The sequence below is a fragment of the Pinus tabuliformis genome, chromosome 5_2, assembly GCF_031772625.1.
Source record: "Pinus tabuliformis cultivar Carrire ecotype Pingquan chromosome 5_2, CPIR1, whole genome shotgun sequence".
Classification (NCBI taxonomy): domain Eukaryota; kingdom Viridiplantae; phylum Streptophyta; class Pinopsida; order Pinales; family Pinaceae; genus Pinus; species Pinus tabuliformis.
In genome coordinates this window covers 594473700-594617878 of record NC_142306.1, presented here as the reverse complement: position 1 = coordinate 594617878, position 144179 = coordinate 594473700, and the positions used below count along the sequence as shown (strand labels likewise).

General features: G+C 37.8%; 1 pseudogene; it reads right to left on the bottom strand.

Annotated features, from left to right (window-relative positions):
- Positions 1–107030: 107030 nt before the first annotated feature.
- Positions 107031–109285, bottom strand: LOC149160396 (L-type lectin-domain containing receptor kinase IV.2 pseudogene; annotated as a pseudogene).
- Positions 109286–144179: the final 34894 nt, after the last annotated feature.

Sequence of the window (144179 nt, the reverse complement as noted above, 5' to 3'; positions counted from 1 at the left end):
TAGTGTCGCATAAACTGATATCTTTACTTGCGTTCAATTAACATATATAATCACATACATTCGCACATTAATAAACATTGTAAATTAAACCCAAAATGCAATATGATTAGATGTATTAACAGAGACTAAATACATAGAAATTGCATAATACTTCTCTTTATTGATATCTTCTAGTTTAATACAGACTCTATCCACCCTGTGCACATAGCTACAGGGGTCACGCACTCAGCTGCAGTCTTCCACCCTAGGCCTCTGCACACTCAACTACAGAGCCTCTACCTACGTTAAGACCCGAAACACTTAGACTCCTATACCAAAACTTCCAAGGCTTAATTGATTCTAACTGCTTAGAGCTTGCTTACTTAGCTCCTTTTAATATAATCCCATGGTCCATGGACCATGGGTAGATATTTACAACCGACTTGACACTTTACAAAATAAGGTCAGACAACCCTTTATGACTCTTGACACCTTTGTGCTCCATGACCACAAAATGCAGAGACATTACAATTTTATTACAAAATTATCCCAAAACATGGGCTTTTAGCCACAAAACTACTCTTGGGGGAACCTGTTCCCAACACGCCCCCAACACAAAGGCATGAAGATCTTGGCAGGAAGACCTCCTAACTTGACTTGTATGATGACAACCTTGGCAGTGCACTGTGTAGCCACCTACTTCACTTCCTCAACCAACTGCTCTATCGTTGGTTCTGAACTGTCACCCTGAAGCTTCTGTTGAGTTTCTTGCAGACTATCAAGCTCACCTTCAATGGAGGCCGTGACTAAATAAGCTTTGTCCAACCAAGGCTTCAAGTGTGCCTTCAGCACTGCCTTTTTGTGTTGCGCCGCATCCACCTGTTCCTTCAATGTTTTGCCATCCTGTAGCTTTTCTAGTCTTTGTGTGGGAGCAACAATGCCCGTTGTTCCTTTTACCTCATCATACTGCTACTGTAATTCTCGCGCCTCTGTCTCCAACCGCTGTACATTTGGATCCTCCTGCAGGCCGGTCAGGACCTCAAACAATTGTTCGAACAGCCGTGTGGAGTCTGCTACTACACTGACTACTGCCTTTATCACCTCTCTGACAGTGGTTGCGCATTGCTCCTTTACTTCTAGTGGAGTTGAAGGCTGGGCCTTCAACTGCAAATCTGCAATCTGTAGGTTTAGCTCTAGCTGAACCTTAGCCAACTCTGTGTGAGCATTGCACACCCCTATGGCAAGCTTGCAAACGCGCACCTCTATCGGTTCTCCCTTAGGAATGGCCAACTCTAGGACCATTCGGCATGCTTCCTCCATGACCTGAACTATGCGCTTGTTTCGGTCGGTTACCTCAGTCATGGTGGTGATGGAAGATTCTCGCAATAGGGCTAGCTACACATTATTGATATATTATTCACTGATCACCAGCACGGCGCACTGTTCGCAGGCCCTCAGCTTCGCGATCACTCCATCCTGGAGTAGGTAGAGTGCCTCACCAAGAAGTGCTACGAAGTTCAACCCTACTCCCTTGATGGTGTTGACAGCGGGCCTATCAACTTCGTTTTCTATGGTTAGTGTTCCATCTGGCAACACTATCGCTCGGGAGTCCTTTGCATGCAACATCGCGGCGGCTTCTAAAGTACCGAGGGCGAGGCTAGTTGACATCACGTTAGTGTGTGATGCATAGATCTACAACTCATGTAGACCCATCTGAATGGCCCCGAATACTTGTTGTTGCTGCTGCTCAAATTGCTGCAATACCTATGGGGTGACATCTTGCACCATATCTCCAATGTCATTCAAATCTCCCTCTGTTAGGGTGATTGGGTCCAGTGACGTCTTACTGGCCTTCGATTTCTTTCGCGGCCCAACCTTTTCCTGTCCCCTTGGACACTTGATATAGTACAACACCATCTGTAGGTCTGTTCAGTGATTCTCTATCTACTCGTCTGTTTCTTCCTCTGTTTCGAGTGAGGGCAATCTCGTACCTTTGTCAGAGTTGCACTCTTCTCCACCGGCCTGTTCTTTCACCTGCTATGCAGCATCACGCTCTGCTTAGGCCTTAGCCTTGGCCTCCTTCTTTCTCTTCTCAGCCAGCTGCACCATCTTGAGCTTGGCCTCCTCCTTTCTTCACTGCATGGAGGACGTGATCGATCCCATCGCCAAGTCTGAGGTAGTGCGCCACTCTCCCGACCAACGATCAAGAACTGCACCGATCACAGCATCAGTTTCCAAGTAAGGAAAGTCATGCGACGCGCTAAAAGTCTACCTTGAACTCCATGTACTCTTGCATTTTGGAAAACACAGTAGGCGACAATCATGGCTTGCGATTGATAGCCATGTGTATATTCATTTCCATTAAGATCCCAGAAGATCTTGCTATCCTTGATGCACTGAGAATCCTTGGTCACCCACAGTGAAGCGTACTTCGCTGCTTCTGGTAGGTCCGGTGTGACCGAGGGGAATTTATTGTCTTCACACAGCTCCCAGGCTACCAGCACAATGGACAGCAAGTGCCATGCATAATGGAAGGTCTTGCTGAGCTCCTGTGCCTTGCGATAGTTTGCAAGGAACTCACCGTAGAGATAGCGTGCCCAATTAAACTGGACTCCTTCAACGCATTGGGCTGCTAGAGCGATGACAGGTGTCAACACTTCATCTGCACAACACTTCTTCATAACTTTTCCTGCCAAAATCTGCATGGCCACCTTGACCGCAGGATCGCAGATACTCAAGATGGCATAGCCTCGCGGCTTCTTCACGAGCTTGAATTTATCCTTCATGGCCTCTACGAGGGCTTGCTCGCCACCTTTTCTGCCAAACATCATGGCCGGATTTTCCCCTGTATAGGGCAGCCGTGTGATCCTATGGATCAACCTATCAGTGATGGGTATTGGCTCCTCCAGCCATAGACACCCATCGTGCACCAAGCATAGCAGCTACTTGATGACCAATACTATAATGGGTGTGTGATTATAGTGTGGCACCCATAGCAGGTTGAGTAGACCTACCTTGTCTACACCCCTGAGCAACTTTCACGGTTCCAACGTAGTCATCCCGGTGGTTGTGTGAACAACGCAGTGCATTAGCTATTCTTTTGCCAAATGAGGGAACTTTTTAGTGCCAACTAAGTCTCAATCTTCTAGTTTCAACAGCGGGACCCACCCCAAGTGCAGTCCTTCAAAGACAATCTCGTTTTATAGTAGAGATATGTGCAAGGTGACCTTGCTTTCATCGATGTCCTTCGGCACCTTGGTCTTGGCATTATGTGGAGGGACGTATCTGGGCAACTTAGTAATAGGGTCAAAACCCTCGACTTCAACATCTTCAACTTCTACCCCTAGATCCTCATCATCCATTAGGATGTCCTCAATCTCTTCCTCCTGCAGCTCCAAGTTAATAGTTTTACCCTTTTCCTGTGCGATGGGCTTTTCCTTTTGTGGGTGTCTTCTAGGTGATGTGCGCACTAGTATCGCATCTTGCTTGCCCTTCTTATCCTTCTCACTCTCCTTGGTTAAGATAAGCTTCGGTCTAGGAGTCCATGGTGACTTGGGGACTTCAACTAGTACCTCAGCAACTTCCAGAGCAACTCCCTCTGCCTCCATAACAACCTCTGGCACAGCCCCCTTGGCTGTCACTGCTTCGACGTCCATAGCTTCGAATATTGGGATAAAATCACGGATGAAATTTTGGTTGAACTGTGGAAATCGATCAAAAACTGGGTAGTCAAGGAATTCTTTGAAAAATGTGCAGTTCATGCATGTCTAAGAGCTCACCAACTCAATGCTCAAAATGCCAAGTGTTTTTTCATGGGTAGCCATATGTAATTTATAAGCCATTTTGAATTCAAATCCAACCATTCACCCCACATTCGGTTCATTAATGCCAGATTGGCAGTGGATTTCCGAGGATCTTACCCATAAATTTCATCTTAAATGTCATCTTCCCGCTCCATTTGGTCGCATTCTCATCGTCAAATCATGAACATTGACTTTAACGGTCACTTTCCGGCTAACCTGTGCGATTTCTCCCTAGGTAGCACAGCTCTTTCCACACTGTCATGAGCCTTGTGGCATCTCCTCATTCCACACAATCCTCCAATCATGCAATTCCCCAACCCGAGCAGTGTAGTTTATAGTCCCACACCTCCTTTCAGCTACCTAGAGTGCTAAGACTAGGCTACCTTCATATAGTCACCTGGCCGAATCACCGGTGTATGGCTTCAATCAGCTGCCTTTTACCTTTCCTAGGAAGGGATCTCCATTAAATTTAACCAACTGAACTGCTCCACCGTCGACAATTTCCTTAATGACATAGGGCCCTAGCCAGTGCATCCTGAATTTCCTTGGAAATTTATCAAACTTGATGTCATATAACAAAACTAGGTCATTTACCTTAAAGGTGCGCAATTTAATGTGCTGATCATGCCATTCGTTTTCGCGTTGCTTTTGGACCTATTGGTGAAATCCAACCAGAAATATTTCTTCCTCAAGCTCAACAAGCTACGTGAACCTCTCTTCCAGGGCTTCATGATCCGTCATACCCGTGAGTGCCGCTATGCATATAGAAGCCTAAAGGGTGTTTGCCTAGTCAACTTTTTGCATGTCATTCAATAGGCCCATAGTACTGCGGGTATGCGCAGGTCCCAATCACTTCGCTGAGCATTGAAAACCTTGGTCAGTGCATTCTCTAGTACCTTATTGAATGCTTCCACCATCCCATTAGCTTGAGGGTGAAAAGGCGTGCTTTTATGGTGATATACCTAAAATTCCTCTATCAGTGTGCTGATCGTTTCGTTCAGAAAGTGCATACCATGACAACCTATCAAAATATTTGGACACCCAAATCGCGTCAGTACATACTCAAAGAAAAACTTTGCAGAGGTCATGCCTGTGCAGTCCTTCATAGGTTGTGCCTCCGCCCATCAAGTCAAATAATCAGTCACGGTGATAATGTATTGCGCTCCCATCTTCTTTCCTTGAGGCTGAATGGGTCCCACAATATCTATTGCCCATTTCTCGAAAGGTTGTAACATCATATATGGGTTCAGAGGCAGCTCATCCCTTCACGATGGCCTGCCAGTCCTTTGACAAACATCGCACGCCCTACAGGAGGCTTTTGAATCTTGATGGAGGGCTGGCCACCACAACCTTTCATGCAGAATCTTCTGTGCGGTCGCCCTTCCTGCATAATTCCCTCCTGCGGTGCCCCCATGAGCGTCCACAAGGATACTGTTTCTTTCAAACTCCAGTACATATCATTGCAATACTTCATCAGACCCCATTTTGTAGAGATGTCCAGCAATGACAGAAAAGTTTGTCACACGCACCACTAACTCCTTTTTCTGCTGGATGGTGTAGCCTTCCGGGGTAGTTCCTATCGTTAGGAAGTGTATGATGTCTTCAAAGTGACCATCTTCAATGTGCACTGCAAAGAACTGTGCGTCAAGAAATCCCTCCTCCAAACTAGTGGGCTCTTCCCCCATTTCAATGCACGACAATGGTCTAGTCCCACGTTCAATCATCCAGGATTCACGATAACTTCAAAATTACAATCCTGGAACAATAATAACCACCTACAAATTCTCCCCCCCCCAACATAGGTTTATTGACCAGGTATTTCAACGCAGAATGATCTATATACATCTTAAAATGTCCACCCAGCAAATAGTGTCTAAACTTTTGGAGCGCGTATACCATGTCTAGTCCTTCATGCTCGATGCTGAAATAGTTTTTCTTAGCCTTGGATAACCTCCTGCTTGCAAATGTTATAGGATGGTCCAATTCTCCTCCGCGAGCATGTGTCAACACTACTCCCAGCGCTATACATGACACGTCTACACGTACATGAAACTCCTTCTTCCAATCTGGGAAGACTAAAATCAGCGAGGTGGCCATTTTTCCCTTCAACTTGTCCAAGCTTTTCTGAAAGTCCTCGTTCCAACAGAACGTGACATCCCTTTTCAACAACTTCTCCATAGGAGCGATCTGGGCATAGCCCTTGATAAAATTCCTGTAGTACCCAGTATGTCCCAAGGTTGCACACAGCTGTTTCACACTCCTTAGCACCTGCAGGTTAAGTATCACTGTGATCTTCATGGGATCTACCATCAATTCCTATCTACATACCACATGACCCAGCAAAGTCCCAAAAGGGACACAAAACAAACATTTCTTCAGATTGAGCATAATCTAGTACCTTCAACAGGTGTCTAGCATTAAGCACAAACTGGTCACATGGCATTTTATGAACCCAAACACAGTCCAGTCATCAATATACACCTCCAAAAACTTATGAATGAAGTCTTTGAGCAGCAATGACTGTGCGTGATAAAATCGCAGGTGCATTATTTAATCCAAAATCCATGACAGTGTGCTAAAAACATCCCCATTCAGTCATGAAGGTCATCTTGTTTCTATCTTCAGGCACGATTTTGATTTGATGGTACCCAAAAAACCCATCAGTGGAGTACGCTTCTTGGCTACCTACATTATTGAATACCTCATCAGTGAACAAAGTCGGGAAAGGATCATGCACGAAAGCGTCATTCAACTTCCTAAGATCTACGCATATCCTTATTTCATCCTTCTGCTTCTTTTCCTGTACCACCATTGGGCTCACCCAATCAAATTCTTCTACGGGCTCAATGATGCCTACCACAAGCATCTTATCTAACTCTAAGCAGACCTTCTCCTTATACTTCGGATTGAGATGGTAAGGTATTTTCTTAACTGGCTTCGTGTCGAGTTTTAACATGATCTTCATAATGCCCAGGTCTCCTATTATCCCCTTTAACTCCATAAACTTGGTAGGAAACAAATCCTGGTATTCGCGGATCAATTTGGCGACCTTATCTACTATCGTGTCATCCTAGTAATCTCCAACATTCAAAAATTCCAGCTCCGCCTCTGTACCAATATTTATCTATTTAGTCTTCAACGACGCGATTGTATCAGGATTCTCGATCGGCGATCCATCGACCTCGCGGTGGCCCTAGATTTTAGGAATATTAATCTTTCGTGGGTCCTCATCTTCTTCTTCAGTAGTCACGTTATAGCATTCCAGCGCATGGCTCAGTTGAGGAGTCCAATCGGGTTGAATCAGATCCAATGGATCCTGCGGTATCCTAAAGATCGCTACTTTAACTTCTTATAGCACTTCGTCAATACAGTCAAATCTGTCTTCGAAGCTAAATGTCATTATGAACCCTTCGTGCAAAATATCCCATTCTCTTGTGCCATGGTGGAGCTCCGTATCCAGGTACCAGTTCATCGGGATGACATCCAAGGTGTGATAGAATAAGTGCACCCATTCAGGTTGGGGCTTTGCTCCATAGGCCTTAGCCCATTTGGCCAAGTGTGTGCATGGATCATCCTTCCCGTCATAATTTTCTATCATTCATACCTTCTAGTTCCCAAAGCGCATTCTCATCATCCTCCTAAACTCAAGCCAATCATCAAAACTACCCTTATGTGTACCCCACCATCTCGCGAGAGTAGCGTGCAGGGCCTAGTCCAAAGCCTAGAAGCACTGCTTCTTTGGTATTTCCCTCTCAAATGCATCCAAAAACACATCCACATCATTCAAGCCATCATAAGTGGGTAGATTTCTTACTTCTAACAACACAGAGTGCAGTGACCGGGTCATCATGTTACAGCTCAGCGTGGTTACTTCATGTAGATGATTCTGCCAATGCTATTCTTTGTCCGAGTCTAAGTTGCAGGAACTCTCACAATCCCATGTAATTCATCCATCCGTTGTTGGATTCACCCAATCTTGGTCTTGTGTTGTTATCTTATATATGTAGTCCAAATCATCATCGCTTTCATAATCGCGGACTGGTTCAATATAGCACGATCCTTCAGTAGGATCTAGGGGTACTATTACACAAAGTGATTTCTTTTCAAATATCATCTTACGCTTGTTTAGTTTGATTACCCCATTCATGTCAATAGCCCAATCAATGCTCGGGAGTGCAGGGTAGGGGTTGTTGTCATCCATAATTTCTATTACCTCAAAATCAGCCAATGTGCTCGTGCCTTCAATATCTATAGTTACTCCTCGCAGTCATCCCATGGGGATGATCTTTTTCTAATTTTCCATCCTTAACTGAATCAGAGACCACCATAGCACAGGTCTCCCCAACTTCTCCAAAGTCTACTTTGGCAGAATGTTCACATCTGACCCCAGATCCAGAATAACTTGATCCATTTCGTATTCTCCTATCTGCGTGGCCAGTCTCATCTCACGTCATATCCTTGTTTTATGCTTACCAATTTTTCGTACCACACAAGGTTCACCCGGAGTGGGTCCGCACACCTATTTATAAGTTCTTGCAACCCCTTCACAGCCTTTCTATCTCGTAGTAGCTTCATGCAGGTCTCTGGGAAGGTTGTAATCATAGAAGCGTCCATTTCCTAAACAATTTTATCCTGGCTCCCTGAGGTAGAGACCTCAGTGAAGCTCTTCTTTGCTTCCATGAACGTTTCGTGTGTGCGCTCTAAATCAAATTCAACCTCCTTCTCTGGAGATTTGCAAACCCATGTGCTGTCTTTAGGTTGTTTCCCCTTATCGTTGCCCGTTGCAATTCCACTTCGAAGCACTATATTCACATTTGGATCCTCTTCGCGAGTCTCAACCCTCATCATTTGCAGGTTTTGAGTCGACTGTGGTGGTAGCACCCCTTTGCCACGTATCCTTGCTATCAGTGTAGGAAAGTCCTCAGTCTCATGATCAAGCTGAGTATAATATTTTCACGACAGACACATTGGGTTAGTGCATTCGCAGGCATAGTGTACTGGTCCTCCACAATTGTAACAGATCAACTGTCACCAACCTCTACTAGGTCCTCCTCCACCTCAGCCTCGTCCACACCCTTGAAAGCCTGTCTGCACCAGCCCAGCACCCTAGTCCGGAGGCCATGTTTCGGCCTGAACTCTATAGGCAGGTGTTCTACCCATCATCAATTCATAATGTTAGCAGTTGCACTCATCATGCCCTACCGACCTACATAAGTTGATGAACAGTTGTTGCGGTGTTTGTACGAACTTCTACAGCAAATGACAATTATCAGTCGTATGTTTCCCTGCTACCTGAAATATAGCACACCACAATGCAGGCCTTGTGCTCGGTCCTACTTGGGCTTCCAGCCTCAAAGGCATTGGTCCTTCTCCTAAAATATAGTTCGCAAAGACTGTGAAGTGGTCTTTGTCATGCCCCCGACCTTTACATTTCAGGAACCATATCTCTTCGTGCGCCTCTGGTTGAACTGTTATGTCCTGCTTCAGACTTTTCATTTCAAGGCAAAGATTTTGCAACTACGCATGGATCTGCTGAACCCAAAGATTTAGATCTCACATCAGAGTCTCATGCAATCTTATTGTAATCTCCAAGGCCTCTACCTGAGTCATAATCTTCTGTTGTGATAGTGCAACCCTAAGGTGAGGCAGGAGCGAAGCCGCAAACCACTCGCGGTGTTGTCCATCTGTTAAGTTCATATTAGCTTCGTGGATTTTACACTTCAATCTCCGATCCAACTCCCAAGGTGTCTCACCTAGTTTAATCACAATTTCCTTGAACCCCACAATCGGCTATGCCTCCAATCTAGGCCTACTGAGCTCTTTCTTCAGTGAAGTCTAGATCTTTGCCAACCCAACGTTTGGGTTACCGTTAGAGTACTTGATGTACCAAGTTAGCGCATGATCTTGCAAAGCACTAACCAACATTTCCTTCTTCATGTGATCATCTATGACACCCTGAGCTTCCCATACAGCTTTTACAACGAACTAGAACTGGTTTGGGTCCTCATTTCCCAAGCCCTTAAACAAAGGCAGCTTCACTAAATTCACCATGTTGAATTGCAGTGGAGGTGGTGATGGTGTGGGAAAAGTTGCAGGCGATGATGGTGAAGGTGGAGGTGGTGTGGGTGGAGGTGGTAGTCGCGAAAACCCTTTCTTTATCAACTGAATTATACTTCGCAGAGAAGCCTAGTTGCATAACCCATTTTTCACACAATAACATCTTAATCCAAGTATTTAAAGACTTCAAGTACTTACCTCGTGGGCCTTTGAAAAAGCGTCGCTTCGCATCATTTGTAACTAACTGAGGTATCGACCGTGAATTATGTCACAAACCCTCCTATGATACAATCAAGCCAATGATTGACAACACGAGAGATCTTATCCTCAGAGGCTTCTAGTCTCTGTACTAACTCCGGGGTCCAGACAATAGTACCGTCGAGCCTCCACCTTCCCTGGCTATCCGCTAGCTTCACGATCCACTCGTATAACTCAACCAGAAAGGAACAGAAAAAGATTTCATGGATTTTTGTATACAGGTATCTGTTTAGCCACTGTTCCTTTGTCAGTCGCAGATTTTTGTTCTCCTACACCGCGAATTCGTGGATATTGCTATTCAACCAATCTTTGATCTCTTTCTTAGTTGGATTCCAGTGATATGGCATGACACATCTCTCATGCAGATTCTGGTCCCAACAATGGAACCATTTCTTGGCTTGGTGGGCCCTGACCCAGGTTCAACATTAGTCAGCAAAACAAATCCCTACACTACTAGCCATTTCAGCATCAGCCTGCGAAGCACGGACTAAAGTCTCACCTGAAGCAATATACGGTGATGCTAGAACCAAGTTTCCTCACCCTAAGATGGTTGTGATGTCAGATTATACCCACTGCCCCTCTTTCACGTAGGTTGCTAAGTCTTGGGGCTCCGTCAATCTATCCCTTATTCCACCCTTTAGTACCTCCACAAAGGTGTACGATTGACCTTCACGTAGCCCTAACTCTCGGTTCAGGGACTTTTGCGCAGCTATGAAAATGTATTGTATAGGTTCCCAAGTTACCTCAAGTGTTTTACCTATCTTATCAATCAATTATATTTAGTGTCGCGTAAACTAATATCTTTACTTGTGTCAATTAATAGATATAATCACATACATGTGCGTATCAATAAACATTGTAAATTAAACCTAGAACGCAATATAATCATATGTATTAACAGAGACTAAATACATAGTAATTGTAGAATACCTTAGTTTATTGATATCTTCCAGTTTAATACAGACTCTATCCACGCTGCGCACACAGCTACAGGGGTCTACGAACTCAACTGCAGACTTCCACCCTAGGCCTCTGCGCACTCAGCTGCAGAGCCTCTACGTACACTAAGACCCGAAACACTTAGACTCCTCTACCAAAACTTCCAATTCTTAATTGATTCTAACTGTTTAGAGCTTACTTACTTAGCTCCTTTTCATACAATCCCATGGTTTGCAGACCATGGGTAGATCTTTATAGCCAACTTGACACTTTGCAAAATAAGGGTGGACAACCCTTTATGACTCTTGACACCTTCACGCTCCGCGACCACAAAATGAGAAGAATTTATAATTTTATTACAAAAATGTCCCAAAAAATGGGCTTTTAACCCCAAAAATACTCTTGGGGGAACCCACTCCCAACACTTGGTCTATAGTTTTTTGGTGAAATCCAATCCTTGGCGTCAATCGCCTCTTTGCACCATATATGATATAGGATGGGTTTGTTAGGGCCTTGTATCTTTCATGTTCATGGAATTATTCCTTGAACAACGATGATAATATTTTAGCCACATCCTTGTAAGCCTTGGAGTTCTAGGGTAAAATTCCTACTTCATGGAATTTTGATTGAAATTTCCCTCTCTAAGTTTGGGTGGAAATCCAAATTCATTCTGGGGTGGATGGCCTTGGGAAAAACTTGGTATATAGGACCAGACATCCTTTTATTTTTCATCTGGATTTCTAGTATATGAAAATATTCCACTTTTTTGGTGGATGTATCCAAAGATATAACATCTAGGAATTTGTCGTAAGTGCACATTTGAGAAAGTTATGAATCCAGATTTTGGAAAATAATAGAGTTATCTAGGGTGGGGCCGATTGAAGGATTAATGCGCAAGGACCATATGTAAAGTAATCCAGATAGATTTGATCTATAGTGGGTCCTACAATGAATACTGTAGGTGTGAAGTCCAATGTGAAATTTGAATTTCAATGAAAAATGTGGAGTATCTAGAATGGGCCCCATGGGCCCCACTGGGGAAATACTTGCTTGAGACTAAATTCAATGGAGTTGGATTCATGTACTGTATTTCAAGTGGACCTCGTGTGGTGGACTATTTTTAAGGGGATATATGTGGGACCAGACCCAAATTCATTTGGAACCAGAGTGAATTTGAAATCCAACGAACCTGTAATCTTTCCAAAGTGGAAATTTATATATACTTACTTACCCCATAAAATCAGATATAATGAAGAAATGGTGGAGATAATTGGTGTGTAAGACCTTGTGGGTCTCCCTGGTGAGAGATGAGTTGTAATATGCTTTAATGGCCTGATATGGCCATGCAGGAACAATGCTTGACCACAGAAAATGTGGAAGAGCCATGTAGGTCACTTAGGGGTGCCACATCATAATACCTTGTTGATATGGCAAGGGTTAATGGGATGAACTTTAAAATGGTATTAATTTTCAATTAGGGAGTCTGGTTGAGATGGAATTTATATTGTCGGAAATATCTCGATGTGTTGAATGCGATGGTGGTAATGATTTTAAGTTTTAGCGAATTTGGTTGAAAATAAGGATTTTGGAACCCCATCTTCATAATAAACCTCATAGATTGCATAAATTTTATAAGTAACATCTTTCATATCCAAGAATAACAAAGGGGTGGGAGGGAGTATTACACACCATAAACAATAATAAATACTTGTATTCATAATTCATTGAGTCATTGATTCTACTATAAATATGAATCTCCTTGGATTTCTAATTGTCCTTCCACCACCTTCAAAAAATAAAGTCGGTTGGTTGAAGGCCCCAATATGTATACCCTAGTTTATTTTTAAAACCTCGTAAACCCATTAATACCATCTAATATATCAATCGAATTACATTTTAACAATCTTTAAACCCCAAATATGAACCCATGAGTTATGATATTTGTTTTCCATTTAATCACCTATTAGAGCAACTTACATTTACTTATGAGAGAAAAAACATGCAGTGATGCAATATAATCTTAATAATTTCACAAATAATAAAATTAATCACATAAGGAGAGAAATCCATGAAAACACATGCCTTATTTTTCAATCTAGGGAAAAACAAGCCTTATTGTACAATTAAAAAACAAAATAATAGTTGGATTTTATTTATATACCATAAGTTAGTTGACTATCCTAAGATTTTATTCTATGTCAAAGAAATACAAATAAATAAATAATTTCAATGCTAACTTTGTCCAAGTAGTGCTAACAAATAATGACATAGGAAATCAATACTCAACAATAAGATTTTATGCAAGGAAATGGAAAAATATGCAAGCCATAGTTGCTAATATAACTATGATAGCAATCTTCACAAACACGAAGAAATAAAATATAAGCATTGCTTTCAATGATTTCTCTAAGTTATCTTCTAGAAAATAGGGAAATAATAGTTTCTACAAGTATGACATAAACAAAGAAAGAACCAAATTGAATCATTATGCATGTGAGAATTTATGATGACAAATTTTCACAAATAAAAGACATACAAAGATATGAAAAGGTCAAGTGTTCAAAATAGGAAAATGTTAATGAGAAAAAATGTTATTTAAGGTATAAATTACAAAATATAATCCTTTTTAAAAGGTTTTAGTTTTTAATAACACAGGTCAAGTAAATTCGTCCACTCATGAAATTCGATCTAAATTATCAAATATTTCTTTGTTTTGAGTTAGGAGTGGAAAAAATAAAGATAAAATAAAAAAATGTTGCTCTTTGTAATGGCATAGAAACACATTCATTATGAAAGAGAAATAACTCTAGAAAAGCGTTTTGGATGATTTTAGGGACAAACGAATTTTATAACATGTAAGATTCAAAATTATTAGAGGTAGTGTTGGATCTTTTGGAAATATTCCACTCTTACACCAACTCTTCAAATAGTCCCTCGTTGATTTCCTATGTAAATAAAAAATAATAACAAGGTCATGGGGAAAGTATTCCAAGATGAATGATGGGTATCACTAGTGCTTAATAAATGGATATGGAAATTTTCAAAGGAAAATACGCATTACTTTGCATTTTATTTATGAAATAAAGCAAAATAGGAGAAAAGGAAGGTGAAGGGTCACATATTTTCATGCGAGGAAAATTGAAGGAAAAATAGAGGAAAATGAAGAAAATAGAGCCCTCAATGATAAAAAGGCTTCTAAGGATTAGTTCATAGCTTTTTCTTGTTAGCCTTTTGAGAGTTTCTGGTTGGAGCCATCTTCTATTCTCTCATTCTCTCATACTCTTGCACACTTAGAGCATTATTGTAGGATGCTTGGATCACCATAGTTTTCACTTGGATTGGAGAAAGAAGGCAAGAGGAAAGTAGGAAAGCACAAGGAAAAAGGTAGATCAATAGCTGCATTCGGGTTTCTTTGCAAGTGATAGGTTGCATGTATGATTTCCTTGCTAGTTTATGGATGAATGGTATATGCATGTGATTTTCTGGTTATGTGTTGTCATTGGCGTGGATATTTTCTGAGATTGGCAATGGTTTATCCTTTCCTTTCCATTTCTTGGAGAGCCATGTTGTTGTGGGTTTTCCCATCTAATTTTTTTCTAGTTGGTGCTCATAATTATTTATGGTTGGGGGTTGGAACAAACACTCTAGAAGCCCTGGAACAAATTGGGTTGAGTTACTAGTCCTAAGCCTAGCATGGGACAAACGCTTTGGATCCCTTGGTGGGTTGAGTTACTAGTCCCTAGAGCTGGGTTAGACAAATGCTTTCGAGCCTTGGAAGGTTTTGGGTTGAGTTACTAGTTCCTCAAGCCATGTATAACATGGGTAGGGAACGCTCTAGTAGTTGTTAGTGATGCTTGGATATGGAGGTGGAATCAATGTGGTTGAGGGTTGAGGTATTTTCGCCTCCCAAAGCCCTGGTTTGGTTTTTCTTGGTTTATTCCATGAGATCCCACATTTATGCTTGGAATATGGCACGAGGGTGATTAAATGAAAGAGAGATTTGGTTCATCATAATCTATTTTTGGGTGGTACGTGGAAGTCCCTGACTTGGTTTATATTTTCATATGTTAATAGGTATTATTATTCTATTATGATTCATGTATATTTGTGCACTATAGTTTCCATGATTTCTATGTTGGTTATTTGTTGGTTACATGATGGTTATGTGTTGTATATTACTTATGGCTCTTGACATGTTTTTATGAATGTATGAATGGTTAATGAATGCATGGACTAAATTTTTTTATTGTAGATATTATGAGAGGGAATTAGACCTTCTTGGTGATTCTTAGATAAGTTTCAAACTCCCGTGATTAGATATGCATTCATGACTTCTAGCTTACATGTTCGCCATATGTTTGATGAAATGACTATAATGGTTAGGCATAGTTAGGTCAAGTTCTTGTTAAATGTTTGTATGTTTAGCATTTTCCTTATGTTATTTATCATTCTAATAAATCTTAGGCAGTTCTTGGCAGGGGTTTGGAGACTGACCTGGAATTGTGGCTCATGTCCTGGAACTGTAGGCACTGAACTGAGAAATTTAGGTCACAACTGTAAGGAGCAAGGCTTTAAAACACATGGTGCGATTGGAGGCCTTCAGCCTCATGTAGGCAGTGTCAAGGGTGTGATTAGGAGTCTAGCATGTTATAAATTAATTAACAGAGAAATGAAACACATTCAATATTGTGGAAACACAAATACAGAAATGCATAAAACAAAGAGACACAGATATACGTGGTTCACCCAATTTAGGCTACATCCATGGAGAAAAAACCATTACTTCCTTTTATATTATCCAACAAAATGAAGAAATACAACCTACAGTAGATCTAATGTAATTTCCTCTTCACTCTCACACAACCTCCTCTCTCTCTCTCGCTTAGAATAATAATACACAGTCGTAATACAATTCCCTCATATAAATCGAGGGTTTACTTCTAGGGAAAAAACTATAAATTACCATAACTCCTACCATCAAATCAGCTGCTTAATGAACAACCCATATTGATTACGAAATTACAATATTTTACAAAGAAATTTTTCATGTATTTTTAGTTTCGAGGGCACTACCCCTGAACTCTAGCTAGGGTGGGTTCATAAAAGTCATTGTCGCCCTCCCCTGAAGCCCCCTTATGAAATTTAAATGGGATTCATTTCTACCTCATTAGAAATAGGAATCCAACATGGCTAAAACAAAAAACCTCTAAATAGTCAAGAAGATAATAAGGCTCCACACCTAACAATCTCCCACTTGGAGACTTATTATATAAACTCCATCATTTCTTCACTTTCTAGAAAATGAATCCACTTGGACCTGGTTTTTTATCATCATAGCCATCATACTTGAACACTAATTGAAACTGAGCATAATCTCAGTTTTTCCCTGGTTACAAATTTTTTTAACATATCCGTAGGATTCTAGGTAGTGTGTATCTTTTCCAGCTTCATATATCCATCTTCCAACATTGACCGTATGAAATGGTACTTGATATGTATATGTTTAGAGTCTTGGAATGAAATTTTGTGTTATTTTCAATATGAATGGAAGTCTAGTTGTCATCGTAACCTTCCCATCTCCCGCTTCTTGCCCAATTCATCCATAGAACGATGTAACCAAATCATTTCTTTACTAGCGTTTGTAGCAGCAACATACTCTACTTGATTTATTGAAATTGCAACAATGTTTTGTAATTTTGAAACCAAATTGACAATTGTTCCACCGACAGTAAAGACATACCCTATGGTGCTCCTCCTTTTATCTCTATCACTTGCCATATGTACATAAACATATCCCTGTAATGTAATATTTGAATGACCAAAGCATAATTCTTGATTTGTGGTACCTCTCAAATACCTGAGAATCCACTTCACTTCCATCCAATGCTCTTTTCCTAGATTGTTCATATACCTTCTTACAACTCCCACTGCATGTGAAATATTATGCCTTGTGCAAACCATTGCATACATTAAGCTTCCAACTACTGATGCATATGGAACTTTAAACATATAATCCATCTCTTCCTAAGTCTTGGGACACATCTCCATACTTAGTTTGAAATGACTAGCCAAAGGTGTACTAACTAGTTTATATTAAATCTTTCCAACACCTTTTCTATGTACTCACTTTGAGACAACTTTAATTTGCAATTTTTTCCATCTCTAGTTATTCTCATACTAAGGATTTATTTTGAAACACCCAAATCCTTCATTGCAAATGAATTTACCAATTTTCCTTTGAGCACATTTATTTCCTGCATTTTAGACCCTTCAACAAGCATGTCATTTACATAGAATAACAATATAATATAGTTGCCATAATTTTTATTTTTAAGATAAACAAAATGGTCAAAGTGACATTTAGTATAACCTTGTTCGGACATAAACCTATCAAATTTTAGATATCACTACCTTGGAACCTATTTTAAGTCATACAAGCTCTTCTTCAATTTGAACACTAACTTCTCATTCCCTTTGACCTCATACCCTTATGGTTGTTGCATATATATTTCTTCCTCCAAATCCCCATGGAGAAAGGATGTCTTTACGTCTAACTGCTCAAGATGAAAATATTCTACTTCCACTATACTTAAAATAGTTATGATTGAAGTCATTTTAAAAATAGGAGAAAAAATGTCATCAATGTTTATACCTTTCTTTTGTGCAAACCCATTCACCAAAAGTCTAGCCTTATACCTTTGTTTTCCTCCATCTTATTCCTTCAACCTATAAATCCATTTACGATGCAATTTTGTTTTACCTAGAGACAACTTGACTAAGTCACAAGAATGGTTATGCATCATGGAGTCCATCGCTTCTTCCATGGCTTGCTCCCACTTCTTCCTATTTTCTACCTACATTTCTTCTTCATACCTTTCCGGTTCAACAAAACTAGTCAACAATACATAATATAATGAAGGAGAGTATGGTTCAGGGGGTCTACTTATCCTGGTAGATATTCTAGCACCACTCTCAAGTGTTTGAGCTGCCTGTTGCTAGTGTGGTTGGCATTGTTTTTGTGGCTGCTGATCATTATAATTTTCAGGCACCTTTTCTTTTTCTATGATCTCATCAAGCACCATGTATTCTTCTTTTTCATTTTCCTATTTCCTTTCCTGCATCTAATCCTTATACAAGACATTTTCATTGAATTTGACATCCCATATCCCAATGATGTTGTGGTTTTCATAATCATATAAGTGATAACCAAAATCATTTACATCATATCTAATAAAGGTAAATTTATTCGATTTTTCTTCAAGCTTTGTTCTATTTTCTTTATTAATGTGGAAAAAGGATTCACAACCAAAAGTCTTTACAAATAAGCAGTTTACCTTTTTACCTATCCATGCCTCCTCTAGAATACCACCATCCAAGGAATTTGAAGGCCTTCTAACATTATCTACAACATCATCCAAAAATTGTAAGGGCAATCCTTCATGCACCTTGCATGCTCCATGACCATCATGTTCATCCTTTCTGACACACCATTTTCTTCTGGTGTTCTTGGAACTGTCTTCTCTCTGTGCATTCCATGCTCTGAATAGTAGTTATCAAACTCTTTTCTACAATAATCACCTCCATTGCCTGATCTGAGATACTTCAACTTCTTTCTTGTCTTACTCTCAACCAAATATTTCCATTTATTTAGAGCATGAAATACATCATATTTATTCCGAATACAATAAATCTAGGTTTTCCTAGTTGCATCATCAATAAAAGTAACGTAATAGTGAAAGAAACCAAGAGATGATAGTTGAGAATGCCCCCATACATCTTTATGCACAAGTTCTAATTTTTCCCTCTTCTTTTCTTTCCCAACTCTGATAAATTTGACTCTCTTCTTCTTTCTATAAACAAAATTCTCACAGAAATCCAAATCAACATACTTCAAACCTGGCAAAAAATTTCCTGAGTGAAGAATCTGCATCCCCTTCTCACTCATATACCCGAGCTTATAATGCCACATTGTTGTATCTTCTCTTGTGGATGTTAAATCGTTAAAAAAATTAGAAATACTATTACATAAATACAATGTTCCAACATTTTCTCCTTCCTATGACCAGAGATCCTTTAGTGACCTTCCAAGTTTTGTATATAAAAGTAGTTACACAACCTTCACTTCGAAATTTCCCTGTTGAAATTAGATTTTTCTTTAGATATGGAACATGCCCTACCTACTTTAATATTCATTGGTTTCCATTCTATTACTTTATAAAAGCTTTACCAATTCTAAGAATTTTAAAAGGTTTATCATCATCTAGACAAAACTGTCCAAAATCTCCTTGAACATAGTCATTAAAATGTTTCCTATCAGGTGTGGCATGGACCGAGGCCCCCGAATCTACCACCCAGGCATCAATAATATTCTCTAATGAAAGAATCAAATAATATCGCAACACATCACCTGTCACATTCGCTTCATGACTCTTCTCTTATTGTCCATCTCCTTATTTTCCCTTCGTAGATTTACAGTCTTTCTTTAGGTGTCCTTTCTTCCCACATTTCCAGCACACTATCCTTGATCTGGATTTGGATATGCCTTTTCTTAACTTACTACGATTTCTTGGGCTCCTTCCCCTTTCCATTTTTCTTCCCCTAGTCTCTATAATCAAATAATTACCTGATGTCTCACCAAAGATTTTTTGTCGCATTTTCTCGCTAAGGATGGCACCAACAACATCATCAAAATTTAAAGTACTATATCTAAAGACAAATTCACTAATAGTCGCAACTAATCCATTCCAACTTTCTAGAAATGAGCGTAGAAACAACAGAGCCCTAACTTCATCATAAAAATTTACCCCTACAGAACTTATCTAACTGGTAACTCTGTTAAATTCATTTAAATGATCAACAAAAGTCCCACCTTCTAACATCTTCATATTAAATAGAAGCTTCATAAGAAATACCTTATTTGAGGCTGAGGGTTTTTCATATATTTTTTCTAATGTCGTCATTAAAACTTCTCTTGCCATTTCCTTTGAAATGTTGAATGCCACCGATGCTTCCAGACACAACTGTATAGTTCCTAGTGCCTTTATGTTGAGAATCTCCCATTCTATGTCCGTCATACTCATTGACTTATTTTCTTTCCCACTCTATGGTATGTACATATCTTTCTGATGTAGATAATCTTCAAGCTACATCTTCCTCGGTTGGAAGTTTTGGCTGTTAAATTTCTCAGCCCTAAACCTACCATCTTCCACCATTTCTCCACTCGAACTAGGAACCCTTCTCCCTTGTGAGTTTATCAACCAAATAGACCTTTGGCTCTAATACCAGTTGTTAAAAAATAATTAATGAAGCAATGAAACACATGTAGTATTGCAGAAACACAAATACATAAACACATAAAACAAGAGAGACACAGATATGTGTGATTCACCCAATTTGGGCTATGTCCATGTAGAAACAACCAGTATAGAAAAATGAAAAGGTACAACCTACAATAGATCCATTGTAATTTCCTCTTCTCTCTCACACAGCCTCCTCTCTATCTCTCACTTAGAATAATAATACACAACCACAATACAATTCCCTCATATAAACTGAGGGTTGCCTTCTCGGGAAAAAAACCTTAAATTAACATAACTTTTACCATACGATCATTTGCCTAATGAACAACCCATATTGACTACGAAATTACGATATTTTACATGGAAAATTTTGATCATTTTTTAGCTTCAAGGGCGCTGCCCCCAAACCCCTGCCAAGGGGGAGCTCATAAAATTCATTGCCCTTCCTTGGACTGCCCTAACAACATTTAAACAGGAGATGTTGCCACCCCATTAGGAACATGAATTTAACGTAGTTGAAGAAAAAAACCTTTTAATAATGAGGAAGATAATCAGGCTCCAAACCCAACATAAGCCACTATAAACAAGCCACAACTAAGCGTTTTGTCACTTGGGGTGGTTCTTTGGCCTCTGAGTGTCCTGTAAGCTTTAAGAAATGTTTGTGAGTTTTCACATGTCTGCCCCACTTCCATAACTAAAGCTTGGAGTTAGGGTCTTGTCGTAGTAAATATCTGTCTCATGTTTACCCTGGTAGGTCGATGAAATTGGGTAAATGTGGGAGGGGTGGTTACAGATTGGTATCAAAGTTGGTTTCATTCTCTTTGGGTGATATTTGATACCACATATTGGTATCAGATCTCCCAGTTTAAAAACTTGGACTAGATGGGAAAAATGTGTTTATCGTGCAGGCATTGTGATAGTTATTGTTGTGGTTTTGTGTCATCTTGTATAGGTTGATGATGTTGATGTTGTGATGATTGATATGTTGATTTCATTATGTATATACATATGTTTTTCTAATCCTGATTGATTGTGAAGATGAGATAGCTTCCCCTGAACTTCATTGAGGTATGTTTGATCATGTTTATATTTGGTTTATCTGACATGGTATGTTTGCAAGAAGAAAAAGATCAAGATCACTGGAAAAACGGTGGACTACAGTTCATGTGATTCTCCCTACAAGTAAGATGAACAACGTACTCCCCTGACATAGAAGATACATTGATAAGTTTGAAGGAAGATATCAGAAGTTGTAAGATGAATAATGATAGAAGCATTAAGTCATAGGAAAGACGTGCTAGAGCACAAGAGAAGTAAGCAGAAGTTAATGTAGTCATCCTTCAAAGTCTATCAAATTTATAGAGAGATGGACTACTTAGGATCAGTCATGGATAGGAAAAATGGGGCATATGGAAATTGGTCTCAATTAAGATAATGGTTTGATAGGGATGACACAGTCAAATATGGTAGATTATTGGATACACCTAACAAGAGGTGTAATGACCATGGGTTCTATCCTAGTTCTATTTCAGAGAGACATCATCATCATCACCGCCACCATCCATATAGGAGGAGTGAGAAGCAATACTTTCTAGAGAAGTTCAAGAAAGAAAAGCCTCCTACATTTGATGGAGAAATGAAGAAGTGACAAAATCAATAAACTTGGTTTATTGGGATGAATAAGTTTCTTAGATTGCATGATTATTCAAAAAATATAAAAGCTAGAATAGCTACTTTCAATCTTAAAGTGAAAGTAGACATTTGGTGGGAATATGTGAAGAATGTCAGAGGCATTCGAGAAGAGGAGTTGACTTGGAGTGAGTTTGAGAGAATTTTCAATAAGAAGTATCTATATGAAAGATATGATAATGATAGGGAAAAGGAGTTCTATGAGTTAAAGTTGGGATCTATGACCAATGAAGAGTATACTAGTAAATTCTTGGATTTGTTCAGATATGTGTGTTATCTTAAGGAGGCTAAAGAAAATATCCAGAGTTTCATTAGTGGGTTGTCGGTATCATTTAAAGATAGAGTTGAGTTTGATGAGCCTATATCGTTGGAGGAAGCCATCATAAATTTGAAGCACTATTATGAGAAATCGAAGTGCAAAACTAAGTCTAAGTAGGATTGGAAATGTAATGAGAAGAATAAAGGTAAGTGGGATAAGAAGAGAGGAAAACCTCGGGATACATATGACAAGGAGAATCTGAGTGTCACACAAGAATTTCAATGAAAGTGACAAAGGACAAGGATTTTAGTTTGAGGAGTAGAACAAGGGTGATGGTAGGAAGCCTTTGCAGGGTTGAACTTGTGGCGAGGATCCTTTTAGAAGAGATTTCCCATAGCATCACAGTGAAAGACCACATATTTACAGTGCACAAAAGGAACAGACAGTTGGGGATGTTGGATAGAGTATTCCTTGGATTTATGTAGCATTGGATAATACACAGGTTGATCATTAGGAATCTATTATCTAGATGCAAGGTGAACTTTATGATCAAGTCTTTTATAGTTTGATTGAACCTAGATCTAACTATAGTTATGTTAGTCCTGACCTAGTGGATAAGTGTTGCTTGAAGAAATAAGTGCATGCAAAGTCTTGGTTTGTGCAATTTGCTACAGGTACCAAGAAAAGAGTTCATCATTGGTTGAGATCTTGTGCATTTGAGTTGAATGATATGGCTACATAATAGCATATAAATGTACTTGTTTTTATATCATACAGATGCTGTTAGGTATGGATTGGTTATACATTCACAAGAATAAAGTAAATTTCTACGAGAAGGCTATTGAGTGTTTGGATGATGATGGGGAGAAGAGAATCTTGTAGGGTAAGAATAAGCCTATGCCAATGAGAATGGTTAAAACTATGTAGGAAAAACATAGTGGAAGGAAAGAGTGTGTATTATTTACAGTTCATATTTCTAGCGACAAAAGGGAAGCATGTTGAGGATGTCGAAGTCTTGAAGAGGTATTTGGTTTTGCAGTAGTTTGAATATGTATTTCTAGCAGAGTTATCAGAGTTACTACCTCGTAGGGAAGTGGAATTGCTTATTGATTTGATGCCAGGAGTATCACCAGGATCGAAGGCACCGTATAGGATGAGCACTCCAGAGTTGGTGGAATTGAGGTTGAAACTTAAGGAAATGTCTGATAAGGGATACATTAGGCCAAATGAGTCACCTTGGGGTGCCCTAGTATTGTTTTTGAATAAGAAGGAATGTACTCTTAGGTTGTGTATTTATTGAAAGCAGTTGAACAAGGTGATGATTAAGAATAGATACCCTTTTATGCATATTTATGACTTGTTTGATTAGTTGGAAGGAGCATCAGCATTCTGAGAGGTTTATTTGAGATAAGGGTATCATCAGGTACACATCAAAGAAGAGGACATCTACAAGACTTCTTTCCGAGCTAGGTATGGGCATTATGAGTTTGTAGTAGTTCCTTTTGGTTTGACCAATTCTCCAACTACTTTCATGTGTTTGATGAAAAATGTGTTGTGTCCTTATCTAGTCAAGTTTGTGATAGTATCGATTGATGATTTATTGATATACTCTAAGAATGAGGGAGACCATGCAGAACACCTGGAAATAGTGTTAAGACTATTGAGAGAGAATAATTTGAATGCAAAACACAGTAAGTGTTGTTTCTTTTAGAAAAAGTTCATTACTTGGGGCATGTGGTTTCTAAGGACGGTGTAGCAGTGGATGCAGAAAATATCAAAGCTATCATGGAGTGAGAAAATCCTAGGAATGTGGATGAGGTCACATCATTCATGGGATTGTGGTTCATAATGAAATTCTCAAGGATTATTATCCTATTAAATCTTGGTAGAGGAAAGGAAATAAATTTGAATAGAGGAATGTCCAACTAGTTTTGAGCAATTGAAGTAGTTACTTAGAAATGCTCCAGTTATAAAGATCGCAGATCTAGATAAATTGTTTGTGGTATGTAATAATGCTTGAAAAAGAGGAATTAGTGGAGTTTTCATGTAGGAAGGATAGGTAGTATGGTGAGTCAAGGAAGCTAAATGAGCATGAGAAGAATTATGTGACTCATGATCTTGATTTGGCATTCATGCACTGAAGATGTGGAGGCACTATCTTTTTTCCAAGAGGTTCATTTCGGTGAGTGACCAGAGTGGGTTGAAGTACTTGTTTGACCAACCTAATCTGAATGTGATACAAACTAGGTGGTTGGCTACACTCAGCATTAAGGGAAAGGAGAATGGGATTGTAGATGCTCTTAGTATAAGGGTACAGGTAAATAACATTACAATTATGAATTCATACGTGACAAAATTGCAGGAGCGAATCTTAGAGGCAGGATAATAAGATGAAAAATATCAGTAGTTGAGACACAAGTTATAACAACAGAGTACAAGTAATCAAGATGTCGATTATCATCTCACAATAGATGGCGTGGTCATATTTGGGGACATGATCTATGTGTCAGACAACAATGAGCTCAATAATCTTATCTTGGGGAAATTTCATGTCAAGCCATATTCAAGTCACCAGGGATATCAGAAGACATTGATATTAGTTAAGAATTTCTATCACTAGCCAAACTTGAAGAAAGTGATGGCTAAGTATGTTGTGAAATGTTTGGATTGTCAGTAGGTAAAAGTAGAGTGTAAGAATCCAGGTGGTTTATTACATTCGATTTAGATTCCAAAGTGGAAATGGGATTTAATTTCCATGGAAATCATTATAATTTTGTCGAGGACATGAAAGCAACATGATTCCATTATGGTTGTGGTTGATAGGTTGACCAAGGTAGCTAATTTCATTGTAGTTAAGTCTACGAACTTAGCTAGTGGCATAGCTTAGATTTTCATCAAAGAGATAGTGAGGTTGCATGTTGTTCCTAAGAAGATTGTATCAGACAAAGATGCCAAGTTCACTTCCAAATTTTGGAAAGATTTTTTTACATGTTTGGGGATGGAGTTAGCTTTTAGTACATCTTATCATCTGCGAATAGATGGATAGATAGTGAGGGTTAACATGATTCTTGAGGACATGTTGAGAATGTATGTCATGCATTAGCAATAGAAGTGGGAAGAGTATCTTCCACTGGTAGAGTTTGCATATAACAATGGATATCAGGAGTCCTCGATGATGAATCTGTTTGAGGAAATTTATTGGCGGAGTTGTAATACTTCCATCAGTTGGAGTGATACTAGAGCAGGGTATTGATTGGACCAAATATGTTGGTAGAGATGGAATAGGAAATGCAGGTTATCAAGAAGAATCTAAAGGTAGTACAGGACATGCATAAGTGTTATGTAGATCAACACAAGGTATTTAAGAAGGTTAAGGTTGTGGAGCATATGTACTTGCGCATCAAACCCAAGAGGAGCTCCCTAATGAATAGATCATGTGCCAAGCTGACACCTCAATATTGTGGGCCTTTCGACATCCTCGAGAGGATTGCACCAGTGTCCTATAGACTGACACTACCTCCGACAATGAAATTCCATGATGTTTTCCATGTTTCATTTCTTAAATGATACGTGAAGGATGTTCATCATGTGATTGACTAGTCTGTATTATAGGTGGAACTAGAAGGAGAATTATAGTTGGAACCTTAGTGTATTTTGCAGTGAAAGATGCTCATGCTCTGAAATCAAGAAATCGAGCAAATTAAAGTGTAGTGGAAGCACTTTGGGTCTGGTAAAGCTATGTGGGAGATTGTTGATCAGATGCAAGCTATGCGTCCTTCTTTATTCGCTAGTTGAGCGGATGCATTTTGATATATGTGTTTTATGTTATGTTTTGGTTATGTCTATATATATGCATATGTATGTAGATATTGCATAGAGTAGTGTTATAAAGCTCCAATAATTGGTATGGTGTTCATGGTTTGATGGTCACGGTCTTGGTAGTATGATATGATGTAAATGTTGTATTGAGCTATGATATAAAGCTCCATGGGAACCATGTGTTTTTCTAGTTTACAAGTATCATTGAACACTATTGACGGTGTTCCCCCAAGGGGGTGGGATTTGTAACAACCCATATTTGGTTTCCTATGTGAATAATGTATATTTTCACTTGTAGATTCAACAACTTATGTGATATGCTAAAACACAAGACAAGAATCTACTCTACCCTTCAAAGGAAACCAAAATTGATCGTTGAAATAAATAAGCCAAAAAGGAAGTATCAATCACACATAACACAATATTTTTTGGGGGAAAGGAACTGTTCAAAACCCCAACTATGTATATTGCATTAACCAAAAGATCTGAGAAGAAAATACAATGCTTGTTCAACCCTGAGCAATTCCTGCACAAGTACAATCTATCTCTATACCTCACAAGCCAGCTCAAGCTAACACTTAACAAATTTTGTTTCTTGCCAAGCCCCTACATCCTTGCACTCACAAGCTCCACGCACAAAATTTTGCTTCCTATTGCTTGGTCTCACCAACTCATGCTCACCAAAAAATTATTAAACTTGTGCCTTCATTCCTTCTTTTAAAGTAAATTTCTCTAATTAAGGAATGATTTATTTTAGGCCTTCTTTTGACTACATGCATCACCTATACAATTTGATGTTTATACAAATGATTGTACATTTTCCCTGAACACTAATATCAACTGGGTATTCCTCTGAACTAACATGAATGAGTTATTTATGAGTGAATTATTAGTTAATTGATTGATTATTTCATGTCAATTAAATCCAATTCAATTCACTTGACCACTCACTAGTTCCTCAAACAGTTAGAACTAGTTTAACTTAATTTAACTCAGTTAAACTGAATTAAATAAGTACAACTCAATAAGAATTCAACCTGGGCCCCTAAAATTTAAGGATCACTCTACATGAATCTAGATAGACTTTCAAATCAATTTTCATAACCCAACTAAGTCAACTTATCTTAGTTAAATGTTCCAAGTTACTATGAGAATAGAATTACAATTTAATTCTAATTTAATTCAAGGAAAAATTAAATTAGGATTTTTCTTGATTCTTTTTTTAACATTTCTTGTTGATATTTTCAACACTCCCTCTAAAAAAGAAAGAAACTCAACTCTATCCTGATCCGGTAACTTTGGAATGTCTTCATGCAACACTTCTCTCTAGTGTTGTTGTTGCTACAACTTCTTAAACTAAAAAAACATCCAAATTGAATCAGTATGATGCATTTGTTACCATAGTCTTTGACTACTACTAGATATTGCATTGTCTACTAAAAATTATGCGTTGTTGCTAACTCTGCACTATTGCCAACTCTACCTTACACTCCCTAATATCTGTTTACTGCTAGTCTTTGCCTTTGTCAATCGGATACCTGACTGCATCAACTGCCACTAATCCATCCTTCTACTATGTACTATGGGCTCCCATAGCAAGGTAATGATCCCTGAGACAAAACATCTCAATGGACCCTGCCCATATTTTTGCAAGCTTCGGACTATTACTTCACATCACCCCACCACTCACTTGGAGGTATGGTTGTATGTGCTCCCTCTACCCACTTGGATTGAAATTTCCCCTAACTAGAGGTCTCTACTTGAGTGGATTCTCCACTTGGTCTCCTCTCTTCTTCTCTAATTGTGGCTACTCCACAACTTTTTGAGGCTGCATGTTGAGAGGTAATTCATGTTCCCTCTCAACCACCAAGTCTCTAAGCTTTTCCTTTCTCCTTAAAGACTTGCATGCATCTTCAACCTCGAGAGCATACAGTTTCTTGACTCGCACACTGATCTGTTTCATCTGTCCCATGGTGATGTGTCTTAGTACAAACTTTCCTTTTCTAAATATCACATCGTCTGGCACTCTGGAAACTCAAATCCGTGCTATAATTGTCCCACTGTCACAAAATTTTCTAAAAAAGGAGTTGATTTTAAATCGGTGATATCTCCCTCATCCGAACACTGATACGACCAAATTATTTTTTGAATTTAGGTTTTTTTGCAAGGAATCTAGATATTCTATTTGTTTTTGAAAATGTTGCACAAAAAAATTTAGATCTTCTATGTAAACTCGCTGCCCAAAAAATTCCTACTCTGATACCATGTAAATTTTTACTTGTATATTAAACAACTTATGTGATATGCTAAAACACAAGAAAAGAATCTACTCTACTCTTCAGTAGAAATCAAAATTGATCGATGAAAATAATAAGCAGAAAAGGAATAATATCAATCGCACATAACAAAATTATTTTCTGGGGAAAGAAACTACTCAAAACCCCGACTATCTATATTGCACTAACTAGAAGATCAGAGAAGAAAATACAATTCTTGTTCAACCCTAAACAATTCCTTCACAAGTACAATCTATCTCTCTATCTTAGAAGCCATCTTGAGCCAACCCTTAGCCAATTCTGCTACCTGCCAAGTCCCTACTTCCCTGTGCTCACAAGCTCCATGCACAAACTTGTGCTTACTATTGCTTGGTATCAACAACTCATGCTCACTAAAATAATGATTAAACTTGTGCCTTCATTCCTTCTTTTAAATTCAATTTCTCTAATTAAGGAATGATTTATTTTAGGCCTTCTTCGAACTGCATGCACCACCTGTATAATTTGATGATTATACAAATGATAGTACACTTTCCTCTAACTCTAATCTCAATTGTGTCTTCCTCTAAAGTGACATGCATGAATTATTTATGAGTGAATTATTCGTTAACTGATTGATCACTGCATGTGAATTGAATCCAATTTAATTCACTTGAACACTCACTAGTTCCTCCAATAGTTAGAACTAGTTTAATTGAATTTAACTCAGTTAAACTGAATTAAATAATTACAACTCAACAAGAACTCAACCAGGGCCCCTAAATTTAGGGATCACTCTACATAACTCTAGATAGACTTCCAACTCAAATTTCCTAAGCCAACTAAGCTAGTTTAACTTAGTTAATTGTTACAAGTTGTTATGAGAATAGAATTACAATTTAATTAAAAATTAAATTCAAGGATAAATTAAATTAGGATTTTTCTTGATGTTATTTTTAACATTTCTTGTTTCTATTTTCAACAAACAAAAAATAATACCAAGGTCATGGGACATGTATTCAAAGTTGAATGTTGGGTAAAACATAGTTATAGGTATCACTGGTGCTTAATAAATAGCTATGGAAATTGACAAAGGCACTGGGAATGTAAAAGAGGCATTAATTTGAATTCTATGTACAAAATAAAGTAAAATAGAAGAAAAGGAAGGTGAAAGGTCACATATTTTCATGTGAGTAAAATGGAAGGAAAAATAGAGGCCTCAATGATAAAAAGGCTTTTGAGGATCAGTTCACAATGTTTGTTGGTTAGTATTTTGATGATTTTTGGGTGGATCTCTCTTCAATTCTCTCATTCTCTCATACTCTTGAAAACTTAGAGAATTCTTGGAGCATGCTTGGAGCACTCTATTTTTCACTTGTATTGGAGAAATAAGGAAAAATAAAATAAGGAAAGTGCAAGAGAACAAGTGGATCAACAAGTGTAGTTGGGTTTCTTTGCAAGTATCAGGTTTCATGTATGATTTCCTTTCTAGTATATGGATACATGGTATATGCATGTGATTTTATGGTTATGTGTTGTCATTGGCATGGATATTTTCCTAGAATAACAAAGGTTTTATCCTTGTCTTGCAATTTCCTGGATAACCATGCTATTGTTGGTTTCTCCACTTGATTGTTTTCTAGTTGGTGCTCATAATTCTGTATGGTTTTGGGTTGGAACAAACGCTTTGGAAGCCTTGGAACAAATTGGGTTGAGTTACTAGTCATGGAGTCTAGGTTAGGAGAAATGTTATGGAGCTCTTCGTTGGTTGAGTTACTTGTCCCTAGAGCTTCTTTGACAAACGCTTTGGAGCCCTAGAAGGTTGTGGGTTGAGTTACTAGTTCCTGGAGCCTTGTGCAACTTGGGTAGAGACTGATCTGGTTAGAGTTAGTGATGTCTGACCATGGAGGTGGAATCACTGTGGTTGAGGATTGAGGTGGTTTGGCCTCTGGAAGCCCCAGTTTGGTTTGTCTTGTTTTATTCCATGGGATCCCGCATTTATGCTTGGAATATTTCTCAAGGGTGATTGGTTGAAAGAGACATTTGGTTCAACCCAATCAATGGTCACTTGGTACGTGGAAGTCCCTGACTTGGTTGGTATTTTTATATGTTAATAAGAGCTATTATTATATTGTGATTCATATATTTTTTTAGTGATTATGTTGGATATATTATGGTTGAGTTTCCATGGTTTCTATGTTGGTTATTTGTTGGTTACATGTTGGCTATGTGATGTATATTATTTATAGCTCTTGACATGTTTTGATGAATGTATGAATGGTTGATGAATTCATGGACTAACAAATGTTATTGTAGCTATTATAAGAGTGAATTAAACCTTCTTGGTGATTCTCAAATAAGTTTCAGACTCATGTGATCATATATGCATTCATGACCTATAACTTACATGTTCTCCATATCTTTAATGAAATGATTGTTATGGTTAGGCCTAGTTAGGTCAAATTATTTTTCAAATTTTTTATGTTTAGCATCTTCCTTTTGTTATTTATCATTATGAAAAATCTCAAGTAGTTCTAGGCAGGAGTCTGGAGACTGACATGGAATTATGGCTCAGATATCGAGACTGCATGCACTCAGAAATTTAGGTCACAATCGCATGGATAAAGGCTTGTTGGTGTAGTTGGAGGCCTTCAACTGCATGTAGGTAGCGTCAACAGTGCAATTGGTAGTCTAATTCATTTAAAAGTAGTCACAGGTTAGGTTTGGTTCACCTGGGGGGGGTTATTTAGCCCCTGAGTGTCTTTTAAACCTTAAGGAATTTCTATGAGTTGTCTGTTATCAGCCCCACTTCCATACTTGAAGCTTAGAGGTATGGTCATATCATAGTAAATATTTTTCTCATGTTTACCCTGGTAGGTTGGTGAAATTGGGTAAATGTGGGAGGGGTGGTTATGACTCTCATGTAAAAAAATTGCATCTGGAGTCAAAGATGGAACCAAAAGGAAAGTTTATGGTCACATTCAATAAACTTGTCTCAAATAACATACTTGAATACAATGATAGTTACATGATAAACATCATAATAATAAAATTAGATGAGAATACCACAAAATCCTTTACCTATCCTCATGGAAAAAAATATTTCAAAAGTTCAAACACCAACACACCCAAAAACCATTGTCACAGTAAAGGGAGAGAATATGATAAATCTTTGTCACAACACTATTGTGGGAAATATTAAGAAATTGAATTTTGTCCTTCAATAATGGAAAAAATAGACTCAAGGAAAATAAACATGAAGATGAATATAAATGAAAATGGTATCAATGAGTACCATGGAAATCTATTTCCATCCCTTCAGAAAGATTTAAGGGTTATGTGTGTCTTCTCCCTATATACGGAACCCATGCAGTTGAGTTTATAATCATGAGTACAACAATAGGAGAACTGTGATTATGTGCACAAATATTGTTGACAACTTTGGAAATGTTACACTTTTCACATGTTTGTAATTCTTGTTGTAGAATTTCTCTATCAATTAAATTTAAGAGTCAATATACAAACATATTTAGATAATTGAATGTCAAATATAAATCATTCTAAATGAAAACCCTTACAAGCAGTTAACAAATTAATATAAATACATGATATTTTTAAAGTTAATACAAAATTCTAAAGAGATAAAGTTGATTTAAACATAAACAGAAAATAAACAAAATATTTGGAATAATAACATTATATTTTTTAAAAACTAAGCCATACAGAAATCATTATATGTTGGGTGTGGAGACTAATTATCTTCCTGATTGTTCAAAGGTTTTTTGTTTCATCCACATGGGATCCTTGTTCCTAACAGGGTGGCAATGCCACACATTTAATCCGTCAGGGGGGTCTAGGGGGGGCAACGACGACTTTTTTGAACCCCCGTAGTAGTTGTTCAGGAGCAATGCCCCCAAAGATTAAAATAGATGAAAAATATTCTTTGTAAAACATTGTAATTTCGTAGTCACAGTAAAAGTAAATAAAGGAAAAATAGTAACCATAGAGGATGGGACACTTATTCCAAGCTGAATGTTGGTTAGAATCCTAGTGATGGGGATCTCTTGTGATTGTTTATGGCTAATGAAATTGGAAAAGGCCATGGCCAAGGCTTTGGAGAGGCAAAATGGCATTTTTGGCACATTTATTTATGAAAATAATGGAAATTAGGAGAAAAGAGAGGTGAAAGGTCCCAAGTTACATGTGAGGAGGAAAATAAAGAAAATAGAGGCCTCATTCATAAAAAGGCTTCTGAGGATCAATTGCTAACCTTTTGTCAGTTCATTTTTGGAGCTATCTCATTATTCTCTCTCTCTTTCTCTCTCATACTCTTGGAGACTTATAGTTTTATTGGAGAACTCTTGGAGGGTGTGACATACTTGGATTTTTAGAGAAAGAAGGTAAAGGAAGAGTAGGAAAGCACAAGAGGGCATCGAGAACAATAGCTACATCATATTTTCTTGCAGGTACCAAGTTCCATGTATGTTTCCTTCACTATTTTCGACGTCCATGGCACATGCATGTGGTTTCTTGGTTGTGATCTATCATTGGCATGGAGGATTGCTTGGATTGATAGTGGATTGCCTAGCCTTGCCATTTCCAGGATATCCATGGTGGGTTTACTTTAATTGTGTTTTTGGTTGGTTCTCATGTTTCCTTAGCTTAGGTTGATTTCTTAGTTCTTGGAAGCCCATGTTGGAAAAATGATCTGGAAGCCCTATAACAACTTTGGTTGGGATACTAGTCCTGGAAACCTTGGTTGGAAAAATGCTTTGGAAGCCCTTGGTGGGTTGAGTTACTAGTTCTGGAAGCCTTGGTTGGAAAAATGCTCTGGAATCCCGACAGAAACTATGGGTTGAATTACTAGTCATGGAAGCCTTGGTTGGAACAATCACTCTAGAAGCCCTGGAAGGCTTGGATGGAGACCAATCTGATGATGGTTTTTTGATGTCCAACCATGAGGTGGAATCACTATTTGATGGGTTGAGGTGGGTAGCCTCTAGAAGCCCTTGATGAGTTTTGATTGATGTATTCTATGAGATCCCAAATTCATGCTTGGAATATGGCACGGGGTTGAATGACTGAAGAGAGATTTGGCTAAGCCATTCTATGGTCTGGTGGAACATGGAAGTCCCACCCCAGGTTTGGATTTTTCATCATTAATGAAAGGTAATTTATCTTGTTATTTCTATGAGTATTATGATGGATTATATGTGGTGTATATGGTTGTGATTTCATTGATGTTTTTGTCTTTATTATGCTGGTTATGTATGTGTTTTATGATAGTAGCCATGCGTGGCTCTCACCATGTTTTTACTTGTAACTGAATCATCAATATATCTATGACCTTATGGATGGAATGGTAGTTGATGTGATGAGGCATGAATGTTTCTTAGTGATTCTAGCTAAGTATGATACCCCTATGCTCAGAACTGTTATTTATACATGTAGATTACATATTTGCGATATGTTTGACGAAATTCCTAACATGGCTAGTATGGGTCGAGTCAAGGTCTTGAACAAGTATTTTCTTTAGTACTGTCATTTCCATGTTATTTAATTGATTTGAAGAGATGGTTCAATTATGGGTAGTGACCTAGGATCTGGGCCTGAAAAAATGGCTCATGTTGGTTTAAGGCGGCTTGACCCAGGATCGTAGTGTACTATGCACCAACAAAACCCTCAACCACTGGCCCTTTTGGTAACAACATGCAAGAATATTGTAGTCTCACTCGAAGAAGTTATGGGAGGTTACAGAACCAGGTTTCTGCGTCCAGAGGGATACTACGCTATGGAATCCATGTGTTTTCTTTCTGTTTAGGCTTATCTACAACTTTTGATACATAAAATACTTTTTGTTGATGCTTTATTCCATATATTTTCACTTATTACATAAGCATACTAGAGAACAACATAACAAGTGTTCTTTCACATAAATAAATAAAAAGCATGCATAACAGTAAGTATGAACATAGATTAAGAACATAGATACACAAGTCTTCTTCAAAGCTTCTTCTTCTTTATTAAGATAGATATTTCAGTACATACAACTTCTTTGACCTGCACAACTAATTGTAGGTGGTCTGCGCACTTAGTTGTAGTCTCTTCCAAGGCCCCCATGCACTCAGCTGTAGAGCCTTTCCAGAAAGTATGATCAATTTTTCCACATATCACCTCTCCTCAACAAAGCATTACATCTCCTTATATACATTTCATTACTAAAAATCCATGGTCCATGTTAGCTACCTATACCAATAGGTTTCATTTTTCATGATTGGCAGGGGAAGTGCCAATATGATCTACTTTGGTGATGCAAAGATCTCATATTTTGTGGAAAACACATTTCTACAGTTGTTTGATGCAGTCCTACTTCTGAATGGGTGATCCAACAGTCTAAGCTGGGTCATGCCATGTTTCAATTTTTGTTGTAGACTAGAGAAAGAAATCTATCCAAACTGTTCAATCTTGGCAGATAAGTAGTTAGGTAGAGAATGAAGGTTCCCAACTGTTGAATCTGGGGCCTTGGAAGTAATAAGGCTAGCCTTAGATAGAAAATCAAAAGAAAATTCCAAAGGAAAAGAAAAGGCACATGAGGGTTTGCAAGTCTAAGTGCACCCTCCTTGAAGTAACAAAAATGCTAGGCAATAGAAGGGGTAGGTAGATGGGGTTGCAGTAGCATGATTTCTTTCATATCACTGGCCTAAGCAAAGGAAAAACATGGTGTCAGTGCGGATCTTCCTATTCAGCAGTTTTGCAGCAACAAAATGAAGCATGTCTAACTTCCCAAACATCCCCCATCAAACTCTTTGCTAACATCCCAATACCACCTTTGTTCATGAGATAAATCAAACTCACTGATCGATCCTTGTTGCATAAAGAGCCACATTTCCTGTGTAAAAATCTTTTCATTTTGATCTACTCCCTAGCTAAGTTTGTTTCCTAAAAAACTTAGTATCTATCACTTCTCATTCATATTGCCCTCCAATACTAACTACTAACTCTTTCTACATTTAACTCCCTATGTTCCCCTTTCCCTATTACCATAACACTATTGTGTATAAAAACCCAAAATATGTATATATCCCTCCCCTTTAGAATTATAGCCATATGTTCAAAAAACTGGAAAACCATGCAGAATCAAAGTCTTGTTGGATATGGTTTGTTTAAAGTCAGGGATTAAACTAACCCCTGGTTGGTTTAATAACCTAAACTCTACCCTTGTCCCCTTACAACCCCTTCACAATGCTTTACCCGCACTATTTGCAAAAACCTTGTTAAAACCCACTTTTGCCGCCTATCCAAAGTTTTGTTACAACGCGCATTTCGCAAAAAACAAAAGAAGTCATTAAAATAATGCCGCCGGGTCCCGCCGTATTGTCCTATCACCTTTGCGCCCCATCACCCGTCGGATCTGGGCCCTCCCATCTGACGGCTTATATCAATATCGGGCCGCCCCCGATGTCCGGACGATAGCACCCGAAAAATGTCAGAGGGTGACGTCAGGGCTCGGCCACGCGTCGCTCCCAAATCGTATCGGGAGGCCGCCTGCCAAAACCGCTCCCGTACTATGAGCGGTCCGATGGAACCGCTTACCGTTTTTTTTTACCGCCTGCCCACGTCACGCCCACATCACGCCCACGTCATGCCAAGTCGGCCCCGCATCGGCGCTTAGCCCGCCAGTCCTCCACTTTGTCTGCCACCTCATCAGTCCCCGTGGACCACTCACAGGCCGCCACGTCACCTTTCCGTACCCGACCCCACCCGATGATGTCATGCTGACGTCATCCAAAAAACGCGCCAAAGCCCAAAATGTCCATATTTGGCCAAAAATCACGGTTTTTTGCATTTTTTGATAAAAGAACTACTGTGCTCCCTGCATGTAATTTACGACCATTTCACCAGCCAACCTGCAGAAATTGATTTAAAGACCGTGGGCGCCCTCAACTCACCTGCATTGCCACCATTGGCCGTCTGCACCAGGTATTTATCAAAATCTCCCCTCCGCGCCTGGTTTTTTGCATAGTTCACCAAAACAAGCGAGAAAAGAGAGAAAAGCACTGTAATTACCAGCAAATCCTCGGTGACCACCATTTATCTCCAACTATAAGGCCGAATTCACCTACAGACTGTCCGCATTGAGCCAAATTTCCACAAATTTACAGTCAGTTTGCGCATTCGCAAACTAAAACTTCTGCTACGCAAGTCCACCAGGAAAACGACTCTTAAATCCCAGTATTTGCTCATTAAACCTTTTCAGGAGCATTTCAACTTGTTTTCACCATAATTCACCCTGTTTCCCCTGCAAATTGCCTTGCTTCTACAGAATTCATTGCTCTGTATCATTGTGCCCAGAAAAACAAGTTCAAATACATATCAAAGCACCAATTGACCATGGAGACACCAGTTGCATTGAATGTTACACCTCTAAATGCCCCACAAAGAGAGCTAGAGTGGCTGCCCTTGGCTGACAGAGACTACCAAATGGCATAGGGAATCCCAGAATATAGCAAGTACCACATTCATGTGCTCAATGACCTTAAAGCCAAACATCTCAGTGGGAATGATATCCTAGGGATTTGGGACTCCAATTTGCCCATTTTCAATCTCCCTCAAGTCAATATCCTCCCAGACTTGATACATAGATGCAGTGCCAACTATGACCCCTGTCAGAGAGCTGTCCTCAATTCCTCAAGCTCAGTTTTGTTCCATGTCACCCCTGAGGCCATAAATGAAATGCTACACTTTCATACTTCAAGGCCATTGAATCCCCTCTCCATCATGGATTTGATAAAGAAAGGAGGCAAGCTGTCCAGTGCCCAAATTGTAAAGATCAATCAATTATTCATTCAATCAGGCTCTAAAACTGAGGACTCCCCCTATTGGAAATGTGTATCTAAATGAACTGGGAAAAATGCTTGTGGATATGATCAGTTATGTCCTGGGATACAGAACATCTGAGGATGTTGATGAAACCATTCTGGCCATGCTATCCATCTTTTCCCCTGGAAAGCCTCCTGTTGTTCACTATGACTATGCTGCCTACATTGCCAATAAGATTCATGAGCAATTGATGAATCTAGAGAGGGAGAGGATATTTAGATATACTTCTTATATCTATCACCTGTTTCTATTCTATCAGCCTGATAGCTTCCCTATTAATCTCAAGAAGCTTGATGCCCAAGGGAACCAAAGGTCTGTAGTGTTTTGGTCTTCAGTTTTCCATCACATCTCTTTTTCACCATATAACTACTGTGAATTCATAGACCTGTTTATCCATCCAGCCATGTCCTTGCTGTTGAGTGCCCCTCCTCCAAGATTAACAGATGAGATGCAAAGGATCCTCCAGCTCTCAAAGGCATACAGCATTGGGGATTGGTACTTTTACCAACACCATACAGTGATCAGAATATATGGTTGTGAGTTAGCCCCATATAGGCTACCAAGATATGTCCCTATGAGACTCTTTGCCTTAGAGTATTTCAGACAATTTGGAAATGTAGACATGGTCCATTTCCATAGCAAAAATAAGAAGGTGCAATTAAAAGTCAGAAATCAGCTAGGACCATTCATTTATAATAAAAGAGAAGAGGCATGGCAAGAGGCAGATAAGATCCTGCAACGCCTCGGATTGCAAACTAGTTTCCTCTGGATACCCTATGATCCCAATCATTTCATTAGCCTTAGAAGGGTCAAGTATAAGTTGGCTAGCTATGATCATGTCAGGCTACCTCATATCGAAAAATATGCAAATCTATTAAGATGGAAAGAGGGCACATTAGAAGAGGCAAGTACTAAAGAGGAAATTCTACAAAAAGAAGCAAAGAATCTTGAGAAGGAAGCTGACTTGGAAAATTGTGGGTAGGTTTCCTCTTCTTATCAAGTTCAACTTGGAGCAGCTGCCTCATCCTCTACAGCCCCCCAGCAGGCAGCTCAAACTACTCCTAAGGCAGCCAGCACAGGTAAAGGAAAAGAGATGGAATAGGAGCAGCCACCCCCAATAGCAGAACAACAGAAGGAGCAGCCCAAATAGCAAGAAGAAATGGCTGAAGCTCCCATATCTACATAGCAACAAGCTCAAGAAAATGTGCCTCCAAGGCAGGAAACAGTAGTGGATGCCTCGGTGCTCCAAACCCCATTAAATGAAGAAAGAACCGGAAAGAGGGATAGAGAGCAGGAAACTCCCCTCACTACATCAACAAGTCAACAAGGGGAGAAAAGGCAGAGATTAAATCCTCTTTCTGAAGAAGAGATGCCTATTGGGCAATCCATGGGTATGGGCCCCCCTAGCATGGAAGCATCTGCCAGTTCCTTCCAACAGGAATAAGAAAGAACACTTGGAGGAGAGGTCAGCTCCTCAAGCCAGCAAAGGAGGGCTGAATCCAGCATAAAGCAGCAATTCATTGACATTAAGAAGAGGAATGAGCCAGTTAGACTCCAGCTATACAATCATCTACTCAAAATTTATCCCACAAACCAGCAGAGGCTTATGTCAGCATATGACATAACAGAGGGGAAGATGACTATGAGTCATTTCATGCCTACTATGCTGCAGCCACAGTCAGCTACAGATTACATAAGGACCAACCTTGAGGTATTTGCAAAAGACATCCACCCAATGGACCAGATAGAGCTTCACAAGCAAACGGGTGAGATGGTCTATTCCACTCTTGCAGACAAGACCTTCCTTGCACACAAATTGCAAAATAGCCTCCATAATACCACTGCCCAATTAGAATTGGAGAAGGCATCCTCTCAAGCCAAAGACAACAGGATTAGGTCTTTGGAAGAGATCATTATAGAGCTTGGGCATGACCCAAGTGATCCCAAAGCTGTGCAGGCATTACTGAAGGAAAAAGAGGCAGATATAGCAGCTTTGAGGAAGATGGTAAAAATTCCAGCAACCCTTCACCCTCAAACAGAAGATGTTGCTCAGCAGAGGAAGGACCAAGATGTAGCAGCCATGCTGCTAACACTACACAAAGAGTTGGTACAAACAGAAGGGAAATTTGTAGAAACAGAGGCTGCATTATAGGCAGCCCTGAAGCAGAAAGAAGGAGGCCAGACATCTCAGCCCCCACAGCCAGTGATCAACCTTGAGGAACCTCCTCAAATTATCAGTCCTCCCACAGAACAAGCAGCTGGGATAGGCCCATCAACATCAGCACCAGCAACAACATCAGAACAGGCACCAAGCCTTGATATGCAGAAGATGATGAAGGAGATTCAAGTTCTAGAGGCCCAAATGGCAGAGCTAAATGAGGCCAAGGAAAAATTGGCTACACTTAATGAAAAATATGACAAATCAAAGCAAACTGTAGCTGAAAAAACCAGAGAGGTGAGGGCTCTTGAGAAAAGGATAAAAGAACTGGAGAAAGAGCTCTCCCTTGACAAGGTTGTGGCTGAGATCAAGAAAGTCTTGTGGGCCAATATTGGTCAATCAATAACAGATCAATGGCAATATATAGAAACCATTCATGAGCACATAGATCTCATAGGCAGGGCCCACAAGGAAAGTCAGAGAGCAAGGGCATCTCTAGGCACTATGCCTGAGATAGCCAATAGAATGATTAATGTCCTTAATAACCGTACAGGCCCTCAACTGGTGACCATGGGTATCCCCAACAGAACTGATACCATTTTGCTAATAAAAAGGGTGCTCACTTTAAGAAATCTTGTGCAAACATTGGATAGGAGATGCCAGGAAATGCAGACAGAGGTGAACAAATTCACAGAGAAGTTCACAGCATTGCATAACAGAGGCCTTCCCAGCCTACTAAACAGTGCAGGTAGATTGCTATCCCATGAAAATTATGCCAAAAGGGTAAACACATTTGCTACAAATCAAATCACTGTAGGATCAAGTACCCCAGAGGAAACAGGGCCTGCATCTGGGCAGAGTCTCTATGACAGAATAGAGAATTTGTTTTTTATCATGAATGAGATCAGACATCTATTTGAGGTGCCTCCCAATTACTACAAATATACTGAGGCAGATGAAACATTAGGCACAATTTTGAGACATCAGTTGCCTACTCAGGAATGGTGGACCAGCATGATACAGACATTGCTATGAACAAACAGATTTTCATCAAATTTTTACATCAAATACAAATCATCATGTTCAGATAGTTGATATATTTACTATGACTGCAAAAGAGTGGACTGAGCCAACTCAACAAACCAACTTGGCCACTAAAGCAACCTCGACAGATGCAGATGACAGGGTCGAGAAAGCTACAGCACGACTGAACATTAAAGGCGTATTATTCAGAATCAACGCAAAGCATCCTGCAGAGCCAGTTGCCCTCAAAGTCAAGAACTTCTGACAAACAACAAACAGTTGTTATGTATTCATTAAAGTAGCTTTTAATTTTGTAAAAATATCTTTGGAAGTTTGGTAAGAGCAGTTATTGTGCAATAACTCAGAACTAAGATATTTTTTGTAATATTTTTGTATATATGCACCCCCGCGCTGTTTATTGGGGGTTGTTGTTACTCATATTGTTCAAGAGAACTCGGCTGTATTTCTTTTGAAAGAAATAATAAAAAAGAGCTGTTGGTTTCCAGAAGACAGGTGTGGCTCGGATGTGCTGTGATGAAATTACTGACTGCTGCAAGATTCTCGTGTTATGGCGTGATGCAATAAGTGTTTTCTAACTGTATTTATGTTTTGTCTTTTCTGTAATCTATCTGTGAATGTATGGTGTTTAATCTTGGTAGAAAGGTAAAAGACTAGTTCAGGATTTGTCTATTAAAGACACCCTAAACTCAATCCTTACTACTAAATATGTTTTCTTCAAGGTTAGCTGCAACTATGGAATTCTTAAATGCTCCCAATTGCTCTAATCACATGATAAGTCTTTATTCAGTAATTCTTGTTGCTGCTGAGTAGGATTTGTTCTTCATCTCATATTGTACTGTGAAAGAATTCTTAATTTCCTTTCCTGGTGTAATTTGTACTGTTTTCTTGCTAAAATTCAAAGTTTGTATCATGAATACCCATCTAGCCTTGCAGTGAACCTTTCTTTATCACAGACATCAAAACAATGCTTATTTCTGGACTCCACATGCCCAATGGATTGAACTCTCTTTCATATTTGCATGCCCTTCTCTGAACAACAGTCTGCAACCAAAACTCAAACAAACTCCCAACTCATAACTAGCCTAAGATCTTCAAAAACAAAGCTAAAACTGAAAGAGAGAGCCCTCTCTGATTACAGGTAGGCTAGGACCTGTAATCCAAAGCTTGGTTAGTGGTTACCCCGGCCGTATTCCCTCAGGAGTCAAAGGGAACAACCTGGGTGTTAACAGTCCACATGCTATGGATTCAACAAAAAAATGAACTAAAGCCCAAATACCTATTACAAAATGAGGGGCTTTGACCCACCGTGAAGCACCTAGACATTGCACGGTAAATATAACTTCATGAACTTCGCTCCTCAAAATGTTGAGTCTTTGGCCAAAATTAGACCAAGTTGGGTTGCACCCAATAGGCCCCCACCACTCACCTGTGACTCATCTTGAGTCAATCAGGTTTTATAACTTGGATCTTCGCTGCAATTCGCATGTAGGCATCATTGTAGGTGTTACACCAGACAATCCCTCTTGCAAACAAGAGTGATCTCCCTAGATCTTAAATGGAAACTAGAAACAATCATGACAATTGAACTGACTCTTTCCCTAAGTTGAACTTGTTTGAATTATAAGAAGTATAGCTAATGGATGAGCCTCTTACCTATTTCACAAAATTCCTGATGAAGATCCCTTGTTGTGACTTGATACAATTCTTCAATGCTTGATAATAGCTACAAACATACACCATAAAAGGATCAAAAGCACATGTGATATAATAATCCAAACAACTTAGCCTAATGATCAAGGAAATTAGGGATTGAATTTTCCTTAATAACATTATAAACAATTGTAAACCATTCATCATCCACATAAGACAAAATCAATGGGAGAAAGATTTCATTTTTATTATTCAGAAAATAAGAGGAGCCTTACAACCTTTGCCTTGATGTCATGAGGTCCCTCCCAAATTCCTTCAATCTCCTCCTTAGATGACAAGCTTTCCAATCTCAAACCAACATCATAAGTTTATTTTCTCTCAATTCTGACCTCCTCAATCCCTCTACCCTCTAGTCATTTTATAGGCTAAGAGGAGGAAGTTTCAGATCCATGAGAGGAGGATGAGACTCCTTTATTGAGGGATTAGGTTACCATGAGAAAAGGGATGGAGATGCATCTTTTGAGGGTTATAGTTCGAATAGTCATCACCTGGAAGATTTTAGTTTGGAAATATTCGACCAACTATGTTTCTAGAATGTGTTTTTTATTTTTACTTTCTAGAATTAACCTGTGCGGGTTTATAGTGGCAGACAGAGTGCTGCTCTGGTTGTTCTCATAATCAATTTCACTACATGCACGGCAACCTCTAGGGAAAATGGCACAGATGAAACTTAAAAGGATGTGACAACTATACTCAAATTTCTCATGTACTTCAACATATTTTGGGTTGTTTGACTTCTAAGGGAGCTGGTTCAAACATGTTCATGGATGGTAAAAATATCCATAAACTAATCAAGTGTCATGGCAACAAATTGACATGTAACAGATTTCCCCCTAAAGTGCGAAGTCTATAAAAACAAGTTTAAATATTGAAGCACTTTATCATTCCAAGGATCATATCAAAGGCAATGGTCAGAAACCTGCAAGGAAAATTCAAGAAACATAATTCAAATATATATATATATATATCAAAATCATCTTTGAGGTAGGCATTCCCATACTCAGAGTAAAGTGAACTCAATGAAAAAGCATGGAAAAACTAAGATCATATAGATGGTAGACACAGCATGGATGCAGCCACCTATCTACATAATCATGAATATAAAATTTCCTCGCAACCTGGATTGATGAAACTAGATCCAGGGTCTTGATCTCCATCTCTCGATCCACAGTACGATTCTAACCATGCAAGTGAATGTCTCGAAGTCGAACATGGCAGAAACCACTTGATTATCGGTCAATAATGTGAATCGTTAACAAGTGTGAGAGAAACCACCAATAATGACAATGGCTCTCAAGGTACTCCCAGTACAATCTATGAAGTGTGAATAAGTGATCTGAAGTTGAACACTCATAGAATCATTCAATCGAAGGCCAATGATGAGAACCTTTCATTGAAAGTGATAAACCTGCCATTAAGGCATGTAGGCTTCAAGGTACTTAAGGTTTCTAAATCAACTTCCTAGATAATGATTCGAAGTCGATAGGAAGCGATCCATCGTAGGAAGGCCTATGACACAAAACATGATATCAAGTTTTTGAAAATAGTTTGCATGGAGTGAATCAAGGATGGCCGACGTAAATGAAGGCATATAATTTGCAAAGGGTTTTGAATTGAGGTTGAACTTCTCTTGAACACATAACGACATGACAATGACTTGGTAGCATTTGACTTAACGATAATACCCAAAACCATGAAGAATTTCAATGAGGTTTGATTAACTATAAGTAAAATGGATTTCCCAACCTAGACATGAATGTGATGGAGTGCCATGTTCAAGAGTGACATGCTACCTTTTAAAACTGAAAATGTAAAATGGACACCTTCCCCAATTCTCCTCCACCATTACTGGAAAGTACCTCTTTATTTTTTACAAGCTTGTAGAGTCCAAGGACTGTCTTACCTTGACATCCTTTTTGCCTATATTTCTTCCCTTTTTCCTATATTTATCACCTAAATAATGCAATAGACAAAAGGTTTTGTTAAAGGTAAGCATTTACATGTCTTATTCTTCATATTTGTCTATCTACCTTATTGTTTTGTTAAAGTATGCATTCGGATACGAAGTTGGCCTGTTTCTATAGCTAATCCGGATTTCCACAGCTGCCTCCATTGTTCATAGGGTTTAGAAGCTCCAGCTCAGTGAAGAAACATACGAAGGGATAAGGAATAGTCCCCTCGTGGATTCCTTCCTATTCGCTCGCAGTAACTCATCAAGAAGGTCGCATGATTACATGGTCAACCCCAAAGTCAACTGCAAGATTATCGTCGGGACAGAATTTGAGTCTTCACGAAATCTTTCGATTTGATTTTCTGAATAGCAAATCGATTGTTTAGCGATATAGTTTGATCAAAATAAAGATATTTAGGCTTTAAATGCTCATACTTTTATGCCAAGAAGTATTATAAAAAACTATGGCCACTCCGTGTTTTGGGTGTGCACCGATTTATGTAATTTTTTAGAACAATTTGTTAAGACTCGTTTGCAAGTAATAGACTTGGTCTTATGTTTGCTATACACTGCATTGACTAGAGATTTTTGACTGATTCATGGAGGGCCCCTACGACCAGTACATGTCCTTAACCGACTGCACTTAGATTCATTTTATTACTTAATCATAGATGCTCTATTTTGTGTGAAGAAATGCAGTATGATGAGTTCACCATTGAATCGTTGTATGCATAAGCAATTTCTTTTTCTTTATACCTAGCTTAACTCTGCCATTTGATTTTCTTTTTATCTGGTACAGTGTGGTCATTTTCATTTTTTTTTATTTAGTGTAGTTCAACTGTTTTATTTCATAGCATAGTTGTTGTTCAGAATGTCTTGTTTGGATGAAATTGAATAAGTAAAAGAGTGAGAGTCTTCTCCTTAGCAATTAAATTCAGACATTATTCATTTACATTTTGATAGAATAGATTTCTTTTGCACATAGTAAATTAGATTTGCCTACAGCATAAAAATTCAAGACAAAAATCCAAAATAGTCTAACACAAGTAAAGTCTAGAATCACTCTCATATCATCCATAAACTGATTCAATAGAGAATAATTCCTAAGAAAATTAGCTAACAACTTTAGGGATCAAGACACTAATATAATTAACAATACCATCTCCATACTAATTTTAAGTTTAGATCCTAATAGGAACATAACGACATAAAATAACTTCTAGCACATATAGTGCACATGTGCTTCATCAGTATACCTGCCCTGGTCAATAATTTATGATTGACAATTTAAGGACATTAAATTGTCCAAACATTTTGGTGCCATTGCCGGGGAAGTGAAAATAAAAGTTAAAAAAAATCATTAATTTAAAACATGATATGCGTAGGGATAAAGACTCTAGAGGTAGATTTGTAGGGAAAGGAAGAAGTCTAATTCCCACAAATCCACTCACTTCACCATGATTTCAAGATTCCACACCACCTACTCAAACCCGAATCCCATTTGGAGGTCGAAAAAGACTTCCTGAAGTCTCAAGATTAGAAATCCAATCCAGAACTTCACCTACTTCATCTACTGAAGCTGTAATTGAAGAAAATCCTACATCCCCAACTACAAGAGTAATTTTTCTATCCTCCACTGGTGAACAAATTTTGGGAGAAGAATTAGAAGTTCCTAGTGAAGAAGGGGAGCAAGAAACTTATTTTGAACAACCATTGATAGAAGAACCAGAAGAATTAGAAGAACCCTATATTAGTTTTGAGGAATCTATCATGGTTGAAGAAGGGGAAGGAGAGGTACACAATGTCAATGGTGAGGAAAATAGGATTGGAGGAGGTAGAGGTAGAGGTAGAGGTAGAGGAGGAGGTGGAGATAGGAATAGAGGAGGGGGTAGAGGTAGAGGAAACCAAGATCCTTTTGGATTTCCTATTCTTGATGAAGATACAATCCTCACAATGAAAACTATATCACCCTCAATTCTTCCTAATTTCCATGGAAAAATAAATGAATACCTAGAGACAATTTTGTTTGAATTCGAGGTATTATGTAGATCATATGATTATCTGCATGATGCTCAAAAACTAAAATTGTTCCCTGCTACATTAAAGGACTCAGCATTGAAATGGTTCATGAGTCTAGGAGTGCATTCTAGAACAACATGGGGACAAATGAAAGAGGATTTCTTAGGCAAATATAGGGATTATTGTATTCCTAGCAAACTTAAAGATGAAGTATTCAAAATGACACAAAAAGAAGATGAAAATCTTGAATATTCAGTAAAAAGATTTGTCTACAATGTTAAAAGAACAAAAATGGACAATTTGGATGAGGAAACTTTAAAATCCCTCCTGCTTAAAGCTATTAGAGATGAATGGATCAATCTCCTTAACCTAACCAAGAAAGGAGATATTTCTCAACTACCATTTGTAGATATTTGTGATTTATGTGTACATATCTCAAGGGGTAAAACACGAGTTGGAAGGAGTCCTAGAGACCCTCTCTTATCAATAATTTATAAATCTATAGCTAGGATAGTCAGCAGGGTAGAATTAGGAATTTTTCTTGATACCTTTAAGACATATATTTTAGGGAGCCTAAGTGAGTATATAGACACCCTTAAAATAAAAAACAAGAAAAATTCTAAAAATGTTGCATTATCTATTTTTTGTCCTAAATGTCGAAAGAAACATGCTCTAAGAGAGTGTCCCTTAGATTCAAAATCCATAGAAACTTGTGTCATATGTGCAGATAATCATGATACGAAGGAATGTCCTTCTTTACCAGGTCTCAAGGTTGTATTTAATGATGAAGGAATACCAAAACAAGTAGACCCTCTTTACTTTATAGCCAAGAGACCATGGAAAAACCCCCAACCAAATCAACCATAAGAGTTGAGACCAAAATAATATGCTCAGTCTTCACAAAATAATTGGAATCCATCTTGGCAGCCTTGGGCTCGGCCACAGTCATAATCTTGGAATCAACGATGGAAAAATCCTTATGGGGCTTATGCTCAATATCAACAATATTCACCATCCTATCTTCCACCACAATTTCTATGCCAATCTAATCAAATTCCCCAAGCTAATCAATTACCGCAAATTTAAGTTCAAAATAAAAACCCATAGCTCTCCCTACCGTTTCCATAAAAACCAAATCAACTACCTGCTCAACCACTTCCGAATCCTAATAATAAAATACCACAACAACCTGTGTACAACATGGAAGGGCAGAATCCTCAAACTTATGTAATAACTCCACTAGATCTAAATAATGTCCAATTAAGGTCTGGAAGAGTGTTACAAAGAAAACCCCCTATTGTCATATAGGAAACAAGACCAAATCTTCAAAATCACAGAAACCAATTAGAAGAAAGAGAGACCTCTCTCCCTCAAAAAGATAATAAACAAACAGAAAATGTTCCAATAAATACTCTCATCATAGAACAACCCTTGATATCAATCAAACCACCTTTCCCTGAACGATTGAAAATTGATGAAGGAGTAGAAAAACAAATTATCTTGCCTGATTACAATATGATGGATGAATTGATAAATATCTATATCAAGATTCCTTTATTACAATCCATAAAATAAATACCAATATTTGCGAAAACAATTAAGGAACTAAGTACCCAAAGATCAAGAAGAAAAAGAAAAGACATAAAAAGAATTCAATTAGTTAGAAAAATTGTAGACATTATGATGGGGAAGATGACAATTCAAAAATATTTAGATCCAGGAAGCCCCATTATAAAAATTCACATCAATGGAACTGAAATACCAAACACACTGATTGATCTAGGAGTAGCCATAAACATAATGAGTAAACAAGTTATGGACACACTTAGGCTTCCTAACCTTCAATACACACCAACCTTATTACAATTAGAAGATAGGTCTATGATTAAGCCTGATGGTGTGTTGGAAGATGTTTACATATCCTTAGATTCTTGGGAATATCCTATTGATTTCATGGTCTTAACACCCAATAATAATTCAGGAGGACATCCATTAATTCTAGGAAGGCCTTGGTTAGCTATAGCTGATGATTTCATCGGTTGTAGATTAGGTGACATGTTTATCTCATATGGAAATTCTACAAAGAAATTTACATTATACCCTCCTATAAGAACAACAATAGACAGAAAAAATGGAGAATGGAGAGAATATGAAGAAGATATACAACCCATTTTTACTACTGAACAAGTAAGAGAGGAAGACCAAATTCCAAACCTACTGGAAAATAACAAGTCTTCCTCACATTATGATTGTAGTCGAAATGAGTATCTCTCATCTAAACAAGTATCATTTCTCTCAATGGAGAAATTTGGGAATTCTTTGATAGAAATCTTTCCAGGTAAAACCTTGAATGTTAATGAAAACTTGGAAGAATTACAAAATAATCAATTGATCGAAGTTTTACAGAAACATTCTTATGCTTTTGCATGGGAATACATTGATATGAGAGGGATTGATCCTAAGACTTGCATACATCATATCTACATTGAACAGAGTGCAAGACCAGTTAGACAACCTCAACGCAGAATGAACCCAAACTTAAAAGAAAATGTTAAGGAGGAATTGCAAAAGTTGTTAAATGTAAATTTCATCTATCCTATATCTGACAGTCAATGGGTTTCACCCTTAGTAATCGTTCCAAATAAAAATGGAAAATGGAGAGTATGCATCAATTACAGGGAATTGAATAAAGCAACATTAAAAGACCACTTTCCACTACCTTTCATATATCAAGTCTTAGACACATTAACAGGAAAAAAGTATTTTCCCTTCTTGGATGGGTTCAATGGATATAACGAGATTCAGGTAGCCCCTAAAGATCAAGATAAAATGGCATTCACTTGTCCATGGGGAACTTACGCTTACTGAGTACTTCCCTTTGGATTATGCAATGCTCCAGCAACATTCCAAAGAGTAGTCCTCGGAATTTTCTCTGATCTTATTCATGATTGTGTGGAAGTGTACATGGATGATTTCACAGTTTATGGGGATTCTTTCAATGAAGCACTGGAGAATTTAGAAAAGAGTATTAATAAGATGTAAAGAAACAAATCTCTCGTTAAGCCATGAAAAATTTGTCATGATGTTTAACGAAAGAATTTCTTTAGGTCACCATATTTCAAGAGAAGGAATTAAGGTGGACATCTAAAGTTGAGGTCATTTCTAGGTTATCAATGCCAAATTGTCAATGAAATGTTAGAAGTTTTCTTGGTTCTACTAAATATTACAAAAGATTTATAGAAAACTCCACAAAAATTGCATCTCCGCTTTTTAAATTACTTACCAAGGACTGTGAATTCAGTTGGGATTCTGAATGTCAAGCTACCTTTGAAACTTTAAAAAGATAATTGGAAATTGCCTTTCCATATCTCAACAGATGCTTCAGATTTAGCCTTAGGAGTTGTGTTCAGACAAAAAGATCTTACTCCTTGTGCAATCTATTATACTAGTAAAAATTTAACTCCTGCAGAGTTGAATTACACTGTAACTGAGAAGGAGTTTTTAGTTGTAGTTCATGCCATTAACAAGTTCAAACATTACATAACTAGCTACGAAACTTTTGTTCACACAGACCATTCTGCCATTAGATACCTAATGAATAAACCAGTCACTAATGGAAGAATAACCAGATGGATCTTACTGTTACAAGAATTCAACATAACCATTCTAGATAGGCCTGGAAAACAAAACACAATTGCCAACTTTTTATCTAGAATTCAAAATGATAATAATGATCAACCTGTAGAGGATAAATTTCCTGATGAATATCTTTTTGTAGTATCTACTAAATCACCTTGGTATGCAGATATTGCTAACTATTTAGCTACAGGAAAAATGCCATTTCATTTGTCTCCTAGAGAAAAGAGGAGAATAGTCCACAATAGCACATCTTATTCATGGATAGATGAAGAGTTATACAAGACATGACCAGATCTCATCATCAGAAGATGTGTTCGAGAGGATGAAATACCAGAAATACTTAAATCTTTCCACGAGGAGCCATGTGGAGGACATTTTTCTGACAAAAGAACTTCTTATAAAATCTAGCTCTTAGGATATTATTGGCATTCCATTTTTAGGGACACTAAGGAATATGTTAAGAGATGTGATAGCTGTCAGAGAATGGGCAAACCCACTCTTTCAAATGAAATGCCACTACAACCACAGGTACTCATTGAACCATTTGAAAAGTGGACACTAGATTTTTTTGGACCAATCAGCCCACCTTCAAAGAAAAAGAGGTATATTCTGGTATGTACTGATTATGCCACTAAATGGGTAGAAGCTAAATCACTTCCTTTTGCTACTGAAAATGTTGTAGTTTCATTTTTTTTAGGATATTTTCACTCATTTTGGTGTTCCATGAGAAATTGTAACAGATCAAGGACCACAGTTTACATCCAGATTAGTGCAGAAGCTTATGGAGTAGTACAAGATCAAACATCGGAAGTCCACTCCTTACCATCCACAAGCCAATGGACAAGTTGAGTCAACAAATAAGGTAATTGAAGCAATCCTTACCAAGACTGTACATTTACACATAAAGGACTGGGTAGAAAAGCTTCTAGAAGCTTTATGGGCCTATAGAACTACATGGAGAAATACTTCAGTACATACTCCCTATGAACTTGTTTATGGGAAGCAGGTCTTACTTCCAATAGAGTTCTAGATCCAGACCTATAAAACAATAGTCCAGTTAGATCTTGACTTATCAGAAGCATAGAAGCAAAGGATGAAACAACTTAATGAGCTTGATGAAATCAGACAAGAAGCCCTCCAAAGAACTAGCCTAGTTCAACAACAGAGATCTAGATGGCATGATAAATACATTAAAGAAAGAAAATTTCATCAAGGAGATTGGGCATTACACTTTGATTCAAAGTTCAAAAATTTTCAAGGAAAATTCCAAACCCACTGGCTTGGACCTGCACCATTAGAATCATGACTATTGATGAAGAGAAAATTCCTCTTTTAGTAAATGGACATCAAATCAGACTTTACCAGAAGCCATTGACAAAAGAAGTATTTGTTAAAATGTTCCAAGATATTTCAGAACTAAAGATGGTCAAGAAGAATTCTTCTTCTTTTCCACCTTAGAAATTTTACTCATTTTTACTTTAAAAAAATAAATAAATAAACTATATATATATCTATATATATATATATATATATATATATATATATATATATAATAATAATAATAATAATAATAAAGGGGTATAAGCAAGAAAACCAACATGTTGTTGGCATGTTTATACAGAAAATTTAAAGTGAACACCAATCTTTGTTGGCACTTCAAATTCTCTTTTCAAAATAAATAAATAAATAAATAAGTTCCTTTATTAAAGTTTTTCCACCTTAGCTGCAGAATCACCAACTTTCCACAGCTCAGACAATTTTCTGTAGCTAAGACAAGTTTACGCAGCCTAATAAAATTTTTGAAGCCTAGAGGGACACTTGGTGATTTAAATTGAAGGACAATTGACAGATAAAAGTACTTGCAAGAGATCTTAAAACAACAAATAAGGTTAGCAAAGTGAATCACAGGTATGTGCTAATTTAATTTAGCAATAGGGATTGATATATTGCATATATGACTAAGAAGATATAGTACTACCAAAAATTAAAATGAAATCATTACGATTTAAGGGTGATGGTTGCTTATCAAAAAAATCATAATCCACTGCTTAAAAACCTTGTCACGTCCTCATTCTGAATCTACTGAAGTAATCACTGAATCATTATTTTAAATGTGCCCCAACGGTCAAATTCATTTCCACAACCCTCATTATAATCCACCTGTTCTTACATTTCTCCGAACTCTCATAGCCACTTTGTCCCTCTGCCACTAAACAAAACCCTACCAACACCATTCTCTTGTTAAGATAACCAGTCTTTGAGGCAAAGCATCCTCCATAATCAGTGTCATTGTATGAATCGAGCCAGCAAGGAAGAAATTCTTGGAGGGATATCCTCAGACCAGGGAGCTGTTGCAAAAGAAACAATGGTTGCAGTTCATAGAAAAATTCGATGGTTTTCACAGGGAAGTGACAAAGACTTTTGCACGCTCATTTGATGGAACAAAGGCTGAAATAGGAGACATTAAGATCACCATAACGGAGTCCATGATCGCAGAAGCTACTGAATTTCCTAGGAGTAGAGAGAAATGGTTCAAAAACAGGGGAATCAATGGAGAAGATTGGAAGGTCTTCCTAAAAAATCCAAATATGGACACCACTGTCTTCAAGAAAGGTATTCCTAGTACAGCCCTTAAGAGTAAATGGAGGAATTTACTACTTATACTTCAAAAATTTGTCACTTGTGAGGGTCAGTTTGGATATATGTATTTTTACCATGTTAGGATAATGATGCATTTTCTTGAAGATCACTAGATGAATCTTCCTTATTATCTCTTACATAGTCTCAAGAAAATGTCCATGAACATTCAAAAGAAAATTCAATTTATATAAAATACCATGTATCATCATGGCTTGATAAAGATCTTGGTTGAGTTCCACCTTCGGAGTGTAGGGGATAACTGGGAAAGTTTTCTAGTGAGGAACCATTTTGAAGAAAGATCTCTCGAACAAGCTAGCAACAGTAGGACCCTCAGGGGAAGAAAGAGAATAATGGAAGTAATAAAAGAACAGGAACCCCAGAATCAACTGGAATTATCAGAAGATGAACTGCCCATAGTGGATATTTTGCATAAAATGAAAAATGGAAATATTATAATAAAGAAATATAGCAAAAGAAAAAAGGATTTATCACAAACTAGGACCCTTCCTCAAGAAGAAAAGCCAAAAACCAAAAGAAGGAAAGCACAGGAATTATTGTCCTCGGGTCTAAGGAGGAGTACAAGGTTGAGCACAGTGCAACATAGAGTCTCAAAAGCTACAGAATACATTGATCTTGAGGAAAACGAGCCAACTGAAAACCCTAAAGGTTCCCCAAGAGGATCACCAAAATGATCACCGAGAGTGTCACCACCACCATGCAGTTTGCCTCTAAGGATCCTAGTGCATAGTCCAGGTGTTGACCTGTTTAGCAAGATATTTATGACTACATAAAGCCATTAGAAAGAAAAGAGACAAAAACTAAAGAAACAATTCAAAGTCCTGGAGAAGGGATCAATCAGTTCAATGAACCACAAGAACCTTCAACATAAAATGTTTTAAAGCAAGAGATTTTTGAGCTGGAGACACTGAACAGATATCTCAAGAATGAAAATCAGGCATTGAAGGCATAGAGTGAGATCCAAATTGCAAAAAGTGACAAACTCATCCTTCATTTGAGTTTTTGGTACAAAAATAACAAAAAGCCGAAGGAGGAAATCAGGGCAATGCAAAGAGAAATTATCAACTTAAAATATAAAATTCTCATGAGAAAACCAAGGATGCCAGTGGTTTCCAGAAAGAAGAAGAAAGTGAATCTTGGAGGTGATGATCAGAAGGCACAAGTGACTGACAATGATGAAGTGTATGAGGACATACAAAACCTCCAGCATGGGGGAATGTAGAGTCCAAGGACTGTCTTACCTTGACATCCTTTTTTCCTATATTTCTTCCCTTTTTCCTATATTTATCACCTAAATAATGTAGTAGACACAAGGTTTTGTTAAAGGTAAGAAATATCATGTCTTCTTCTTCATATTTGTCTATATACCTTATTGTTTTGCTAAAGTATGCATTTAGCTATGGAATTGGCCTATTTCTGAAGCTAATCTGGATTTCTCCTACTGCCTCCATTGTTCACAAGGTTTAGAAGCTCCAGCTCAGCGAAGAAAGATACGGATGGATAAGGAATAGTCCCCTCATGGATTCCTTCCTATTCCCTCAAACCAATTCATCAAGAAGGTCACATGATAACATGGTCAACCCTAAAGTCAACTGCAAGATTATCGCCAGGATAGAATCTGAGTTTTCACGAAATCTTATTGATTTTCTTTTACGAATAGAAAATCTATTGTTTAGCGATATATTTTGATCAAAATAAATATATTTAGGCTTGAAATGCTCATACTAATATGCTGATAACAATTATAAAAAACTATGGCCGCTCCATGTTTTGGGTGCGTGCCGATTTATGTAATTTTTTAGAATAGTTTGTTAAGACTTGTTTGCAAGTAATAGACTTGGTTTTATGTTTGCTATACGCTGTGTTGATTGGAGATTGTCGACTGATTCATGGAGGGCCCCTACAACCAGTACAGGTCTTTAACCAACTGCACTTAGATTTCTTTTATTACTTAATCATAGATTGTCTATTTTGTGTGAAGAAATGCAGTATGGTGAGTTCACCATTGAATTGTTGTATGCATAAGAAATTTCTTTTGCTTTATACCTAGCTTACTTTTCCATTTGATTTTCGTTTTATCTGGTACAGTGTGGCCATTTTCAATTATTTTTTTTTGTTTAGTGTAGTTCAATTGTTTTATATCATAGCATAGTTGTTGTTCAGAATCTCTTGTTTGGATGAAATTGAATAAGTAAAAGAGTGAGATTCTTCTCCTTAGCAATTAAATTCAGACATTATTCATTTACAGTTTGATAGAATAGATCTCTCCTGCACATAGTAAATTAGATTTGGCTGCAGCATAAAAATTCAAGACAAAAATCCAAAATAGTCTAACACAAGTAAAGTCTATAATCACTCTCATATCATCCATAAACTGATTCAATAGAGAATAATTCCTAAGAAAATTAGCTAACAACTTTAGGGATCAAGACAATAATATAATTAACAATACCATCTCCATATTAATTTAAAGTTTAGATCCTAATAGGAACATAATGACATAAAATAACTTCTAGCACATATAGTGCATTTGTGCTTCATCAGTATACCTGCCCTGGTTGATAATTTATGATTGAAAATTTAAGGATATTAAATTGGCCAAACAAAGCTTGAGGAGGATAACATATGCTTAGATTGTAAGCTCATCCTTCGGATGAGTCCATCGAAGTATTTTTAATGAACCCTAAGAAGGAGTGGTTCGGTATCGTCATGCTTAATGAGTCTTATACTGTTCAATTTTTACAAGTCCAATAAAGGGGTAACTTGATGTCGTTCTATTTGAAGAGTTTGAAAAATACACAAAAAGGAAACTCATTTAGTTCTTTTACCATAAAACTTTAACGATTTCGGAAAAAGTAAAGCTCGACATTTTTCATTTTTAGAGAGTCAGAAGAAAAAAATAAGTAGACTGCATCAGGTTCTTTTTTGTCAGTTTAGTCTCTCAGGTCCGAAAAAGGATAAAATAATACAAGAGAGAACTCTATTGACCATTTCTCATCAACGTATACCTTTTTCGTAAACAATCCTAGCTCAGTCTGTAAAAGGGGTAAAATTATACTGAGTGGACAGTTGTTCATTTACTTTACGAGTTTGAACAAGAAAGTACTCGGCAATCTTTTCGTTTTGAAAGAGTTTGAAAAGGGATTAAAAGAGGATTCCATGATTTTCGCTTTTCATAAATTTTTAATAGCATGGAAAGTGATAAAAGTCTGTTAAAATATCAAAAATGATTCATCTTGACTCCGTAAACTATCCTGCACATTTAAACTCAATAACTCGCCATAACTGCTCAAAAGTTGCATTTTCCCTCCCAAAAAGGTTCAAAACATGAAAAATAATATTTTTTAAGATTCAAAAAATTATAAAAGTGGGAAAACATAATTTATTTTTACCATTTTCATTTGCACCAGTTCAAAGTAGAGAGGTTTTTATTGTCAAACTTCTAGGACTGATTCTGAGCCAACCGGTGGATGAATTTGGACATTATTTCTTCCAGGTAGAAGATCTCTCCATATGTTAGTTTTCTATCTATTTAGTTTTTCATTTTAAGCTTTTATTTTATTTTTTGGAGCAAAACCTTGTTCAAAAATGTGCCCTCGGTCCTGCGCAGGTTTTTTTCAATTGGGCCCACGTAGGCCGATAAAATTTTCCACATGGAAAATCATGGCTTGTGCGAAATTCCGCAGGAAAATTCCGCTCAGCTGTGCCCTGTCCATAAAAGGGCAGTTGCACAAGCGATGGGGGCTAATTTTTAAACACGTTTTTAGCCATAAAAAATGTGAAATGATTTTTAAAAATGTTTCTAACTTATTTGAAATGTTCATTTCATGCCATTTGATTGCTCAAAAATGGAAAGGAGTGAAAGAGAGCATGAAGCCAATGATTTGGCATGTTTGGCAGATTAGTCCACCTTGTAGGCTCTTAGGACTTATGGACTCTTGAAATACTGGCTTATGCCTGGGATGAAAACTCAGGTAGATCTAATGACGTGGTTGGTAAGGACCTGGAATATTCAGGAACAATGTTTTGTGATCGTTGATTATCACCTTACCATTGACATTGATGATATCTATTTCCTGACTAGGTTGTCTCATCAGGGAGCTAATATTTCATTATTTGGATCAAGAGCAGGGGGAGACACTACTGATGGATACCTATGATGCTTTTGCAGGGGTGCACCACCCAAGGATGGATGAATTAACATTCATTCCATCGAAATTTTACCCTTGAGGACGATTTCTTTTACTATTTGCAAACTGTGTGGCAGTGCTGCCCTTCATCTACAGGCACAAATATAGATGGCTATGGAATGCTAGGAATCCACGGTATATAACTGGTGTGAGGTAGTGGTGGTGAACATAAAGGGCCAGTTGACTACGTGCAAGAATGGAAAATTGAAGAATTTTGGTTATGGTGCCATTCTTGTTTCTTTTTCCCTAGAGAGGGTTCCTATTCTTCGGCCACAGTAGATTCTGGTAGATGAGGGGAGTTCGAGGGATCCACGCATGATGAGGTGGGTTGCATTGATGGCACACCATGGAGGTGATGGGCTCGTAGTGAGGTATACAACAGAGTTTTTTGACTGGTTGGATCAATAGATTGTCCCGATCGAGGACTTTCCATATGTCGGGATGGATTACAGAGGTGATCCTGATATCCCACTTCTAGCTAGAACTCAGTGGGGTGATCTAGGTAAGAATTTCTCATTTTGACATATTTTCAAATTTTTAAATTTTTATGTGTTTTTGTCTTCAAAGGCTAATTATCCGAAATTGATGTGCATATGTGGGTCCAACCCATCTAGCTCTGAGCTAGGCTGAGATGATACGATAGACAAGGTGAGTATCCTATAGTAGCTACAACAGCGAACCCAGATGCAGAGGATATCTTGACAGAGTTGGAGCACAACCTTGAGAGGTTGACTTCCAACATCCCAGAGACTAGGACCGATGACATTCCACGCGCCTATCAGAGGCATGTAGTTGGGGTTCCAAGGCCTCTTAGATGTTTTTTGCGTCACGTTGCTTATGCTATCATGTGTTATCATGAGCATCATCATGCCTAGTTGTTCTAGTTTCTAGGACCATTTTTTACTTTTTGGTGTCAGCATATTCGGAAAATAAAAGGCCACAGGGCCTTGTGTCCTCGGATGACATATTTTGTAGACACACCCAAACTCTATTTTAATGAAAAACCTACTACTTTTTACCTTTGTTTGTCTTGATCAATGTACGAAAGGATATTTCTTTTAATTTACATATGTTGAAAATGTCTATTTAACACATGATTCGCCAATGCATCTGTTAATGTGTTTAAATATCTCGGAATGTGTTGATATTTGATGTAATCAAATTGCCTTTCCAAGAGATGGACTTGTAAAAATACTCTTAACATGGTTGGACTCCTTACTGTATAGACACCATTTAAATGTAATACCACGAGCTACGAATCTAACCTAACAATCAAATGTTGGATACCAAATGTGATGGCATCAACTAATAGCTCAATGACTGCACTATATTCTGTTATATTGTTTGTTGTTTGATCGAGGCATATTCCATGAATAGAAACTAGCTCATCACTAGGTGAATAGATAACCCAGGTTGTGGAAGATAAATTCTAAGTACTACAACTAGTGCCATCAACAAAGCCAATGTAAGTCTGAGAGAACATCGACATCTACAAATCAAGTGTAAAAACAAGATAAGCAGGAGAAGTAGTAGAAAATGTAAAAACACTAATTATCACACGTTCCTAAAAAACGGTAAATAATGTACAAATCTTCACCAAAATTTTATGCAAAATATTTCTTTAGGTAAAGACCATTTCTAGGCTTTCCCAAAGGAACACCATCGTAATCAACCAGCTCATAGGCACCTTTAGCTAATACGCATTTTATGATGTAAGGGTCATGCCACATGGGTTCGAATTTCCCTGCACCTAACTTGTCATGAGCTTGATCATAAACCAAGACTAGGTCACCTTCTGAATATGTACGAGGATTAATGTTTTGATCATATTGGGCTTTGACACGTTTCTGGTGAGCTTCGCTAGCCAATACAGCATTACAGCAATTTTCATCTAAATGAGCTAAATGTACAAAGCGTTCTTCATCTGCAGAGGTAGCAGGTAATAATTCGATAGCTAGCTTGAGGGATGGGATTTCACATTCAATAGGTAATATGGCTTCCAAACCATAAACAAGTTGGAAAGGAGTAAAACCGGTCAATGTTTTTACAGTAGTACAGTAAGCCCACAGTGTTGAAAAGAGCATAGAATGTTAGTTTCCTTTATGCATACCAACTATCCATTTAATCATATCGGTTACAACCTTATTGGAAGCTTTGACCTGGCCATTAGCTTGTGGATAATACAGAGTAGAGTTATCATGGTGAACGCCAAGTTGTGCGGATATTTCAACCATCATAAAGTTACGAAAATGACTACCATGGTTCATAACAATAGCTTGTGGGACACCGAACCAAGCAATTGCATGATTGAAAATGAAAATGGTTGCAGTTTAACTGTCATATTTATATGTAGGCATCACCTTTGCCCATTTTCTAAATTAATCGACTACAAGGATAATGTATCCATGCCCCCTGGCTGAGTGAGGGTTACATGTGACGAAGTTGATGCCCCATTTGGCAAAAGGACCAACAACAATGATAGGGTGAAGAGGAGCTGGAGGTGCTCGCATTTTGCGATCATAGATTTGGCAATTATGGAATTTGTGGACTGTAGTGATGCAATCTTTAAACATTGACGACCAAAAATAACCAGCACGTAATATCTTTTGGGCAGTAGCATACCCAAACATGTGACTGCCACACACTCCAAAGTGGTAGTCATTTAATTTTTTTTTTGGCTTCTTGAAAAGTTAAACAACGTCGAAATACAGAATTGGCACCATGACGGTAAAGAGTGTCGCCAATAATATTTTGTTGCTGGAATTGGTACCGAATTCACCGACAATCAGTTTTGGATAACTCGAGCCTAAAATTTTGTGTTTGGATATATACAATGATGTCTCCATACCACGGATCTAACGTACTAATAAGAAAGAGAGATTCATTAGCAAAAGAATCTTCTGCTATAGTTTCCATATCAGTATGGGGAAAGTTACACAATAGTTCGGCGAAAATCAAGGATTTCTTTGATTTGGATTTCTCAAATTCCAAATCAAACGCTTGTAAAATAACTATCCACTTCGAGTATTTGCCACCTAGAAATTGTTTCCTAAGAATGTACATCACGGGGCTACAATCTGAAATGACAGTTGTTTTTCAGAGAATTATATATTTGAGACTCCCACTCAAATAGTAAATCACATGTTCATTGCTAAAATCATCCACTTTGACTAACACCATGTCAATGGTGGCATCAGATGTAGCTAAGTACAAAAAGTAGTCTCAATGATAATCAGGTGGACGTAGTAACGGTGCATTAGTCAGTGCATGCTTTAATGCATCAAAAGCTTTATCAACAAGCTCATCCCAAAAAAATGGAATACCCTTTTTCAATAGTCGAGTTAAACCCTCAGTTAGTTCAGCATAATTGTGGATAAATCTACGCAAAAAAAAATTCCTTCCCTTGCAAACTTTGGAGCTGAGTAAGGCTAGAAGGAGCAAGAAAAATCAAGATTGCCTCTACCTTGAGGGCATCGACACAAATTCCTTCCTTTGAAATGATGAAACCTAGAAGCCGACCTGATTGTACACAAAAAATACATTTGTGCGGATTCAAGCGAATATTGTAATGCTCGCACCTAATGAGAATTGCTTTTAAGTGCAATGCATGATCCTACAGTTTCATAGAATGAGATGGTAGGTCATCTAAATAAGGCTTAAAAATATGCTTGATATCATGGAACGCATAAGACATTGCTCGCTGAAAAGTTGCACCAGCATTTTTTAGGCCAAATGGGAGCTTGCGATAAGAAAAAATTCCCCATGGGCATATAAATGTGGTTTTATATTGATCGGGAGGGAGTATGCTTATCTGATTGTAGCTAGAAAATCCATCCATAAAGAAAAAATTTCATTTGCGGCATAATCATCGACAATTTTGTCGATATACGGAGTTGGATAATTGTCCTTGGGACAAGCTTTATTGATATCTGGGTAATCAATGCGTACTCAAATAGTTCCTTGATTTTTATTAATGAGTACAATTTTTGGCACCCGATCGGTTAAAGGAACCTGATAAATGAAACCTTCTTTCAATAAATTTTCAACTTCATTTTTGATGGCGGTAGCCTTTCGCGAATGTATAGGACATAATTGTTGTTTAACTGGCTTAGTTTCCAGATAATTTTTTATTTAATGTACAACAATGCTAGGGTCAATTCCTGGCATCTCTTCGTAGGACTAGGAAAAAATTTCACAGAATTCCTGAAATAGGGATTTGTAAGTTGAAATCTCTTCTAACGAACACGAAGCTCCTATATGAATATTTTCATTTATCCCAAGTTTCACTGAGATACCTATAGGTATCGTTGTCGATATGTTCCCTAAATTGTGTTCAGAACTGGAAGAAAAGGTAGATATTGGACATTGAGGATCACTAAGGGTCTAAGATGAAAATGTAGATGAGAAATTATTCTCAATTTTGTCAAAGGATGGAAAGAAAGTCGAACAATGATGAGTATCATCCCATGGCATTTTGTCCAAGGTCATAACTTCCATAATCCCTTCATCAGTTAAAAAATCTGTGTTAAAAGGATCAGGCATAGAGATTTGTTCCAAGCATGACAAATGAGAATATTCGTCAATAATCGTATTCATTCAATCATTATCAAATGTTGATGAGTTGGAAAAAGACTGAATTGCCTCATAGGCTAACTCAAAAGGGCTACGAAGCATTTCATCGCCATATAAGATCATTTTCGATTCTGAAGGTACTTTCCACATATCCCTTGATTCGAAAGTACTTGATGTAATCATGTTAATTTGGGCATCATTATGAGGGAAATTGGGTGGAGGAAATGAGAAAGTTCCCATCAAAGATGAGTCTTTGAGCAGGCCAACACCAACTTCCTCATAGGGAGTGGTTGGTTTTCCAACAAATGGGATACTACTGGTGGAATTAGGGTCTGAGGTATGGTAGAATAATTGATCTACTTTCACAATTCTTCCTTTGTGAAGAAACATAATCATCCTAAAATATGACGAGACTACTATCGTCGTGGCATAAGTCCAACTCCGACCAAGAAAAAGGTTATAGTCAAGTTGAGGCATCAACAACCTAAACATCTACTGCAAAAAATTTTCACTCTAATTTGATTGGTAAATCATTTAAAAGTCCATACGAACAGAAACCTCTTCCATCGAAGGCCCTCAAAGTCGTGGGAGATTGATTGATTATTGGAGAACCCAAGGCTTTCCAACAAGCAATGGACATAATACATGTCGACACTCCTTCGTCAATCACTGTTTGAAAAACTCGTCGAGTTTTGATGTGAACTAGTATTTGAAAAGCCAGTTGGTGCGGGCGCTGGACATGATTTGCAAGATTGAAAAAAATGAAATGGGAGTCTTGAGGATCTACTGCTCCTATAGATGATAATTATAATTTCTTTTGTGCTAGGAAATTTTGCAGCACTTCAAGGGAAGATATTGTTGAGCCTCGAACCTACACCTTCCTATACACCCTCTCAGCCCTCCTTTTCCACTCATTTCATCCACCAAGTTGATTAAATCATTGTATTTTAGTTTAAAAAAGAGCTTTTGACATGGTTTTCTAACTACGCTGATGACTGTTGTTTGGTTTAGAATTTTGTTCAGACAGCTGCGGAAGCTTCTCAGTTTCCGCAGTTGACACAGGTTTCCGCAGCCGACCCAGGTTTCTGTAGCCAGCACAGGATTCTGCAGCCGTTTTGTCAAACACCATGCTACAGGTGTCCTTTGAAGAAACGAGCCGCATGGTCAAGTTACAGGAGTCAAGGACATGGAACGTGTCCCTCCAGATCATCCAGCATGCCCATAAAAGCCCGCGGTCAAACAAGGGGCAAAGGATAGTCAACGAAAGTGTTCAGCGGTGGCACGACTCTACGTAGCTCTGTTTTTGAGCACGTGAAGCTACGTGGCACAGTCCTTAGCCACGAAGACATCCTGGTAGCGTGAATCGAACAGCCATACCTCTCAGATTTAATAAACATGATGACAGTTACCTAGATCCGGGCTGAAGAGGATTTACGTGTCTCTGGCAGCGTGGTTAATAGCATAGATTTAGTTAATTTGTTTAGCTTTCTTTCCGTATAAATAACACGTCCATGAATGCTGTAAAATTTAATCTCTAGTAATGTAATTCAAAGTTGTTGTATTTCCCCACTGCACTTTTACATTGCTGTTTAATATATGAGAAGACTAGTTTAAACTTAAGCTTGTAGCTGTTCGTTGAATCCGCTGAAGTGGCAGAGGGCCCCTTCTCACTAAAGTCTTGTACAGTTGTCCTTTAACTCTTGCATTACTTTTTTTTTCCTGTTCATGTATATTAGCTGTACAGTTGTCATTTAAATGCTGCGTTTTATTTCATCATGTATATTAGCTGTACATAACAAAGCTTTTTGATTTCTGTTGATTTACATTTTCATTGCTGCTCTTTTATGGTTACAACTGATCAGTGTTTTCTGCACATTTTCTTAGGCAGCCCAGGGCAATTTTTCACCTTTTCTTTTTACAACTATTGGCATACGAGATCATCTTGTCTTTGTCGCTGACTCTTGTTTTCTGAAGTTTGATTTCCAGTATTGTCATTTCCTTAAGTTGTACATTTATTTTCTGCTCTTAGATATCATGCTATTCATTTGTTAACGGTTTCTTTCTATAATCAAATAACTTTATTAGGAACCAGAATATCACTCATTATAGCTTGATTTAGTTTGCTTTAGATCTCACATTGCTTGACTTGTTCATGATTGCTTCTCACAGGGTAAATAAAGCTGAAAGGCAAAAGGTCAAGAGAGTTAAAGTAGTGTGATTAGTTTCTTTTATGCAGTTTAACTTCTTTTAGATTTCACATTGCTTAACATTTCATGATATCTTTTCACAAGGAAGATTGAGTTGAAGAGTTGAAATAGTGTGGATTAGTTGTTCTTACTTTTAATTGAATTTAGTGTAGATTTCACTTTCATTTTCATTCAGCAACAAAGATACTGGGCCGATGTCATTAGTTCATTGTTTGATGTCTTTATTTATTTTCAAGAATTGATTTCATTGCAGCTATTTTAAAGCTTTCTTTCTTTTCAGTTTTGAAAAACCACTTAGAGATCACCATAATCATCCATATTTCACTTGCTTTATCACCTTTTCATCATCTCACATTAGGGAAAGATAAATCCAAAAACAAACTTAAAAAAAATAAAAACGACAAAAGACTAAGGAAATGGTTATCTAGTACATATAGTACACTTCACTTCGTCAGTTTACGAACCCCGGGTTGACATTTTAAAGTAGCAATTTAGACCTCACTAAATTGACCAAACAGATATGGCCGAAGGTGACATAGCCAAATCTTCAACGATGTTATAGTTTTGGGCAACCCTCGTATGAGGATTAAAAGATGACTTACGAAGCATACCCTTAGGAGGAGGACGAATTATCATATCAAGGTTTGTCTTTTCAATATGTAGCAGGTCAGAATAAGGAGGAGTAGATGTGGAAGTTTGACCAAGTGAACTGGAGTCATCTCCATCTTCAACAAAACTCTTTGATGCGTAATCTTTGGATGTCGTTGCTACCATAACTCTAGAAGAAATCATCATGATATCTCTCGATGTGGATGATGAGGATTGGTCATGCTAAACCATTTTGTTGTCTTGTAGAGGAAAAGCATCCTTCCAAACAACGAATGTGGGTGAAATTTTGACAAATTTGGAAACCTCGGCCTGATGAGGGAACTCCTTAGTGTAATGATCTTCCTCACAAATTAATAAAGGATATCGAGGTTTCCTCTTTTCATCAAATGGTTCATTCTTGTTTGATTTCTCCTTAGACCAGTTGTCTTGTTTAGTTTTGTCTTTTCTCTTTTTATTATTTTTGGATTGCTTACCCTTGCCAGTAGATGACTCTATGGCATTAATTTCTGAAGTAATTTCAGGAGAAGGATCTTCGCCAGGTGAATCACATAGAGCCAAAACCTAAACTTTCTTAGAAGTTTTCTTTTTGTTATTAGGTTTTTGGCTCACAGAACCAATCACGCCATAAGTGGCATGTGATCCTAGAAGAGGTGGGTTATTTGGGGTAGATCGGGGTAAATATGGGATCTTTTCATACAGAGTACTAGACTGAGTATAAAAAATATCAAGGTATTGAGCATGAGAAATTACCTGCTCTTTAGTTACAACTCCCCCTTTGGCCACATCTTCAGTTATTACTAGTAAAAGAGATTTTATGAACCAGTCAGCCAAAATTTGTTCTGGAATGTAAACTTTAACTAAGCGAAGTCTTCGTCTCCATTCGTGAATGTGATCTGAGATATGGGTTGACGTTGTCTGCTTTAAAGAAGTTAAATGTTTAGTTCCATTATCATACCAAACGAGCAATTGAAAATGGGTCAAAAAGGCTATAGCAAGGGCATTAAACATGTTGAAGGAAGTGCGTGGTAATTCTACATACCATTTGGTTGCTGAACCAATTAAGGTTCGTTGAAAAAGTTGTAATCTAATAGAATCGTTGTTTAATGAGTTGGACGCTGATGCAACCATATGGCTACTACACGCTCACACCTTATCGGGATTATTTCACCCTTATAACCCTTCAAAGCTTCATCCTTCATATATATATCCGAAGCGTAGTTTTTGTGCTTTTTCTTTAAAATCGGGATCACTTAAGCTATCAGAACCATTACACTATCGAAAATGGTTTATATCGCTTTTAGCCTTAAAAAAACCCTGGCAACACTTTTATTTGAAATACACAGGAATGCGAGAAATACACGAGAAACCCCGCTCCACACAAATAATTGGATCTCAAATATTTATAAGCCCGCTTCTATATATCGCCGGGTCCATCCTTTGGTCCACCACCTTCCTATTACGCGTTTTGATCACTGATCCCTGATCGGCTAATCTCCACTATTCAACACATCCTTCGATCCAACGGTCCACATTTACTCTAAACATTTAAATTGACGTGTCGATTCTCCACCGTTGATATACGCGTAGTGGATCTGACGACCCACACCTTATTTCAGGGGGGCAATTTATACGGGAATTAACTGCCCGATAAAGTAGTTTCCCTATTCACCCTTGTTGCTACGTGTTGAGTGGTGAATGGGATCGTGGGTCTAACCTTCGATATAGCTTACAGCCTTTTGCTTGCCCGATAACCACTTCTACTGTTGCGAAACCTCTTCCGCGTGTTGAAAATGGCAACAAGAAATGCTAAAAATAGAAGTGCTAAAAATAGCACTGCTATAAATCGTTGTTTGGGTACCAGTGCTGGATTGAGCAATAGGGAACCAAAAATGGAAGTGCTAAAAATTAGCATTGTTATTTTTAGTATTTCGGGATGGATTCCTATTTTTAGTCAGTCCCTGGACTAAATAGGAAGTAAAATTCGAATTTGAACTTAACAGTTGTTTGAAAATAAATTAATTAATTCACCATGAGTTAATTAGTTGAGAAAAATCAAACATGAAGTCTATGTGAGGACATGCAACAGTTTCTCTATTGATTGAGGAATTTATCCATTAGTTAAAGAGATAAGGATGAGTTCTAATTTGAGAAGTAATTAGTTGGCTCAGTTAAGTGAGTCAAGTCCAATTAGATTGATTTAATTAGTTTGTTTAAATTAATGTGAGTTCAATTAGTTAATGCATGCTTGGATATAAATGTTGCACTTCAAATAACTAAATATTCTCTCATGAATAACTCATGCATGTTAGTTCAGACAGAGACCCAGTTGATATCAAAGAAGGGACAGTGTACTATCAGTTGGATGAATTTTTTCCCATAAAGGAAACTCATCCATGGAGAAGGATTTATTTCCTTCAGGATTGCGTAGTTAGATCAAAGGTTAGTGAGTGTCTGAAGAGGCCAATTCACACAGTGGCTGCACTGGACCCCAAGGAAAATTGCGCAAAGAAATAGGAGGCTTGGAGGGTAGAGGAGAAGGTTTGAGAGAGGCATTTGACTGTCTATGAGCAGCAGAGGGATTGCAGAGAGAGCAGGATAGCTTGTGAGATGATTCTTTTTGTAATCAGACTATATTTCCACTTGTATGATAATACAGAGTTGGGGTTTTAGGCTGAGGCTTTCCCTAGGTTATTTCTTATGTGTTATGTGTGATTGCTTCTCATTCTCAGTTATATGTGTTCTCATTGATCGTGCTCAAATTGATTAAGCTTCCACAAAGTGTTGTCGAAGTAGATCTTGTATTGTGTTTTAGTATATTGCATAACCTGTTGATCTACAATGGGAATTTCTACACCGCGATCCAACGATCATGGTTGATCGCGATCCAATGGTTGCGATATATCGGGATCTATTGGCCACGATTGAATCGGTCGATCGCAAATCGCAAATTCACTTGCCAAGCTCCTTCCACTTCAAAGTGATGACTAGATCAGTCTTCCAGACCTGATAAGGGTATAGAGCCTTGTCTATAAATGGTTCAAATCTAGATTCCAAATCCGACTATGTTTTGTGCTCATTCTAAGTGAAAACTGGGTTTTTCGCTTGCGGAACCAAAACTAAGTAAATAGATTTCGCCGACCCACATCAAACAATGATATTCAAAATAAATCTCGACTTCTATCAATCATACAATTAAGCATTTAAACATAACAAATTAAGGGATAATCACCCAGCCTGAATACAAAGAATCCTGGAAGCATACAAGGGTTTTCGCAAGCTCGATAATCAATCATAAACACACAATATCATTCATTCAATATAAAACGATTACAGAATCTCGCCTTGGCCGATTACACAAATTAAAAGACCTCTATTTCAATTACAATCCACACACACTATTCTTCTCTCCTAAGTCTTTCCTCTTTGGCCTAATTCTTCAATTAGTGGCCTTTATTCCTAATCTACCCATAGGCTTACAATTTCCTCGTGAATCCTATCTCTCTGTCTCTCTCGACTCTTCCTTCCATAAAAGAAAGGAAATTACATATATGTTCTATCTAACAGTTTCCTTCCACATGTTAGTGCCTAAATCTACCTCAAGCTGAGAGAAGGCAAGTCTAGGGTAACATCAAACCACACATAACCTGGTAGCTAGCCCTACCAGATCGGGAGAGGGCTCTCTCCTTGTCAATCTCAACTAGAATATGGAAACTAGGGCTTGAGATGACTGAAATGAATGTTGATTTTAGGCTAGGTATAGTAGATTAGGGTTTCTGGTTTTGATTTTAGGTTTTGGTTGTTGGATCAAATGGAGAAGGCAGATTGGGTCCGGGAAATCAACTCCGGGATACGGTCATGTCCTGTGGGGCAGGGTAGACAAGAGCTTCATGTACTAGCAAAGGATTGAGATGATGGAGTAAGACAGCTGAGGAGTTGAGGAGGGCATAAGAAGCTACGAATCCTCTTCAAGCAATGAAAACATTGAAAACTAAATGCAATCCCAAGACAAAGCATTGTAAATCTAGTGCATTCTGTCTATTCACCTTGATTCATTTAGTTTAGAAGAAAGAGAGAGATTTGGATACATATAAACATTAGAAAAAACTCATTACAAAGAAGAAACAATACACAAAACTCATTGTCACAAGAATCCCACAAAAATAGCTATGAAACCTGGTTTTATTCCTTGCCAACTGCTAATACAAAATGTTCAGTGAGTCCAACACTTCTGCCAAAGTCCAACCTTTACAAATGAATCAAAAAGTACATGATATAGGTAAGGAAACTAATCAAGCTAGCTATCAGGCTCAAATCCATAAGAAAAGGGATGGTTTCAACCATATCTAAACTACGAACAGGAATATAGGTAGTGGAACAGCTTGCCTCTAAAACCAAGGAAACCAATTCATTCAACTCAAAACCACCTTTGACTTGATGTATCTACCCTATTAAGTGTTTTACATCCATAATTACATCAAGTTACATCATTTACCATGCTAATTTCACCAAGAGAGCAAGAAAAAGTCAACTGTAGAGAAAACTAGGCGAAATCTGGAAAATCAGGCAAAACTGGCAAAATTCATCCTATGCGCAACACCACTGATCCCATGTATAGCGCTTTTTCTAGGCCAATTTGGAAGGCTTCGCGGAGTCCAAATCAAGTGTAGGATATATCGTTGGAAAGCTTGGAGAGTCTACTTTCTGGAACAACTTGAATTTATGAATTTAAAGTCCATTTGCCCCTCCAAAAATTGATTCTCCCAAGACTGCTTCCTGTGTGGCAAAAAAGTGGCAGAGAGGGCACTTTTTAGGTGTTTTTTTTCCCTTTTGGAGACCTAGAACTTGTCCAAAATTCTCATCCATTTCTGAGCTTTCATATTTTTCCATGTTGATTCCAAAAATATAAACTTTTTTGCAAGAAAGTATCCCCAAAACCTGTGTTTCCAATTAAAAAAATTCAAAAATGACAAAATTTTCTCCAAATTTCTTGAAATTTGGCATGAGGGATCCTTGTTAGGTGCTTTGTTGAGCCAATGATGCTTTAGCCAAGATCTTGAGTTTGTCTTTCTCTTTCTTGTTCCTCAAAACTCGTCTTAGCTTGGCCTTTAGCCTCTTTGTCCTTGCATTACAAATCTTGTTCCGGGTTAGGTAGTGATTGGCTAAGTGAAAAAGAATCTTTTTGTCTTTGTTAACCCTCTCAATCAACTTCTCCAGGTGTGTGTTAACTGCTCAAGACAAATCTCCTTAGGATTCTCAATTTCCTTTGCCTTTTGTCTTCTAACCTTGCCTCTTCACTGCCTAGTCACCTGGCCTTTTTTATTGTTTGTGAACACTTTTGGTGAATGATGAGATAGGGTGGATGGATGAAAGATGAGTATGAAAGATTTTAGGATGAATGCGATTTAAGGAGTGACTAGGGTTTAGGGGAGTGAGTAGGGTTTTAGGAGTTTATGTATGGAAATGGGATGTATATAAGATAGGGTTTTATATGGAGGGTAGGGTTTTAATTTGTAGTGTATGGGAGTTTAGAAATAGTAGCAAAGATGAATGAGTGACCTTGATGAATAGTGAAACCATAGTGGATAAATAGACTTTGACAACTATGGTGAACAATGAAAACTAGGGTTTTGATTTCATGGATGAAAAACCAACAAGACAAAATCACTCTTTGGCAAGGAGGAATAATTCACTTACTTGTAAAGAAGGTGAACTTGGCGATTTGAAGTGATTTGAGGTGATTTAGCAGTGTTTTGGGAGTATTCAAAAGGTACGCAGCGCCAGTGTAATTTTACACTGGAAACCTGCCACAAGTGCGCAGCGCCTTTTCTATGCGCATCGCCTTTTTGCAGACCACTTTTGGAGGCCTTCCCGGTGTCCAAATTTGGCATGTGATAGCTTTTTGGAAATATTATCGAGTCTAATTTCCATAACATCTTGAATTTTTCAATTTGGAGGTCATTTTCCCTATCAAAAGTCAAATCTCCCAAGACTGGTAAAAAATGTGCAAAATGAGGCTGCCTAAATGCAGAGTGCTCTTGCAGTCAACTTTTGAAGGTCTTCATCAACTCCAAATTCAGCTCATGATAGCTCATTGGAAATATATTTGTGTCTAGTTATCATTTGACTCATCAAGCAAGTCATTTGGCCAACCACTCTAGGAGAAATCTTGATTTTCCCAAGGTCACTTCATAGGTGCATTAACTCTCCTGAGGCAACTTTTATTTTTGACATTTCTCTAAAACCATGACACCTATGTAAAAAATGAAGGACTTTTTTATTCCTTGGCCTATTATGGACAATAACCTCTCTCACTGCTTCCAAATTTATTTTTTCATGCTCAGAAACATCATTTGAGTAAAACTTATCCTGATGTGTGGAACAGGGGATTTGTCGAAATAAAGTGAATTGAAGGGGATAAGGGGCTTCTAAATTCTTGAGAAAATTTTGGGAAGTAGGGAGGGATGTTAGGAAACAGGGGAAAGTGGAATTTCAAAGATTGAGTGAGGGAAAGGGGTCGAAAAGGGAAAAACATGGGCTTAGCCTAGAAAATTGTCAAATTGTAGCAAGAAATAGGGTTTGTGGGAAAATAAGGAATTTGAGGGATATCAGTGATGGGAAGTGTTTAATAAGGTACATTAAGGATAGGGGAAGGTTTATGAGCATCAAGATGCAAGCTTTGTTGATGATTTGACCATACAAGAGAAATTACCTTCAAAACCATAGGAGAGGGAAATGAGTCTTGCCCAAGTACAACTGAAGCACAAACAAGGTGTAAAATGACCCATGGGAACTTAAAATAATGATGAAAAATCTCTGAATGTTGGTACACTCAGCTGAATGGTGACATGGACCAAAATTTGGACAACTTTGAAAGGAGTGAAAACAAACCATAGACCTAATACCTAGAGACCAAATTTTACTTGAAGACTCACTGAAATGACAAAATTTGACTTTGACACCCTAAGACCACTTTGTAAGAGCATGTTTGATCACTAGTGGAAGGCTTCAAAGACTGACACTAACACCACAAATGAAGGAATTCACTATATTCTTAGAAATCAAATCCTACTCTAACTAATCAATATAGCTATTTGGCTTGATCTCCACGTAGGGAGGATCACTTGCCACTTATTCCCAATTCTGTTCAGAATTAGGCAACAATTAACTATTTACATAATTTGAAATTAATATAAATTGATAACCAATTCTTCCTCCAAACTTTCATTAGCCACAACATGTGACCACACCATCAGATTGTTGGCTAGGCCTAGATGCTCTTGCATCAGACTCCCAAGGTTAAAAATAATCATGATCTCTTGATCATGTGCTTTTGATCTATGTCCTCCTGGATCCCATACTTTGTTTGGTAGTGTGTCCTTGGTTACTGTTGTTGTTTGTTTTTCTATCAGTCTCCATACTTTATGCTACATTGTCCCATTAGCTATGCTCTCACTATCTCTTGTTGTCTTTTCCATGTATCTTACTAGTTTTTGCTCACCATCACAATTTATGTCAGGCTTCCACACTTTAATTTGCACTCTACCATTACCTTCATCTGTATCATTCTTTCCAGCAAATCTTCCTTCCTTCTTTTTTCCTCTATTTCGTTTATTGGAATGTTTTTGTATGAGTCTCCACAACTCATCAATTTCGTTTTCCACTTCACTTCTCAGATGATGAATACTATTCTCCTACAACTGATTGTGTTCCTGAATAAGAACATCATAATCCCTATGCCAATATTTTTCCATATACATTTATGAAATTTACAAATACCTTCTCCATTGATCCCCTACAATAATTCCAGTTCCTTCTTCTGGTTTCTCATTCATGGCTTCACCACTTCTTACAACAATTCTCAGTATACCTGCAATCCCACAAATTTCTTGATAACTAACAATTTTTCCTGCTTGCTTAGGTACTTGGAATACCTCTTCTTCTAGTTACTTAATTTCTGCACCCTTAATGATTATGGCATCATACTTTTTTGCTTCTGAAATGTCATCTGCACCCTCTTCTTCATCAATAAGTCCCTGTTGTACAATAATATTCTTGTTACTACCATCCCTTGAGTTCATCTCTAGTTCAACAATTCTATATTGTAGATTCAACATCATTCCATCTTTCTGAGACATTCTGATCTCATCCTTCCTCACCTCGATCTGATTTTCAAAATTAACTCCTTGTTTCAAATTGACTTCACATTGCCTCGTTCCTGCATATAAATCTTCACCATAATCAATAATTTCATTAAACACCAATGCTTTACCTTGTCTCTTCATTATCCCAACATTTCTGACAACTTCTTTTCCATATAGTCCTTCTTTACTCTGGCTTTGTTCAAGGCCAATAATCTTCAATAACTGTTTAATATCTACAAAGTATTCTATATCAACCTTTTGTAACTGTTCTCCTTTGGCTTCAATAGTTGTCTAATATCTGCATAATTCACTACAACTATGTTTAACAGCTGCCCTTTCCTCTGCATCACAAGATTATGTGAATTTCCTTCTAACTTCTGAAAAAGCATATCTTTGCTTTTCCCTTCACTTATGACAACACTAAACAGTTGTCTTACTTCAGTGTATCCTACATTTACACACAAAATATTAGTTTCAAAACTATGAGACACCAAGGTCTTCATAAGATTCTCCATTTGTTTTGTATTAGCTCCATCAGTTTTCTTGAGAAAACTCTTTGTTCCATATTCATGTGAATAGATCTCTTTCTTTCCAAACATTTCTTTGACCTGAATAATTCCTCTGACATCCTCCTTTTGACTTATCATTTGGATGTCATCTGACTGGACATCTTCCTTCACTTGGCTGAAACTTTTCTCCTTATTCTTCATATGATTGTGAGTAGTCATCTCTTCACCTGTTGATGTAACTGTTTCCACTAACTTCTTGTCTTCCTTCAAGTTTACATAACCTACAAACACACAACAAATTTCAGTTTTCAAAATATAATACCTTTAATCTTCTTTTGATGCTTCAAGCACCAATCTTTCATCATAGATCTTCTGGATTTAAGCAGATCCTTCTTGTTGTGACTCCATTCCTTTGAGTCTCTCCTTCTCTAACAAATCAATATGAATTTGTTCAAGTTCCCTAAACTCGCTTATCAGCTTGCCATTCCACCTCTGTTGCAATAGCTTCCACTTGACTCTTTTCTTCGTTCTCCATCTGTATCTTCGATCTTCACTTGTCTTTCCTTGCAGCCCTTCTGTTGTTATATTCACTTCTACTCCCATTACTGCCAGACTACTCTCTTGTTCTTCATTCTGTTGCTAGTTGCTATACTCCTGCAATCTAATGCCTTCCTCAAATTCACTCTCATGTTGTTGATCATCTCTTTTAAATTGTTGGTTCCTTCCATCTTTATCTTGCTGGATTAATTCTTCTGTCTCCTTCATGTCTCTGACGACATAACTTCCTTGTTGTTCCTAATCTTCCATCTCACCTTCAAATAATCTCTGCTCAATTTCTCTGATTTTAGCATCATATTTATTAATTTTGTCTTCCATACCTGTAGTCACATCATTAACTGAAGAGTCTAAACATTTACTTAACTCTATAAATGTTAGAGACAGTTCATCCTTATCATGCACAATAACCATTTCCTTTTCTTTATCAAGTTCTAAAAGCTTCATTTCTTCTCAGTCTTTCCAAGAATTCTATTTCCATGTGAAATCTCTCCAACAACTCATCACAACTTCCATCCTTAGCTTCATTCTTTTCCTAGCAATCCCCTTGAGTCATCCTGTTTTCTGCACTATCATATTGCAAAGTTCTTTCATCAATTCCATCAGACAGATTCATTTTCTTGCCTTCTTGGAATACCATTATGGCAATTTCAGTGGACTTCTGGTCCATATCAACTTCATCTGACTGTCTTACACCAAACAGAATTTTGTCTATGAACTCTTTCTGCTGTAATAAATCAACACCTTCTTCCTTTAAAAGGCATTCTCCATCATAATTCACCTCAGGAGCTTCATTCCTGTTTGTGACAGTTTCACCAGACTATCCATCATCCTCTGTATATCCTGCAAACATACACAAACTATGAGAATTAAAATCACAAGGCTTCATTGCCTCATCTTCTTCCCTTGTCATCATATCCTCAAATTGTTCTGAACTATGCCAATAGTCCATGAGATCTTCAGCTAATCTCTCATTATCCTCTTCAACCAACATTTCAACCTGTTCTGTTCTACAAATGAAAACTTCCATTTCTGCTTCTGCTTCTCTGAGGTTCTTTATTAACCACTTTACCTGTTCTTGTTGCAACCTTCTCTGCAAATCAGGCCACTTCACAAGCTTCCTCTTCAAGACCCAACCTTGTCTTTGGTTCTCCTCTAGAAGTATTACTAACACATCGAGTTTTTCTCTTATCTCAGCTATTTCCTTGTTAATCTCTGCTTGACTCATTCATTCCCTATGGATTGTTTGAGCACTCTTCTCCTCTATCTTGTAGCCTTCTTCTGAATCTTCCATATGAATTTCCATAGCCATCTTCTCTTCTGTGTGAGCTCTTCACTTGCAGCCAATCAACTTCCTTCTAAGTTGATCTTCTCCCAAAGTTTCTCCTCTACCTAGTCTCCAAGTCCCCTTTTCTTAGAACTTTCACTGAGCAATCTTGCTCTCTCTCTGGTTGCTCCACTCACTTCTCTTAAGGACTCCCCTCTCCCTATCTATTCCAAGCCTTAGCTAGAATGAGGTTCTGCCACAATTTCTAAGAACTTCCAAAAGTTCTTCCAACAGTCTTACTGCTGTAGTCCTGTGCCCAACATTGCCATTCATTCAACTACTGCAACTTTCATAAATCCTCATAAGAAAGACATCCTTCTCGCAGGAAATTTCTTTCATTTTCCTGATCTGATACCAAAAATTGATGCAACCATTTGCTGCTACACTCTCACACCTTATCGGTATTATTTCACCCTTATAACCCTTTAAAGCTTCATCCCTCATATATATATTGGAAGCGTAGTTTGGGTTATTTTTCTTTAAAACTGGGACAACTTAAGCTATAGGAACCATTACACTATCAGAAATGGTTTATATCACTTTTAGCCTTAAGAAACCCCCGGTAACACTTTTACTTGAAATACATAGGAATGCGGGAAATACACGGGAAACCCTGCTCCACACAAATAACCGAATCTCTAACATTTATAAGCTCGCTTCTATATATCGGCGGGTCTGTCCTTTGGTCCATCACCTTCCTATTGCACGCTCTGATCACCGATCCCCGATCGGCTGATCTCCACCATTCAACACATCCTCCGATCCAATAGTCCACATTTACTTTGAACATTTAAATTGGCGATCTGATTCTCCACGGTTGATCTACACGTAGTGGATCCAACAACCCACATCTTATTTCGGGTGGACAATTTATACGGGAATTAACCACCCGATAAAGAAGTTCCCTATTCACCCTCACTGCTACATGTCGAGTGGTGAATGGGATTGGGGGTCTAACCTTCAATACAGCTTACGGCCTTTTTCTCGCCCGAAAACCACTTCTACTATTGCAAAACCGCTCCCACGATCCAACGGTCACAGTTGATTGAGATCTAACAGTTGTGATATATCGTGATCTAACGACCACGATTGAATCGGTTGATCGAAAATCACAAATTCACTTGCCAAGCTTCTTCCACTTCAAAGCACTGATTCGATCAGTCTTCTAGACCCGATAAGGGCATAGAGCCTCATCTATAAATGGTTCAAGTCTGGATTCCAAATCTGACTATGTTTTGCGCTCATTCTTAGTGTAAACTGGGTTTTTCACTTGCGGAACCAAAACTAAGTAAATAGACTTTGCCGACCCGTAATCAAACAATGATATTCAAAATAAAGCCAAACTTCTATCAATCATACAATTAGGCATTTAAACATAACAAACTAAGGGATAATCACTCGGCCTGAATACAAAGAATCTGGAAGCATACAAGGGTTTCCGCAGGCCCAATAATCAATCATAAACACACAATATCATTCATTCAATATAAAATGATTACAGAATCTTGCCTTGGCCGATTACACAAATTAAAAGACCTCTGTTTCAATTACAATCCACACACACTATTCTGCTCTCCTGAATCTTTCCTCTTTGGCCTGATTCTTCAATTAGTGGCCTTTATTCCTAATCTACCCGTAGGCTTACAATTTCCTCATGAATCCTATCTCTTTGTCTCTCTCGACTCTTCCTTCCAAAAAGGAAAGGAAATTACATATATTTTCTATCTAATAGTTTCCTTCCATAAATGAAGGAATTCACTCTATTCCTAGAAATCAAATCCTACTCTGAGTAATCAATATAGCTAGTTGGCTTGATCTCCACACAGGGAGGATCACTTGCCACTTATTCCCAATTATGTTCAAAATTAGGCAACAATTAACTATTTACATAATTTGAAATTAATACAAATTAAATAACTAATTCTTCCTCCAAACTTTCATTAGCCACAACATGTGACCACACCATCACATTGCTTGCTAGGCCTAGATGCTCCTGCATCAGACGCACACCAAAGATGATAGGTCATAATATGGTTGGATGGAGCTTCACCCAACTTACCTTTGAACTTAGGAATATCATTGGGAAAATTAGTAGGAATAGCTGGCCAAAATGGTAAATAAAGAAGTGGATCATTAGTTAACTGAGAAAGGTTAGGAAATCCGAAGTTGTAGTGAAGGGAAACTAAAAATTAGTGTCCTACAATAGATATTGATAACCTTGAGGGACGAGTCCTGTGCTGACAGGAGGATATCCAAGATATCTTGGGATAGCCTCGGTAGTTGGAATATGCATACCTCCTGGGTATCCAGGATGAGCCATATCATATTGCAGTTGAATAGGTTATTGAAACGTATGACCGAGGTATGGTTGATTCTAAAAGGGGAGACTCTAACCCATTTGACCTTGAATTAACTATCCATGAAAGGGTTGGCTTTGTAAGGGTTGACCTTGGAGAAATTCAGTTTGAAAAGGTGGACCCTGAACAAATTGAATCTCGAGTAAACATTGGAAAGGTAGTCCTTGAAACAATACTTTCATATATGGGATGTAGGCTCTACAACAGGTATTTGAGGTGTTGACAGAATCATAGGAATAGATTGAACACCAGATGCTTGAGGTAAAGACTGAACAAGGGATTGCATAGTAACATGTGACGTAAGCGAGACAGTTACTTGTGATACTCCTAGAATGGGAGTTTGAGGCGAACCCAAACCTAGGTTCTGAACAGTCATTGGCATGGCAGACTGCACCAAGGTTTGATGAGTACTCGGGACAGGCTACCGAAGCAGTTGCTGGGCAGGTGTCGATGGGTTAGCCTAGATGGTTGATTGGACTTGAAAAGGCATACCTTGAAAAGGAATTTTCTATATAGGTTGTCCAAGAGGTTGGCTAGGTTGATACAAAGGCACTTGAGAAGCAACGAGAATTGACTGTTGAGAAGGGTTCCAAATTGTATTCAATCTAGGGTAAGGCATTCCAATGGTGGGTTGAGGCATAACAGGCTGACCAAAACTGGTTTGTGGCATTTGAGCATAATTAAAGTAACTTTCGGCAGGGGGTTTCCCCCCAGCTGCAGGGTAAGGCCCACCAAAAGGTTGTCCTCCCGGTGGAGGATATGACAGTTGCCCCCCAGGCGGATAATAACCACCTGTTGGGTTAGCTTGTGGGTTACCAACATTACTGGAAATCATATTAATATATTTTTCAAATGTCAAACCTTCATTGGTAGGGTTAATTACACCAGTTGACATGTTTGAAGATGAGTTCGAGGAAGAAGCTCTTGAATAAGCTCCTACAAGAGAGTGATATCTAGGTGGTAAAAAACCACCATACAATGTTGACTCCAGAGAAGTAGAAAACTGGGATGTATCTGATGCAATACTTCTAGCAATCATTGCAGACCAGTCAAAACCTAGTATGGTAGAATAAGGAGTCATGTATTGTGGAGTCCCTTGTCCTAAAAATTTTAAGGGTGTGAAATGCCAAGGGTCAAGGTGAAGATATCAAAACAAGAGTTATGAGATATCTAAAGGTTCACTGGTAAAAACTACAAATTCTTCCTCTTCGTCCAAAACAATTTCTTCAATGGAAATGAGACCAGGAGGGAGACTATTAGTAATAAGTAGTTTCACATGCGCTGAAAGTGGAGGATCCGAAATATGTGTTGTAGAAGATGTATGAATTTTAGGCTCGGAAATATCAGACTCAGGTTCGTCAATATCTAGTTCAGAGATGAGGTTTCTATCCGGCAGTTCTCCAATATCTGATTCAGTTTGAACGAATTCAGTAATTTGTAAATCAGTTGTTGTTGAGTGTGATGTTAAATTCTGAGTCTGATCAAATTCAGTTTCTGTTACTTCAAGGCATAAGATAGTAGATGTTATCGGTTGATTAACTTTAGTTCCTCTTACATCAAAATCTATAATAGTAGAAGTTTCAGTTTCTACTGCAGTTCTAGTTTCAGATGATTTAGATTTTTTTTCTTTAATCTTTTCTAACTGACTCAGTGTATACTTAGGGGGATCCTCAAGTATCCTATGTGATTTTCTTGGTAGTTCCGCCACAATATTTTTTTTTTCAATTAATCAATTTACACAATATCTAAATTACACCTAAAGTCTCTAAAAAGTAAAAACAACACAGAAAGTAACACACACTAAAAATCTAGGAGTTCAAACCATACAAACTTACTCTTCACAGTGGTCAATAATTACTAGTTGGTGATGAAATCCAACATTGCATAGATCGAGGTGAAACTTTTAATAGAAATAAGTATTTGGAACCCATTACCCTGACAATCTGCTTAATGAAACAGTCTAGTACAAGTAACTCTGCTATAAACCATCTCGAGCAGTGATTACCCACCAAAAAATCCAAGTGAGTCAGGCCAACTTCTATTCTAGGTACAACAGGACCTTTCCTCTGTCGTCACCTTAAGTAGAGCCCTTGGATTATAGTCAAGAAGTTTACCAAATACAACAATTTTACATGGGGGGCAATTGTAGATCGGACGTACACGGAAGGGAAGAGTAACAAGCTCAATCCCCTTGAAGGCTCCTCCACGTGATCAATTGGAGGTTTACTTTCAAGTGACCCCAAGTACCTTTCAGCACCATTGTAATACATGCAAATCACTTTATTTAGGCCAATGGATTGGGTATAATCACTTCACCAGATTTGACATGACCTCGTGCTTAACTCATGTATAAGAAGAGCTTCCCATAGAAAAACGGAAATAATTGGATTTTCTCTCCCTAACTCAAGATTCTATTGTTTGTTTGTAGCTTTGGAAAGTTTACTTCCTTCCCTATTCCAAATCCTTACACTTAAGCTAATGTAGGTGACAAGATCCCTAAAAAATATAAAATTCTAGGTGAATTTTAATTAACATTGTATTATTAAGCTATTGTTTACTCAATAGGTGATGAAGGTGAAACTTATGATGTTATGACACAACTCAAAATCTTAATGCACTCTAAAATGAAATAGCAACTTTCAAATTCGATGAAATTCTATTTAGAGAAAAGAAAGAGTTTCTTTGATTTTTTTCAAGAAATGAAATGAAAAAACTCACAACTTTTCCAATTTTCTAAAGCAACCAATTTCACTATTTTGTAATGAAAATGCAGTCAACAAACTAATTTCTAGATTTCCCTAATCATCAAATAAGCCAAAATACTATTTTTCTCTAATCACTCAAAACTTTCAAGCACACATAAATCAATCAAGAGAGTTGGAGAAAAGACATATTCTCCTATGAATGCTTTGATCTAATGATAATAACAGTGTAATCGCGAAAAAAATTCCAAGATGAAAGAAACAATTTATTTTATCAAGCAAAAATAAGTACAATTCTTTCACAAAAGCACAAGGTCTTAAGAACCCTAATTTGCAATTCAAAATGATTTTGACCACAAATAAGAAACAATTAAGGATTAACCATTGTATTTGACATAACAAAATAAGAATATCATAATCAAGAGGTCACTCTATCTTGTTTTGATCAATTAGAAAATCAACTACGCAAAACCCTAAGGAATTTTTTCAAAAAGAGCTAATTCTAAAAAATCATCAATAAAACAATCAACTGAGTTCAGAAAAGACACAACACAATTCAAACAAAGATAATGACATTGTTACAAAAACAAATTCAGGTCTGGGTTGAAGTAAAAATATTTTTTTCAAAAAATTCAAAGGCATGCACGGGTATTCAATAGAAAACAGATCGCATGCACTCCATTGCTGAGGCAAAAAGAGTGCAGAAATGTTGTTTGTTAACAAACATAAATAGTGTAGGGAGAAAAACCTAATTAAAAAAAAATTGAAGAATCAACCACTCAAATCTAAAAGGCCATTAATTTATGAATACTCAGTTCTGGATAAATCAAAGAAATCATAAAGTCAGGCTTAGGAAAAAGATGAGAACAAATACGTTCCCCAACGGAGTTGCCAGTTTGTTACACCGGAAAATCACTCTTGTGGACAAGAGAAATATCCCTAGATCCTAAATGGAAACTAGAAACAATCATGACAATTGAACTTACTCTTTCCCTAAGTTGAACTTGTTCAAATTATAAGAATTATAGCTAATGGATGAGCCTCTTACCTATTTCAGAAAAGGTCTGATGAAGATCCCTTGTTGTGACTTGATGCAGCTCTTCAATGATTGATAATACTTGCAAACATAGACCATAAATGGATCAAAAGCACATGTGATATAATAATCCAAACAACTTAGCCTAATGATAAAGGAAATTAGGGATTGAATTTTCCTTAATAAACATTGTAACCAATTGTAAACCATTCATCATCCACATAAGACAAAATAAATGGGACAAAGTGTTCATTTGTATTAATCAGAAAATAAGAGGAGCCTTACAACCTTCTCCTTGATGTTGTGAGGTCCCTCCCAATTGCCTTCAATCTCCTCCTTAGATGACAAGCTTTCTAATCTCAAACCAACAACATAAGTTTATTTTCTCTCAATTCTGACCTCGCCAATTCCTCTACCATCTAGTCATTTTATAGGCTAAGAGGAGGAAGTTTCAGATCCATGAGAGGAGGATGAGACTCCTTTATTGATGTATTAGGTTACTATGAGAAAATGGATGGAGATGCATAGTCTGAGGGTTATAGTTCGAATAGTCATCGCCTGGAAGATTTCAGTTAGGAAATATTCGGCCAACTATGTTTCTAGAATGTACTTTTTATTTTTACTTTCTATAATTCACCGGGGATAGTTTATAGTGGTAGACAGAGTGCAACTCTATGTTGTTCTCAGAGTCAATTTCAGCACATGCGCAGGAAACTCAAGAGAAAACAGTGCAAGTGAAACTTAACAAGGTGTGACAACTATTTGACTCAAATTTCTCATGTACTTCAACATATTTTGGGTTGTTTGACTTCTAAGGGAGCTGGTTCAAACATGTTAACAGATGGTATAAATATCCATAAATTGATCAAGTATCATGGTGACAAATTGACATGTAATGGTAGGGATGAAGTATCTCTGCTATCTATTTCTCCTCTCAGTGCACTTCTTCCAGTGGTGCCTACGTTGTTGGCGCGATGATCTTATGTAATAATTCTTTCTTCGTCTATCGAAGCTCCTTGAGCTTGTCATCCACTACCTTGGAGAGATGGACAGCCTCATCCCGCGACCATTGAGTCTTATCTTTTAGAATTTTCTCTTTCCTGCGAAGGTCATCAATCTGCTTCTAGAGAATCTATCCTTTAGTGATCTTAGCAAGCCTATACGAAATTGGGTGAGTCTTCACAGTTGCCCTGATTTTCTCCAACTATTTTTTCCTTTTCTAGAGCTCCTCTTCGATCCTATGAATGTTTTGATCCTCCTCCAATCAGGTCCAAATCTACATGGTTTCATCAAGTAACTTACCAAATTTCACCACTATTTTGAAGATTCCTTTGAGTGCAGATTTCATATCCACCTCCCTTTACTCGTGAATGTCTAGCGACATGGTTGGCTGTAGCCTCATTTATAAATTAATGATATTTTCTTCGTATTCGAACTTCATCTCTGTGATCTTATTCTTTGAGTCCCTTATCATGAGGGCAAGCTTCATGACCTTCTCTGCTGATGGCTCCTCTTCGCGGAACTTCATGTCTAAAACTATGTTATAAGTATCTCCAATGACTTTTTCTAGTTGTTGTTGTTGTTGGTGTTCGACATAGATTGTCATTGATGTCAATATGGCAATATTCAAGAGGAGGAGACAGAGCATATCGGAGCCAAGAGGAGCAAAAGGAGCCAAGAGGAGCGGACCAAGCCAGAGGAGCCACATATATCGGAGGAGTGCCAGAGCAAGAGGAGCCATATCGAAGGAGTGTCAGAGCAAGAGGAGCCATCGGAGGAGCTACAGGAGCAAACAGAGTGGACCGAGAAGAGCAGAGAAGCTATTAACATAGAGAATCGACGCCAAAAACCCTTAGCGGAGCACTGGCGGACTTGAAACCATATTAAATTTGCCTGTGGAGCTTATCGGGTTCGATAATACCATCGCATCGGGATATCAGCGATATCGCAGCGATATCGTATCGGAACCCTTAGGGATGAGAATGGACGCGATATAATATATATCGGGTTAAAATGCCAAATCGGGTCCGGTTTTTGTATCGGCAGATGCATACAGATATAACTCGCAACGAGCGATCACCAATCGCCGATGAATTAACATTGGGCGGAGGCGGATGTGATAAAATATAAACTGTGGTGCATTGCATATCAGGTCCGCGGAGGACCTGTATCATTTCGGAGGTAGCGATCAGCGAAATCGCCGAAGGACCCGGAGCCGAAATTAAGTTAGGAAGGAGTATAAGGAGGTGTTGGGTCCGCGTGCTGTTGAAGGATTGGGACTATTGCTTACAACGAGTGCCGATATACATCGGACCCGAAAACAACATAGAAGGGAGTCTAAAAGAGTATCGGGTCCGCACCTCGTCGGAGGTCAGGGCTTAAGGACTTATTGTAATCGCCGAATTCCGGACCCACCGATAATTATAAAGGCGGATGGATAAGATTTAAGATCCGCATCAGTTGAATGAATGGAATTACATGGATTCCCGTGTATTAAAATATATGCAACCGTGGGGTTTTTATAGTGTTGGCCATATATTTGTATACGTGCATTTTCGCGGGGCTTTACAGCTTAACCCGGTAGTTAACACGCGGTTGGGTGGTGGCTTCCGATAGTACTAAAGCGCCAATAAAAGGTGGTTTTTGATGGGTGATTAAAGTGCTTGAGTGGTGGTCTCTGATAAACATAAAAGCAGCATTATTACAGTCTTATGAATATAGTCCTCTGTGGTGACTCAATGCTTGCCATTGATACAACGCGTCCTACGAATATTGGAACACTTGTATAGACAGAAGAAGCAAAGGAATGGGAAGCCGAAGTGCCAAGCAATCAAGTGAGTCAGAGGAAATGATAGCCACTGAGGAGGAAGCCAAAGAGCCAGCATGTAAGAGGAAATGAATGGACAGGGGCATGGAAGTATATAAAAGCAGCAAAAACCAGAAAACCAATGTTGTTGTTCGTGGACGGTATAACCTAAGCATGAGATAGTGGAAGTAGCAAAAGAAAAGGGGGCAGCAGAAGCAGTGGAAGCCTGAAAAGAGCGCAGCAGCACACCAGTGTATACCAAAGAGGTTGGAGCCTCAAAATAGAACAGGATTGAAATCCTTGGGAGTTGGTGCTCCTAAGTCCAAGATTGGTGTCTTGGCAAAATAGAGTTGGTGCTCAGGAGGTTGGAGCCTCACCAAAGTCCAAGTTGGAGCTTGGCAACCAATTGTGACAATCTATTTATTGTATTTATTTTACTGCATAGTTATATTAATAAAAGCATTTATTCCTGCTGTTCATTTTGTGTTCTGAACATATATGTTTTAACTAGTAAAACAATAGTGAGAAAAAGAAATACTTATTTACCCCCCCCCCTCAGTATTTCCAACAATTGGTATCAGAGTAGGCTTCTTCATTCTATCCTAACAGCTTGAAGAAGGATCAGCAGCCATGATGAGAAATCATGAAGCATCAGGAAAACCTCCTATGTTCGATGGCACTAACTTTGGGTTCTGGAAGAAAAGAATGACTTACTACTTAATGTCCCTTGGACCTGAAGTCTGGCATTTTTGTCAAACTGAATACCAAGCGACTTCCACTCTTCCAATAGACCAAGATGAGAGGAAAGCCTACATTGCAAATGCAAAGGCCATGAACTCCATCACTAGTGGAATCACTGATTCCGAGTTTACAAAAATCATGCACTGTAACTCTGCCGAAGAAATGTGGGAGAAGCTAGTTGGCTTGTACGATGGAGACTCAAAAGTCAAAAAGGCAAAGCTTCAAACTCACAGAAGACAATTTAAAAGCTTGAAGATGGAAGATGAAGAAGACATTGCAGCATACCTCCTCCGAGTAGCTGAAGTGGTAAATTCCCTGAAAGGATTGGATGAAAAAGTTGAAGAAAGTACCATTGTTCAAAAGGTATTAAGGTCTCTTCCAGACAGATTTGACTCCAAAATAAGTGCTATAGAAGAATCAAAGGATCTTGACACCCTCAAAATGGATGAACTCCATGGAATTCTCATTGCCTATGAAATGAGGAAAGGTGGTCCTAGCTCCAAAGATGCAGCATTCAAGGCCTCAAAGTCAAAGAAAGGGAAAGAAAGGAATGACTGTAGTGATGAGTCAGATGTGGAATCCGAATTGGCTCAATGTGTACGAAAGCTGAAGAGAGGATCTAAGCTTAAAGGCAAGTATCCTCTTATCTGTTATAAATGTGGTAAAATAGGTCATTATGCAGCAAAATGTCCTCATAAGCATGACACTGATGATGAAGGAAATCCTAAAAGAATGACACACAAAAAGAAAGGGTTCAATAAGAAAAACCTCCTCTCCAAGCAAGATGAGTCTGATGAGGATGAGTTTATGGTCATCAAAAAGAAATCAGATGAGGAAGAGCAATCATGATGAAAGCCAAGAAGCATTATTCATGGCACTCATAGATGATGATGACTCGGGGCCAGAAGGAAATGTGGATGAACTATTAATAAGTGCCATTGAAGAGAACGAGAAACTATGGAACAAAATCATCTCTCTCAAAGTGGAAAACGAGGAAATAAGAAGGAGAGAAGATCTCTTGGAAACGAAGCTTAAAGAAAAAAAAGAGACCTGTGAAGAACGTGAGGCTGAAGTAGTATCTCTGAGAAAGGAGTTGGAGCAAATTAAAAAGGGCTCTAAAAGCTCTCAAATACTTGATACTATTCTGAAAAATCAAAAACCTCAACATGATAAGTCTGGAATAGGTTTCAAGGGAGAATCCTCAAGCACCAAGAATAGTGCGAAAAGCTATGCCGATGCACTTTCCTGCAACCCAAAAGATGAAAAAGTATGTTATCAAAAGTGCATCCCAGATTCCAAGAATAAAGAAAGAGTTACTCCAAAGAAGAATGTGGAGTCGAATCATGAGCACTACAGCAAATACAAACCTGTACTCCACCAAGGGCCCATCAAAAATCCAAAGGACGAGGGAGGAGTAATTCTCAGGAAGGAAATCGAATTAAACCGTGGTTGCTTCAAAACCATCTTTCTTGGACGTTGTTTTCACTATAAAAACTTCGGTCACCAAGCTAGACACTATATGGCTCGCAGAAGTGAAAAGACAACACAAAAGGACCGAGTAATCAACTCATATGCTCCCAAAAGACAGGGACAAATCAAAACCTTCAATTCATTCGATCCCTTGACTAAATTTGATCTGACTTGCTCTTTTTGCTACAATAATGGACACTATGAACAAGACTGCCCACTCAAAGGAAGAAAGACGAGTAGCAAGAACTCTGCAATGGACAAATGCAGCCTGGCTCTATTTGCGCAAAATAATGGAAACCAGTGGTTTGTGGATAGTGGGTGCTCCAGACACATGACAGGAGACAGAAGGAAATTTATCTCACTGAGCAAAAAGGAAGGGAATGTGTCCTTTGGAAGTGGAACTGGCAAAATTGCAGGAAGAGGAATAGTTACTCTGATCAATGGAAAAGGAAAAGCTCAAGATGCTCTGCTGGTTGACGGACTCAAACACAACCTTCTAAGTGTCAGCCAAATTTTTGATCAAGGACATAAGGTTGTTTTCAGCACCAAAGACTGTGAAATAAGGAACTCTGCCTCAGGGAAACTTGTGGCAAAAGGGGTGAGAACACCAGACAATATTTACGTTTTGAACAAGATTTAGGAAAATAAATGCTACTTGAGTCAGACAGATGAGAGTTGGTTGTGGCACAAGAGACTTGGACATACCAGCTTCGAAAATCTGATCAATATCAGCAAGATCAAAGCTATACAAGACATCCCAAGGCTGTTCAAACCAAAGCAAGTAGTGTGTGGACCATGTCAACATGGAAAACAGACCAGAACCAGCCACAAGACAAAGGAACACTGTACATCAAAGCCCTTGGAGATCATCCATGTTGATGTGTGTGGGCCAACTAGAAATCAAGCACTCCAAGGAGAAAGGTACTTTGTGTTATTTGTTGATGATTATACTAGAATGATGTGGATATATTTCATAAAGTATAAGTCTGAAACTTTTGAGTGTTTTAAGAATCTAAAAGCCCTTATAGAAAACGAAAAAGATTCAAAAATTAAGTGTCTCAGAATAGACAGAGGAGGAGAATTCACATCAAACGAGTTTAGTGAGTTCTGCAATATTCATGGAATTAAAAGGGAATTCTCGGCTGCCAAAACACCTCAGCAAAATGGGGTAGTTGAAAGACGAAACCGAACTATCCAAGAAATGGCAAGAACCATGCTATTAGCAGCAGACCTCCAGCCAAAATTCTGGAAGGAAACAGTAGGGACAGTTGTCTATACACTGAATCGGACTCAATTAAGACCAAATTGTGACAAAACTCCTTATGAGCTATGGAAAGGGAGACCTACTTCGGTTAAGTACTTCAAAATATTTGGAAGCAAGTGCTTCATAAAAATAAATGATGGTTCACCTGGAAAATTTGATTCTCGAGTTGATGAGGGGATATTTCTTGGATACTCTCCTCGGAGCAAGGCTTACAAGTGCTACAATTTTTGACTGAAGAGAATAGTGGAAAGCATCGATGTAAAGGTTGATGAAGATCTTCCAGAAAAGGAAATTGAAGAATAAGAAGATGAATTTCTCATTGAAGAAGAAGAACCTAAAGAAGAAAAGATAGATGATGAAGAAGAAGAAGAGGAAAGAGAACCACCTCATACCCCTTCAAAGATGAAGTATGTAGAAAGATACCATCCAGAAGAACAGATCATTGGCAATAGAGATGAAGGTGTGCAGACCAGAAGAAGGATAACAACCTCACCCAAGAGAAAAGTCGTTGCCCTCCTATCTATGATAGAACCAGAAACATTCACAGAAGCAAGTAAGGATCCTCATTGGGTAAAAGCAATGGAAGAAGAAATGTCCCAAATTGAGAAGAACAAGACATGGGAGTTGCTACCTCGTCCAAAGGACAGAAACATAATTGGAACCAAATGGGTGTTCAAAAATAAAATGAATGAGGAAGTACAGGTTATCAGAAATAAGGCAAGACTTGTCTGTAAAGGCTATTCACAAATTGAAGGAATTGACTTTGAAGAGACATTTGCACCAGTGGCCCGTATGGAAGCTATCAGGATGTTCTTAGCATTTGCTTGCTCGAAAGAATTCAAAATCTATCAAATGGACGTGAAATCAACATTTCTAAATGGGGAACTCAAGGAGGAAGTCTACATGGAGCATCCAGAAGGTTTTGATCTGATAACAAGAAAGGACCTAGTCTGTAAGTTGAAAAAGGCTTTGTATGGGTTGAAACAAGCTCCTAGACGTTGGTATGCAAGACTGGATAACTATCTCCAACAATAAGCCTTCAAAAAGGGAGTGGCTGGAAGAAATCTATACATAAAGACAGATCAAGGTAAGTTACTAGTTGCTCTTGTTTATGTCGATGATCTGATTTTTGCTAGTAATAATGATGAAATGAGCCATGAATTTTCTCAAAGCATGGCAAAAGAATTTGAGATGTCAATGATAGGTGAACTGTCCCACTTCCTTGGACTTCAAGTATCTCAAACCAGAGCAAGATTGTGTATATCTCAAGCCAAATATCTAAAAGACATACTCAAAAAATATGGAATGGAGGACTGTGCACCCATGAGCACTCCCATGACCACAAACTGCAAACTGAGCAAAGATGATGACTCCCCTCTAGTAGATGCAACTCATTACAAGTCAATGATTAGAGCCCTTCTATACTTAACAGCTACACGACCAGACATAATGCAAGCAGTAGGAATGGTGGGAAGATTTCAATCGGCTCCCAAACAATCTCATTTATTAGTTGTAAAAAGAATTCTCAGATATTTGAAGGGAACTTTTGATTTTGGTCTCTGGTACCCAAAGAGTTCAACATTGACTGTAACTACATACACCAATGTTGATTGGGCTGGAAACATAGATGATCAGAAAAGTACTAGTGGGAATGCATTCTTCCTAGGAGACTGTTTGGTATCCTGGCTCAGCAAAAAACAGTCATCCATATCATTATCCACAACCGAAGCCGAGTATATTGCTGCAGCAGATTGTTGCTCTCAGATACTTTGGATGAAGGAAGCGCTAAAATATCTCGACATATGTACAAATCAACCGATTATCGTATATTGTGACAACACTAGTGCTATCAGTCTCAGCAAAAATCCAGTGATGCACTCAAGAACCAAACACATACCAATCAAGTATCATTTCCTCTGTGAGCAAGTAGCTGAACAAAACATCACTCTGGAATATATTAGTACTAAGGAGCAGATAGCTTATATTTTCACAAAACCTCTTCCTCGGGAAGCATTTGAACATCTGCGACAAAAGATGGGGGTTATTTCTTTATCATCACTCAAGTTCATTCATAAAGATGCAGCAGGACAGGGGGAGCAGTTCGACAAGGGGAGTTCGTATGCATTCCTTTGCCATTGATGTCAAAGGGGGAGAAAGCAGAGGAATATTGCCATCAATAAAAAAGGGGGAGATTGTTGGATACAGAATGTCATTGATGTCAATATGGCAATATTCAAGAGGAGGAGACAGAGCATATCGGAGCCAAGAGGAGCAAAAGGATCCAAGAGGAGCGGACCAAGCCAGAGGAGCCACATATATCGGAGGAGTGCCAGAGCAAGAGGAGCCATATCAAAGGAGTGTCAGAGCAAGAGGAGCCATCGGAGGAGCTACAGGAGCAAACAGAGTGGACCGAGAAGAGCAGAGAAGCCATTAACATAGAGAATCGACTCCAAAAACCCTTAGCGGAGCACTGGCGGACTTGAAACCATATTAAATTTTCCTGTGGAGCTTATCGGGTTCGATAATACCATTGCATCGGGATATCAGTGATATCGCAGCGATATCGTATCGGAACCCTTAGGGATGAGAATGGACGTGATATAATATATATCGGGTTAAAATGCCAAATCGGGTCCGGTTTTTGTATCGGTGGATGCATACAGATATAACCCGCGACGAGCGATCGCCGATCGCCGACGAATTACCATTGGGTGGAGGTGGATGCGATAAAATATAAATTGTGGTGCATTGCATATCGGGTCCGCGGAGGACCTGTATCATTTCGAAGGTAGCGATCAGCGAAATCGCCGAAGGACCCGGAGCCGGAATTAAGTTAGGAAGGAGTATAAGGAGGTGTCGGGTCCACGTTCCGTCGAAGGATTGGGACTATTGCTTACAACGAGTGCCGATATACATCGGACCCGAAACCAACATAGAAGGGAGTCTAAAAGGGCGTCGGGTCCACACCTCGTTGGATGTCAGGGCTTAAGGACTTATTGTAATCGCTGAAATCCGGACCCACCGATAATTATAAAGGCAGATGGATAAGATTTAAGATCCACATCAGTTGAATGAATGGAATTACATGGATTCCCGTGTATTAAAATATATGCGACCGTGGGGTTTTTATAGTGTTGGCCATATATTTGCATATGTGCATTTTCGCAGGGCTTTACAACTTAACCCGATAGTTAACACGCAGTTGGGCGGTGGCTTCCGATAGTACTAAAGCGCCAATAAAAGGTGGCTTTTGATGGGTGATTAAAGTGCTTGAGTGGTGGTCTCTGATAAACATAAAAGCAGCGCTGTTACAGTCTTATGAATATAGTCCTCTGCGTTGACTCAATGCTTGCCATTGATACAACGCGTCCTGCGAATATTGGAACACTTGTATAGACAGAAGAAGCAAAGGAATGGGAAGCCGAAGTGCCAAGCGATCAAGTGAGTCAGAGGAAACGATAGCCACTGAGGAGGAAGCCAAAGAGCCAACATGTAAGAGGAAACGAATGGATAGGGGCATGGAAGTATATAAAAGCAGCAAAAACAGAAAACCCATGTTGTTGTTCGTGGACGGTATAACCTAAGCATGAGATAGTGGAAGCAGCAGAAGAAAAGGGGGCAGTAGAAGCAGTGGAAGCTGAAAAGAGTGCAGCAGCACACCAGTGTATACCAAAGAGGTTGGAGCCTCAGAATAGAACAGGATTGAAATCCTTGGGAGTTGGTGCTCCTAAGTCCAAGATTGGTGTCTTGGCAAAATAGAGTTGGTGCTCAGGAGGTTGGAGCCTCACCAAAGTCCAAGTTGGAGCTTGGAAACCAATTGTGACAATCTATTTATTGTATTTATTTTACTGCACAGTTATATTAATAAAAGCATTTATTCCTGCTGTTCATTTTGTGTTCTGAACATATATGTTTTAACTAGTAAAACAATAGTGAGAAAAAGAAATACTGATTCACCCCCCCCTCAGTATTTCCAACACTTGGTGTGCCAGATCTCTTTCCTTAACCAATTTCTCTAGCTCTTTCTTCAGCAAGGATTTTTCGTTTTCCACCTAGATGGTTAACAATGAAGTGCATTGTTCCCACTCCTGCAACTCAGTTATTATGCTCTGGTGAAATTCATGCAGTACCTGAACTGGTAGTGTGGCAATGTTCATGTTGACAATGTCCTGAGATTTTTCTCGTTCCCTATCCTTCACTGATTCAAACTGCAATGCTCCAGCTGGCACTTAGAAAACCCTTACCCCAAATGTTGCTTCTATCTGTTGCTCTATCTACTATGGCTGAGTTCTCTACTCTGGTTGTCTTGTTTTCTGCGGTAGTGATTTCAAATCTACAATCCCTTGCTAAACCTCAGCTAAAATTACTCTATAATGATCGTCAATTATGACCCAAGTTTCTGTTGCTACCTCCTAGACCTTTTCCCTGATCTCATCAATGTCCCCATTAGTGAGGACACATGGTATGGTGCCCCTGGATTTGTATGCCTTCTGCGTTTTCCTTATGCCCATCGTAGTTGTTGTAGGTACCCTCTTTTTGAGGATGAATGGTGACTCCTCTGATACTCCTTCATCATTGAGGGATTACTGAGTACGTGGTCTTGCTCTAGCTCTATCTCTTCGATTTATTTTTCTTTATCCTTTCCACTAGGACCTGCATCCTGCAAAGTACCCTTCTTTGTTTCAATATCTTCGATGGGTGGAGTCATCCACTCTGTTAACCAACACTATATTACTATGAGAAAGTCATCATTGGTGAAAAAATATGGCAATGGGTGCCATGTCTCAATTGGGTCCTTCCTAGCCTTCACATAGATTTGGTGGAAGTTTGCTTTAAAATATGCAATGTTGCAACATTGCCCATACAGATTGGGTGACAACCTTGGATGTTGATTTACCACCATGTGAAATTCCATTGATAATAGCACGAAGAAAATCATGTTTTCTTGTGCATGCGATGGCTCCTTAGTATGCCAGAGGGAGGCATACCTCGCGTCTTTACAAATGTTTGCTTCAATAGGAGGAAATTGTGAGTCCTTCAACTCCTTCCAGGTAATCAACGTGATGATCAAGATCAACCACATGTAATGAAATGTCTTCCCTTCCTCCTGCACTTCCTGGTAGTCCTCCAAAAACTCCTTACACCAATAGGCGGCCTAGTTAAAGGCCTGTTGGGAGGAACCCAACTTGGTCCAATTTTGGCCAAAGACTTCACATTTTAAGGAGCAGAGTGCAAGAATTTATATTTACCGCGTGATGTCGAGAGGCTTCACGGTGGGTCAAATCCCCTCATTTTGTAACAGGTATGAGGGTTTTAATTCATTGTTTTTTTAAATCCATTATATGTGGACCATGGATTTTTAGTAATGAAATGTATATAGGGAGATGTAATGCTTTGTCGAGGAGAGGTGATATGTGGAAAAATTGATCATACTTTCTGTAATAAGTAGAAATCTTCAGAGCGATGTTGGCCTCTCATTCTATAAATCTCACACCACAAACTTGATCTAGGTTTACTGGATTAGGTGCTCCGCGTTCCAAGTAATCTCTGAACACAGAGCATTGATCCTTATAATGGTCCCCTACTTTGCATTTTGTACATCACACTTCTGATCTTGTTTCTTTACTTTCTTGAGATCTTGCAATTCCAAGGTCAAATTTGCTAGCTAAATCTAAATTTTTTGTACTCTTGCATGAGTATCTCCAATCGGCGAGGCTTCCAGTTTCATTGTAATCTCCAATGCATCGGCTTGAGTTTCTATCTTCTGCTACGTTACGAGTAACCTGATATGTGGTGGTAGAGCATCTATAAACCATTATTTATATTGTTCTAGGGGTACCTTAAAGCTTACTTGTCCCATTAACACCTTGAATCGTTGATCTAACTCCCACATAAACTCAGTAGTCGTCTGTTTGATTTCCTTCAGCTCTGTGATGCACCGTGATTCTAATTTTGACTTCTTGAATTCTAATACTAGCGATTTCTTTATATCATCCAGCGAAGCACCTGATTAGTCATAGAGTACTTCATGTACCATGTCAGTTCTCTTTCTCACAGCGTCGTGATGAGTTGTTCCTTATTTACATGTTCGTCAGTGATTTGTCTTACTTTCCATACTGCATAGGCTACAAACGAGAAATGGCCAAGATCCTCTGATCCCAGTCCTCTAAAGATAGGCATCTTAATGTCATCGACCTTTTTTCTTCTTAGGGGGCTATGGGGAGGGGGAGGGGGAGGTGGCATAGGGGAATTATGGAGAGGGGGGTGGGGGGTAAGGGGAATAGATGGATGGGGAATCCCAAAGATGCCCTGATTTTACTCAACTCCTAACTTCAACGAACCTTCTGCAACCAAGATTCAGTCGACAATCATGCATTCTTGTTTTCCTGAACTGCGAATTCTCGCTCTTTCTGCTCAACCCACTCCTAGATTTCCTTCTTCAACAGATGCCAAAACATATCTCTCAAATAGATCTCAGTCCTGACAACGGAACCATTTGTTGGTTTAAGGGGGCTTGACTCAGGTTCAGAGTGTACTGCACACCAACAAAACCATCAAATGCTAGCCCTTTCAGCAATGACCTGCAAGAAGATCGCAGTCTCACCTCATGCAGTTATGGGAGGTTGCAAAACTAGGTTTCTGCATCCAGAGGGATATTGCATCGTGACATCCGTGTGTTTTCTTTATGTTTAGACTTATCTACAACTTCGCATACATAAAATACTTTACGCTGATGCTTTATTCTGAAGATTTGCACTTATTACATAAACATATCAGAGAACAACATAACCCTATGAATTATTTCGCATAAATAAATAAAAATCATGCATAACAATAAGTATGAACACATATTACGAATATTGATACACAAGTCTTCGCCAAAGCTTCTTCTTCTTGATTAACATGGATATTTCAGTACATAAAACTTCTTTGACCTGTGCACCCAGTTGCAAGTGATTTGTAGACTCTTCTAAGGCCTTTATGCACTCAGCTATGGAGGCTTTCCTTAAGGCCCAAAATACAGACTAAAAACAGAAAGTATGATCATTTTTTCCACATATGACCTCTCCTTGACAAAGCATTACATCTCCTTATATACATTTCATTACTAAAAATCCTTGTTCCACATACTATGGATTCAACAAAACAATGAAATAAAACCTCGATACCCATTACAAAATGAGGGGTTTTGACCTGCCTCGGAGCCCCTAGACATCACGCGTTAAATATAACTTTGTGCACTCTGCTTCTCAAAATGTGGAGTCTTTCGCCAAAATTTGACCAAGTTGGGTTACACCCAACAACTCAAATCACAGAGTCAGTTGCATAGCACTGACAGATTTGCTCTCTAGTCATTGGCAGGGAAGCCTATGAGAGAGACTTTGGGTTTCTGGTTGCGCTCATTCCTATAGCATGGGAGCGACTGAGGCTTAAGTTGTCCAAAAGTTTAGTGGGACCCCAACGCAGGTTGTCTAAAGTATTGGATTGGTTCCTGAGGGTCATGTAGCTGATGATTAATGTTTGTATGGTGTGTTTCCTTTAGTTCCACTTCCTTAATGTGACTTAGGAGGTATAATCATATCATAGTGGCCTCTCGTCACATGTTTACCTCATATAGTTAGTTGCTTGGGTAGATGTGGGAGGAGGGTGTTATAGAGTGGTATCATAGTATGGTTCACCCCTCAAACTCGATAGGCTATGTGTTGGTCATGCATGCATGGCAGTTGTATGTGTGTCTCTCACACTTGCATTCTATGTGCTTGTTGCATTTGCATGATGTTGTTTATGGTTGTAGCGATGTCGTCATGTGAAACTTGAGGATGTTGTTGTGGAATGCACCTTCGTGAATGTATGATTGGTTACATGTCGATTTATGTCACTTACATGTATTGTTGTAGTATGTTTGGTTGCAATCTTGCTTGTTGGTTACATTATTGTATGCTTGGTTGCATGTGTTATTCTTGTAGGCTCGATTTCAAGTATCATTCATTCATGCCTTATCATACATGTTTATGCATATGTCTTGATGGTTATGCATCACTTATGCAAGTTCATGTTTGAATGTGGTCAAATGTATAGTGACTTCATGATGGTGGTTTTCATGCATGAGGTCATGGTGTGTGTTGTTATTGAGGTCATGCATTGATGACTGGAACCTAGCTAGAATGACAGTTGCATGGTCATATGCTTATGTTTTCTGTTTCTATATGATGTCATGATTATGTTATACATGTATCACACTAGTTTTTTGATCTTGCAGACAAGGTATCCTCCCCAAGCTATACTAAGGTACATTGGTTTATTGTGATTTTGTTTAGCAGACATGATACACCTTACAAGAAGAAATATCAAATGGCTAGCAAGATGGTTGACTATAGAGACTCTCCCTATGAATCCGAAGAGCAGTATGGTGTTGGGAACTCTTCTGATTTGGCAGTTACACTGAGAATCTTAAAGGAAGAATAAGGATTTGTAAAGAAAATAATGACAGAATCATGCATGCACATGAGAAACAAGCAGAGTTAAATGCATTAATAATTCAGAGTTTCAGATTTACAGTGATAGGGACCATGTCAGATCAGCTATGAGAATTCCGATAAAACTAATGGGGCATATGGTAGTTGGTTGCATGGTGGTCACAGATCCAATAGAGATGACACAATCAGAGATGACATATTATTGGACACTCTAGATAGGAGAAGGGATAGACACAGGTATGACCCTATTTTTTATTCAGATAAGCACTATGATTGTCATTGGTGTCATCCTTATAGGATAACTGATAGGCGATATTTTGCGGATGATTTTAAGAAATCGAAGCCACCAACATTCGATGGAGAGATGAAGAAACCACAGGATGCTGAGGCATGGTTTCTTAGCATATGAGAATTCTTCAGGTTGCATGACTATTCAGAGAACATGAAATCTAGAGTGGCTACATTGAGTCTCAAAGGTAAAGCATACATTTGGTGGGAAGATGTGAAGAATGTAATATGCATTCATGAGGAGGATCTAACTTGGAGTGAGTTTGAGCAGCTATTCAAGAATAAGTACTTGTTAGAGAGATACTTTGATGATAGAGAAAAATAATTTTATGAGCTAAATATGGGTTCCATGACAGATGATGAGTACACTAGTAGGTTCTTAGAGTTACTAAGGTATGTGCCTTATCTCACAAAGGAAAATGCCAAGATTTAGAGGTTCATTAGTGGGTTACCGGTTGAATTTAAAGATAGAATTGAGTTCGATGACCCTATATTATTGGAGGAGGCCATTTCGAAGCTAAGGCATTTCTATGAAAAATTGAAGCGTATAACTGAGACTAAGCCAAACTGGAGAGGTAATGCAAAGAACAAAGGAAAATGGGATAGAAAGAGAGCAAGGCCTCGAGATATAGGTAACAAGGAGAATGTTACGCCACCTAAGAAGATCAATTTATCAAATAGACGAGAGTAAAACAACGAGATGGGTTGGAAGCCTATAGAGTGTTGGGCTTGTGGCAAGGATCATCGCAGGAGAGATTGTCCACAGAATCAGGGTCGTAAAGCTCACATATATAGTGCGTAGGAGGCACCGACTATTGGGGATGTTGGTGAGAGTATTCCATATATCTATGCAACATTGGTTAACAAACAGACATAGCATTAGACATCTATCATTGAAATGGAAAGTAAGATTTTTTATCAAGTTATTTCTATTTTTATTGACCCTAGATCTAATTATAGCTATGTTAGTCCTAACTTGGTGGAAAACAATGGTTTGAGTAAGGAATTTCATGTAGAGTCTTGGTTGGTGTAGTTGACTACAGGTACAAAGAAGCAAGTTCATCATTGGGTAAGAGCTTGTGCATTTGATTTGAATGGTATGCCTACGACAACACATTTGAATGTATTACCATTGGGTTGATATAGTATGTTGTTGGGCATGGACTGGTTATATCTTCATAGAACCAAGGTAGATTGTTATGACAAAGCTATTAGGTGTGTTGATGAAAATGGAGAACCGAGAGTCTTACAGGGTAAGAAGAAAGCTACATTAGTGAGCATGGTGACAACTATGCAAGCAAAGTGTAGTCGTAGGAAAGGGTGTACGTTATTTGCAGTGCGCATTTCTAGTGATAAGGATAAGGAGGTTGAGGATGTAGATGTGTTGAACAGGTACCCAGTTTTGCAACAATTTTAGGATTTATTTCTTAAGGACATTTTAGAGTTTCCACCTCATAAGGAGGTAGAATTTTTTATTGAGTTAGTGCCAAGGGCAGCTCCAACATCAAAATCACCTTAAAGGATGAACACACCTAAGTTGGTTGAATCAAAGTTGCAGTTGAAGGAAATTTTGGACAAGGGGTACATTAGGAAAAGTGTATCACCATGGGGTGCACGGATATTGTTTGTGAAGAAGAAAGATGGTACTCTTAGATTATGCATTGATTACAGGGAATTGAACTATGTGACTATCAAGAATAGGTACCCCTTGCCGAGGATTGATGACTTGTTTGATTAGCTAAAGGGAGCAACGGTGTTCTCGAAGATTGACTTGAGATATAGATACCATCAAGTATGCATCAAAGAGGAATATATTTACGAGACCGTATTTAGGACCAGGTATGGGCATTATGAGTTTTTTGTAGTTCCATTTGGCTTAACTAATTCTCCAACTACGTTTATGTGCTTGATGAATAGTGTGTTGTGTCCGTATTTGGATAAGTTTGTTATTGTGTTCATTAATGATATACTGGTATATTCTAAAAATGAGGAAGAGCATATCGAGCACTTAGAAATAGTGTTGAGGTTTTTGAGAGAGCATCAGTTGTATGCTAATCTCAGCAAGTGTAGTTTCTTTCAGACTGGGTTACATTACTTGGGGCATGTTGTATCCAAGGAGGGCATTGCAGTGGATCTGGAGAAGGTAAGGGTCATCATGGAGTTGGTAGCTACTAAGAGCATGGATGAAGTGAGATATTTCATGGTTTTTCTAGGTTACTATAGGAGGTTCATGAGGAACTTCTTATAGATTGCTTATCCTATGACATCATTGCATAGGAAAGGAAAGAAGTTCAAATGGACAAAGGAGTGTGAGGGTAGTTTTTAGTAGCTCAAGAAGTTGTTTACACATGCACCAGTGCTACAAATTGCAGATTCAAAAAAAGAGCTTGTGGTATGCAGAGATACTTACAAGAGAGCGCTTGGTTGAGTCCTTATGCAGGATGGACAGGTGGTATGTTATGAATCCCTGAAACTAAATGAGCACAAGCAAAACTATGCCACACATGATTTGGAGTTAGAAGTGATCATACATGCATTGAAGATGTGGAGACACCATATTCTTGGAAAGCTATTTGTACTTATGAGTGATCATAATGGGTTGAGGTATTAGTTTGACCAGCCGAATCTAAACGCCGGGTAGGCTAGATAGTTGGCCACGATCAGCGAGTTTGATTTTGAGATCATGTATATCAAAGGTAAAGAGAACTGAGTGGAAGATGCTCTCAGCAGACGGGTACATGTAAATCATTTGATAGCTATGAGCTCCTATGGGACAGACTTACAAGATAGGATCTTGCAGGTTACTTAGTAGGATGTTAGATATATGGATATTATGTGCATGTTACAACAGAGAATATTTACAGGTACAGGTACATGCCATGATACTGGTATAGGTACAGGTGATTGTACAGGTACATGTATAGGTAGTGGTAGAAGTGCAGGTGCACAGGGTATAGATTATTGTCTTACGGCAAATGGACTAGTTTGATTCAGGGATAGGATATATGTGCCAGATAGTAGTGAGCTCAAGAAGGTAATAGAGGGAGTTTCATGCAAAACCTTATTCAGGTCACCCAAGGTATCAAAAGACACTAACAACAGTGAAAACATTTTATTATTAGTCGAATTTGAAGAGGGATGTAGCAAAGTTCGTGGCTAGATGTTTTGATTGTCACCGAGTGAAAGTAGAATGTAAGCATCCAGGTGGATTGCTATAGCCGATTGCGATTACAAAGTGGAAATGGGAGGTTATTTCCATGGACTTCATCACAGGGTTTCCTAAGACTGTGAAACAACATTATTCCATTATGGTTATTATGGATAGGTTTACGAAGGTTGCAAATTTCATTCTGGTGAAATCTACATTCTCATATAGCGATGTAGCACATGTATTCATTCGAGATGTGGTCAGATTGCATGGTGTTCCAAAGAAGATTGTGTCAAACAAGGATGACAAGTTCACTTCCAAGTTTTAGAAGGAGTTGTTTGCAGTTTTGGGCACAGAGTTGGCCTTCAGTACGTCTTATCATCCGTAGACAGATGGATAGACAAAGAGGGTCAACAAGATATTGGAGGACATGTTGAGGATGTATGTGGTGCATCAGCAGTGAAAGTAGGAAGTGTAGCTTCCACTGGTTGAGTTCACATACAAAAACGGTTATCAGGAGTCATTAAGGATGAGTCTTTTTGAGGCATTGTATGGGTGGAGTTGCATTGCTCCCATCAGTTGGAGTGATCTGATTAGCATGGTATTGATTGGACCAGATATGTTGGTAGACATGTAATATGAAATGCAGTTGATCAAGAAGAATTTAAAGGTAGCACGAGATAGGAAGAATAGTTATGCATATAGGAACAGGTGTTCAAGGAGTTATAGGTTGGGGAATAGGTGTACTTTCGCATCAAACCAAAGAAGAGCTCCTTGTAGATTGGATCATGTGCCAAGATGGAACCATAGTTTTGTGGACCCTTCAATATCATTGAGAGGATTGGGCCAGTAGCCTATCAACTTGCACTGCCTACAATAGTGAAATTCCATGATGTTTTCTATGTATCTTTTCTTAAGAAGTATATTAAGGATGTTGATCATGTGATTGACTGGTCGGTATTGCAGGTGGAACTAGATGGAGAATTCTAGCTGGAGCCTCAGTGTATATTGTAGAAAAAGTTGTTGATGCTCTAGAACCAAGAAATCGAGCAAGTTAAGGTGCATTGGAAGCACTTTGGGCCTAATGAAGCTACATGGGAGATGGTGGATCAGATGTGGGCTATGTATCCTTATTTGTTTGTTGGTTGAGGCAAACTAGTTTTGGCTTGTTGTTTTGGTATATGCTTTGGTATATGTTTTGATATATGTTTTGATGATGTCGGTTTATGTACATATGTATATGGATGTAAGTGCCACCATGAGCTGTGTTATAAAGCTCCATTATGTGGTATGTTGTTATGTTGTCATGTTATTATGTTGTTATGTTGGTTTTCTTTTCAGCAGGGTGATCAGTGTAAATACTACATTGAGCTAAGTTATAAAGCTCCATCGGCAGTATATATTTTGCTTACAAAATTTTTGCGGTTATAGGTGTTGTTGAACACCAAGGATGGTGTTCCCCCAAGGTGGAGGGTTCTGTAATAGCCCTAGTGAAAATTTCATGTAATAAATGTAAATAAAGTAAAAATAATAACCAAGGATGATGGGACACTTATTCCAAGCCAAATGTTGGGCATAATACTAGTGATTGGGCTCACTTGTGATTATTTGTGGCTAAGGAAATTAGAAAAAGCAATGGCTAAGGCTTTGGAAAGGAAAAATGGCATTTTTGGCACATTTATTTATGAAAATAATGTAAATTAGGAGAAAACAGATGTGAAAGGTAATAGGTTTCATGTGAGGAGGAAAATGAAGGAAAATAATGGAAGATGAAGAAAATAGAGGCCTCATTCATAAAAAGGCTTTTGAGGATCAGTTGGTAACCTTTTGTCAGTTCAATTTTGGAGATCTCTCATTATTCTCTCTCTCTCTCTCATACTCTTGGAGACTTACAATTTTCTTGGAGCACTCTTAGAGGGTGTGGCATACTTGGATTTTTGGAACAAGAAGGCAAAGGAAGAGGGGAAAGTGCATGAGGGAATCGGGATCAACAACTACATCATATTTACTTGTAGGTACCAATTTGTAGGTATGTTTCCTTCACTGGTGTTGAAATGCATGGCACATGCATGTGGTTTCTTGGTTGTGATCTGTCATTGGCATGGAGGATTTCCTAGATTGATAGTGGATTGCCTAGCCTTGCCATTTCGTGGATAACCCTCAGGATTGTGGGTTTACTTTCATTGTTTTTTTTTGTTGGTTCTCATGTTTCCTTAGCTTGGGTTGAGTTATTAATTCTTGGAAGCCCTGGTTGGACAAACGCTATGGAAGCCCTATAACAGCTTGGGTTGAGTTACTAGTCCCGGAAGCCTTCGTTGGAAAAACAATCTAGAAGCCCTTGGTGGGTTGAGTTAATAGTCCTGGAAGCCTTCGTTGGACAAACACTCTGGAATCCCGGCGACAGCTATGGGTTGAGTTAATAGTCCTGAAATTCTTGTTTCGAACAAACACTCTAGAATCCCTAGAAGGACTGGATGGAGACCAATCTAATGATTGTTTTGAGATGTCTGACCATGAGGTAGAATCATTGTTTGATGGGTCGTGGTGGATGGCCTCTTGAATCCCTTGAGGAGTTTTTATTGATGTGTTCGATGAGATCCCACATTCATGCTTGGAATATGGCATAAGGGTGAGTGACAGAAGAGAGATTTGGCTTAGCCATTCTACGGTCGGGTGGAACATGGAAGTCCCATCCCGGGTTTGGATTTTGCATCATTAATAAAAGGTTATTTCCCCTGATATTTCTATGATTATTATGATGGATTATATGTGGTGTATATGGCTATGATTTCATTGATATTTTTTTCCTTATTATGTTGGTTATGTATGTGTTTTATGATAGTAGCCATGTGTGGCTCTTCTCATGTTTTTACTTGTAATTGAATGATCAATGTATCTATGACCTAATGGATGGAATGGAAGTTGATGTGTTGAGGCATCAATGATTCTTAGCGATTCTCAGCTAAGTATGAGACACATATGCTCAGCACTGTTATCTACACATGTCGATTACATATTTGTGATATTTTGACTAAATTCCTGGCATGGCTTGTAGGGGTCCACTCAAGGTATTGAACAAGTATTTTCTTTAGTACTATCATTTCCATGTTATTTCACTGATTTGAAGAGATGTTTCAATTTTGGGCAGTGACCTGGGATCTGGGCATGAAACAGTGGCTCAAATCCAAAAGTCCCTGGCATAGTACTAAAAAATTTGGTATCTAGTCATTGGAAGGCAAGCTTGTGAGAATTACTTTGGGTTTCTAGCCACCCTCATGCCTATAGCATGTGAGTGACTAAGGATTAATTTGTCCAAACATTCAGTAGGACCCCAATGCAAGTTGTCTAAAGTATTGGATTGGTTCCTGAGGGTTCTGTAGCTAATGATTAATGTTTGTATTGTGTGTTTCCATCAGTTACACTTCCTTAACGTGACTTAGGAGTTCGAATCATATCATAGTGGCATCTCGTCACAAGTTTACCCTGGCTAGTCAGTTTCTTGGGTAGATGTGGGAGGAGGGTGTTACAAACACCTCATGCACAACATGAAACATCATGGTCGAGATATAAAATGGGAAAATTATTGACTCCCACTATCGTTTTCACTACCAAGTGCATCCACAATCATGATCTTCCTCATTTTAGTGTTTGAGAGAACTCAATTCTTCATGTCTTTTGGATTTTCTTATATTTCTAGCGATTGGAAAAGGAACATACATCTTATAATGTTTTATCCACAATTCTATCAACGAAAATACTTAAAAACTTATATTTCATAATTCTATTTAAAAAAACCTCACTGCATAAAATAGTGCAATTTAGGAGGGTGTTGCCTTCATCTATGACCTTCACCTCTCCACAAAAACTCCTTATAACACTTACAAGAATCAAAGCATAAAATGTAATCAAAATAGCTAAAATAAATTCCATTCATGTTGAATAAATATTTTATCAATGAATGATCTCACCATAAATAACTCATGAAATGACAAAGAATGGCTAGTAAATGAATTGCTTGGCCAAGCAAGCTATTACGAGGCAACAACTTACATAAATTCAATGAGTGCAGTCATAGTAGATGAAATACGGGGGTGAAACAAGGTGGATTGGTGCAAGGTTGACAATTTTAGCCATAGTGGATGTAACATGAGGGGCTATAGTAGGGAAAGTGTAGAATGTTGTAGGAAAAATGGGTGGTGAGGATGGGGAAAAATCCCCATGGGATGTAAAATTGAATGAAGTGCCTAGGGAGTTTGGAGGCGAGGGCTATGAAATCCAAAGTGTTAGGAGAGGGTGGCCAACAATGAAAACCACCTTGCAATGTGAGATGTATGTTGTAGCTGACTAATGGATGGGGTAAGGTCACAGTGGTAAATGGATGAATAATGGCAGTGCTTGCATACACATTTATAATATTTTGATTGGTACAAAAACATGATAATTAACCAAAATAAGATAACAAATTTTGGATGAAAGTAAGATTTAACACGACACATTTTACTTGGGAATGCTTTGATCTATCAATCCCAATTAAAGATGGTCACTCGATATCTGTAGTAGAAACATGTAGAAAATAAAAAAAATTATAATCAATTTCTCATAAATAACTTGGACATTTTCAAAAAAACAAATTTATGAAACTTTTTAAGTTGACTATTTTCAGATTAGACTCATGTGGTCTAAAACATTATAAAGATAAGAAGTCTACCAGAATTAAATTTTTTATATTCTATCATATTTAAGGAGGACCAAATATTTTTACCTCAACTCACTCCTATATTTCAATGCATACTATTAATATTAAGACGTGATCCAATATTTTTGTTTTGAGACTTCTTAGAATTAGATGATTGTGCTATGAACACGCTTTCTACATTCATGCTCATATTGTATGGGGTACCTCCATAAAAGTCAAGAAATTCAATCTAAGTGGTCCATTTCCATTTATTAAAAGTTATGTACATGAATATTAATTTGCAAGGAAAACCTTGCATAGAAGAGAGTTTTTTAACCATGTGAAATGTTATTCTCTCTTCCATAATTAAAATGGTTTTAAGTGAACAAGGTACCTAAAATCTTAAAGCTCTACAACTAAAAAAGATTATTTTCTAGACGAAAGACTCAAGTAGGATGAAGTTAAACATATAATGAATTAACCCATCCTTACGTAGGGTGGGCAAGAGGAAAAAACCATAAAATGTTCTTATAAATTTTAACATGCCATATTAACAATAAGGATCATTATGAATTTCCAAGTGAGTAAGTCCCTTATCTAAATAAAACTAGCATGATTAATGATCATAGAAATTAATAATTGAGCTCTAATATTAGATTCCACATATTACATAATCGCAATAACCAAGATTTCTTCTTAGACTTAAGCATCCATAAATTACTAATAAAATATTAATATTTTTTCCCTTCAACTTTAAAAAATGATTCAAATTAACAAGGCTTCAAGAAGACAGACTCTACAACTTGAGGGAATTCATCTCATAAGAGAGATACCTTTTAAGAAATGGTAATAGGATTAAGTTGAACACAAATGCATGGACCGACAATTGATTATTAGAAAAAAATACCATAAAATGTTCTTAAGCATTTTAACAAGCCACACTAACTACATGGACAATTATAAACAACTAGGTGATTGAATCACCCATTAATGATCATTAACCAAATTATTGCGGTTAGATAACCCAAATATTTCCTTTGACTCTAGGGATATAAGTTGTTCCCTTAATTGTTTGTCATATATGTTATTGAAAAAGATAATATTTTCCTTGTAAAACCTAAGGGCCAATAACTAGGTAATATTGGCCAAGGTATTACCATCCTATTTCAAAATAAGAGTTTGTTATACACAATGTTTATTAAAGTATAATCAATTTGCAATGATAATATCATCAAGAAGATATTAATACAATCACAATTATTCCACATGTTTTGGGAAGCAAATGACCTTTGAACTTGACCATAGTAGGTGTAATTATAAAGTGTTAGAATGAAAGACCCTGCCAATGGTTTTCTTGTATTGTGGCAATTCAAGAGAATTTAGATTCATAGAGATTACCTTCTAAACCTAGTGATATTCATCGATGGCCTTAATCACTTATTTGTGACATAGGTTTCAAGCTTATGTGGGGACCTTCAAGGTATCCATGTCTCTACAATCCTTCAAGGTACAACACAAATGCTATTTTACTGTGCAATCCTTTGGCATGATAATTTTTGGGAAATAAAAAGTTTCATAGATTCTTCTTCATGCTTTGATGTGATTTCATTAATGCATATATCAAATCATTCAAAACTCCAAATCCAACAAATGAAGAAGCATCTTTTAATATTTTGTACATATAACAATAATTCTTTTGTGGCTAACATCTAATATGCTAAGTTAACTTTGTGTAGATAACATATGCATATTTCATAATCATGTGGGTAAACTGAAACTATTTAATCCAATATTTTTAAATATTTCTTAGTATTTTATCGATCTTGAATTGAAAGAAATTTGTTAAATTTACAATTTCATTAGCATAGATACATACATATATCCATTCCATGGGTAAATAATTCATCATTAATCCAAATGACAACAAACCCAATTTTCCTTCCCCTTTGAGATGTTGTAAGGACTTGTTTTAAATTACTCAATTATTATTATATGATGAATATATTGACTCAAAAAATGATTCATTATTGAAATATTTGTTTTTAAATATAACTCTTTTCATAAAACCAGGCTCACTCTTTTCTAGGCACAAAGAAAGATAGAAAATGCATGTCATATGAAGAATATAATTAATTTGTAACCATGTGACATCATAAATACCTAGGTGTGGGGAGTTCCAATGAAACATCTCATAATAACCCTTGCATAAATCTTATTGTGTGAAAGGAGGTAGGTCATGTCTCCAGAGCTATCCATGATGATGATGAAAAAAAAAAAAAAAAAAAACAAACTAAAAGAAAAAACTTAAATAAAACCTAAATACATACGTAAATGAAAATATAAAAAATTATGATGTACTAATATTTTTCAAGAAACTATTTCAAATAAAATTCTTTGTTAGGCCATGATAAGTATCTTTGCAAGCATCAACGTGCAACAACTACATTGGAACCAAAATGGATAACCTTACTTGAAGGTATATTTATGTGTAGTGGTATAACATCATGAGATGATGACATTCAATGGAAGGATGCCACAAAAAATCTATGATAAATTTCACTACATGTCAAGCATGAGATCACAATAATAAGTGTCTAAATCCATGGTATCACAACAATAATTGTTTAAATCCTATATTCATGTTGAGCTGGCTTAAGAGTTGACGTTGTTTAAATAATAATTTGGATTGGCTGACCCTTTTAATCGGTTGCAATTAGTAGTTGCTAGATCTTGAGAATAGCTAAGACCCGTTCAAGAGAAATATACGTAATATACCTCTTTCTCGAATTAAGTGATTGGTGGGCTTTAAGGTCAATGCATAAATTAACAATACTCTCTTGGTTTATATTCATTTTTTCTAACACCTTTCTTACTCATGCCTACTCAGTAGCACTCCCTCATATTGTTCCCATATTTAAATATATTAAATAACTGATAATAGGTATGATTAACTAAAATCACGATGGCTTTCTTGTGTTCCTAAGCTCCTAATTAAATTTAAAATTTATTTAAACATTAACTAATTTGTTTCTATAAATTTTACGTGGAGTTATGCTTTGATCTTTCATCTATATTTTTCTTCATGATAATAGAATAAAAACTACATTTAAACAATAATATTTTTTTACACAATACATAAATTTATAAAATTTAAAACCAATAAAAATAATACTTAAAATCAAATACAGGTAAAGAGGGTTGATGATGACAACGTCGTCGTCTAGCTATTGTTTTTCTTCAATAATTTTTGGGATGGATGATAAGTACATTTAGAGAGATAGGAAAATCCATGAATTTTGAGTCTCAGAGAAGCATGTACAGGAGAAACTGCCATAAATTAATTCAAAAATGAAAGAAAAAAAAAGGTTAATATTATGTTTATAGTATATTGAAAATGGAAACCCATAAACCATCTTTAAAAACCAAAGCACACTGCGGTACACTGTATTTTGCACATTGGCTCCATACCCTTAATCAGTTTTGCATTACATTCAATTTAAATTTGATAATAAATATATAAATAATAAGGTGCATTTTTATTATGAAATTCTGTTAGATGCTTTTGTATTAAAGACAAACAGAGAACATTTTCATTTATAGTAATAAACGTAAAACAATAATATATCCCATGCCTTTCTATGAAATTGTGTATAGCACCCGTTAACGCGTGTGTGGGGTTTACCTTGACGATGCGATGGAAAATTCTGTAGACAGCAGAATATAGTATTCGACCTTCGGAACATTTTGCAATTTGAACTAGCGGAGGCGGGATCGACCATATTCATTCTGGTCGGCTTCTGATCGACGTCTTTCCCTAGGCTTCTTTGTCATATAACGGAGAAAGACCAGCTCTCGGTTAAGAACCCATAATACTGACGTTTAACGAACCCATGCTGATGTGGGGAAGAGGAGCTTCGCCTTCCAGTATTTGGCAAACATGGCGCATGCGCAGCCGGTTCTCCGGCTCTGGGTGAGAACACAACAGCCCCAATTTCAGCACCTTCTCCATCTCGCCCACATCATATCCGTCCTTCCCCAGCTTTGAATCCGATGCCTCCAGTAGCCTGTCCTCGCTGTACAGCTCCCATGCCCACTCCACTAAAATCATTTGCTCAGCGTCCTTCGACAGATCCACGGGTCTCCTCCCGCATGCCACTTCCAACAGCAGAACCCCGAAGCTGAATACATCCGAGCTGGGAGTGGCCTTCCCCGTGTATATGAGCTCCGGCGCTATGTATCCAAATGTTCCGACCACACGAGTCGTCGAAGGATTCTCGCTGTGATCATGCAGCCGAGCGAGACCAAAATCTCCTAGCCGCCCGTTTAGCTCGGAATCCAGAAGCACGTTGCTTGCCTTGATGTCTCTGTGGATGACCATTTTTTCCCATTCCTCGTGCAGATACAGTAGTCCAGCCGCCACGCCTTTCAGGATCGCGTATCGCCTAGGCCACGGCAGTACTATGGTTGGGTTCCCGAATATGAGATTATCCAAGCTGCCGTTAGGCATATAGTCATAAACTATGAATAATTGTTTTCCCCTCCGGCTCCAGCCCCGGAGATGGACCAGATTCCGGTGCTGTAGACGTCCCATGCTCGAGATCTCTGCCACGAACCCTTTCATTCCCTCCGTGAACTCCTTCGTTATGCACTTCACTGCGACTTCTTGGCCGCTGCTGGGGAGAACGCCCTTGTAAACTTTGCCAAAACCCCCTTGTCCCAAAACATTATCACCCCGGAATCTGCTGGTGGCGATGCTGAGCTCCTTGTAAGTGAATCTATGGGGCCAGTACTCTTCCTCCCATTCTTCGATCGTTTCCCTGTTTTTCGCTCTTTTGAGAAACAGGACCGCCCCAATCCCCAGCGAGAAGAGAACCAAGGTGGCCACGGTGACGCCGGCTATGAATCCCGGGTCCAGACGTTTGGAATACATGTTAGCAAATGAAGGGAGACGCGACACATCGAGAGGCGGCGCCGTGCCTTCGGTGGTGAAGCTCCACGCCATAACGTAATGGTCTTCCACTAAGACTCCTGTGGCTGCTGAAAATCCAACAAACATCTTCTCTTTCAGAACACTGTGCAGATCAATTTTCATAGATATCAATGGCCTGTGCGGTCTCGGCAAGCCGGCCAACGTGATGGTAATGTTGAGGCGGCGTTGAGGATGATTGTAATCGATCCAGGCCTGTATGTTCTGTCCACTCTTGAGGCTCAGTCCATGGAAGCTGTCCACCCCATCCCAATAACCGGCAGGCACGGTCTGCTCCGAGATGAGGCTGTTGACGTCTACACCCACGTGGTTGTCGTCGGGATCATTGAATTCCGGATTCTTGGTCGTATCGAACTCCACTGCAAATAAGTGATTGTATGGCTGCCCGTTGCTGGTGAGGTCTAACAAGCCCAAATACTGGGACGCCAAAGCGCGAATGGGAGATCTGTGGGGCATCATGATGAAGGCTAGTCCATGTCCTGCTGCGGTGGAGGGACGATGCACCATCGAAAAGACGAAGGTAGTGCTAAAGGAGAAAGGGGTCTCGTTGCTTTTCATCTGGACGGGAATTGAATAGAGCGCGCGGCCGATCATAAAAGGCGAGTGCTTTGTCAGAGCGAGCACGGATTTGGAGCCGATGACAGAAGCGTCCGATTCCAATATCAAATGGGTTCCATTAAACCCGTCGAAGGTGAAAGTGGTATGTGGATGATCCTCTTCTGCGCCCCGTGCAGGAATAAGTGGTATGAAGAGGGAGGTGCAGGCTATCAGGAGGAGTATGCGCCATGGTATTCCCATCACTGGACGTTTCTTTGGGTGGAGCTAAATTCCTTCTTCGGAAAACTAAATAGATGATGGATATTAATACATAATCAAGTGATCTATAGCCGCAAACATCTATCAAATATTTGAAACAGACTGCAGCGTTGGGTGCAGTTGTCCTTCAAAGATTTGTTAGCACCCTCCTGGCAAGAGCATTGAAGGACTACGCTTCTTATTGTAAAATTCTTATTAGTGAACTTGTGACTAGTGACCAGGAAATTTCACGAAAAAATTAGTAAAATGAGCAACAATACGGAATGGCTTCGACGAAATAACCCATATTGAGCCATGGAAGAAGAATAAGACGGCAACGACAGAGAAAATAAGACTTCTCATTGAGGAAAGAAAGTGAAACAACACGTAATGCTTCCAAATAATGCCAAATTCTTGGAACGGTTAAAATATTAGTGTGTTTATTTTGGAGGAGGTTTCTATAACTATAATTAAATTAAGGGGAGTGGAGATATTTAACTTTATGATATGGTTAAACTTTATTTAAAAATAATTATGTTGTTTATAAATTTTTAATTAAATTGATTAATAAATTAATTGATGGAATGATTTTAAAAAACTTATGACGATTTTCAATATGTTTATACAAGTTAATATGTCCTTCGAAAATAGAATTTGATGTTTTTTAAAAAATTTGAAAATTTTTAACACGTCTTAATTTTTGCCATACAAGCTAACAAATTTTTGGAAAATAAAATCTTGATAGAAGGGAATTAAATTAGTTAACTACCATTCTAATTATTATGTTTTGAATTTTAATAAAATCTATTTACATGTTAAAAATCTTCATAATACAATGAGAATAGATATTTTTATATGTTTATTTATAGATATATGTTTAAATTATATATTAATTTTTTAATAATAATTTAAAATAAAGTTATGAATAAGTTAATTTCAATATAATGTGAGATGTATTATTCTAGGATGGTGTGATAATTTTGATGGAGAGGGGGAGTAGGATGTTTCCTCCCCACTTAGCAAACATGCGATAGGACGTGACAACAAGCCCCAAGGAATATAATGAAGTGTGAACATGAACCAAGTACTTTAGTAGTGTGTGTTTTAATGGCAATATTAATGGAGTTTTTTGCACAAATTGTTGATGGCGATCAAAGCACGTGCACTTGTGTGGAGTTGCACGACTAAGATGTTCATTTAAACTCATGGTAGGATGAGGAGAGCAGTGTAAATTTCCGAAAATAGGTAATTAAAGGAGAAAGCTAGCACCTCCCTGTAAGTTGTTAAGTTGGGTGCTTGGGAGTGTAGGAGGAGATGTGCAGAGGCCTCTGAGGGATCAACATCTTGTTATCCTCTTCCTAGGATGGCACTTGTCTATGGAAGCTGGTTTAAGAGGACGGGGAGTTGCTGGCTTATAGTTATCCTGGTGTCTAGGATTTTGGGAGCTATTTTTAATCCCAAAGCTAAGGTAATTTACCAGTTGGTGTGCAACCTTCAAACAAATTGGTCTTGGGAATTAGCAAGTTTCCTCCCCCCTTCTGCATGTGCATTAGGTTCAGTTGGGTGACGGGTGGACTTGTTGTTTTGTTATGGCTCAGTGGATTGAGGAGGTGACGAGTGTGTGACCTCTACATAGTCATTGTGAACTTTACTTCAGAGCTCTGAGGTGAAGTCTTTCCCTTTGTTTTTATCTTATTATTCTTTCTTCTGGGGGGAAAGGGGTTACTTGGCACCTATGGGTATAGCTTTGATGCTCTAGGGTTGTTCTGGAGGGAATTAGAATGTTGGGAATTCTAAGGGGGGAAGGATTTTTTATCTCTAGATTTTTATTATTAGTTTAATTATTTGTTCTGCTTAAATGGTAGGAATGGTATGTGTGTGGTTATAAAATTATCCGCAACTATAGCTATTTTGTTCCTCCAAATCCCAGATTTTTTTAAATCTTTCAAGTTTGGATTGAATTTGCATGTTGTTGATCAAAGAGATATAGAACAGTCGGTGAGGGAGCGCGCTGTTAAGGCGCTATGTAAGCAAAGGTCACCGGTTCTAGTCTCACTGATACCAAAAATCCAACATGGTTTCCGCTGGTGCGACTCAGGCCGGGTGCAATCCCCAGGTGACTTTGATGGCTTAGACGCCCCTGAGTCGTGGCCTCTCAGCCATAGGGTAAGGGTGATTTTCAGGATTCACCCACTTATCAACCAAAAAAAAGAAGTTGCATGTTGTTGAACAAAATTGAACCCTTTTGTTTGTGGTTGAAGGGGGGAGCCAATTTTTTGGAGTAGTGCTCATGGTCATATAACCCAGAAATAAGTAGGGATGATCTCACCACTCCGCAGTGATAAAATACAATCCTCTATCTGCAATTTTCTTGTATTTTCTAGTCATGTTAGTGGCTTATCTTATTCCATTGATGAAGAGACTATTAGTGATCCCTTGATGTGCATTAATTTTGTTGGGTATCTGAGTTATCAAGATGGGACAAGGCCCAAATATCGAGGGAACTAGGTAGACTTTGTTGGAGAAGTGGTGAGAATTTGGCTAGATTCAATTCTATGTTTGCATATATTAATGCTTTTACAGGACCGCTTCACTATCATTGTGAGTGATATAAAGTGGGTGGTTGTCTAGTTGTGGAATTCTCTATTCAAAACAATTTATTTTCTTAGGTTATTGTGGGAACATCATTGGAGGCTTGTACATGTTACTTGGAAGCCACATTGGAATCAATCAATTTCATCCAAGATGTCATGCCAACTAGCTAGAGTTCAAAGGGTGCAACTCGTTATCAAGAGAAGGCCCAAAGAGGGAAATATTGTAAGAACCAATAGCTACAAGACTTTATAGGTTGATACAAGGGACTTATGCTATATCTGATTCATGGGAAAATTGCTAGAAGAGAGAATGAGGCTCGATCCTCTCTTTCTAAAAATGAAGTGTGGTTTGAATGGACCAACTGGATCCTAGATAGAAAGAAAAACAGATGATGTTTCACCAAATATATGCAGACTATAGATTCATACTGGCAAATGAAGTTTATTCTAGGCACACATTGGCTGATAGGAAGGAGCATAAGAACAATGTCCTCCACTCATTGGAGTTCCTACACACCCAATACTTGAACACCATGGATCGAAATTGATGTAGATTGAACAATGCCTTGGCTTACCTCCTATGGGTAGCACGACTCAGGAGAAGACCAAAGCATTTGTTAGGATTACAGTTTCCAATCCAAAGCCCTCAGTATAGCATCTTATGACATTTCTTTTCATGTCTTTTGTCGTTACTATTTGGCGTTAGTATATCTCAAGACAGTACAGTAGATATAGCGAGTTTCTTGTATTATTTTTTTTTGGCTTCTCAGTTCTGGAGAGGAAGATTCATTTTTGTTTATGACCAAGTCTCCTTAGCGAGAAACTCGCATTGTCTATTTATCTCATGATGTAATCTCCTATTTTTCTAATTAATATAATTTTCACTTTAAAAAAATTATAAAATATATTACGAAAAAAAAATTATTAATCATTTAATTTATATAACTATACTAACTATTAATATAAAAATAAAATTATAATTTATAAATATAAGAATAACCTTTAATAACATCTTACATGTAATAGAGATGGCTTCTCATCTAAAAATTGTGACATTTTTCCATCCACCAATTCTTCATTGTTAATGGTTAAGTAATTTCTTCATTGTGAATTCGTGTTCAACATTTCTAGTTTCATTAAAAATCACTTTGGCAATTAATTTCTCATTTCATTATTATAGAATATGGAAATGGGTCTTTCTTAAAAAATTAAAAACCAAAGTACGAGTATCTAAATTTTATAATTTCGTAATTATATTTAAATTTATTAATTGAATTAGGTGGCAAGAACATAGTTTGATTAAAATTTGTTTTCATAATTAAAGATGAATGTAGAAATTATCAAATGTGGTTCAATCATCATCGACCTTGACACTGAATCCCGGGAGATTGCCTTCCGTAACTACAAAGATGGTTTTTTTTGGGATTGAGGGAGATCCCCATACTTTCGACATCGGTCAAAGATCTATTTGAGTTAAGCAATCATCTCTAGCCTGGGAGAAAACAACAACATCATCAATCCCCTAAAAGCAACATGCATTGCTCTTTGAAAGGCTGCCCCCATGTTGATCAAACCCAAAGGCATTTTCCTGTATGCGTAAGTCCCCAACTTAGTTTTAAAATCCGTTTTCACAATTGATCAAGGTGAGAGACAAAAACGTGATTATAGCCCGAGAAGTCGTTGTCGTTTTCACAATTGATGAAGGCGAGAGACAAAAACCTGATTATAGCCCGAGAAGTCGTCTAACAACGAGAGCATTTGTGAGCTCTAATAAAGTTCTGGAAAATAACACACAACCTAATATCTCCATTCGTTTGTCAGTTGACTAAATTAATCACCCTTTCTGTGTGACCGTGACGTACATGCAAAAAAAATTGCCACGACAAGCATATTGAAGTTTTGAGCAGTACCCATTTCCATTATTTTGCCTGTTTCTTTTATTCATGATAGTGGTATCAAAAAAGGCTAAGGGTGGAAAAGCCACAGACTAGATGTGCATTGAGATTGAAACATAATCTTCTTCGTTTTGTTAAATTACTCAAAACGGTTATAATGTATCTCTAAGGGATATGATTATTTCATATATGATAAATTTCTTAGTAAGATGTTGATTGCAATAGTAAATATGACAAAGAATAAGATGTATTATCTTGCCATGAATCATGATAGGAAGGATAACTTATTTGCTGAAAAGCAATTTATTTGGATGAATTTTTGTTATGACATTTTAGGTTTGGTCATCTACATTTTGTAGATTGTTAGAAAAATAGAATTGAATTTAAGCCCAGAGACAGAGGGGAGAGGCAGAGTAAAATTGTTTCGTGAAGCTAGATTTACGCGCAACTTACAGAGACTTAAAAATACAGCATTCATTCACTGCAAAAAACAAAGTAGAACAGAGTCAGTTTGGAGCAACACAATAATAACTTAGGATTGAATTCTAAATCATGAAAATACATTGACATGAGACTGCTGCTCATTCACCAAGTAAAACAAAGGTTTTACGGTGATTTACACTTCATGCGAAATAACACATAGTAAAACAGTAACTGTTGATTTTCATGTGCCCACGTGCCCACCAAAATTTGCTCCACCATTTTCTCCTCGGAGACTCTCGCTCTCTTTCTCTCTCTTTTTTTCAAAATGACTTTTACATACATATTTATCTCAACATACAATTTTTACATTAATACATAGCAGAGAAAATAATTAATATGTTTTTGTTGTTGAGTGTGGACAGTAATAGTCATGGAATGAATGTTTGCCCATATCTATTTACCAAAATACATTAAATGCCTTAAATACTTTTCTGTGTTGCGGAATGGTTCACGTGGTACTTCTATTCTGGCTTCAGTCCTTCCATCTTCAAACAGAGACGCAACCTGCAAAAATACTTCTAACAAGTATGGTAGTTGTCAGGGTGTTTAACGCGGTGGTTGGGATTAATATCTCCAACACTCCCCCTTAATCACAATTGCCGCCATTGACAATTTCCAAACAGTTTTTGAGATAAACAAAACTTTCACGTGCCAATGGCTTTGTGAAGATATCAGCAAATTGTTCCTATGACCTACAATGTTGCAACACAATTTCATCATTGTTAATCAACTCTCTAATAAAATGATATTTAGCATCAATATGCTTGGCCCTCTTATGAAAGACAGAATTCTTTGACAATGAAATTGCTGAGGTGTTGTCACATAAAATAGTTGTCGCTCCCTCTTGGTCATGACGAGGATCCCTCGACATCCTTCTCATCCAAACTGCCTGAGACGCTGCTGCTGCTGTTGCGCCATATTCATCTTTTGTTGTTGACAGTGACACATTTCGCTGCTTCTTGGAGGCCCATGAAATGGCTCCAGAACCCAAATTAAAAACATATCCTAACGTGCTCTTTCTGTCATCGACACTTCCAGCCCAATCACTGTAAGTGTAACCAATCATCCTGAAATCACTTTTTGCTGTGTACAAAACGCCATACTATTTTTTCCCATTGACATACCTTTAAATCATTTTCGTTGCTTTCCAATGTGTTTCCTTGGGTGTCTACACAAACCTCGACACCAAACTTACTGCATACATTATATCCAACCTAGGGGAGGTCAAATACATCAAGCCGCCTATCATGCTTTTGTATAATGTTGGATTGACATTGTTGCTACAATCTTCTTTGCTCAACTTCAACCCGATGACAATTGGAGTTGGTGCGGGCTTGTTGTTATGCATTTTAAACCTCTATAAAATTTCCACCACATATTTTGCTTGAGAGATAAAAATGTCATTTTTTGTTTGCTTCACTTCTATGCCCAAAAAATATCTTAACAATCCCAAGTCAGTCATTTCAAATTCACTCTTCATGACTTGTTTGAAATCAGTGATGAGGAAATCATCACTACCTGTAAAAGTAAAACCATCTACACATAAGATGACAATGAGAATCTTACCTACGCTCTCTTTGATGTAGAGAGTGGGTTCACCATTACATTTGTCAAAACCATTGTCCAACAAGTAGGCATCTATCCTATTGTACCATGCACGCGGTGCTTGCTTGAGCCCATAAAGAGCTTTCCTTAACTGATACACTTTTCCTTCTTGGCCTTCAACCCCATAACCAGGCATTTGCGCAACATACACTTCCTCTTTCAGCGCTCCATTCAAGAATGTTGATTTTACGTCCATTTGATACACTTTCCATTTATGTTTCACTGCAATCACCACAACTATGCACACTATCTCCATCCTCACAACTAGTGTGAACGTCTCCGCGTAACCTCTTCCATGTTGTTGCCTATATCCTTTGACCACTAGCCTTGCTTTGTGCCTTTCAATATTTCCCTCAATGTTGCTTTTGGTCTTATAAACCAACTTCACTCTAATGACATGTTTTCCTTTCGGAGGGCTCACTAACTCCCATGTGTCATTCCTTTCTATTGCTTCTATTTCTTCCTCCATTTCCGCAACCCTTTTTTCTTCTTTGACTACATCTTCAAAATGGATTGGGTCATCTACATGACAAAATAATGCAAATAAGGAATTTAGACCAGCACTGCTATCAACTTCTTCTTGCTCATAAATTTCATTTATATTTCTAAATTTTGGTCTTCTTGTGCTTGTTGAAGATGGGATTGACATGTAACTTTGTGTTGCGCTTTGCAGTGTGCTTGGAGAAGCACTTCCTTGGATGTGCAAAGCTATCCTATTATTTGTTGTTGGTGTTTCTTGCTACCTGCTTTGTTGCGCTTGAATAGGAGTAGAGGGTCACTATTGAGGAATTACTTGATGTTGTTAATTCCTCTTTGTCCTCATGTGGTATACATGCTTTGACATTGGCTATATTTTCTAAACTTCCATCCCATGCTTCCTCTTCTATGAACTACACATCTCCACTAATTATGACATTTTTGGTTAATGGATTGTAGAGTTTGTATGCCTTTGATTCATAATTGTATCCAACAAATATACATTTCTCCCCCTTGTTGTCCAACTTCTTCCTCAACTCATCCAGGACATGTGTATATGCCACACATCCAAAAACGCTCATATGGGTGACACTATGCTTTCTTCCACTCTATGCCTCTTTAGGAACTATGTTTTGGATGCTTTTGGTTGGACATCTATTCAAGATATATGTTGCACAAGCGACAACTTCAGCCCAATAATCATTTGGAAAATGCTTTGCCTTCATCATACTCATTTCCATTTCCATAATGGTCCTATTCTTCCTTTCTACCACACCATTTTGCTAAGGTGTATACCTTGTTGCAAATTGCTTATGAATTCCATGCTCCCTACAAAAACGGAGGAAATCATTTGAGATGTATTATCCACCTCTATCAGTCCTGATGACTTTGATGTATTGTCCACTTTGCTTCTCAACAAGAGCTTTGTATTGGCGAAAGCACTCAAACACTTCACTTTTCTGTTTTAAGAAATATACCCATGTCTTCCTTGTGAAGTCATCTATGAAGGTCAATAAATAGTGGTTGCCAACAATTGATGGTGTGTGCATTGGTCCACATAAATCCGAGTGGACAATCTCCAAAGGTGCCTTTGCCCTTACTCACTTTCTTGCTGGAAATGTCTCTTTATGTTGCTTGCCCAAGATACATCCTTCACATAGGTTGTCTGATTATTCTATGAGTGGTAGTCCCTTCACCATGCCTTTCCTATGTAGCAAATTCAAACCTCCAAGGTTGATATGTCCGAATCTCAAATGCCATAACTAATTTTCATCTTTTACCTATGGTTGAAAGTTTACTTGTATGATAGTTGCATCTTTTCTTCCATTCTCTTGTGAGTTCATTGAGATTTGTGCTTGTGCACCTTCTTTTTACAAATCTGATTTTAATTTTAGTGGAAACACTCTATTGTTTGTTATCTGAACCTTTGCAATCAACTATCTATTTGGAGGTCTATCCAAAATTGTGCACACATCATTTTTGAAGAAGACATTGTAGGCCTTTTGCATGAGCTGTACAATGCTTATGAGGTTATGCTTTAGACCGGGGATAAAGTAAACATCTAAGATGTACTTCTTATCCCCCTTCTTTGTTAGGATATTAACTCTACCTTTCCCCATGACAGAGACTTTGCTATCAGTCCCTAATGTCACTTCATATTTCACACTTTCATCTATATTGGAAAACATTTCGATGTTTCCCGACATGTGGTTGCTACACCCTAAATCTAGACACCATATATCACTTTGTTTTTCTTGACATGCTACATTACAAGCTAAAAACATGCTATCTTGGTTCTGATTTTCTTTTGTAAAATTTACACTTAGTTTGTTACTAATGTCATATTGCTTCTTTCTACATTCATTTGCATAATGACCATACTTCTTATAGTAATGACATTGAACTTGAGATTTATCATACCTCTGACCTTGTGCTTGATTTTGGCTTGGGCCTTGACTTGGATTTTGATTGTTGCCTCTTCCACTTGAGCTTGAAGGGATGCTTCTTCCTCTTCCTCTAGCATATGATCTTCCTTTTCCTCCACCTTAACCAAATGATACTTGTGTCTTGAAGGCATGCTCCAATGAGGAGCTTGTTTCTCTATTCAGTCTATGTTCATGAGAAATCAGTGATGCATTAAGCTCATCCACTGAGAACTATGAGAGATCCTTTGTCTCTTCTATGGCCACAATAATGGCATCAAACCTTGCTGGAAAACTTCTCAAAACTTTCTCAACTATTCTTCTTTCCTCAAGTGTCTCACCATGAGACCTGATTTGAGTAACCAACCCACTTACATGTGTAAAAGACGAGTCTACATTATCATATCCTTTCATACCAAGTGTTTCAAAATATCTCCTCAACATTTGCAGCTTTGTTGTCTTGACTTTTTCCATGCCTTGGTAGGCTATTTGGAGGGTGTCCCATGCTTGCTTAGACTTCGTTGCTGCTGCAACCCTTGGGAAAATACTTTCATGAACTGCTTGGAAAATATAGAACAGGGCTTTTGAATCCTTCTTCCTGTTGTCCCTTAACAAATCTTTTTCTACTTGAGATAAGGCATTGTATGCTGCTGCATCTGCTGATTCTTGAAAACCATTCTCCACCAAATCACAAATGTCTTGAGAAGAAAACAGGGCTTTCATTGTAATAGCTCAATAATCATAATTTTTTCCATTGAACTGAGGTATCTGAGGATTATTCAAGCTTGTGCTTGATGTTTCCATTTCTAAGTGAAAAGAAAACTTTGTACCTGTTGGTAAATATGCTCCAAATATTCTGCCCTCAAAACTATTTTAACTACTAGTAAAAACACTTGTTTTTACATTAATAGAGTTTAACCCACTCTGGTACCCTGTTATAAAAATAGAATTGAATTTACAGAGAGAGGCAAAGGGGAGAGTCAAATTAAAATTGTTTAGGCTCATTCACTAAGTAAAACAAAGGTTTTACAGTGATTTACATTTCACGTGGAATAACACACAATGAAACAATAACTATTGTTTTTCACGTGCCCCCAAAATTTGCTCCACCATTTTCTTCTTAGAGACTCTCGCTCTCTTTTGCTCTCTTTTTTGCAAACTGACTTTTACATACATATTTATCTCAACATACAATTTTTACATTAATACATGATAGAGCAAATAATTAATACGTTGTTGTTGTTGAGTGTGGAAACTAACTGCGCAGGTGTTTGGAGTGTCGGCAGAATGAATTCTTGCTCATATCTATTTACCAAAATACATTAAATGCCTTAAATACTTTGTTATGTTACGGAATGGTTCATGCAGTACTTCTGCTCTAGCTTCAATCCTTCCATCTTCAAACAGAGACACAACCTACAAAAGTACTTCTAACAGGTATGGCTGTTATCAGGGTGTTTAATGCAGTGGTTGGGAATAATATTTCCAACATGGATTTATATTATTGCACTAATAAGAGATGGTCAAATGATTTATTTGCCTTCAAGAGACAACAATTTTATGTGAGAGCCGCATTCTAGCAAAGAACATAAGGATACTTTTCCTAAAGGAGTTCCTTATAGAGAAAAGACGCCATTAGAGCTTGTTTATACAGATCTATGTGTTCAAATGCATGTCGAGTCACTTGGAGGAAGCCTACCTATTTCTAGCCTTCATAGATGATTATGGAAGAAGGACTTAAATGTATTTCCTTGTAAAGAAATTTGAAAATTTTCACAAGCTTAGAGAGTTAAAGGAAATTGTAGTGAAACGAAGTCGTCATTATTTTAAAGTGTTAATATCAGATAAAGGAGGTGAGTATGATTAGAAATGTTTTCATAACTTCTATAATTTACAACAAGGTACACACCATTGAAATATGGTATAGCTAAGAGGAAGAGAAAAACCATCATGAATATAGCTAGAAGCGTGATAAAATAAAAACATACATCAAATGTTTTTGTGTATAAGCGATAGCTTGCTCAACATATGTTTAAAAACAAATATCCCACTAAAAATGTGAGGAAAAAAGTTCCATGGGAAGTATGGACAGGTATGACTATAGTTTAGCACACTTCAGGGTATTTGGTTGTGTGGCATGTGCCTAAAGAGTTGAGAAGGAAGCTAGATGATAAAAGTGCAAAGTGCAATTTTATATCCTAGTAAAAGAGAAGTTGATAATAAGAAAATATATTGAATTTAAATAAGATGAAGCATGGGATGGAAGCATTGAAAAATCTATAACAATTGGAGAAACAATACTTCAAGTGTAAGTTGAATACCTCAAAATAGGTGGAAATATTATCATAGGGATGTAAAATCAATTATTTTGAATGACATTTATAAAAATAAGTGTTTGTGGAGAGGCTACCATGATATGTGATAAAAAGACATGAAAATAAGTTATATAAGTTAAACAAATCTCTCTATAGAATTAAGTAAGTTTTCAAAGCCTAATAAATCCAGAGTGATTTATATTTGATCACTAATGGACTTAAGAGAGCAATAATGAGCCTACAATGTATACAAAGGTGAATGAGAAAGGAAAAATCTAATTGTTTGTTTTTGTGTTGATGATATGATCTTCACAAAGAATCTATTAATAAACAAGTTCAAAATAAGCTACAAGTTTAAAATAAGCTATGACGTAAGAATTTGAAACATTGGCTCATTTGGAGTTGATGGGATTTTTTTATTGATATTGTGGTCATTTAATTATATATAGGTAATGTTTGCTTCAAGGAGGGTGTGTCATGGATGTGTTAAAGAGGTTTAGTATGATGAAGTGTAAACTAGCACCAACTCTACTTGCAACATGAATATAACTTACCAAATTATAGATCCCACTCTATTCAAGAGATTGGTTGGTAGTCTTATGTATCTCATTGCCACTAGACTAGATATTATGTGTTATTAATTTGATTTCTAGGTTCATGAAGTTGGAAAAGAATTCTAAGATATATTGTTGGAACAACATGATATGGTATATTATGTTCCAACACTAATAATGATATCTTGGTTGGATATAATGATAATGATTTTGTAAGTAGCATGGATGACACAAAGAGTGCCTTGGGAAGTGTTTTTCATCTTGGCTTAAGTACATTATTACAATCTCATCAGTTGAAGTAGAGTCTATAGTAGCAATAGCAACAACTTGTTAAGCAATTTGGTTACACCAAAGTATTGGGTGATGTACAATAAGAACAAGAGTATCATGACAAAAACTCACTTGTATCTAATTGATACAAGATATCACTTCATTAGAGAGTTTGCAAACAACGGAAAAATCCACTTGTAACATTGTAAATCGAAAAAACATTTGATTAACACATTCACAAAGACATTAAGAGGAGATGCATTTAAATTTCATATACAAAATTGAGAGGTTGTAAGCCTAGTTTACACATAAACAAGTGAGTAGTAGTGGTCATAAATAAGGGGAAGTGTTAGACATAATTTTTCCCAATTAGCTTGTACTTTTTGATAGATTACATAAAATCTAAATTAAAAAAAAAAAATTAACATGACTATAAAAGTTAAAATAAAAATATCTATTATTAACTTTCTAAAATACTTTTAGAAAATCTCTCCATGAATTTTGTGTCTACTTATTGTTTCCTAATTTGAGCTGTATTGTGTACTTGTGTGGTTTTATTGTGAGCTATTTAGTGTGTTGAGCTGCTTTAGCAATTATGATACCTACGACTATTTGATCAAATTAAATGAAACTTTGTTATTTGGTTCACTCACCAGTCGATTATTCTTTCACATAAGCTAAATTTCTCCCGAAGCAAATCTTTAGAATACATGAATGTTGATCTTAATACATGGGTTTTCTAATCTGATATTTCTCCCTTGAGTAAATGAATGGATCTTAATATACAGTCCATGAATTTTATAAAAGAGAGGCTATAAAGAGGAGTCAGAGCCAATGGAAACATCACACATCAATTACTTTCACATGCGCTAAATTTCTCCCATGAACAGACGAATGGATTTTAATAAGAGTTGTCTTCAGTGACAACCCCATATACGGTCCATGAACTCTATAAAGGAGAGGCTATAAAAGAGTCCGAGCCATGGAAATATCACACATTAACTACTTTCACGTGTGTTAAATTTCTCGCTCAAACAAATGAAAGGATGGTAATCAGTGATCAAATTTGAACACATCAGAGCCCTTCAAAGGGCCTCTGGCACGTCACAGAAGTAGGGAGAAAATTTTACTAGTCAAAAAAAATTTAAAATTTGAATTTTGCCATTTTAAAAAGAAATTGGAATAATATTATAAATTTTTTTAAGAAGGGCTGTTAAGTTGTCAACTCGTCTAATTTTTTTTTTAAATTTCATTTTTTCTGAAATCCAGACTTTGAGAATTTCAATTTCCAACTGATGTGCCTCTATCACAAATTACAATAGTTAAACTTGTAAATTTCCTTAGAATAGTTAAACTTCTAAATTTCCTTTCTCAACTGATGTTAAATCCCATTTCAGAAATGACAGTTTCCAAGTTGCTCCAATTTCAAAAACAACAGTTTCCTTTTGAATTGCATTTTCTAATTTGGGCTAAAGCTTTCCATGCTAGCTTCAAATGAAATAAAACTAGATTCAAATGGAATAAAGCTTTCCATGTTAGCTTTTATAGAAAGTCAGTGACGATCGAGATTAGGGCCAACCAGTGCAGAACGAAGAGGAAAACATTTCGGAAACAAAAGTATTTCAATGAAACACATTAGGTTGTTCCTATGTTGAATGGATGGATGAATTAGCTCGTTTCTCTGTTGAATGGATGCATAAGGTACGAGAGATTTGAACTTTCTTCATATTATTATGAATAGCAATTGGAATCTCTAATTTTTCTGGTTTCTGTTTTAGTAATTCATTTGTTATTTGTATGTGTTTCTAGATTAACATTTCTTTGTCAATTTGTTTTTAATTTCTTTATTCCAGCGTCGAGGGCAGAGCATTGGGTGAAAAGCACCTAGTGAATAGTAACAATACTACTGTAATTTCTTGATTCCAGCGTCTAGGGCAGAGAATTGGGTGCAAAGCGTCTAGTGAATAGTAAGAATACTACTACAGAGTCATACTTTTTTAAGGTATTATATAGTGTGGTGTTTATGGATTTGATTTCTTTGTGAACAATAATTCATCTAATTATTTTCAAAATTGGTAAGGTGATTTGTTTGTTCATTTATTGTTTTCAGTGACTTTGTTAAGTGTGTAGGGTGGAGAGTTTCCTGTACAAAGGTTCCGGTGAGCACTGTTTCTCTCAAGCAATATCATTCTCAGGTACCTTCCCAACTTGTCTAGACTTTTCTCTAGACTTCTGCTCCTATTCTTCGTGATTCCGCTCTTGTTGGTGTAGTCTATTCAATGAGCAATTATCTCACGAGAGAGCTGCATTTTTTTCAAATTATGTCATTATTATTTTTTATCTATTACTGATAAAAACCATTAAGGCTTAATAGCTTTCTATTTCATAATGGTAAAAATCACCGCTGCTTAATAGCTTTTCATTTATAAGTCTATGTGCTCAGCAATAGCAAGGTGTGGTTATACTATGTTTTAGAGTTTTTAGTTGAGAATTGGTAAAAATATTTTTGTTGGATTATGTTATTTCAATTATCCATGTTGTTATATCATGTTTTGGAATTTTTAGTTAGAATTTAGCAAAATCATTTTTATTAGATTATATTTTTTATTTATATATATATATTCAATGAAAAATCAAACTATGATTCTAATAAATTTCTGCCAAACAAATTTGATAGAAAATATCATAAAAACCCTGATAACATAGAATAGTTACACCAACGCTTCACAATCAATAGTTGCAAGTGTGAGATGTTACAACAGATTCGATTTTGACAATTTTACTTGTATGGAATTGGAAGAACTGAGGTATTGAATTAAACATTGTACTAAATACTGATATAGTGAAGTTATAAAAGAAACTTTGGTATGCACAGGAGAAACAATCTATCATAAACATCTTACAAGCCAGAATGAAAGTTTGCCATACAACATTGTTGGAATTGGAGGTATTGTATTGAACAGTGTACTACATACACACACACAAATATATATATATATATATATATATATATATATATATATATATATATATATATATATATATATATATATATATACATTGTGTGCTCAGTGGAAAGATTCTATCATTAAGTAAAATTGTTAATCTCGCAAAGTCTCAAACAACAAATCCATAAACAATACACATTAACCTCACAAATTCTCAAACAACATATAAGAAACGACATGCTAAGCATTGGAGAATTATTACATTCGAACTTGGAACTGTTGTATAAAAGAAAAGTTCAATATATAAAAAACTGAAGCCTTTCAAACGCTGGCAATTGAATATTTATAGAAGATTAAAAAGCATGCCTTGAGTTTAGATTAATTACCATATGCAACAATTATATATTCTATTGTAAATGCAGATCAATAGGTCTTCAAGCTATTCTTGTTGGAAGGGAAGTCTAGTGAGAGGAAACACCAATTCCTACTCCAAATAGATTAGTACAAGTTCCTTCTCTAGGTGAATTAGTACAAAGACCAGGAAGTAATGATATAGCAAGATAAATGTCAAACCACAAAAGCAAAGGCAGCAAGACATTACAAAATATGAATGATAGAAATTAGTTGTGGTAAGGGAATTCTTGGCCCGCAAGAGTGGAATTGTAAGCTGTTGAAATGAAACAGATAAAGAAGGGCAGAACTGCCATTTGCCTGAAGTCCAGACAACAGAGAATGCAACAAACATGTTAAAAAGGGGCCATTCTTGATGTTGTAAGGCAAGGGAGAAGAGTTTCTTTTATCAAAGAAAAAAAATGCTTTGATGTGGTAAGCATGTTTTTCTTAACTTTGTGAGTATTACTAACATTTAGGAATAACTCTTCAGCTAAGGTGCTGAGTGTGGGTGAAGGTATTTATTCCACCAAAGATACTCGGTTAATCCCAGAAACTATTGGAAACCTGTTTATATGAGCAAAATGGCCTTGTTACTCTTAGAAACTTGAAGAAATCTGGCTATCTGAGCAAAATGGCCCATAGATGGCAAACATGTCCTATTGGGGAAGTTGAATTGATGTAAAATATAACCATTCCTTAGAGCAACAAGGAGTTCCATCTCCTTAGATACTTTATTCAAATGCCACATCTATTTTACTCATCGCTTGAAAACTACCAAAAGCACTCTTTCAGTCCAATGTAGCATGTTTGTTATTACAAATCCCATTAACCATAGTTTGATCATGCATCGAAACAATTTCCTTTTACTGTTTGGATAACATTGTATTTCTTACACATATTTTCTTCACTACTCATATCAATTTAATATGGCAATTTCCCATACCACATCAAATGACTCTTGGCATAGTGGAATTTGTACTGTGAAATCATCTTATTGAGGCTCTTCTGCCCCATGTTTTCTTCAACTGCATGTTGAGATGTAAAGTTTTTCTTTCATCTCAAACTAATTCTTTTTTGGATGTCCTTACACCAATCTCTGCGTAATATAACAGTAATTCAAAGACAGAAAACATAACATTTGGTGAACATAAATGTTATGAACACAGTTGCCCTATCACTTGTTAGTTACAATGCGTATGAATTGTATGATGAATATTAGACTTGCAGGTGTGTTGGAAGGGGTTATTGTTCTTGATAAACTGAGGAATATCTTGTAGCTTGCAACATTGTCAAGGCATCGGAAACCAATAGTATGTTGTCTTCAAACTCAATATTAGTTCCAAACTATTACTGATTCACCATGTGTTAAAAAAAGAAATTTGAAGATAATTTATTGTTGTCAATTGAATTGCTTCTTTTTTTATGCTTTTCATTATGGAAGGGCGACCTAAATGTGCACCCTTCTAAATAAAATTAAGTCTTGCCCTTCAAATTTGATCACTGATGGTAATATGCACTCCGTGAATTCAACAAAGGAGAGGGAATGCCCATAAAGAGGAGTCTGAGGGAAAAGATCCGCGATTCCTCGGGACAGAAAGCTAGGTAGTACGGTAGGGATCACGGGTTGACCAGCGCCATCGTTTAATTCTTGAATCTCCTGTGTCAGACGTTAGGTTTTCTGTTCGTTGCCGTAGCATAAATCTCGGTCTTGGTCATCATTATTAAACGATGGCGCTGGTCAACCCGTGATCCCTACCGTACTACCTAGCTTTCTGTCCCGAGGAATCGCGGATCTTTTCCCTTAGACTCCTCTTTATGGGCATTCCCTCTCCTTTATTGAATTCACGGAGTGCATATTACCATCCTTTCATTTGTTTGAGCGAGAAATTTAACACACGTGAAAGTAGTTAATGTGTGATATTTCCATGGCTCGGACTCTTTTATAGCCTCTCCTTTATAGAGTTCATGGACCGTATATGGGGTTGTCACTGAAGACAACTCTTATTAAAATCCATTCGTCTGTTCATGGGAGAAATTTAGCGCATGTGAAAGTAATTGATGTGTGATGTTTCCATTGGCTCTGACTCCTCTTTATAGCCTCTCTTTTATAAAATTCATGGACTGTATATTAAGATCCATTCATTTACTCAAGGGAGAAATATCAGATTAGAAAACCCATGTATTAAGATCAACATCCATGTATTCTAAAGATTTGCTTCGGGAGAAATTTAGCTTATGTGAAAGAATAATCGACTGGTGAGTGAACCAAATAACAAAGTTTCATTTAATTGGATCAAATAGTCGTAGGTATCATAATTGCTAAAGCAGCTCAACACACTAAATAGCTCACAATAAAACCACACAAGTACACAATACAGCTCAAATTAGGAAACAATAAGTAGACACAAAATTCATGGAGAGATTTTCTAAAAGTATTTTAGAAAGTTAATAATAGATATTTTTATTTTAACTTTTATAGTCATGTTAATTTTTTTTTTTTTTAATTTAGATTTTATGTAATCTATCAAAAAGTACAAGCTAATTGGGAAAAATTATGTCTAACACTTCCCCTTATTTATGACCACTACTACTCACTTGTTTATGTGTAAACTAGGCTTACAACCTCTCAATTTTGTATATGAAATTTAAATGCATCTCCTCTTAATGTCTTTGTGAATGTGTTAATCAAATGTTTTTTCGATTTACAATGTTACAAGTGGATTTTTCCGTTGTTTGCAAACTCTCTAATGAAGTGATATCTTGTATCAATTAGATACAAGTGAGTTTTTGTCATGATACTCTTGTTCTTATTGTACATCACCCAATACTTTGGTGTAACCAAATTGCTTAACAAGTTGTTGCTATTGCTACTATAGACTCTACTTCAACTGATGAGATTGTAATACTGTACTTCAGCCAAGATGAAAAACACATCCCAAGGCACTCTTTGTGTCATCCATGCTACTTACAAAATCATTATCATTATATCCAACCAAGATATCATTATTAGTGTTGGAACATAATATACCATATCATGTTGTTCCAACAATATATCTTAGAATTCTTTTCCAACTTCATGAACCTAGAAATCAAATTAATAACACATAATATCTAGTCTAGTGGCAATGAGATACATAAGACTACCAACCAATCTCTTGAATAGAGTGGGATCTATAATTTGGTAAGTTATATTCATGTTGCAAGTAGAGTTGGTGCTAGTTTACACTTCATCATACTAAACCTCTTTAACACATCCATGACACACCCTCCTTGAAGCAAACATTACCTATATATAATTAAATGACCACAATATCAATAAAAAAATCCCATCAACTCCAAATGAGCCAATGTTTCAAATTCTTACATCATAGCTTATTTTAAACTTGTAGCTTATTTTGAACTTGTTTATTAATAGATTCTTTGTGAAGATCATATCATCAACACAAAAACAAACAATTAGATTTTTCCTTTCTCATTCACCTTTGTATACATTGTAGGCTCATTATTGCTCTCTTAAGTCCATTAGTGATCAAATATAAATCACTCTGGATTTATTAGGCTTTGAAAACTTACTTAATTCTATAGAGAGATTTGTTTAACTTATATAACTTATTTTCATGTCTTTTTATCACATATCATGGTAGCCTCTCCACAAACACTTATTTTTATAAATGTCATTCAAAATAATTGATTTTACATCCCTATGATAATATTTCCACCTATTTTGAGGTATTCAACTTACACTTGAAGTATTGTTTCTCCAATTGTTATAGATTTTTCAATGCTTCCATCCCATGCTTCATCTTATTTAAATTCAATATATTTTCTTATTATCAACTTCTCTTTTACTAGGATATAAAATTGCACTTTGCACTTTTATCATCTAGCTTCCTTCTCAACTCTTTAGGCACATGCCACACAACCAAATACCCTGAAGTGTGCTAAACTATAGTCATACCTGTCCATACTTCCCATGGAACTTTTTTCCTCCCATTTTTAGTGGGATATTTGTTTTTAAACATATGTTGAGCAAGCTATCGCTTATACACAAAAACATTTGATGTATGTTTTTATTTTATCATGCTTCTAGCTATATTCATGATGGTTTTTCTCTTCCTCTTAGCTATACCATATTTCAATGGTGTGTACCTTGTTGTAAATTATAGAAGTTATGAAAACATTTCTAATCATACTCACCTCCTTTATCTGATATTAACACTTTAAAATAATGACGACTTCGTTTCACTACAATTTCCTTTAACTCTCTAAGCTTGTGAAAATTTTCAAATTTCTTTACAAGGAAATACATTTAAGTCCTTCTTCCATAATCATCTATGAAGGCTAGAAATAAGTAGGCTTCCTCCAAGTGACTCGACATGCATTTGAACACATAGATCTATATAAACAAGCTCTAATGGCGTCTTTTCTCTATAAGGAACTCCTTTAGGAAAAGTATCCTTGTGTTCTTTGCTAGAATGCGGCTCTCACATAAAATTGTTGTCTCTTGAAGGCAAATAAATCATTTGACCATCTCTTATTAGTGCAATAATATAAATCCATGTTGGAATATTATTCCCAACCACTGCATTAAACACCCTGATAACAGCCATACCTGTTAGAAGTACTTTTGCAGGTTGTGTCTCTGTTTGAAGATGGAAGGATTGAAGCTAGAGCAGAAGTACTGCATGAACCATTTCGTAACATAACAAAGTATTTAAGGCATTTAATGTATTTTGGTAAATAGATATGAGCAAGAATTCATTCTGCCCACACTCCAAACACCTGCGCGATTAGTTTCCACACTCAACAACAACAACGTATTAATTATTTGCTCTATCATGTATTAATGTAAAAATTGTATGTTGAGATAAATATGTATGTAAAAGTCATTTTGCAAAAAAGAGAGCAAAAGAGAGCGAGAGTCTCTAAGAAGAAAATGGTGGAGCAAATTTTGGGGGCGCGTGAAAAACAATAGTTATTGTTTCATTGTGTGTTATTCCACGTGAAATGTAAATCACTGTAAAACCTTTGTTTTACTTAGTGAATGAGCGTAAAAAAAATTAATTTGACTCTCCCCTTTGCCTCTCTCTGTAAATTCAATTCTATTTTTATAACAGGGTACCAGAGTGGGTTAAACTCTATTAATGTAAAAACAAGTGTTTTTACTAGTAGTTAAAATAGTTTTGAGGGCAGAATATTTGGAGCATATTTACCAACAGGTACAAAGTTTTCTTTTCACTTAGAAATGGAAACATCAAGCACAAGCTTGAATAATCCTCAGATACCTCAGTTCAATGGAAAAAATTATGATTATTGAGCTATTACAATGAAAGCCCTGTTTTCTTCTCAAGACATTTGGGATTTGGTGGAGAATGGTTTTCAAGAACCAGCAGATGCAGCAGCATACAATGCCTTATCTCAAGCAGAAAAAGATTTGTTAAGGGACAATAGGAAGAAGGATTCAAAAGCCCTGTTCTATATTTTCCAAGCAGTTCATGAAAGTATTTTCCCAAGGGTTGCAGCAGCAACGAAGTCTAAGCAAGCATGGGACACCCTCCAAATAGCCTACCAAGGCATGGAAAAAGTCAAGACAACAAAGCTGCAAATGTTGAGGAGATATTTTGAAACACTTGGTATGAAAGGATCTGAGAATGTAGACTCGTCTTTTACACATGTAAGTGGGTTGGTTACTCAAATCAGGTCTCATGGTGAGACACTTGAGGAAAGAAGAATAGTTGAGAAAGTTTTGAGAAGTTTTCCAGCAAGGTTTGATGCCATTATTGTGGCCATAGAAGAGACAAAGGATCTCTCATAGTTCTCAGTGGATGAGCTTAATGCATCACTGATTTCTCATGAACATAGACTGAATAGAGAAACAAGCTCCTCATTGGAGCATGCCTTCAAGACACAAGTATCATTTGGTTAAGGTGGAGGAAAAGGAAGATCATATGCTAGAGGAAGAGGAAGAAGCATCCCTTCAAGCTCAAGTGGAAGAGGCAACAATCAAAATCCAAGTCAAGGCCCAAGCCAAAATCAAGCACAAGGTCAGAGGTATGATAAATCTCAAGTTCAATGTCATTACTATAAGAACTATGGTCATTATGCAAATGAATGTAGAAAGAAGCAATATGACATTAGTAACAAACTAAGTGTAAATTTTACAAAAGAAAATCAGAACCATGATAGCATGTTTTTAGCTTGTAATGTAGCATGTCAAGAAAAACAAAGTGATATATGGTGTCTAGATTTAGGGTGTGGCAACCACATGTCGGGAAACATCGAAATGTTTTCCAATATAGATGAAAGTGTGAAATATGAAGTGACATTAGGGACTGATAGCAAAGTCTCTGTCATGGGGAAAAGTAGAGTTAATATCCTAACAAAGAAGGGGGATAAGAAGTACATCTCAGATGTTTACTTTATCCCCGGTCTAAAGCATAACCTCATAAGCATTGTACAGCTCATGCAAAAGGCCTACAATTTCTTCTTCAAAAATGATGTGTGCACAATTTTGGATAGACCTCCAAATAGATAGTTGATTGCAAAGGTTCAGATAACAAACAATAGAGTGTTTCCCCTAAAATTCAAATCAAATTTGTAAAAAGAAGGTGCACAAGCACAAATCTCAATGAACTCACAAGAGAATGGAAGAAAAGATGCAACTATCATACAAGTAAACTTTCAACCATAGGTAAAAGATGAAAATTAGTTATGGCATTTGAGATTCGGACATATCAACCTTGGAGGTTTGAATTTTCTACATAGGAAAGGCATGGTGAAGGGACTACCACTCATAGAATGATCAGACAACCCATGTGAAGGATGTATCTTGGGCAAGCAACATAGAGAGACATTTCCAGCAAGAAAGTGAGTAAGGGCAAAGGCACCTTTGGAGATTGTCCACTCGGATTTATGTGGACCAATGCACACACCATCAATTGTTGGCAACCACTATTTATTGACCTTCCTAGATGACTTCACAAGGAAGACATGGGTATATTTCTTAAAATAGAAAAGTGAAGTGTTTGAGTGCTTTCGCCAATACAAAGCTCTTGTTGAGAAGCAAAGTGGACAATACATCAAAGTCATCAGGACTGATAGAGGTGGAGAATACATCTCAAATGATTTCCTCCGTTTTTGTAGGGAGCATGGAATTCATAAGCAATTTGCAACAAGGTATACACCTCAGCAAAATGGTGTGGTAGAAAGGAAGAATAGGACCATTATGGAAATGGAAATGAGTATGATGAAGGCAAAGCATTTTCCAAATGATTATTGGGCTGAAGTTGTCGCTTGTGCAACATATATCTTGAATAGATGTCCAACCAAAAGCATCCAAAACATAGTTCCTAAAGAGGCATAGAGTGGAAGAAAGCATAGTGTCACCCATATGAGCGTTTTTGGATGTGTGGCATATACACATGTCCTGGATGAGTTGAGGAAGAAGTTGGACAGCAAGGGGGAGAAATGTATATTTGTTGGATACAATTATGAATCAAAGGCATACAAACTCTACAATCCATTAACCAAAAATGTCATAATTAGTGGAGATGTGTAGTTCATAGAAGAGGAAGCATGGGATGGAAGTTTAGAAAATATAGCCAATGTCAAAGCATGTATACCACATGAGGACAAAGAGGAATTAACAACATCAAGTAATTCCTCAATAGTGACCCTCTACTCCTATTCAAGCGCAACAAAGCAGGCAGCAAGAAACACCAACAACAAATAATAGGATAGCTTTGCACATCCAAGGAAGTGCTTCTCCAAGCACACTGCAAAGCGCAACACCAAGTTACATGTCAATCCCATCTTCAACAAGCACAAGAAGACCAAAATTTAGAAATATAAATGAAATTTATGAGCAAGAAGAAGTTGATAGCAGTGCTGGTCTAAATTCCTTATTTGCATTATTTTGTCATGTAGACGACCCAATCCATTTTGAAGATGTAGTCAAAGAAGAAAAATGGGTTGCGGAAATGGAGGATGAAATAGAAGCAATAGAAAGGAATGACACATGGGAGTTAGTGAGCCCTCCGAAAGGAAAACATGTCATTAGAGTGAAGTTGGTTTATAAGACCAAAAGCAACATTGAGGGAAATATTGAAAGGCACAAAGCAAGGCTAGTGGTCAAAGGATATAGGCAACAACATAGAAGAGGTTACGCGGAGACGTTCACACTAGTTGTGAGGATGGAGATAATGTGCATAGTTGTGGTGATTGCAGTGAAACATAAATGGAAAGTGTATCAAATGGACGTAAAATCAACATTCTTGAATGGAGCGCTGAAAGAGGAAGTGTATGTTGCGCAACTGCCTGGTTATGGGGTTGAAGGCCAAGAAGGAAAAGTGTATCAGTTGAGGAAAGCTCTTTATGGGCTCAAGCAAGCACCGTGTGCATGGTACAATAGGATAGATGCCTACTTGTTGGACAATGGTTTTGACAAATGTAATGGTGAACCCACTCTCTACATCAAAGAGAGCGAAGGTAAGATTCTCATTGTCATCTTATGTGTAGATGGTTTTATTTTTACAGGTAGTGATGATTTCCTCATCACTGATTTCAAACAAGTCATGAAGAGTGAATTTGAAATGACTGACTTGGGATTGTTAAGATATTTTTTGGGCATAGAAGTGAAGCAAACAAAAAATGGCATTTTTATCTCTCAAGCAAAATATGTGGTGGAAATTTTATAGAGGTTTAAAATGCATAACAACAAGCCCGCACCAACTCCAATTGTCATCGGGTTGAAGTTGAGCAAAGAAGATTGTAGCAACAATGTCAATCCAACATTATACAAAAGCATGATAGGCGGCTTGATGTATTTGACCTCCACTAGGTTGGATATAATGTATGCAGTAAGTTTGGTGTCGAGGTTTGTGCAGACACCCAAGGAAACACATTGGAAAGCAATGAAAATGATTTAAAGGTATGTCAATGGGAAAAAATAGTATGGCGTTTTGTACACAGCAAAAAGTGATTTCAGGATGATTGGTTACACTTACAGTGATTGGGCTGGAAGTGTCGATGACAGAAAGAGCACGTTAGGATATGTTTTTAATTTGGGTTCTGGAGCCATTTCATGGGCCTCCAAGAAGCAGTGAAATGTGTCACTGTCAACAGCAAAAGATGAATATGGCGCAACAGCAGCAGCAGCGTGTCAGGCAGTTTGGATGAGAAGGATGTCGAGGGATCCTCGTCATGACCAAGAGGGAGCGACAACTATTTTATGTGACAACACCTCAGCAATTTCATTGTCAAAGAATTTTGTCTTTCATAAGAGGGCCGAGCATATTGATGCTAAATATCATTTTATTAGAGAGTTGATTAACAATGATGAAATTGTGTTGCAACATTGTAGGTCATAGGAACAATTTGCTGATATCTTCACAAAGCCATTGGCACGTGAAAGTTTTGTTTATCTCAAAAACTGTTTGGAAATTGTCAATGGTGGCAATTGTGATTAAGGGGGAGTGTTGGAGATATTAATCCCAACCACCGCGTTAAACACCCTGACAACAACCATACTTGTTAGAAGTATTTTTGCAGGTTGCGTCTCTATTTGAAGATGGAAGGACTGAAGCCAGAATAGAAGTACCACGTGAACCATTCTGCAACACAGAAAAGTATTTAAGGCATTTAATGTATTTTGGTAAATAGATATGGGCAAACATTCATTCCATGACTATTACTGTCCACACTGAACAACAAAAACGTATTAATTATTTTCTCTGTTATGTATTAATGTAAAAATTGTATGTTGAGATAAATATGTATGTAAAAGTCATTTTGAAAAAAAGAGAGAGAAAGAGAGCGAGAGTCTCCGAGGAGAAAATGGTGGAGCAAATTTTGGTGGGCACGTGGGCACATGAAAATCAACAGTTACTGTTTTACTATGTGTTATTTCGCATGAAGTGTAAATCACTGTAAAACCTTTGTTTTACTTGGTGAATGAGCCGCAGTCTCATGTGAATGTATTTTCATGATTTAGAATTCAATCCTAAGTTATTATTGTGTTGCTCCAAACTTACTCTGTTCTACTTTGTTTTTTGCCGTGAGTGAATACTGTGTTTTTAAGTCTCTGTAAGTTGCGCGTAAATCTAGCTTCACGAAACAATTTTACTCTGCCTCTCCCCTCTTTCTCTGGGCTTAAATTCAATTCTATTTTTCTAACAATCTACAAAATGTAGATGACCAAACCTAAAATGTCATAACAAAAATTCATCCAAATAAATTGCTTTTCAGCAAATAAGTTATCCTTCCTATCATGATTCATGGCAAGATAATACATCTTATTCTTTGTCATATTTACTATTGCAATCAACATCTTACTAAGAAATTTATCATATATGAAATAATCATATCCCTTAGAGATACATTATAACCGTTTTGAGTAATTTAACAAAACGAAGAAGATTATGTTTCAATGTCAATGCACATCTAGTCTGTGGCTTTTCCACCCTTAGCCTTTTTTGATACCACTATCATGAATAAAAGAAACAGGCAAAATAATGGAAATGGGTACTGCTCAAAACTTCAATATGCTTGTCGTGGCAATTTTTTTTTCATGTACGTCACGGTCACACAGAAAGGGTGATTAATTTAGTCAACTGACAAACGAATGGAGATATTAGGTTGTGTGTTATTTTCTAGAACTTTATTAGAGCTCACAAATGCTCTCATTGTTAGACGACTTCTCCGGCTATAATCAGGTTTTTGTCTCTCGCCTTCATCAATTGTGAAAACGACAACGACTTCTCGAGCTATAATCACGTTTTTGTCTCTCACCTTGATCACTTGTGAAAACGGATTTTAAAACTAAGTTGGGGACTTACGCATACAGGAAAATGCCTTTGGGTTTGATCAACATGGGGGCAGCCTTTCAAAGAGAAATGCATGGATAGGAAGGTCCAACAACAGCAAATGGTCCAACAACCGGAGCTGGTTCAAACTCAACAACCGCAATTCCAGCAATCATATCAAGGACCCGAGCAACAAGTCTTTGTAAGTAATGGGCAACCGTATAATAACGGTTATGCCCATCAAACTTGTCAAAGTTGCCAGCATCAAATACATTATGCTGGTATGCAAAGACCCACTGCTCAGGCGATTCCATCTTATCCTGGGTATGCTCCGCCTAACCTGAATCAACAGTTGCCCTTTGTAGCAACTCTAGAATTACCAGATCTAAACCGGCTGACGAATGATCCAATTGCTTATGCCCCTTGGTGGCCAGCGATTCTGCATAAACTCCCATCGGACATTCCTAAATTCAATGGAAATCCAGGTGAAGACCCATCGAATCACATCATGACTTTTCATTTGTGGTGTTCGTCGAACACCCTGAACGATGATTCGATAAGGCTTCGCCTTTTTCAGAGGACATTGACGGGTCCAGCGGCTAAATGGTATATTGAATTACCTAGAGCCTCTTTCGACAATTTCAGTTCCCTAGCCACGACTTTCTTAACCCATTTTCAATTACCGATAAGGTATGAAACTGGAACGGAAATCTTAACCAACTTCAAGCAGACGACGGCCACACATATATCCGATCATATACATGACTGGCGTCGTCGTCGCAGGATGGTAAAGACTTACGTTCCAGATCAGCTGTTAGCTGAATGGTTTATAAAGTCGTTACTTCCTGCCATAACGGAAGATGTGGCCAAGGGGGGAGTTGTAACGGAGGAGCAAGTTATTGCTCGTGCACAATATCTAGACTTAGTATATACTCAGTCCGGCACGCTCTATGATAAAATACCTGACGCCCCTAGACCGGAATTTTCAATTCCTCCTCCTCCTAAATCAAATAGTGACTCTCATGCCGGCGATGGCGTGATTGGCGCAACAGACATGAAATCGACAAAGGCTATATCCAAAAAGGCCCGTATGAGTTCCGGTCAAAATGCAAATGAGGAACTTCTTGCCTCGGAAGTAAGTGCCGTGTCGGACGACAAGGGCAAACGACTGAAGCAACCAGGGGGCAAGAAGAAAAAGAAAGGGAGAAAAAGGAAACCCCCTACGGGGTGTCATATATGCGATGAGGATCATTGGACAGCAGATTGTCCATACAAAGCTGAGCTTAAAAGATTCTTTAAGAGTTCGAAAACCTCAGCTGTGTTGACTGATCCGTTTCCAAGCCCGAGAACTGAACTGGTTGCTAATCAAAATGCTTCCCGATCCCAAGTGCTTATGTTGTCTGTATCAAAGCAACAAAATGATGCTTTGACGAGGAATAAGGATTACAGGAACCCAAAGCTATCGAACAACAAGGCTAATGAACAACCTAGTAGTTCGACAACAACTTTGACCGAAGTTGTGCCACCCATCGTCCCTGAGCCAATGATAAAGTCGCAAAAGGGAGCAATACACAAATCGACATTTAATCCTTGTGCGAAAATAGCACAGATAGAGGACCTGGCCCAATCGCCGTCCGTTATGTCGACACTTGAGGTACTGCAAAATTGCTTCTCCCGAGAGCAAGCTTTATTATTAGCAATAGGTGGAATTGACCCAATGGATTCCAATCTTGTGGCCTTTGATCATAAAGGGTATGACCCTCAGTTACTAGCTCAACTAGCTTTCCTTATTCAAGTGAAAGCCCTCAACAAAACTGTTCATCGAACAATTATTGATGAGGGGGCATCTACATGCATTATGTCGATGAGTTGTTGGAAAACTTTAGGATCTCCAACCTTGTCGAGGTCTGCGATGACGTTAAAAGCATTCGACGGAAGGACATATACCCCATATGGTATACTAAATAACTTGAAAGTTGAACTAGAGGGAAAAACTGTAGAAATAGATGTTGAAGTCATCGATGGGAATCTTGATTACAACATCCTACTAGGAAGACCATGGATATATGCCATGGCAGCTGTTGTGTCGACCTATTTTAGGAAGATTGCATTTCCCTTCCAAGGAGGAATTACAATCGTTGACCAACAAACTTTTCTCCCCAACAGTTCGCAAGTTACGGGAAGCATTCTAATGATCCATGTAAGGAGTCATTCGCTCCAAAATATCGGAGTAGGTCTCATAAAAGACCCTGCCTTAATGGGTACTTTTTCCCTACCGCCTTCGAGTAATCTGGCGGAAGTGGCCACAGTGGAATATGAAACCTTCTACATCTAATGGATTTGGACGCCGAGGACGGTTCTTATCTTGTGTCAACCTCATTAAAAAATGAAACAAATCCCCTTTCTCAAAGGTAAACCTTCATTCCAACCACCGAGTTGAATGCAATGAAGCTTGGTGGGCATGCACCTCGATTTGTGTTATTATGCTGGGGGCATGCAAACTTATCATCGAGCAGTTTTACCGCGGAATTTATGCTCGTTAAAAAATAGAAAAGCGAGATCCGAGCAGTTTTAGCACATAGTTCATGCTCGTTAAAAAATAAACATAATATCGAGCAGGGTTTTGGCGCATTCAAGCTCGTTAAAAAATGAACCCATCCCGGTAAATAACTATTGAGTATGTAACCTGATCAACCATAAAAGCCTTGGTCGTGTTTGTGTACCGTCACCTCCACTTTTCATTTGGCCGATCGTTCACCTCCATATGATTGTTTACCCATTTTGAGGAACAGCTGCGAAGAGTGATTTCACCTTGCCATCCTTGTGACACTGCCGTGATTGGAAAATTCCAACCTGTACCTGGAATCAGCTGCTAACCCTGTTCATCACTCATTCCTCAAAAGACGAGTCTTCTTTGAGCTCTTTTCAACTGACTCATAAAATATGAAAAGATTGTCGAGTTTTGGCCTTCCAGCTCGTTAAAGCGACCGGAAGAGCTATCCCTCCTCTAGATTTTAATCTTTTTGGACCTGAGGGATTATTGCACAAAAAGATCGAGCGCTTGTTTTGTTCGGCTCGTTAAAACTATCGAAAACTCATCCCTTCTGTATTGTATTATACTTTTTCGGACTTAAGGGATTGGATGACGAAAAAGGAATTTTCGAGTTAACTTTATGTACCTTTTCAGACTCTCTAAAAATGAAAAGGGCCGAGTTTTCTTTGTCGTTAGACTCGTTAAAATCACTAAATAGCGACAAACTTGTCTTTAGACGAGAACGAGTTTCCCTATCGCTAGGCTCGTTAAAACATAGCGATGGGCTTGCCCAAAGGGCAGGTTATAGAACAAGCATATGTTATCCTCGTCAAGCTTGACAAAAATAAAGAGGTACTGGTCAGCAATGACTGGGGAAAAATTGGGAAAAATCAAGAAGTCTTTGATGGTAGCAGGTCGCTCTTGAACATGACACTTTTCCTCCGTATCACATCGGGTTGGGTTGTTTCATTCACCGGTCACATCACCATGGTCTTTGCCACACCATCCATACTTGGGGTAATGCTACCGATCCATCGCATCAGTGTCGCCATATGTTCAAGAGAAGTCGTTCAGAAAGAGTCAACCAGGTCCCATCCACTGCCATACATTATCCTTCATCCATTCATGACCGCCACCCTGAATCATATGTCACAGATCGTTTTCACCTCCATTAAAATCATTAGCTCCGTTCCGTGTCACTGATGTGGGATTCATTAAGGCCCTCCTTTGATGGATCGCTTCTTGTCGACATCAGCTCATTATCCAAGAAGTTGATCTAGGAACAACCCCCTCAGTACTTTGAAGCTTGCATGCCTCAATGGCAAGTTTCTCACTTCCGGCGACAGGTATACATCAATGACCTTCGACTAGAAGATTTTGCGTGGTGTTCGACGCCAAGTCCTTTATTCGCACCACGTGAATTGTACTGAAGTACCTTGAGGGTCATTATCATTATCGGTGATTCCTCTCGCGCTTGTTAACGGTTTACATCATTGACCGGTAATCAAGCGATGTCTTTCCATGTTCGACTTTAGCGCAATTCTCACATGGATCGACTTGTACTTAGAGTGAAGATCAAATGAGTATTGAAGACCCCAGATCTAGTTTCATCCATCCGGGCTATGATATATATTTAGGAAAATAAAGACATTTGACATGTACATCATTGCAGTAGATGATCATCCTACTCAAAGGATGATAGTTTCGCCAGAATTATCAGTCTACCATCAGACAATCGTCTGTTCTATGTACCAAAATGTATTTATAAAGCTGAGCATGGGAATGCCTGCCTCAGCTAGATCATGAAAGCAGAATGAATCATAATGTATTGTATTGTATCTTATTACAGGTCTCCTCCCAGCAAATGGATGAACTTCGGACTCCCCTGGATAAAGCATTTCACCCGATAAACGGACTCATACTTTAGGGGGCAACTGTTATAGACATTTTTGTGCCTTGCATCACTGAGCATGAAATGTCAATAATTAAGGGATCAAAAGTCCCTAAACATGTTGTTCCTACCCCTAGAGGAACAAGGCCAGCAAACCACAGCAGTTTACAAAAGTTCTCCACCTGAAAACACTCAAAAACAAGGCAATTCTGGATCATGTCAACTGCTCCACTGAGCATCTGCGCTGAATGTCAAGTGCTCCACTGTCTACCTACGCTGAATGTCAACTGCAAAGAAGGCTACCTGTGCTGAGCGTAACTGGACAAGTGGCAGACTCATTTCTCAAGGTGTCAATGCCCAGGAAGCTTCCAAAATGACACTTGGATCAGGGAATTCGACTGGTGATGAGTAAGAGGTTCCAAATCTCCAAGTGGAAGTAAGAACCTCCAAGTGGACTGAAGAACTGAAGTGGGAGAGGACACTAGTCAGCTCCATGAAAGCCTCAAGATGACTCATCCTTTCTCCAAAATTCCTATATATAGATCTCTCTCATGAGGTCTAAGGAGGCTGGATTGTAATTGCAAAGAATTGCTGTTGGTTTGTGGTTGGATCATTGGGTGTTTATGCTTTGAAAGGGGCTGAAGAAGGAATTCCATTCTGCTGGGAAGGAGATGCTGGGTTGGAACCCTATGGGTTGTATCTCTTCCTGAACCTTGTTTATCAATCAATAAAGCTTCTCGGTTCTTTCCTATCTGCTGGTGTTTATTGTATGATTTGCATTAGTGTATTTGATTTAATTCTAATCCTGAATCATTTATGAATATGTATATTTGCCTTTATATTGTGTCCTTCTCTTGTTGCATGTAGCTGTTCTCTTGTCACAGGTAGCTGTTCTCTTGTGATCTCGTGGGAGCAAAAGCGAGGAGGCAAGTAGCTGTGGACACACAAAGAGGAGAGGATTTAGATCGAGGGACAACCGGAAGATAACGGTAACTCTACCAATCTCCTCTCTTTCATATTTCATAAAGGAAGAAACCGAAGTAGCTGCATTCGTTTGTTGCTAAGGCACTATCACGCCTTAGGAGGATAGGATCGTCCTGCATAGGCATTTTTCCCCACAATAATGAGTCTAAGGAGTCACAATATAACTCAGCCGACCTAACAATGATAATATAAAGGCACAAAAATAACAATAGAGGGATTCTATGGGGCACAGTAATAACAATATGGGGACAATAGGGGCACAAAAATATTAATAAGGGATACAAATACAATAGTAATGGGTAATCACTAGTATTATAGGGACCTAACACTTGGAGGGTGTTCCATACTTGAATTTTGGAGTAAGAAGGCAAAGGAAGAGTAGGAAAGCACAAGAGGAAATCGGGATCAACAACTACATTGAGATTTTTTTGCAGGTACCGAGTTGCATGTATGTTTTTCTCACTAGTTTTGGCATGCACGGCATATACGTGTATATTCTTGGTCATGATCTATCACTGGCATGGAGGATTGCATGGATTGAGAGTGGATTGCCTCGCCTTACCATTTCTTAGATAGACATGGAGATTATGGGTTTATTTATTTGTTTTTTTTTTTGTTGGTTCTCAAATTTCCTTAGCTTGGGTTGAGTTATTAGTTCCTTGAAGCCCTGGTTGGAAAAATGCTCAGGAATCCCTATAACATATTCAGTTCAGTTACTGGTCCTAGAAGCCTTGACTGCATAAACGCTCTGGAATCCCTTGGGCGTTGAGTTACTAGTTTTGGAAGCTCTGGTTGGAAAAATGCTTTGGAAGCCCGACAACAGTTGTGGGTTGAGTTACTAGTGCTAGAAGCCTTGGTTGGAACAAAAGCTCTGGAAATCCTGGAAGGATTGCATAGAGACCAATCTAATGACAATTGTGTGATGTCATGAGGTGGAATCATTTTTTACGGGTTGAGGTGGATGGCCTCTAGAAGACCTTGATTGTTTTGGATTGATTTGTTCTATGAGATCCCATATTCATACTTGGAATATGGCATGGGGGTGAATGGCTAAAGAGAGATTTGGCTCAACCATTCTACAGTCTGGTGGAACGTGGTAGCCCCATACCGGGTTGGCTTTTGCATCATTAATATGAGGTTATTTCTCCTTGTTATCTCATGAGTATTATACTGGTTTATATGTGGATTATAAGGTTGTTGTTTCCTTGGTATTTCTATTGTTATTTTGTTGGTTATGAATATGTATTATGATAATGGCTATTGTATGGATCTCATCATGTTTTTGCTGGTAAATGAATGAGCAATGTTTCTATGACCTATGGATGAAATGGTAGTTGATGTTCTGAGGCATCAATGCTTCTTAACGATTCTCAGCTAAGTATGAGACCCCTATGATCAAATATGTTATTTACAACTGTAGATTACATATTTGTGATATGTTTGATGAAATGCCTATCATGGCTAGTAGGGGTCCAGACTGACACAACATTATGCAAAAAAATCCCCTGGATGCTAGTTTGCAGGCCTATGAGAGTGTCCATAGGTCCCTCGACACTAGCATGCCCATAACATCAGAGCGTCCTCTGTCAAGTGGTCCAAAATCTTAGTGGGACCCAGGGGCTGGTTGGTAGAAAGGTTGGATTGGTTCATGAGGGTTCTAATGCTAATGTTGAATGTTTTTATGATGTGTTTCTGTCAGTTCCACTTCCCTAACATGAATTAGGAGGTCAAATCATATCATAGTGGCCTCTCGTCGCATGTTTAACCCGACTGGCCGGTTTCTTGGGTAGATGTGGGATGATGGTGTTACAAATAAAAACAAGTTGTAACAATAGCCATCATCCTAATGAGTTGATTGAACCAAATGTTGATATTTTTGTATATGTTCCTATATTAAAGAGGATATAACCTTATATTGGAATTTTTCCATAGTGGAAGCCAACATTTTACTATTCCATGCATGTATTTTCCAAAACAAAGAAAGCATATCATAATTAGAAAATACATACAAACAAATAGAATAAAATAAGTATATACTTTTGTGTGTTGAAAGAACTTGGAAAGAACAAATATCAATCAGGAAAGAGAGAGAGAGAAGTGAAAATAATTTATCTTACTGAAAATGGAATCATATTAACATTAGAAAAAAAATTAAAGATACCTTTATTATAGAAAAAAATGATGAGCCTTATGGTGGAGGCAATTGTCTTGTAACATTCTCTCTTTTATTTGGTGTCTTCTGTTAGGCCCCTATACTACTAGTGTAACCCCTTATTGTTATTAGTATAACCCACTTATTATATTGATGTACCCATGTAGTGCCCATATTGTTACTATTATGCCACATAGAAGCCCACCATTGTTACTGTTGTGCCCCACAATATTATTGTTATGTAGGCTTTGATTGTATTGGGACCACTTAGACTCCTATATATAGAAAGGAGGTATTTTCATTTGTATCATCCAAGAATTGTTCATTTATGTAATGTAAAGGAGGTTGCCCCCTCGAAGAGGCTGAATTCTAAGTCGTGGATCTCTCTTTTCTATCTTTTTGTGAGCTGGTTTCATAACATTTGGTATCAGAGCTTTGGATTCTAGGGTTTCGCTGCTCCAAACAGGCCATCGTGGCATTTTCGCTATAACTTTTTTTCTGTGACGTTTCAAAAGTCGCAAAAAAAACCCATTTGAGAAGAATTGGCGCTGAACCTTGGGTGCGAATTGCAGAGATTTTCGCGTGATATTTTCGGAGATATGATCTAAGGAATTTGGCCTTTCTGCAGACTCCTGAATTACATTCAAAACAGGTGACCTGGGGAAAATCATCATAACTTTCTTTCTGAGCATCGGATTGAAATTTCGTAAGAAGGTGCAGAAAGAGGATGGACTGTAGTTTTTGTTTATATATTTTTTAGAGTCAAAGGTTGAAATAGTGACACGTGGCACTTCATACAAGTTCGCTCTACTGAATTAGTCTATAATCAGGTCATCTTGGGAGATTGTGCATAACTCTTTCTTGGAGAATCCAATTTGGATCAGACTGGTGGCATTGGAAAGAGGACACAGAGGGCTACTACAGGTCACACTTTTAGAAATTAAAGATCCAAAAGTACAGAGTTACAGTCATTTCAAGGTAGAGCTCCTAAAATCAAGAAAAAGCAAGATGAGGAAGTTTGATGGCAAGGATCCGGTAAATTGGATACTTTAGATGGAGCAATATTTTGATATACATGGTGTACAACTG